General features: G+C 43.9%; 1 protein-coding gene across 2 annotated transcripts; it reads right to left on the bottom strand.

The window, feature by feature from the left end:
* Positions 1-9,466: 9,466 nt before the first annotated feature.
* Positions 9,467-76,036, bottom strand: LOC115466319 (zinc finger protein 182-like). 2 transcript variants are annotated; one of them, XM_030197490.1, is made up of 8 exons: positions 75,820-76,036; positions 65,103-65,229; positions 60,135-60,248; positions 58,549-58,662; positions 56,274-56,375; positions 47,110-47,217; positions 44,610-45,089; positions 9,467-9,577 (listed from the first exon to the last, which is right to left on the bottom strand). In XM_030197490.1, exons 1-8 carry the CDS (start codon positions 75,841-75,843, stop codon positions 9,555-9,557), a joined length of 1,092 nt encoding a protein of 363 aa, XP_030053350.1. In that variant the 5' UTR covers positions 75,844-76,036; the 3' UTR covers positions 9,467-9,554. The 2 variants fall into 2 exon arrangements, with proteins under 2 accessions (XP_030053350.1, XP_030053349.1); XM_030197489.1 differs by lacking the exon at positions 9,467-9,577 and having other exon boundaries at positions 43,486-45,089.
* Between the last annotated feature and the right edge of the window lie 49,421 nt (positions 76,037-125,457).

The raw sequence follows: 125,457 nt of genomic DNA, 5'->3' as shown, positions 1-125,457 counted from the left end.
TAAGGCAGGCAACCGTATTTTGTGCAGTTTGCAGTCTTCTTAGGAGACTCCGCTTAATACCTGCATAAATTGAATTGCAATAGTCAAATTTGGTTAAGACTAACGACTGAACTAAAATACGAAAGACTGATCTTGAAAAGAATGCTCTTAATCTTTTCAGTTTTCACAATGAATTGAAGACATCCGAGACTACTTTGGAAATGTGGCAGTCAAAAGAAAGTAACTAATCAGTTGAGATTCCCAAGATTTTCATTGTTGAATCCAAAGAATACGTAGCATTATCAATTTATTAGCACATGGGAGGCGTGCAACAGCACCCCAAACTACCATGGGATGCCTCATCGTGCCCCGCGGTATGCATTTTTAACCTGTGGTAATGTTAGTCTGGTTGTGATCCCTTGGGCCCCAGCCAAGGCCTAATATAGGGATTAGGCCAAGGCCGAGGGTGGGCAGAGCAGGCACTCCACACTACCCCAGCTACCAAGCCCTGTACACACACGCAGCAACCAACTTGCACCTCCAGAAAAGGGAAGATAGGGCAATCAGGCGGGCCTCATGGCCTATCAGGAACTGATTCACTCAGAATTCAAGCATGCGGGCCTCACGGCCTAACTGGAACCGACTCATACTTAGGGAGGGGAGAAAGAGACTAAACGAGGGGCCCCCACAGAGACTGGAGCACCAGCAACACCCTTGGTGCTGGTAATCAAGGAGAAAGGGAAGCCTACACAGAAACACGTCAAGCAGTAGCCCACCACACACAAAGAAGGAGAGGGACTGGAATATAACATACTATAGGCAGAGACCCTCAGCAGACAGGGAAGGGAAAAATCCATAAAACGGAGTGTGGAGCCTAACACACACACCCCGCACAGAAAGGGACAGTGCTCAGTAATAAAGGAGGTAGTACAGCAAAGAAAGGACAAACAGTCACAAAGGGAAGACTGCAATAAACAGACAAGTGCGAAAGAGTCCCTGATTCTGCTACCAGGGCAGGACCTGCCAAGCAGAAAACAAACAGGTCACAAAGGGAACTCCGAAGGAAGGGGAAGCAAAACAAACAAACAAACTGGAACAGAATGAGGTAGGAACTCACCACACAGCACTACAGCCCAAACAGAGAAACCCAGGTGCAGTGAGAGAGGTAATTAGACGCACGCAGGCAGCAGCCGGCAGACAGAGACAGAGCAACAGAAACTGCAATCAACGGAAAGGAGTAATAACTCCACGCAAGCACAGAGCTAATAGCTCAGACAGAGCAAAGGTAAGGCTTCAGCAGAAATGAAGTAACGCCAAAGCAGGGGTTGTAGGGAAAGGTCAGCTTAAGTAGATCAGACTGACATCAGCTCAGCCCCTGACGGATCAATCAGGAGCGGTTCCAAGCATTCCCCTGTCTGACTAGCAGAATTCTAACAAAATCATAACAGGTAAGCATTCAGTGCTTATCGCAGCTTAATAAACCCCAAAGTTTATGTTTTAAGTGCATGCCATTTTAAGTTATGATAAGCACATACCCCCCAGATTATATGTACTGCAGATTTTATAACAATGCGTGTAGCTTAATTGGCTTAACAAGTTAATAACAGCTCTTAACAAGCAATAATGAGCGCTAATTGGCACTGATTAGAACTTACGTGCATAACTCACTAAGCGTATTCTCTAAAGAAGTGTGCCGAACTGCACGCAGGCAAAAAGGGGCTTGGTTATGGGCAGGGAAATGGGTGTTTCATGGGCGTTGTGAAATCTACATGTATAATTATAGAATATGGCCCAGTGTGTTTAAATCTACGTAAATTTCATGATTTGGGTGTCACCGACAGTATTATCGAAACAAAAGATGGACGCCCATCTTGTTTCGATAATATGGGTTTCCCTGCCCCTTCGCTGGGACGTCCTGCGAGGATGTCCTCAGGAAAACTTGGGTGCCCCTTTCGATTATGCCCCTCCACGTCAAAATAAACTACATATCTTCTAAATATGGGTTATTAACCTCCACACAGAGAAATTATATCTGCTTAACAAATGCTTACAATGGTTTAGCTTTTACCAAAAAACCTCAAATGGTCAGGAACAAAAAGCACATATCTAATAGTTGCTAACACAATCACACATCTACATGGATAGTGAAGCCGAAAAGTGCCATCCATGGATTGGAAATGTTATCTAAATGCCAAAAATTTCTTCTTTGTCTCTTGAGTTGATGTAGTAAGATCCGGAAAAACCCCAGACCTTATGTCCCACAAAGTTACCACTTTTGAACTTGAAGAACAGTCTCAGAACATGATCACGATGTTGAGGAAATACAAAAGTGGCGATAAGGGTAGCACGGCTGACTGCTTCAGAATCAGAACTTTCTGAAAATCCTGTTAAATCCAAACTATCTTGAGTTAAATTAGCCACACCCACGGAAGTGTCCCTTTTCTTTTGAGGTAAAGTTTGAGAGGAAATGAAATAAACTTTAGTTAAAGAGGGCAATGTTGCCTTTGGAATATGTAATACCTCTCCCATGTAGAAACTTAGAAACATGACGGCAGATAAAGGCCATATGACCCATCCAGTCTGCCCATCCTCTGTAACCCCTAATTCTTCCTGTTCCTAAGCGATCCCACGTGCTTATCCCATGCCTTTTTAAATTCTGGAACATCTCCACCACCCTTTCTGTGAAATAAAACTTCCTTAGGTTACTCCTAAGCCTATTCCCTCTTAACTTTGTCATATGCCCCCTCATTCCAGAGCTCTCCTTCATATGAAAAAGGCTCTCTTCCTGTACATAAATGCCCTTGAGATATTTAAACGTTTCTATCATGTCTCCTCTCTCCCTCCTCTCTTTCAGTGTATACATTTTGAGGTTCATAAGCCTGTCCCTATAATTTTTGCATTCAAGACCGCTTACTAATTTCGTAGCCACCCTCTGGACCAACTCCATCCATGTAGTTTTTAATAACTTCTCCAGGTGATAATATAGGATGCTTTAGAAAGTTTAAAAAACACAAATTCAAATATCTAAAAGAAGTTTCCAAAATCTCCAAGAGAGAGGCCTCTGATCTTACCCTGGGTAAAATCTTTTGAAAACTAATGCCTTAGGGACTAAAGATACTGTCATGTACTGAAGACTCGCTGAGGCCGATGGTGTAATCTGTAAATACCGACCTCCTGCTATCATCCCATGTAGCCTCCTCATCATCCACAGTATCCCACCCTACTCACAGCAGTCTCCTCCTGGTTCCGATGCACAGAAGCAAATTTCAAAATGAATGGAGGTGCGGAACACAAATTCCTAGACAAAGTGAAGGATTTAATCAATACTGGGGGGGAGGGGGGCTCAAGAATCCACTGCCTCCAGAGTTGGCACTTATGAAGCCATGCAGCTCTACTACACCCCCACGGCACCTGCCTGAGAACCTCCCCCCCCCCCCCAATATCATTGTTAGAACTCTCTTGTTGGCAGTCACCACCCCCACCTCAGACTTACACCCCACATAGCCCCTGATTTCACAATTGCTAGGCACAATCTAGCAGAAGCACATTGGCTATTTTCTTTATGGGAAAAAATAAAAGGACCAGGTTGGGGCCAGTGTTGGGCTCCACCTTCCACTACAGCTGCAACGATGGAAAAAAGGAAACTGCCTTCACTCGGGGTTGACTGTACCCAACGCCCCGCACTAAGCACTCCACGGCAGGAGACAACCTGTGAAAGCAGGAGTTTCCAACTGAATGTTGGAGAATTGGCAGATGGTATTCTTCATCCCTGATGCTTCTCCTAATCCTGTCCCTGACCTACCTTTTCCTCCTTTTAACTCCCTGAGATCCCCTCTTCTCTCCCTCCTGTGTCCCTCCCCCAAAGTCCATGTTCTACATAGGAAACTTTGCTCCCAGACCCCTGAATCTCTGTCACTAGGAAAGAGAGGAAGACTTGGGAAGCATGGGGTAGGGTGGACAGCCCAGGAGTCTTCAGATCACACCCTCCAAAAACATCTGACAAAGATCCTGGCCCAGACACACCCTTACCTGGCTTCATCCTCACAGGTGGTTAGGACATGAAACAGAAACTAAATTCTTGCTTTTGTTTCCTGTAAGAATCATGACTGCAGCAAACAAGGAAACCTTGTTTGCTGAGAGTCTGAGAGAAGGAACTTCTTGTTCCATCTGTCTGGATTATTTTACAGACCCAGTGATAGACTGTGCACACAACTTTTGTCGCTCCTGTATCACTCAGAGATGGGAGGGGAGAGACACAAACTGCTGTCTCCAGTGTTGCAGCAGAAGAACCTCAGGTCAAACAGGCAGCTGACAAATGTCAGAACTTGCAAAGAAACTTTATCAGTACGTAAGGAGACCAAAAGAGGAGAATCTGTGTGAGAAGCATGAAGAGAAACGGAAGCTGTTCTATGAAGTGGATCAGAGACCAATCTGTGTGGTTTGTGAGAGATCCTGGGATCACAGATCTCACACTGTGATCCCCATAGAGGTGGCTGTGCAGGAATTCAAGGTGTGTGTCAGTATCCTTATTATCAAAGTGAGTCCTGGGGTCATAGATCTCACAGTGTGATCAGTAACATAGCCAAGTTGAGGGAGCGGAGGGAGCAGAGAGCGGCCTGCAGATGACGCCAGCACGTATTTTAAATGCTACAGATTGCGTGAAAAATAGGTGTTGTCAGCATCAGAAGTCTGTTTGAGGGAGTAGCCGCTCCCCTGGTGACCCACCTAGCTACGTCTCTAAGTGTGATCCCCATAGAGGTCTATAAAATAACGAGTGGAGTTGAATGGGTAGACTTGAAGCGTCTGTTTACACTTTCCAAAAATACTAGGACTAGGGGGCATGCGATGAAACTACAAAGTAGTAAATTTAAAACAAATCAGAGAAAATTTTTCTTCACTCGTGTAATTAAACTCTGGAATACGTTGCCAGAGAATGTGGTAAAGGCAGGAACAGTGAGTTGAAAACCTTCAGAAGTCTGATTCCCTTGTACGACAGAGAAGACTATTGACCCCATAAAGTCTGCTCACAAACTGTGAAATCTAACTAGAAATATTCTCTGTCTTATTTCTCCTCTAGGATTTGGTGGACACTATGAGCAGGTACTGTGATACTAGCTTCTTACTTATGGTCTTCACAAACTGATCTCTAGTAATTCAAGAACAAATTCAGCAGAACTACAGTATAATAACTCTAAATATTATATCATGAATTCACGAGAGGTGCAGCTCACCAGATTGTCTCCCTTCCCCCAATAACTTCCCCACTAGTTCATTAGGGTTTTGGCTTTTACCCTAGTTGAAATAATCCTACAGCACACCTTTATCTCATTAGAAGAGCAAATTATCATACAGAAAATTCACTCCTTAGTTCTAAGTACTTTAGGCATAATTGAAAGACCCAGTGGTGGATTAGATCATTCATCTTTTTCATGTGGACACCAGGGCAGGCGTCTGGTGTGTAGCTGACATCCTTGTGTTTATGTGTATGTATGATTGATATGCATGTGTGTGTGTGTGTGATTGATATGCATGTGTGTGTGGCTGATATGTATATGTGTGTGACTGATATGTGTGTGTGTATGTGTGTGATTCATATGCATATGTGTGTGTATCCCCTATATGCCTTCCCTTATAGCCCCTTCTCTCCTTTAGCATAAAACTGTTGCCGTAGGACTTTGGAATATCATCATCACTAATTGTGTAGGATTAACAGTTTCCCTTCATTTTCACTTATCCTTTGTTCTGTATATTTTAAGAGATGTTGGCATCTGTTGCAGGTTTTGCTGGTTGGTGTCCCTGTGTCCTTGGGTTAGCTGATTAGAGTCTGGTTTTATGCTGACTTGATGGGGTTTACAGTTCAGTTCAGGCTCTGCACCGGTCTTTATTCAAAGCAATATAAGCGGGCAGAAAGGCTTCAGTCCACTTAACTTAAAATGTGCTCGGTGGGCTGTTGGCTGATATTCAGTGGCATTCACTGGGCAGAACTGCTGAATATCAGCACTCGCTGAACATTTACAAAGCGGTTTGGAGAGGGGTGTTCAGAGGGCAGAATCAGGGAGGAGCTGGCAGGTATTAAATGGAGGCTGACCTCTAGTGGTAGTAATATGAGACTACGACTAGAGCTCATGGCAGCCATGTTAGCCCACGGAGCCCCCAGGGGCAGGAGTGAGTGGGGATCGCTTCTGCTTGGAATACTTTCACTAGACCACCAGAGATGTAGGTAGGCTTGGTGGGGGGGGGGGGGGGGGGGGGGCTGATCTCAGGGAAATGGTTCGGGATGGGAGGATCTGATCTTGGGAAGAGGATTTGGGCTGTCTGATCACAGGGACATTTGAGAGTGGGGTCTGAATCAGCAGGGGAGTGTTCGGGAAGGGGCATCTGAATCAGTGAAGTGGAGAGAGGGAGAGGGTTTCAGGAGTCTCAACCGATATTTATCTGGGACCTACATAAGTTTGGGCAGCCAAAACCAGTTCAGTCAGGCCTGGATATTCAGAGCTGGTGCCTGAACATGGCCTGGCGTTGAATATCCAGGCGTAACTTAGCCGGCGATGGTCAGTGTTTAAAAACATGCTGACTGCAGCCGGTTGAATATTGACCAGGCCTTGTTTACCGCACTGTTCCTACAGACAGGGCTGCAGAATTGGAGTCAGAAACAATTTTGAGTGGAGTCAGAGTCAGTAAAAATGTACCGACCCAGGTTCAAAATGAAAACTTACAACATTATAATATATGATAAATTTATCATTTATCACGGCAGCAATCTTCATTACAGAGAGTGGAGACTACATAGGCAGGAGCATAGGAGGATCACTCTTGCCCCAGCTGACCACTGGACCACCAGGGCTGTAAGGTAGGCACGGGGGAGCAGGGAGGGGGGTTTTCATAAACATGCTGTGCATGGATGAGATGGAGAGAAGGGGACAAGCTGTGTGGATGAGAGGAAGAGAAAGTGAGAAACTGTTTGTGGATGGGAGAGAAGAGGACAAGCTGCACGTGGATGAGAGGGAGAGAAGAGAAAGAAGGGAGAGGAGAGGGAGACATGCTGTACATGGAGGGGAGAGAAGGCAAAAGGGGGAAATGCAGCACATAAAGGGGATGGAGAGAAGAGGGGGGCATGCTGCTAATGGTTGGGAGGGAAAGGAAAGGAGGATATGCTGCTCATGAATATTTGTTTTTTTGGAAATATCTTTTCTAATTTTGTATTTAGTAGAGGACAGAAGAAAATGCATTTCTGTTACTTTTACCAGTATTTTCACTGCTTATAGAATCTGGCTTTCTTGGGGGGGGGGGGGGTCTCCAGTTTTTGTCTGCATGTTTTTTGTGGCCCCTTATTTTGTATCAGTTGAAGGTCTGTCCATGTTCTGCCTGTTCAACTGAGGTGAAGGATTCTGCTGGCATGTAGTGTCTGTGTAGGAATCTGTAACAGTCCAGCTTTCCCAGTAGTGGGTATATTGGTATATACATGAGAATTGTCTGACAGTAAATCATATGTGAGATTTAATATCAATAAATGTAGTGGGAAACGAATTAGCAGATTGGGATGAATAGCAAACATAGGTTGGCTCCAGATACAAGACTGCGGCAAAAATCAACCAAAGTATTCTGCAAAAATCAATTGGCCATTCGGAATTTATAGTAAAGAATATCATATGTTTTAATATTTTTTTGTAAACTGGTTGCTCCCTGCGCATATCATTTGTACCAATACGATGTATAATACAGTTACGTACATATTTACAGGGTGGTTTTTTTTTGTTTTGTCTTGGGTTTAGTCTGTGCCCCTAACTCCACTCTCTTCTATCAACTGGCATCTCTTCAGCCTGTGTGGTTTAATGACAGCTTCCAACTAGCCATGTCAGTTAATCAGATGAACAGTGGCATCACAGTACATGACAGGACATTTATAGAAATCACCTAAGAGATGTGCAGGAGGGAATCTTGTATTCGGGTCTCAACCGAGGGATGAAGAATAACACAGATACCACCGTATCCACCTTAGAAAAGAATGACAAAATACAGAATCGGCCCAGATACAGTGTCTGGGAGTGGAAAGGGATCACAGACAATTCTGAATTATCTGATAAAGAATGATATTACATAATAACCGAGTAGATGACGGCAGATAAAGGGTGAAATGGCCCATGCATTCTGATCAGTAAGGTGGTTATGTTTGAAACTGTTGGTAAAAGTAGGATATCCCCACACCTCACCCTGTACCTCATGCTGTCATTTAGGGTTGTAACCACTGCTCTGTACACTGCAACCCCCCCTTGTTTACTAACCCATGCGCTAATGCCGACACAGCCCATTCATTTTAAATGGACTGTATCGGCATTGCCGTGCGGCTTAGTAAACAGGGGGGTAAGTTTGCCTCTTTTATTTTTCAAAACTACGTATGGTAGATTTTAAAACAAGTGAAAGTTATCATTTAAAAAAAATATATTTATGATTACTAAATGTCATGAGATCAAGGACAGATGTTTTTATAAACTAGGAAGTCTAACATTCGTCCATTGCTTATGTTTTCTTATTTTTAAAAAAAATCACAATTCAATGAACTTGCAAGTCTTACTCAAAGTTAAATAAATATATTTATTCTGTCATTTTATTAATTTCTTATATCTGACTTGTTTTTGTTTTAATTCAGAATGGTACATGGAATATGGAAGTTTTGCAGGTAACTATAGTTTATTAGATGTTAACCATGTCAGCCATTTTGGGGATGGGCCACATGGTTGCAATGGATCTTGTTGCTGGAGGATGTGATCCAGGCAGCTAAAATAGTGGGATTGAAAGAAGATTTGGACAATTTTGTGGAGGAAAGGTCCATTAAAAACTAATTAGCAGGTAGCCCTGAGGAAGCCAGAGCTGGAAATGAAGTATAAGAAATGGATCTGGTTTTTTCAGATTTGTAGATGCTTCTGCCCCAGACTGGCCACTGTCAGAGTCAGTACTCTGGGTTTGATGGAGCATGGTCTGACTCCTCATAGTTTTTATGTTCCTATAGACACCAGCTCTAAGGAGAGTTGGGGTTGGGGTTGGGGTAGAGGGACGGGCAGCACAACTGGTTTTCAGTAATTCTATAGGTACTGGTTAATTCTGTGGTAATGACCAATTTTGTGACCTCACTACAGCTACTTCATCACTCTTGGTATATCTCACTGCATCCCCCTGCTCCATCTCAATCCTCTGGGGGAGGGGGGGCAACATCTCCCTGAATAATGCCAGTGACTCTCTTACCCTTAGGTATGTCCCATTCCCTCCATCTGCCCCATCTCAGACCTCTGCCACTGACTCTCTTACCTACGGGTGTCAGAAAGTGAAGTTTCAAGAACTAAAGGATGTTTCTACTGACATGAAAATGGGGGCCATAGTGAGCTACCCTCAGCAGCCAAAGAAATCAATCACACAATTCAGAGGAAAAGATGAATCATTCTCCTTGTCTTTTGGTTTCAATATTTTATTAAATGATTGGCAGGCAGAATATGATATTTATCAGGTACAGGTGTACAATCTGTCTGTACAGATGAGAGATTTCTGCTTTCTTCCCATATCTTCTTCACATCTTTTCTTCTCTATAGTTCACATTTGTTCCTCTCTGTGGTTTAAAGAAAGAGAAAATGGTTATAAGTATTGCCCAACTCAAATTTAAGATCCCTCCAAATAGAATAGCAGTTATGTAGCTATTGCTTCTTTTGGGTAGAGACCCCCCCCCCCCCCCCACCTATCCCCAGCGCTGAAATGGCTGGGGATTGGAGGTGTAGCGCCGATGTTTGGGCTTCCTCTGGCGTGGGCCTCACAAAGAGAAAAGGATAGGGAGAGCCAGGAGGAGATGGCAGTGGCATCGCCTAATAAAAAATGCCCCCTAGCGATGGTAATGCTTGGGGACAGGCCATAGAAGGAGACCCTGAGAACAAGCTCAAAGGTGTCTCCTTCAGACGCCAGCTTCCATCACCTCCGGGCTCTTCGTTTCCTGTTCTAGACGGGGAAGACAAGAGTGTGGCCACCGTGGAATGGCAGGCAACACTTGTTTTTGGGCTGGAAGCATCAGAAATGCTGCTTTCCGTTTCTGGAGGGAGGTCCACCTGTCTAGAATGCCCACGCCTGCTGCCAGCCTATCCTGGTCACTGCAGCTGGGATGGTGTTCCTGCCTCCTAGACGTGCTGCATCCCTCCACCACCCCTGCGGTGGAAGAATCAGGAACAGCTGCAATGATGTCTCTACCCTCCACCCCCACCCCTCAGATGGGGCAATCTTAGCATTGCGTAAGCAAGAGCAATTGCCCATGGCTCTTTCCAGAGAATCTGGTGAGCAATGAAGATCAGCCTGACTCTTGGTCTTGAAGCTGCTGATACTCTGCTGATGTCACAATGTTAGCCGCTCCTACTCAGCCCACACCCCATTGATGATGTCTTTCTGCTGGTCCTTGATGTCATGCCGCCTTATTTACCCTTTCCTGCTTGCACCTTTTCTGAAGGTATGTTTTTTTACTCAGCTTTACTGAAAGCTGTGTTGAAATAATTATACAGAGAGGGGAGGATAGGGGTTATTGGAAAAGACAGACAAAGAGAGAGAAAGCAAGAAATCTCTATATGATTAAGGATGTAAAAGACTTTGGGGCCATAATGATTCTGTCTAAAGACACATCCACAAAAATACCTCAATAACATGTGTTAAAAAAATATCCATATAAGTCAGTTCTACTCACTAGAGAATGACATGGGAACAAAGTTTGTCCCCATTCCCACTCCATTCCCGTGAACTCTGTCCTCGTTCCCGCCCCATCCCCATCCACAGAAGCCTCAAACAGCTGATTTTATATTTAAATGTTTTTATTGCAGTATAAAAAGGAACAAACAATATTCTGAACTGTCATTTATGAAGCAAAAATAGAAGATACATACATCCCCCCCATCTTCCCTTCCTCCTCCCCTTTCACAAACATCCCCTCCTCTACACTTCTTCCCTGTGCCACTTACAAAGCAGTCCAAAACAAGTAAAGTCAGAAACAACACAGTTTATACCTAATTGTTTAACCACCCTTAGAATTCACCTTTGGGTTTAAAAAGCAAAATGATGTGCATGTAAGGACTGAATAAACGAATTAAAACAAAGTTTAAAACAAATGCCCTTAATACTACTACTACTTATCATGTCTAAAGCGCTACTAGATGTACGCAGCACTGTACACTTGAACATGAAGAGACAGTCCCTGCTCGACAGAGCTTACAATCTAATTAGGACAGACAAACAGGACAAACAAGAGATAAGGGAATATTAAAGTGAGGATGATAAAATAAGGGTTCTGAACAAGTGAATAAGGGTTAGGACTTAAAAGCTGCATCAAAAAGGTGGGCTTTTAGCTTAGATTTGAAGACGGCCAGAGATGGAGCTTGACATACCGGCTGAGGAAGTCTATTCCAGGCATATGGTGCAGCAAGATGAAAGGAACGGAGTCTGGAGTTAGCAGTGGAGGAGAAGGGTGCAGATAAGAGAGATTTACCCAGTGAACGGAGTTCCCGGGGAGGAATGTAGGGAGAGATGAGAGTGGAGAGGTACTGAGGAGCTGCAGAGTGAATGCACTTATAGGTCAATAAGAGGAGTTTGAACTGTATGCGGAAATGGATAGGAAGCCAGTGAAGTGACTTGAGGAGAGGGCTAATATGAGCATAACGACACTGGCGGAATATTAGCCGTGCAGCAGAATTTTGAACAGATTGAAAAGGAGAGAGATGGCTAAGTGGGAGACCTGTGAGAAGCAAGTTGCAGTAGTCTAAGCGAGAGGTGATACGAGTGTGGATGAGGGTCCTGGTAGTGTGCTCAGAAAGGAAAGGGCGAATTTTGCTGATATTATAGAGAAAGAAATGACAGTAATACTGGCAGCAAGCAATAATGAAACAGTGATGGAATGTTCATTCACATAGCAAACAGCCTGAGCCAACAGATTTATTCTCCATTAAACATAATTAACTTTGTATGAACTATGCCTTCTTATTCCAGAGTTTTCCTTCATTTGGAAAAGGTTCACCTCCTGTGTATTAGCACCACTAAGGTATTTAAATGTCTCTATCATATCCTCTCTCTCAAACCTCTCTTCCAGCATATACATGTTGAGGTCCATGAGCCTGTCCCTATATGTTTTATAAATTACAAAAAATCAGGAAGATCAAATCCAACCAACCAAGTTAAACCTTAAACTATATGTTTTATGACAGAGACCGTTTACCAATTTGGTAGCCACCCTCTGGACCAACTCCATCCTGTTTATACCTTTCCGTAGGTGCGGTCTCCAGAATTGCACGCAGTACTCCAAATGCAGCCTCACTAGAGTCTTATACAAGAGGACTATCATCTCTTTTTTCCTGCTGGTCATCCCTCTCCTTATGCACCCAAGCATTCTTCTGGTTTTAGCGGTCGCCTTTTTTACCTGTTTGGCCATCTTAAAGTCTTCAGACACAGTCAGACCCAAGTCCCACTCTTCTTTTGTACACAGAAGCACCTCACCCCCTATACTGTACCATTCCCTTGGATTATTGTAACCCAAGTGCTTGACCCCTACGTTTCTTAGCATTAAATCTTAGTATCCAATTTTCAGATCAGTTTTCAAGCTTCGCTAGATCCTTCCTCATGCCATCTACACCCTCTGAGGTGTCTACCCTACTACAGAGTTTGGTATCATACGCAAAGAGTCAAACCTTACCAGATAGCCCTTCCACAATATCACTCACAAAGATGTTAAAAAGAGTCAGCCTGAGGACCGATCCCTGCGGCACACCACTGATAACATCCCTTTTCTCAGAGCAAGCTCCATTTACCACTACCCTCTGTCTCCTCCCATTTAACCAGTTTTTAACCCAGTCAGTCACTTTAGGTCCCATACCAAGAGCACTAAGTTTATTTATCGGTCGCCTACTGTATACAACTATTTCAGATGCGGTGACCAGAATTACCCACAACATTCAAGGCCCAGTCACACCATGGAACGATATAGACATAACGTAATAGTTCTGTGCGGGTTGCATACAAAGAGGCTGGACAACCCAGGACATACAGAAAACTTGACTATCAATTAAAAATTAAGGGGGACTTTTACAAAGCCGTGCTAGCGTTTTTTGCACACGGTAAAAATCAGCTGACAGTAAACACTGAAACGCCCATTATATTCCTATGGACACCTCAGGTTTGCCACCAACTGATTTTTAGCATGAGTTAAAAACACTGGTGTGACTTTGCAAAAGGCCCTATAATACATTCATTTCCTTCCATAATTCTGAAACAAATATATCTTAAGTAAACATCTAAAATGTACATAACTTGATGCCTGAACTATCAAGGAAGACACTTTACCTAGTTTAGCAGCCTGGTAAGAAACCAAAGAGTCTATACATTTCTTTCTTAATTTGTCCTTCATTATGATATCCTCTGTTCTATATTTCCTAACATTCTGTTTGCTTTTTTGGCCACTGCAGCACACTGAACAGTCTCAGCCTTCCCATTTCACCTCTCTCCTTCCCCAGCCTCTTATTCCTTGTTATTCCACCTGCTTCCCAGCTTCTACTGTTCTTCCCTTCACAAGCCAGAGCTCCTTCTGTCACCTATTCCCTCTCTACCTCCAGATATTTTCTCTGCTTTGAAACTAAAACTAGGACTGGCCAAAAAGTCTCCCTCCTGGAACTGGGTAACTTGGCAACTCTGCTCTCTCCCTTTCCATCTCCAGGCCCAGCAATGCCAGTCTGTGCCCCTAAGTCCACGCTCTTCTAACCACTGGCACCTCTTCAGCTTGTGTGGTTTAATGGCAGCTTCCAAGTAGCCATATAAATTAATCAGATAAACAGTGACATCACAGAACATGACAGGATATTTATAGAAAACACTGATGAGATGTGCAGGAGAGACTCTTGTACTGAGGTCCCAACTAAGGGATGAAGTATAACACAGATATCACCATCAGCCTTAGAAAGGAATGACAAAATGCAGAATACAATGAGAAAATCAGAACTACAAGTCCCAGCATGCAATGGGGTAAACTCAGGACTGGATCAACCCTATTGGGTGAATCTGGACCCAGTTGGCAGCCTTACAAATACTTGACCGTGGGGAAGGTAGAAATCCTACATCCATATTGTGGGGAGGCAAAAATCAGGTTCCAATATCACTTCACAGTGAAGGTGCCATAGAAAGCTCAGGATGTGTTTTTCTTTTTGTAATAGCTCTTACATTTTGAGCTTTGTGTTTTGGATGAAGGTGAAGTTGCTCTATGAATTATATGGTTAGTAAAGTTCTTCCTTTACTGGTGTTGCACAGTCAGAGTCTCTGAGAGTCATTACTACAGTCAGTTAGAGAAAACAGAAGAATAGAGAGGGAGATGTTAGTTTTGTTACTGCTGTTTTTATCTGAACTTGAAGCTGGATATTTTTATTTCTGTTGTGAATGGCGCATATGTTCTGAACAATGGGTGATAAATCAAATGAATAAAGTGAAGTGGAAAGGAAGTATGAGGAGAGGATAACGTAAAGATTCTGTCTGTGCAGTTGTGTCCTTCACACAGTCTACTGAGAAGTGAGAAGAAATTGTGCTGCTGCTGCACACGCACACGCACACGCACACGCACATGGTGGCTGCTTTATCTAACAACTTAATGTGATTGGACAAAGGGGGCTAGTAGGATTGTGAGTTCCAGAAACCCTGGCACTGAATTAACCAATGAGAGCTTCTCTTGCATTAACTCATTGAGGCATTGTTGAGTAGCCTCATTCTAATGGGGAACACTAAAAACCCGATGTCCAATAGGATTAGTAGGATCTATGTGGCTTTTGCCAGTGAATAAATAGCCAATAGCGGAGCTGCTGTCATAGACTTAGTGAGTGACTGAGGAACCAGCCAATGAGGGTTACAGACAGTTTGCGGGAGCCTATGAGAATTGTGTGCTAATGTTTATTAATGTCTCCTCTCTACTACAGTGGATGTAACTGTGGATCCTGAAACCGCTCATCCCAATCTCATCTTGTCTGAGGACCGGAAAAGTGTCAGACAGGGAGACACAAGACAGAATGTACTGGACAATTCTGAGAGATTTGATACTGATATTTGTATGCTGGGGTGTCAGGGCTTCACGTCAGGGACACATTACTGGGAGGTGGAGGGTGGGAGTTACTGGACATTGGGAGTGTGTAAAGATTCAGTGAGGAGGAAGGGGGAGGTCACACTGTCACCCGGGGAGGGATACTGGGCAGTGGTGCTCTGCTGTGATAAATACTCAGCCCTCACCTCGCCTAGGACCCCATTGCACCTAAATGTGAAACCCCAGCAGTGGTAATTCTCTTGGACTATGAGGCAGGAAAGGTCTCATTTTACAATGCAGATAATAAATCTCATCTCTTCACCTTCACTGACACTTTCACTGAGACACTCCGACCTTTCTTCTGTACTTATACAACTCTAACAATCAGGCCAGTGACAGCCTGGGAATGAGAGAGCCAGGCTCAGGATTTACATATATAGGATTGTGAGATGTGAAAGAAATTATTAATTCAAGGAAGTTTTTCTCTAATAACCATCACCAAGAATATAACAAATAAGAGAGACATCACTTTTATTTCAGAGACAAAAGAACAATATTGGTGTTACACTGTAAAGTACATGTGTCACGGTTTCCATTTAATGGGATTAGAGCCTGTGAATGTGAGGAGGTGGTCAGGGTGACAGTGAGAGGGACAGAGATGGGATTAGAGCCTGTGAATGTGAGGAGGGGTCTCAGTGACAGATTGATTACAGTCTATGAATGTGAGGAGGGGGCTCAGTGATACAGAGGGTTAGAGATGGGGTTACAGCCTGTGAATGTGAGGAAGGGGCTCAATGACACAGTGAGAGGGACAGAGATGGGATTAGAATATGAAGAGGGGGTCAGGGTGACAGTGAGAGGGACAGAGATGGGATTAGTTTGTGAACATGAGGAGGAGGCTCAGTGACATTGTGAGGGTGACAGATGGGATTACATACTCTAAAGAGTATATAATGAATAACATGAAAAGCTACAGCTCTGTCCTCTGAGGACTCATTGCACTTTTGTTTAATTTGTATTAAATCATTGGGATATGATCTGTCATAAATACTGAAACAGTAACAATAGGAATATTAAGAATAAAAGCTATTTTCCATTCACTTTTCTGCTTGTCAATCCTCATCCTCCTTCCAAAAAGTTTTCATGGAAGACCCTCAGAGTCTGAGGTCACACAGTGCACATATATCCACAAACAGTCCTTTATGGGCAAAGTAATATTAACATAGATTGTAAACTCTTTGGGTCAGGGTCTAGAATTTTCTCTGAGGCCTTTGCGCTTATTTTCAAAAGAAAATGTCTGATAGACTGTCCTTTGAAAATTTGTGGCCTGCACACCACAGGTACCTAAGAACAGCCATGTTTGTCAACAAGCCTGCCGGGACCCAGGAAATTTAAGGGAAGGGAGCAGGTTGTCTTTGGTGGGAGGTGGGAACTCATCTGATGATACAGCTGGCCCGCAAGACTTCTCTCCAATGATACAGACCCCCTCTAGTGGTGGTATGGAGTGCTGTGACCCACCTCTCATGAGAGTCATTGGCGTAGGGATTTTGGTTTTAGCTCAGGCTTTATCCAGTTCTGTCTCAAAGTGAGCTGCATCCAGGTACAGTAGGTATTTTCCTGTCCCTGGAGGGCTCACAGTCTGTACATGAGACAATGAACCCCAAATCACAAGGAGCTGCACATTGTTGTGTCAGGTAGTGACCCACCCAGAACGGCAACCCTGAGTACCAGGCAGTGGTGTGCTGGTAAATTTTTAACAACAGGCTCTCTCCCCGGTTCACCTCTGCGCCCCCCTCCCCATCCACCTCTGCGCCCCCCCCATCCACCTCTGCGCCCCCCCCCAAAAAAAATTGCAGAGCTGGCTATACCCAGGGGGGGGGGGGGGGGGCAACACATTACTCTCTCCAGGAAAAAAAAATTAAATGATCCCAGGTTCCAATCTAATTCATGTTTAATATGGGATAAAATGCCATAAATAAGTAAATAAACAAACTTTTAACGTTCAGCACCTGATTCTCAAAGTGGACATATTCCAAACACTATAATGAAAATAAAATTATTTTTTTTCTACCTTTGTTGTCTGGTGACTTTGTTTCTCTGATCATGCTGGTCCAGTATCTGATTCTGCTGCTCTCTATCTGTTCCTTTGACTCCGTTTCCAGGGCTTCCTTTCCATTTATTTCTTTTCTTTCCTCCTTCATTTCTGATCCTCCGCATACTTGACTGTACAGTGGATCCAGCTTCTGCCTATTTTCTCCATCCATGTGCAGTTTCTCTCCTAACTTCCTTTTCCCTCATCTAATCTCCTTCCTCTATCTTCCCTCCATGTCCAGCATTTCTTCTCTCTCCCTTCCTTCCCCTCCATCCATGTCCAGAATTTCTCTTGCTCTCCCCACCATCCATGTCCTGAAACTCTCCTCTCTCCCCTGCCCCTCTCTATCCATCCATACCCAGCAATTCTCTTCTCTCCTCTGCCCATCCATGCCCAGCAATTCTCTCCCCTGCCTCCCTCTGCCCATCCATGCCCAGCAGTTCTCTCCCCTGCCCCCCTCTGCCCATCCATGCCCAGCAATTCTCTCCCCTGCCCATCCATGCCCAGCAATTCTCTTCCCTGCCCCCTCTGCCCATCCATGCCCAGCAATTCTCTCCCCTGCCTCCCTCTGCCCATCCATGCCCAGCAGTTCTCTCCCCTGCCCATCCATGCCCAGCAATTCTCGCCCCTGCCCCCCTCTGCCCATCCATGCTCATCCATGCCCAGCAATTCTCTCCCCTGCCCCCCTCTGCCCATCCATGCCCAGCAGTTCTCCCTCCCCTGCCCTCCTGCTTCCATCCAGGTCTAGCGATGTCCTTCGCCCCAGAAATTCTCCCTCCCCTGCCCTCCCGCTCCCATCCAGGTCTAGTGATGCCCTTTGCCCCCCACCCTCCCCAGCAATTCTCCTCCCTCCCGCTCCCATCCATGTGTAGCGATGTCCTTCGCCCCCCCATCCTCCCCTGCCGCTCCCATCCATCAGTTTCAATTACCTGCCTCGAAGCGCCGCATTATTTAAGGCCTGCCTGCTGCCCGTCTCCAGCTGCCTTCCCTGCTTGCTTCTCAGGAGTTCGGTTCGCGCCTTAGTCCCGCTGCGGGAAAAGGAAATGACGTCAGAATGACGTCAGAAGGCGGGACTAAGGGCGCGAACCGAACTCCTGAGAAGCAAGCAGGGAAGGCAGCTGGAGACGGGCAGCAGGGCTTTAAATAAGGCGGCGCTTCGAGGCAGGTAATTGAAACTGACGGATGGGAGCGGCAGGGGAGGATGGGGGGGCGAAGGACATCACTAGACATGGATGGGAGCGGGAGGGGAGGTAAGCATGGCGCCCTCCTGCCATGCTTACCTCGTGCAATGGAGCCAGCTCGCCCCGTACAACAACCGGCTCACAAGAGCTGTCAAAATTTAACAAGCGGCTCTTGCGAGCCGGTGCGAGCCGGCTCCAGCACACCACTGGTACCAGGACACTTTGCAGGTAGACACCTTGCATCACAGAGCACATGTTCTAAGCTGTCTCATCCTTACCCTGCCCGTGGCATTGTGCCAGGTAAAACTACCTGCATTGTTGTTTTTAGAGTGTGGAAACCTTTACTCACTGAGAGGCTAATTTTCAGCCTCTGATCTTACCTGTGTAAAATCTTTTGAAAACTGATGCCTTGAGGACTACAGATACTGTCAGGTACTGAGGACAGTCACTGAGGCCAAAGGTGTAATCAGTAAATAATCGACCTGCTGCTGTAATCCCATGTGACCTCCTTTTAATCCATAGAACCTGTAACCCGCCCCACCCTATTCACAGCAGTCTTCTCTCACTTACCATGCATAGAAGTAACTTTTCAAAATGATTGGAGGCAATGAACCCAAATTCCCCTTTCCTAGACACAGTGAATGATTTACTTAATACGGGGGGGGGGGGGGCTCAAGAATCCACTGCACCCAGAGTTGGCACTTATGAACCTTGTAACTGTACTACACCTCTATGGCATCTGATAACCCCCCAATACCATTGTTAGAACTCCCTTGTTGGCAGTCACCATCCCCACACTCCACATAGCCCCTGATGTCACACTTGCTAGCCACAGTAGCTGAAGCACATTGGCTTATTTTCTTTATGAAGAAAAGGACCAGGTTGGGGCCAGTGATGGGCTCCACCTTCCACTACAGCTGCAATGATGGAGAAAAGGAAACCAGTCCAAAAAGATCCCAGGTTTGCGTACACTGTCAAAACCTGGCAGAAATCACCACTGCTGAAGTGTCTCAGTGGCAGTCCCTCTCCACTGCCACATTTCATGCCATTCTCTAGGGTCTTCTCTGCCCTCACTGCCAGTGAAGTAGAATTCACCTGCAACTACACCCAAACCTGTACTGCCACACAAGGAGGTTTAATGACAGGAGCCAGCATGACATCAAAGAACTAATTTTTTATTTATTACATTTATAACCCACCTATCCAAACATCTAGGCGAGGTACAATAAAACAGTCATTGTAAGAAATAAAGTTTCTGTATTATGCTTAGATCAAAAGCCAAACTGGCATGGATCCAACAATGGCCGTTGCTCTACAAAATGATTGAACTGAAATAACACAATCTTCTCAAGCACCTTCACAAAAAGACTCAAATTAGAAATAGGGTGAAAACTATCAAACCGATCCACATGTAATGATGGCTTCTTCATCAAAGGATGCACAACTGCTTTCTTCAAAGTCTCAGGAACAATAGCCTCAGCCAACATCTGATTAATAACCAGAACCATAGAGTCTGCAATATCTGATCTCAAAGCCTTAAGTACCATAGTAGAACATGAATCCAGTGCAAAAAAAAAAAAGAACTATTAAGTGCCTGAATTACCCTGATTGCTTGCAGTAAGTCCACAGATTGGAACCCAATCCAAAGTTCGACTCCCTCTATATTAGAACTAGAATCTGTCACATTAGATGGAACAATTACATACATTCTTGTCTAAAAAAAAAAGTCAGTTAAAACTTGACTCAAAGGAAAACAGTCCTCATTAACACGCGGAAATTTTAGAGAAATAAGCTACCATAGTTTATATAATTTGAGTTGATATCTCAGTCTACATTCTTGCTACTCTATTCTTAAATGGCCAAAGGGTGCTGCAGTAGTGCCTTCAGCCTTATGGAAAGAATTCTGCTTACTGCCCAACAGCAGTACCTACTGGCTCCAAAAACATGCTTGATCTGACACAGGTGTAATCTGCACGCCATGTGGACACAAAACAGATACACACTGTTTTGGGGTGTTATTGGGGTACCTGACACTATAACAAAAATGGGTCCCAACCAAACTAGCATTGGTTATGGAAGTGTCAGAAGTAAATGTATCACCCCTTATCCTTAGATCCAAGCCCATGGCGCTAAAATAATAAAAGAAACTAACTGCACACCCAAATATTATAAAAATAGGGTCTTATTTACTTAAAGTAGCAGCAAATGACATGGAGTAAACAGGAATAAAAACAAAGACAATCCTATTACCGAGATACCTTAGAGTAAAGGTATTTAAAATCCCTAGCTAAACTCTATCCCCAGGACACTATACAACAATGCTTGGCACACATACAACCTGATGTAGTCCTTCAGATGTCAGTGTGGGCGGACACAGAGTCTTGCCTCTCGGACGTGATGTTGGCATAAGGCAGCTAACCCTGGCAAGAGCTGCCTTTTATGGAGAAATTGGGAGCCTTATCTCTCTTACTGGCGTATGCTCTGTCCTTGAAGAACATAAACAAGTAGCTCCAAGTGTCCTGCATAGATGTCCATTCTGGTAACAGCTTGCTGCATTGACATCCATTCTGGTAACAACCTGCATCAGTGCTGATAACAGCTTGATTGTCCTGGAACATAATGATCTTAGCAGCAGCTTCTGTCCAGTAAACAAGAGTTGTTATTCTTCTGTTAGACTGTCTGTCTCTACAGTGTGAGTTTTTATAAAGGAAATGTCTGAATTTGCACATTATGATCAGGTTCTTAATGCTGGATAGTGCCATGTATGTAGACCATGTAGGTCCACATAGTCACATGGATGGCTGGGCATAGTGCTCATAGTGCTACAGTAGTGCTTCATTATCTTTGCTTCTACAGCCACAGCAAGAGTGCTAATTTATATCACAAATTTATATATAGTCTTTCAGAGTTGTAAGGGGTGTGCCCGTTATCAGAGTGGAGGCATAGCCTAATGCAGTGATGGCGAACCTTTCAGTGCCCAAACAGCAACTCAAAATCTAATTATTTATCGTGAAGTGCCAGTACTCATTATGGGCGGGGTCACCACATATGACTTCACCCCTATGATAGCCACACCCCCTTACACCAGCCATGGCGCATATAAACAGACATCATTGAAAATATTATACTAGTATAGGAGAAAAAAACAACATGATTTTCTTTCATTATAAATCATTTCTGTAAGTTGTTACAGCTCCAGTATACCCAGTGCAAAATAAGACAGCAGATGTAAATTCTCAAATTGGACATATTCCAAACATTAAAATGAAAATAAAATGATTTTTTTCTACCTTTGTTGTCTGGTGATTTTGTTTTTCTATCCATATTGGTCCTAGTCGCTGATTCTGCTGCTCTCTATCTGTTCTCTTAACTCCGTTTCCAGGGCTTCCTTTCCATTTATTTCTTTACTTTCCTCCTTTCTTCTTCATTTCTTGCCCTCCATCCATGTCCAGCAACCCTCCTCTCCCCTCCAGCCACAAATGTCAAGCCACCCTCCTCTCCCCTCCCGCCACCCTCCTCTCCAGCCACCCATGTCTAGCCACCCTCCTCTCCCCCCTGCCCTCCCACCCAGCACCAGGCCGCCAGCCCTCCCACCCAGCATCAGGCCTCCCACCCAGCACTAGGCCTGCCTCCCACCCAGCACCAGGCCTCCCTCCCTCCCACCCACTCAGCAGCACCCAGCATCAGGCCTCCCTCCCAACCACCCACCCAGCAGCCCCCAGCATCAAGCCTCCCTCCCTCTCACCCAGCGGCACCCAACACCAGGCCTCCCTCCCTCCCTCCCAGCACTAAGCATTAGGCCTCCCACCCACCCAGCAGCATCCAGCATCAGGCCTCCCTCCCTCCCACCACACAGCAGCACCCAGTGTCAGGCCTCCCTCCCACCCAGCAGCACCCAGCGTCAGGCCTACCTCCCTCCCACCTAGCATCAGGCCTCCCACCCAGCACTAGGCCTGCCTCCCACCTAGCACCCAGCACCAGGCCTCCCTCCCTCCCACCCTCTCAGCACCCAGCAGCACCCAGCATCAGGCCTCCCTCCCTCCCAACCACCCACCCCGCATCAGGCCTCCCTCCCAACCACCCACCCACCCAGCGGCACCCAACACCAAGCCTCCCTCCCTCCCAGCACTAAGCATTAGGCCTCCCACCATGCAGCAGCACCCAGCATCAGGCCTCCATCCCTCCCACCCAGCACCAGGCCGACCTCCCTCCCTCCCACCAAGCACCACGCCGCTTGCCCTCACTCCCTCCCTCCTCCAAACAAGCATCAGCTCACCCGTCCTCCCTCCCTCCCTCCCTCCCAGCACCAGGGCCTCCCCTCCTCCTCCTCCTCCTCTGAAATTGAAAAAACGTAGCGGGTTAAGGCAGCGTCGGCAGCGGCAATGAAAAGCGTAGTCTTCACTCGGCGTGCTTCCCTTCTGTCTCGCTTTCAAGAGAGCTTGAGAGCGAGACAGAAGGGAAGCACGCCGAGTGAAGACTATGCTTTTCATTGCCGCTGCCGACGCTGCCTTAACCCGGTACGTTTTTTCAATTTCAGAGGAGGAGGATGGGGGTGGTGCTGGGAGGGAGGGAGGACGGGCGGGCTGATGCTTGTTTGGAAGAGGGAGGGAGCGAGGGCAAGTGGCATGGTGCTTGGTGGGAGGGAGGGAGGCCGGCCTGGTACTCGGAGGGGAGAGTGGGCGGAGCGGACCAGCGACTGGCGTGCGTGCCAAGGGAGAGGGCTCTGCGTGCCCTCTCTGGCACGCGTGCCATAGGTTCGCCATCACCGGCCTAATGGTTAGTGCAGTGGGCTTTGAGCCTGGCAACCTGGGTTCAATTCCCACTGCAGCTCCTTGTGAACTTGGGCAAGTCACTTAACCCTCCATTGCCCCAGGTACAAAAACTTAGATTATGAGCTCTCGGGGGACAAAGTACCTGCATATGACATGTACAGCGCTGTGTGCGTCTAGTAGCACTATAGAAATGATTATTATTAGTAGTAGTAACTACTAATGACTGAACCAAGGAAAAAAGCTCTTCAGAAGGTGCCTGCTCAATTCGGCTGTCAAAAATAGAGTGCTTAGCCAAGACAACTGCCTGCTTATATTCATAGTAACATATAGTAAAATAGTAAATGATGACAGATAAAGACCTATATAGTCCATCCAGTCCGCCCAACAAGATAAACTCATTTTACATGGTATGCAATACTTTATATGTATACCTGAGTTCGGTTTGTCCTTGCCATTCTCAGGGCACAGACTGTGGAAGTCTGCCCAGCACTGTTCTTGTACTAAAAGTTCTGAAACCATTGTCAAAGCCCCTTATAATTTACACTCCAGCCCATCCATATCTATTCAGTCACTATCAGGGCACACCACAGAAGTCTGCCCAACACTGGTTTTGTTTCCCAATTACCAGTGTTGCCACCCAATCTCCACTAAGATTTCGTGGATCCATTCCTTCTAAACAGGATTCCTTTATGTTTATCCCACACGTTTGAATTCCATTACCGTTTTCATCTCCACCATCTCCTGCGGGAGGACATACCACATATCCACCACCCTCTCTGTGAGAAAATACTTCCTGACATTACTGCCCCCCTTCAACCTCAATTCCTGTCCTGTAGTTCTACCGCCTTCCCATCGCCGGAAAAGGTTAGTTTGCAGATTAATCCCATACCATTTTTGTAGTTTTTCTTTGCACCGCTTCCAGTCTTTTTTTACATCTTTAGCAAGATACGGCCTTTAAAACAGAACACAATACTCCAAGTGGGGCCTCATCAACGACTTGTAGAGGGGCATCAACACCTCCTTTCTTCTGCTGGTTATACCCCTCTCTATTCAGCCTAGCATCCTTCTGGCCACGGCCACCGCCTTTACGTTATTCCTCCAAACAACCAAGATACTCTGCCTGTGTGAAAGCATCAGGATAGCTTCTTCAAACATGTTCTTTCCTATGCAAAACACACTTTTATTCACGCAATTCCCATGTATACCAAGCGTGGCACACCCTCCGCCTGACTTCACAAGCCTGTACAGGTGCTACATGATTCAAAGCACTCTCCAAAGTACTGTGCCATGCAGCTACCATCTCGTCAATGGAAAGATCCGCTCAAGATTCAAACTCACACAAAGCAGGAAATAAAGCCGTGCGCAAATCCTGCAACTCGAGTGGTAATCGCTTACGTACTACAGCCACATTTGAAATAGGTGCTTCTACATCCTGCAGTAACAACGTAAATGCTAGCAACAGAGGATTGAAGCTACTGCTCCACTTCTGTGAAGGAACCACTGCTGAAGTCATCTTGGATGATCAGTTGTGCTATCCAGGCTAAGCCTTTCTTTGTCCCTGGTTAGCTATTTTATGTCACTACCCCTGATGCAGCCTTATTGGAGAAACATGGCCACGTTGGGTCTGTACGAATAAAGAACCTGTTTGGACTTTCAGTGTCTGCTTTCTGTTTTTCTCTTCTGTCGTTGCAAGACACAGCGCCTCTTTGTTATTCCAGACCAATCCAGAAATGCCATCAAACAAATAAAATCTTGGACAACAAAATCTGTTGATACCATATCAACATGCAAATTGAAATCCCCTAAAATAATGGTAGGCTCAGCCATAAATCCCGAAGCACTGAGGGCCTCAATAAAAAAAGAGAAATCTTGATATAACAAACCAGGGGGGCAATAAATCAAAAGAAAATTAACAGAAGCAGATTTGAAAAACAAAAATTCCACTGAGGAATTAAAAACAAAACTATCACATACTGTACACGTAACCTCACAGTCTTTTTAAAACTCATCAGCACCCCTCCCTCCTCAGGGACAAGAAATGGCCACATACGAAGGGGGAGTTAATTGCAATAAAACAGCAGAATCAGAATCTTCCACTCTGCAACACAGTCGATGTGGGACGATGTTCTCATCTAGAAAGTCTAAACCTGACACCAACTTCAACTCTGGTACAGGAGTTAAGACGCAAAAACCAGAACCTTTCTCTCCATGTAAGCAACAGGTTATCAAGGATGGCGCCAGTGTTCCGCCTGACATAACTGAACACCAAAATCAGATCACCGCCATACTAACCGAAAATAATGTTATGATTAAAGACATTAAAACTGAAATCTCTGAACTTAATGACCAACTTTCTCATATGAACACACAATCTAAGGCAGAAAGTAGAAGAAGTAACCTAGAAGATGGCTCTTCTCTCAGCCGCGACAACTTTAAAAACATTGTAGACATTCAGAACACTCTGGAAGATATCAGCAATCGAAATAGCAGAAACAACATTCGGATTATGGGTGTGCCAGAAAACTCTGAAGGTAATGACATCATTAAATTTCTTGAAACGTTCATTCCAAGTATATTAAATCTTAAGTTTGAGAAGGCCTTTGAAATCGAAAGAGATCACAGAATTCCAACTTGTGCTTCTATGAAACAAACCATGCCTAGGCCTATCATTGTAAAACTCTTATATTTCCTGCAAATTCTGCAATTATGCAAAAACTAAATCACATACTAAATGCAATTTCTGCAGACTTTGCAAAAGTTATGGTGGATAAAAGAAAACACTTTTTAAATCTACGTCATAGACTAAAAGCAATTAACACCAAATATAGCTTATTTGCACCCATGGTTATTAAAGTGAAGCACAATAAGGCCACTATCCTGCTTATAATCGAAAGAGAAAAACGCCTATATTGCGACCCAAATCGGGAGATGGGCGTCTTTCTCCCGTGGGCGCCCAAATCGGTATAATCGAAAGCCGATTTTGGGCGTTTCCAACTGCAATCCGTCACGGAAACGGGTAAAGTTGACGGGGGCATGTCGGAGGCGTGGTGAAGACGGAACTGGGGTGTGGTTATCGATGGGCGCCTTTAGCTGATAATCGAAAAAAAAGGCGTTTTTACTGCGATTTTGGGTCACTTTTTTTGGACCCTTTTTTTTCACGAATAGGTCCCAAAAAAGTGCCCCAACTGACTAGATGACCACTGGAGGGAATCGGGGATGACCTCCCCGGACTCCCCCAGTGGTCACTAACCCCCTCCCACCAAAAACCCCCCACTTTAAAAACTTTTTTCCAGCCTCTATGCCAGCCTCAAATGCCGTACCCACCTCCATGACAGCAGAATGTGTTCTATTCTGTGACAGCCTTTCCCTGGTTCTGATGTGGTTCTCGGGTGAGTGTGATACCTTTTCTGTTATGCGCACTGCAGAGTCACATCAGTAATGCATTGTGGTGGGTGTAGGGTACTGGGCTCCGTGATTCCACTAGCTTGTGGCAAATGCTCACGATGTTGGTAGTTGGTAGGCTCTACTCCCATGGTGCTTTTCCCCCTGCTTACTGGGTCAGAGTGTGCCCTGTTTTGTTTCCAGTAGTCCATGAGGTAGTGGCCATTTTTGTAAGCCAGTTTCAGATCCCTTTCACGTGTTAGCCACGTTACAGAACTTAGTTCTTACCTTGGATGTGGCTGAAAGAGGGCATTGTACACCATTCTGCCAGCTCTGACCTACTGCTAATCTCAGTACCAGGGAGACTCGTTGCCAGTGGGGCACAACCTCTGATCTGCAGTTAACTGTGAGTAAGCGTGCTTATTCCAATAAAGGACGTTTTCGGAGAGATTAGTCTTCAGGTGTCAACTGGTGTGCCAATGTTATATAGCAGCAACAAGTCCTAGAGGCCTGCGTGTATGCAGGTCCCTGGAGCACTTTTAGTGGGTACCGCAGTGCACTTCAGCCAGGTGGACCCAGGCCCATCCCCCCCTACCTGTAACACTTGTGCTGGTAAATGGGAGGTCTCCAAAACCCACTATACCCTCATGTAGGTGCCCCCTTCACCTCTAAGAGCTATGGTAGTGTTGTACATTTGTGGGTAGTGGGTTTTGGGGGAGGGGGGTTGGGTGCTCAGCACCTGTGGTAAGGGAGCTATGCATGTGGGAGCATTGTCTGAAGTCCACCGCACTGACCTCTAGGGTGCCCAGTTGGTGTCCTGGCATGTCAGGGGGGCGAGTGTACTATGAATCGTGGCCCCTCCCATGACCAAATGGCTCGGATTAGGACGTTTTTAGTTTCCATTATCACTAAAAAAAACAAACGCCCAGCTGAAAAACGTCCATTTTTTCGAAAATACGGTCTGTCCTGCCTCTTCACGTACCCGTTTTCGGACATAGACGCCTATGGAGATAGGCGTTCGCATTCTATTATGCCCCTCCACATCGTATAAGGATCCTAAACTTTTGGAACTCTACTTAGAAACTCAAGAAGCCTTTCTGATGAACTCACTTGATCTTTATAACAAAATAACTTGTTTGCTAAATATTCTTTCTACGACGAGTTTGGTGTCTTTTCTATCAAGAATCTCAACTGTGCCTGAGTGGAACTCTCTCTCTCTCTGACATACGTCCTCATCACCTCGACCCCACAGATTCTCCTCTGTGTGAGAGTTGTTTTATAGAACATGTTTTTGCCTGCTTCTTTGGTTTTCAAATCTGTCCTATATATATCAATGCTATTTACAGCTCTTCTATACAACATATTCTCCAAATGGTTCAGATGTTTTTTATTGGAAGTCTTTACTTTTAAAGTTAACACGCACATTTTATATGATTTTGGTTCAGATGGGTTTTATTGGAAGTCTTTAGTTTTAACGCATGTTTTATACAATTTTGGTTCAGATGCTTTTTATTGGAAGTCTTTAGTTTTAATGGTAACATGCACGTTTTTATATGATTTTGATTCAGTTGATTTTTATTTGAAGACTTTAGTTTTAAAGGTAACATGCACATTTTACCCAACACCTTCCATCTAAACCCTCTTTACCTTCAGCTTATTATCGACTGTATCTAAAATCATGTAACAACTATATCATTACAACACTCTGTAAGCCACATTGAGCCTGCAAAAAGGTGGGATAATGTGGGGTACAAATGCAATAAATAATAAAAATAATAATATATGATCTTGATATCTGTGCTATTTGTATGGATGAAAGGATTATGACTTTTATTATTTATATGATTTTAATTTGAATGTTTGTTTGAATATTAGTTCCTATCCCTGACGCAGCCTGAGGGTGAAATATGGCCACGTCGGGTGACTATTTATAATAAAGCTGCACATCTTTCCAGACTGCTGGTCTGCTTGTCCTCTGTGCTTTCCTGGTGGACAGTCATGCTGCATCCATGAATTGGCCTTTGATATTTTGTGTGCCATTTATAGAATAACACTTAGGGGCCCTTTTACTATGCCATGTAAGTGGTCTACGCATGTCCAATGTGCACCAAAATGGAGTTACCACCTGGCTACCATGTGGCACTTGCGGTAATTTCATTTTTGGAATGCGTCCAATACGTGTGTCAAGTGGCATTTGGCGTGTGTAGGTCATTACCGCCCAGTTACTGCGTGAGACTTTACCGCTAGGTCAATGGCTGGCGTAAGGTCTCAGACGCAAAATGGACGGGCGGCAATTTTCATTTTGCCGCACATCCAGTTTCAGCAAAAATTTTTATAAAGGCATTTTTTTACAGGTGCACTGAAAAATGATTCTGCGTGCTCCCAAAACATGCGTCTTCACTACTGCAGGCCATTTTTCACTGCACCTTTGTTAAAGGGCCCCTTAGAGCTGATTTCTGTAGCGAGCTTTGGGCGTGAGGTTTTACACCAACTGAAACCTGGTGTAAATCCTAGCGTGGAATTTAGGCGCATATCCCTGGTATTCAGTAATACTGCATGCATCTTTAGAAAACACCCTTCATCTGCCCATGCCCCTCCACGGCCACACCCTATTTTGAGTTGCGCGCTGTAAGATTTGCGTGCCAATCTTGATAGAATAGCACTTAGCAAGATTAATACCAAAAATGGATTTTTACTACCCAATTATTGGCGCTAATTGGCTCATTAGCCAATTTAATTGCATGTGCATCTCAGAATAGTGCGCAATTCTGCATGTGGAAATTTATGCGTCAATTACAGAATCTGGAGGGGGGGGCGGGTTATGTTAATATCAATCAAAATCAAGGGGTATACACAAATTATAAATCCAGAATTACAACACCAAGAGAAACAATATGAAAAATAATCAAGTAATCAGAAAAAGTTTTAATCATAAAAGCAAAACAGTTTAAATATCCTTTAATAAACAAATCATCAATCAACAAAACATAAAAACAGTGGGATGCTACAAGTCTAAATATGTTGCCAATGGCATATGCCTATTAGTCATCCATCATTGTTATTAGACTATATTAGACCTCTACATGTTTTGGCTTCAGATGCTTTCAGGATTATCGATGTAACACAATGTTAGGACAATGTACACAATACAAAGAACCTCTAAGGGCAATGGGGAGGGGGCAAAGAGATAAAAAGGAAAAATAGAAATATTGAATTAAAGCAAATAAAAAAAATTCCCAAAAGAAAAATATAAAATATAAAGAAATAATTAAAACTGAAAGTTACTCCTATATGAGAATACTTCGTAAATGAAAGGGTATTCTAAATTCCTGGGCAGAACAGACTAAAAGGGGAACAAATTTAGGTATCTTTCTCCCTGCCTCTTGGCAAGTACACAGTTTTTAACCCATCTCAGACTGATCCCCAATTTCTGACATCTTTTCTTCATGTATTTCAGTACTATTCTCAAGTCATCCTTCAATCTCGTCCAGAAATTCAGCTTTTTCACACTTATATTATTTGTAATGCCATATAATCACAATCAAGTACATATCTGAGACAGTCTTTCTATGTGCCTGCACTAATCCTCTGATATATTTCCCCAACTGCAGATCCAGGAGAATGGGTGAATTCTGGTGTAACAGTACTTGTATACAGAAAAAAAGCAAGTTGCAACATGCAAGCAGGTTTCAAGAATAGTAAAAACTAGACAAGAAGCAGGAGAAAGAAGTTCAGAGAGAAAAGGAGAAGCTGATGAAGAGGTAGAAGAGAATACAAAGGAACAACATGCAGAGAAGTAGAAAGAAAAGCTGAAAGAAAATGAAGAGACCAATGAAGAGATGGAAGAAGAAGCAGAGAAAGAAAAGGAGAATAATGAAAGAAGAAAGGATGAAGGAAGGACATAAAATAGGAGAAAAAAAGGTGGAAAGCAAGGAAGAAAGGGAAGACAGGAAGTGAAGAATTTAGGGGTCCTTTTACTAAGCTGCGCTGAAAAATGGCCTGTGCTGTTGTAGACGCGTGTATTGGACACGTGCAGGTCCATTTTTCAGTGCACCTGCAAAAAAGGCCCTTTTTTTTGGCCAAAAATGGATGTGCGGCAAAATGAAAATTGGTGTGCATCCATTTTGGGCCTGCGACCTCACCGCCACCCACTGACTTAGTGGTAAGGTCTCACGCGTTAACTGAGCGATAATCGTCAGTGCGCGTACAATGCCGATTACTGCCCAGTTAGTACTGCACGCTGGAAAATAAAATATATTTTCTGGTGCACGTACTGGACGCACATAAAAAATGAAATCATTGCCCTGGCCACACAGTAGCGTGGTGATAGTTCCAAATTGTCGAGCGTTGGGCACACATAGGCGCCTACGTGGCTTAGTAAAAGGGCCCCTCAATTTGCAAAGGAGTTAATGTACTTGGTGTAGCATAGCTTTAAGGACAGTAAAATGAGAGATGGTAGAAGAAAAATCTGAAGATTGAGTATAAACTACAGTATATCTACAAAATATTAACAGAACATTAACATTGACAAAAATTATAGCTAGAGGACTGAGAAGTAAATTTGCCCACTCAAGTCAGCTACTTTTTTTGTCTTTTAAATTCTTCAAAAAAGTATCTTTTAAAAACAAGTCTATACTTGTGTAGTTACACAAAAGAGAGCATTCTGTAACTCTATGATCTGAGACAGAGAAAGGGGCCCTTTAACAAAGGTGCGCTGAAAATGGCCTGCGGTAGTGTAGATGTGTGTTTTGGGCACACGCAGAATCATTTTTCAGCGTGCCTGTAAAAAAATGCCTTTTTAAAAAATTTTGCCGAAAATGGACGTGCGGCAAAATGAAAATTGCTGCGCGTCCATTTTGGGTCTGAGACCTTACTGCCAGCCATCGATCTAGCGGTAAGGTCTTATGCGGTAACTGGACAGTAATGGTCTACATGTGCAAAATGGCGATTTTTGCCAGTGCACCAGAAAATAAAAATATTTTCCGGCGCGCATAGCGAATGAGCATCAAATATGAAATTACCGCAAGAGCCATGCGGTAGCAGGGCAGGGCATATAGACACCTACGCAGCTTGGTAAAAAGGGCCCCAAAGTGTCTTACAGTTTCTCCTATCAAGGAGGAAAAGAGAGGGCTGGTTGATTAAAGAGGTAGGTTTAGATAGTGTTTGGTAAGCGTTTTGGAGGTGGAGACAGTATGGAAGACTGTACAGAGAAGAATATGAATGTGGAGTTTCTGTTGCTTTGAGTGCATAGGCAGGTGGGTGCTACAGTTGCTCAGGGTTGTGAGTGGATGTAATTATAGTGTTTCCATTATTTAGATTTATTATTTATATTATCTACTGTACACTCCACTTACGTATCCATGTTCTCTTCCCAGCATCCACTCCCACCTCCTCAGTTCGGGAAAACAAAATTGTTATTTTATAAAACTTGCTAAAACGATTCAGTCTGGTGCAGATGTCTACACGTGTGATAAAGCTATACAAAAAGACAACTTGTTTTTTTTTTGGGTTTTCCACCATTATTTTTGTCCATTACCCTGATGTCTACTGTATTGAATGTAGTACCCTAAGGGGCCCTTTTATTAAAGAGTTGCCACATGGCAACCCAGAACTACCGCCGGCCTAACGTGGCTGCCAGGGGTAGTTCCGTCTTGAGCACATCCTATTTCCAGTGCTACAAAGAATACCTCCGTAATTTCTAGTGCGGCGCTAACCCGGTGGTATTTCGGCAGTGGTTACCACTGGGTTACCGCGGGACCCTTACCGCAGCCTGGTAAAAGGACCCCTAAATTTTTTATTTATTTAGAATTAACATAGAAACTTGACAGCAAAGAAGGGCCAAATGGCCCAACCAGTCTGCCCATCCTCAGTAACTCCTAACTCCTTTTCCTAAGAGATCCCACGTGCCTGTCCCACGCTTTCTTAAATTCTGACACAGTCCTTGTCTCCATGACCTACATCGGGAGGCCATTCCACGCATTCTTTCCGTGAAAAAGTATTTTCTTAGATTCCCCATAAGCCTGTTTCCTCATAACTTCATCCTATGCCCTCTCATTCCAGAATTTTCCTTCATTTGAAAAAGGCTCACCTCCTGTACATTAATGCCACTGAGGTAGTTAAACGTCTCTATCATATCCCCCCTCCTGCCTCTTTTCCAGTGTATACATATTGAGGTTCATGAGCCTGTCCCCTACAACAGAGACCAATGACCAATTTTGTAGCCGCCCTCTGGACAGACTCCGTCCTGTTTATATCTTTCTATAGCCGCGGTCTCCAGAATTGCACGCAGTACTCTAAATTTAGCCGATACTTTTTTCAATAGTAGCTCAAGGTGAGTTATATTCAGGTACACTAGGTATTTCCCTGTCCCCGGAGTGTTTACATTCAAAGGGACATTTTTACTAAGCTGCGTTAGGTGTTAACACAGCTTAAAATGGCGCACCGTGGGATACGATCAGGCATCCTGCAGTAAGTGCTGAACGTGCACGCACAAACCATACGCTAAAAATTTTGCCAACCTTTTTAATGGGCGTGTCTGGGGGCTGTTGAGTGGGCATTCCTATTCTAATCAGTTAGCGGTCCTTTTACTAAGCTGCAGTAAAAGGGGGCCTGTGCTAGCATCAGAGCGTGTCTTTGATGCTCACTGAGGCTCCCTTTTACTGCAGCAGGTAAAAGGCTGGCCATTTTGGTGGGGAGCCTATTGAGATGGTAGTAAGTGCTCCCGTGCTAACCCGGCGGTAACCGGGCAGCATCGATTCACGCCAGTTAAGTTCTGGTGCTACACAAATCTAAAAAATTACTGTAGCACCGGAAATGGCATGCGCTGGGGGTAGGAATTACTGCTGGGCTCCTGCGGTAGCCCGGCAATAGTTCCGGACGTGTGCCAAACCTCTAGTAAAAGGGCCTCTCATTGCAGGTACATTAGTGTGCACTAACTGGCTAGGAGAGGAATAGCATAAGCCCTAGCTGCTTACAAAATGGGTAGCGGTAAGAGCACGTGCGCTAATTCTGTTTAATGGCAGCACGCTAATGGCAACATTAGTGTATGATGGACAAACCAAAGGGAGGCAGCAACACAAACCAAGCAACAAGAAGAATGTAGTGTAGTGGACCCAGCTGGAACAAGAAAGACAGCGGAGCCTCAAACTGGATGAAGCAAGATTTATTGAAGGACCTGATACAGCCCATATTTCAGCCAAATGCCTGTCTCAGGGGTCGTAAAATGACAGCTTCCATGATGAACTGATATGAAGTCATCCATTGATATAAATTCAATAGCATTTTTTTGTGAACTCTTTATATTAAAAAAACCCGTGGGATAGAAAGCAAAGTTCTACTGTGGATTAGGGACTAGTTGATGGATAGAAAACACTCAGTGGAAAAGGGTGAATAGAGGAGTGCCCCAGGGATCTGTACTGGGACTGGTGCTATTTAACATATTTATTAGTGATCTGGAAATAGGAACAACTAGTGAGGTAATTAGACTTGCAAACGACAAAAAACTGTTCAAAGTTGTTAAAATGTATGCAGATTGTGAAAATTGTAGGAAGACCTAAGGAAGCTGAAAGACTGGGCATCCAGATGGCAGATGAGATTTAATGTAGTCAAGTGCAAAGTGATGCACATTGGGAAGAATAAGCCAAATCATAGTTATTTGATGTTAGATTCCACCCTAGAAGTCAGCATCCAAGAAAAAGATCTAGGTGTCATCGTGGACAGTATGATGGAATCTTCTGCCCAGTGTGTGGTGGCGGCCAAAAAAATCAAATAGGATGCTAGGAATTATTAGGAAAGGGACAGAAAATAAGACAAAGAATATTATCATACCTCTGTGTTGCTCCACAGTTCAACCACACCTTGAGTACTGTGTGCAATTCTGGTTGCCATATCTTACAAAAGATATAGCAGAATTAGAAAAGGTTCAAAGAAGGGCAACCAAAATGATTATGGGCTGGAACTCATCTCATGTGAGGAAAGGCTTAAGAGGATGGCTATGGGGGGGGGGGGGGGGGGGTATGATAGAGGACTACAAAATACTGAGTGGTGTAGAACTGGTAAAAGTAAATTGATTTTTTACTCTTTCAAAAAAAGTACAAAGACTAGGGGACACTTAAGGAAGTTGCATGATACTACTTTTAAAATGAACAGGAGGAAATATTTTTTCACTTCACAAAGAGTTAAGCTCTGAAACTCGTTGCCAGAGGATATGGAATCAGCAGTCAGTGTATCTGGGTTTAAAAGGTTTGGACAAGTTCCTGGTGGAAAATTCCATAGTCTACTATTGAGATAGACAAGGGGAAAGCCACTGCTTGTCCCTGGGATCAGTAGCATGTATGTTGCTACTATTTGTGATTCGGTCAGGTACTTGTGACTTGAATTGGCCACTGTTGGAAGCAGGATACTGGGCTTGATGAACGAGTGGTTTGACCCAGTATGGCTATTCTTAAGTTCATACGAAACACAGGCCATGTCTGTTCCTTCAATAAATCTTGCTTCCTCTGATTTGCGGCTCTGCTAACTATCTTGTTCCATCTGAACCTACTACACTAAATTTTTCTTTGTCTTTGAACATTAGTGCATGGCCATTAATTACGAAAATAGAAAAAGGCCATTTTTACTGCTGTGGTAAAAATGGCCTTAGCGTACGGGAACAACCATGCACAAGGGAAAAAGTGCACAAAAGTCCACTTTTTACCACAACTTAGTAAAAGGACCCCAAACTTTGTACTTGAGGTAATGAAGGGTTTAGTGACTTGCTCAAGATCACAGGAAGCAGGAGCAGGAATTGAACTGGGATTCTTGGTTTTCAGCCTGGTGCTCTAACCACAAAAAAAAAAAAAAAAATATATATATATATATACAGAGATTTCACAGCTTAATCCCACATAATCTGAACCAGCAAGTTACGTAGGTTACACAAGTCCATGGGCACTGGGCACCATCAATGTTTTAAGGCCCATTGAAAATTGGCTGCCAGGGGCAAGGGTAGAAAGTATATGTTGGCTAGAAATGTAATTAAACCAAAGAATCAAGTAAGCCTTTATTGTTCAATTCATCAACCAGTGTTTATGGCACAGATAAAAGAACTCAAAGACTCTTGTTCAATTCATCCATCAGCGTTTGCGGCATAGATACAAGAACTCAAAGACTCTTGTTCAATTCATCCACCAGCGTTTGCGTATAGATAAAAGAACTCAAAGACTCTTGTTCAATACATCAACCAGCATTTGCAGCACAGATAAAAGAACTCAAAGACTCTTATTCAATTCATCAATCAGTGTTTGTGACACAGATATTAGAACTCAAAGACTCTTATTCAATTCATCAATCAGTGTTTGTGACACAGATATTAGAACTCAAAGACTCTTGTTCAATTCATCAACAAGTGTTTGATGCACAAATGAAATCAAAGACTCTTGTCCAATTCATCAACCAGCGTTTGCGGCACAGATAAAAGAACTCAAAGACTCTTGTTCAATTCATCAACCAGCATTTGATGCATAGATAAAATCACTTAAAGACTCAGTACAGCCATGTTTTGGCAAATGATGCCTTCATCAGAAGTTCTACAGCTCTATGATGTGGCACAAACAATATTTAGTGATGATCATTGGTGAACAGCCAACTTTGACTTCTGGTCACAAAAGAAGCTGCTGTAGAATACAGATGAGTGGCAAATTTTTGGACTTCAGAGAATCAGAAGAAGCTTTCACGGATCCCAACCCAGTTGGGTTCCCTTGTGGCATTTTACAGCCAAGGTTGGCTGTCCACTCCACAAATGATCATCACCAAGGGAGGCATATTTTCAAAGCACTTTGGGAGGCTAAGTTCCATAGGTTTCTATGGAACTTTGGGAGGCTAAGTGCTTTGAAAATGAGCCCCTACGGTTCAAATATTGTTTATGACACTTCATAGAACTGTACGACTCCTGATGCAGCCATCGTTTGCTGAAACATGGCCATGTCAAGACTGAATCCTTTTATCTATGCCATGAATGCTGGTTGATGAATTGAACAATAAACTACTGATTTCTTGGTTTTGTTCCATCTACCTTATTGCCTCACTGCTTCATTTTGTTGTTGCCACATGGTGCTTTATCTTTCTTCTACGTTCTGCTTGAAATTTAATTATTAATTAGGATTTTGTTCACACCTTTTTCACTAGTAGCTCAAGGTGAGTTACATTCAAGTGCACCCGAGACCACTGAAAATTACCCACTTACCCCCGGATTCTATATACTGTGACTTAAGTTACATGTCCAAATCCAGTCATATTCTGGATTTGCGCTTGTAACTCAATTAGCTAACAAGGCAGTCTTAGCTAATTAAGTTCCATGCACAACTGCCTAAGCGTATTCTGTAAAGTGATGCTTTTAAATTGTAATGCACATAGCTGAAAAGGGGGTGTGGTGGGCATTTCTAAAATCTATGCACATTGTTATAGAATACACCCGGTCCGCTAGGTGTGGATATTCAGCACCAAACTGGCTTAGTTCAGTGGTCAAAATATGCTGCTTAAATTGCAGGCCTATGTTTGAATGCTAAAAAGTTAACTAGTGAGGGCTTTATTCTATAAAGTTTACGCTCCTAAATGTATGTTTTAAATCTATGCTCCTAAATTTATGCTTCTAATTTTGGGCCTATTGCGCTCATAGATTTAGCATACATTTAGAAGCGTAAATTTAGGAGCATAACCTTTATAGAATAAGACCCTTAGGGCCCTTATTACCAAGCTGTGACAAAAGAGGGCCTGCGCTGGCATCGGCATGTGTTTTTGACGCACACCGAGACCCCCTTTTACAGTGGGAACTGGCCATACGGCAAGTGAAGCACTTGCCATGCGGCCATCTCAGGGGTAAGCCCTTACCGCCACCCATTGAGGTGGTGGTAAGGGCTCCCACGCTAACCTGGCGGTAACGGGCACTCCCCATTAAGCTCTCTTGAGCAGGGACTGTCCTTCCCCATGTTTTAACTTGTACAGCGCTGCGTAACCCTAGTAGCGCTATAGAAATGCTAAGTAGTAGTAGTACACACCGGCACTACAAACATATATATATTTGTAGCGCCAGATATAACAGCATGCTGCTGCAGTAGCCTGATGGTAGTAACTTTTTTTAGAAAGCGGTAAGCCCTCATTGGGCTTACCGCCGCTTTGTAAGAGGGGCCCTTAGTGTTGAATATCAGCACAGCCAGCTAACTTTTTAGCTGCCATAATAAACCTGGATAGTCAATGCTGGTCACCGGAAACGTTCCAGAATTGAATATCTGGGTTTAATGCCAGCGGCCAACAGCAATCATGCTGCCCCTGCCAGGTGAATATCAGGCCCCTTAAGTTTACAGCTATTGCTTTTTCACTTTGACATTTTAAAGGCAATGGTATAAGCTGGCATCTAGTTTAAAGAATATTAGCGTGATTGGTGCCAATTATGGGCAAGTTACATGTATAAATGCTAGATGCTGTTCTATGAACAGTGTGCCCAAAAATTGCTTATCATGCACCTATCAAGGAGGCATACACATGGGCGCAACATGAACATGACATGGGCACTTTCACTCTAAGCTGAGCGGGAGTCCTCCATCTGCATTGCTACCAGTAGGGGGTGCTGCTTCAATACTGTGCTTTCAATCCTAGGGACAGGCAAGTTCCCTGTAGACCTGCAGAGCTTGCCTGTCCCTCACTATTAAAATGTGATAGTGAAACAGCGCCACCCACTGGCAGGACTGTAGGTGGAGGACCCCCACTCAGCTTAAAAAGAACAGTGGCCATGGGTGTATCCCAAGTGATACAAACAACTTACAGAACACTGTAAGTTGCAAACATTGTATGGCGCACTTAGGCACGCCCAGCTACTGACCTGTCATAAGTAGGCGCGCCTAAGTTTTGGAATGTCAATACCACTTTCTGCTAGTGTTCTATAATGGCTTAGGTGCCCCCTTAAGAACTAGTGTTAAAAGTGCAACCATTTTTCCCATCTAAAATGAGATCTCAGTTTATAGAATTGCCATCTTTGCTTTTAAAGACATAGCAAGACAACTATTATCCTTGAGTAGTATCTTACTCCTATCTTCTTCCTAATCTGGAACTCTCTATATATAATTGCTTGGTCTTCAACGTATTGAGGAAAAGCCTCAACAGACTCCTTGACGTGGCTCTTAGGCTCTTAGTTATCCGGAGTTCTTGCTGTCATCACTGGCATAAAAACCTCCAATCTACACAGTCTCTTTTTTAATTTTTTTATATAGATTGTTTTTCATACGTTAAATGTTAAACCACCACTTATCTTGCTGTTGTTCAGTCTGCTGTCACTCAGTCTCTCCTTCCCAAGGCCGACAATGGCCAAGGTTTCGATCCTTCCTTCGGTTCCTGCCTCAGGGTCCATGGTACTGGCGACTGTCTACACAAGAGAACAGCAGTATAATTAGAGTCATAAACAGTCCTTACAAGTCGCAGATATGTAGAGCTCCATCTGCATTCCTCACTTCACTGCAGCCCGGTATTCTCTCTGGAAGTGTTCACTTACTTCCTGCTCTGGTTTATATAGTGACATCAGACGCCACCTCACTCTTTCCCCAATGGCCAGCTGAGACCACAGTGCCTCCTTTCAGAAAAAATGTATCCATTCGATTCTGGTGTTCAACCCACTAACGTGCACCGTCTGTAACCGATAGATCCACTTTCTGGTAATAACACCAGTTTCCTATCGCCTCCCCTGGTGTTAAACTGCACCTGTTGTAGGACAACACACCGGAGGGACTCAAACGTATGACCCTCTTTCTCACAGTGTGCTGCCAAACGTGCTGTCAGAGCACAAAAGTAATATACAAATCAAAAAGCTATCAGTCGCGTCACCAATTTTCTCGTGGTTTGCCCAACATATAGCTTGTTACACAGACATTGTACACAGTACACTACATACTCAGAGACACAAGATGTTTTGGTCCTTAAAGTATATTCCTGACCTGACTGTGGGTCTATGAATCTTGACATCTCTATCATCATCTCACACATGCAGCATGACCCGCATCTTTTAAAGTACACCAAATCCTACTTTAAAGACACTACGGACTTTCTGAATCATTTGAATAGTCTAGGGAATGTCCAAGAGGACTGGTGGATGGTCACTATGGATATAGTGAGCTTGTATACAGTCATCCCACAAGAAGAGGCATTAGGAGTGTTAACGAGAGTGCTGAATATGAGGGACAATCAAAGGGTTCCCACAACTTTCATAATCACCTTGGCCTCTCTAGCGATGAAAAATAATTTCTTTCAATTTGAATGGAGATTATTTAAACAACTGTCCAGAGTAGCCATGTAACGATGGCCCCCTCAATAGCCAACCTGTTTGTAGTGCAGTTTGAAGAAGTCGTATATTCTTCCACCCATTATTCGAAGGCAAAATTATGGGTGAGGTATATAGATGATGTTTTCTGTATGTGGGATGGGGAGAAGAGTGAGCTGGAGGCATTTGTACAAGATTTGAACCGGGGGCATCCGACATTAAGATTTACTATGGAAGCAAGTCAGACCAGCATCTCTTTTTTAGATGTACTGATTACGAAGAATAGGGATGGGCTCACGACAACGGTCTTCAGGAAAAGTACAAATAGGAACACTTTCCTGGAGTACACTAGCTGCCACCCAAAGAAGTTGAAGGATAGCCTACCCCATCCCAGTTTCTGAGATACAGAAGGATCTGTTCGGATGAAGAAGACTTCAGGGGACAGTCTAAGGATTTGAGAGAGAGATTACGTGAGAGGGGATACTCGAAGTACATCGTTCAGAATGCGTATAGAAGAGCTAAATTCAATAACAAAGAGCATTTGTTAATGCTGAGGAATAGAGATGACACAGCAGAGGTGAAAATTACAACGTGTGTCTGGAGATATACTACAATGGCAGCACAAGTTGCGGCAACAATTAAGAAACATTGGCACATTGTGCAGACATTACCAATTTTCAAGGATGTGAGAGTTAGGATGGCTTTCAGCAGGGGCAGAAATCTAAAAGAAATATTGCCCTCTGCCGGTCTGAGACCCCTGGATTCTCAGATAGAAAGAGTGACAGGACATACAAGATGCGGGTCATGCCGCATGTGTGAGATGATGATAGAGACGTCAAGATTCATAGACCCACAGTCAGGTCAGGAATATACTTTAAGGCCCAAAACGTCTTGTGTCTCTGAGTATGCAGTTTACTGTGTACAATGTCTGTGTCATAAGCTATATGTTGGGCAAACCAAGAGAAAATTGGTGACGTGACTGATAGAGTACAAAAGTAATATACACATCAAAAAGCTGACAGCACCTTTGGCAGCACACTGTGAGAAAGAGGGTCATACGTTTGAGTCCCTCCGGCGTGTTGTCCTACAACAGGTGCAGTTTAACACCAGGGAAGCGGTAGGAAACTGGTGTTATTACAACAGGAACAAAAGTGGATCTATCGGTTACAGACGGTGCACGCTAGTGGGTTGAACACCAGAATCGAATGGATACATTTTTTCTGAAAGGAGGCACTGTGGTCTCAGCTGGCCATTGGGGGAAAGAGTGAGGTGGCGTCTGATGTCACTATATAAACCAGAGCATACTGGGCTGCAGTGAAGTGAGGAATGCAGATGGAGCTCTACATATCTGCGACTTGTAAGGACTGTTTATGACTCTAATTATACTGCTGTTCTCTTGTGTAGACAGTTGCCAGTACCACGGACCCTGAGGCAGGAACCGAAGGAAGGACCGAAACCTTGGCCATTGTTGGCCATGGGAAGGAGAGACTGAGCGACAGCAGACTGAACAACAGCAAGATAAGTGGTGGTTTAACATATGGAAAACAATATATAAAAAAAATAAAAAAAAGAGACTGTGTAGATTGGAGGTTTTTATGTCAATGATGACAGCAAGAGCTCCAGATAACTAAGAGCCACATCAAGGAGTCTGTTGAGGCTTTTCCTCCAATACGTGGAAGACCAAGCAATTATATATAGAGAGTTCCAGATTAGGAAGAGGATAGAAGTAAGATAGTACTGAAGTAGGTTTATCCTCTTGGGCGCTCAAGTTAGTGAGTAGGTGTTTCTAATTATTCTCCTTGTCCTTCAAACCCATTTTCATTCTCTTGGGGGGAAGGGGACAGAATCTCCATCTCCAAATTGTTTGGTTTTCTTCATACTATGACTGTAATGCACCTCACCACTAAGCCAGGGGAAAATTTATAAGATACTAAAATATGTGAGATCTTAGTAGACTAATCAAGGAACAAATCCAACACAACTAATGGTCTACTCAATACATAACAGTAAAGTTCCCAAATAAAACAATTCTTAATGCAACTAGCCCTTAATTTGTACAAATTGCACATAGCCAGCTAGGAGGAAAAAGACGTCAAAACTTAGGGAAAGCACATCATTGATGATGCTTCATAGTTTACATTAATTCCCACTATCATCATAGGTCTAAAAAACCTTCAAGCAATTACCTATGCATGCAAAAAATGAACACCATTGAGCCAACACAATTGTGCAAATAATTATCTAATCTAATTTAATCTAATCTAATTCATGACTTATAGACAGCGCTGATCCCAACAAAAGGTTCTAGGTGGTTTACAATTCAAAACTTGTCAAGGTAAGAAATGATAAGATATTAAAAGAAAAACATAAAAACAATCTAAAATTTATCGAATAAAAAGATTTATAACTTCTTATGGAACTGCATATAATTTACTTCTTGACCAATCGGAGTTGGTAGATCATTCCAAATAGTACGGGTCTGAAATGAAAACATTGAACCAAGCGGCCTCTTAAACCATATTCTTAAAAACTGGATATTTCAGTTGCAAACTATTGCAAATTCAAACAGAAGCATAAAAACAGCAAATAAAAAATTGATTAAGCAATACAGATGCTGTCCATTTAACACCTGAAAAACTAAACATCCAGTTTTAAAAATAATTCTTGAGCGAACACAAAGCCAATGTAATTCTTTTTTATATCCAGAAACACTATCATATTTCCGCAGTCAAAAAAATTAACCATCACTATATTCTGTAATAACTGTAATTTGCCTAATAACTTACTACTCAGTTTAATATACAGTGAATTACAGTAATCAAGATTAGACAAAATCAACACCTGAACCAAAAGTACAAAATGAAATTTATGAACATGTGACCTCATCAGCCTCAACTGACATTCTAAAAAAAGATTTTTTTCCAAATTTGATTATTCTGGGCTTCAAAGCTCAGTGAGTAATCCAAGATGGCACTGTACTTTTCAAAATGCACGTATCTTGAAAATATTTCCCAACAGGGCCGGTTTTACCATAAACTTGGGCTTCATCAGAGGTTTAAGTCAAATCAGTTAAGCTTGTGTAGCTTAAATCAGTACACATCGGGCACATTTGAGAGTATATGGAAATGAAGTGCTAGTTAAGAATTGTTTTATTTTGCAACCTTACTGTTATTTATTGAGTAGACCATTAGTTGTGTTGAAAATGAGTAAGATCTCAATCTCTCAAACTGACTGCTAGTCTTCACCTCAATATTTGCATTGTGCCAAATAGGGCTTCCTTCTAGAGTTAAAAGGATATAACCAAGGTATGCTTGGACGTTCATTTTAATCAGGCTCATGGTTCCCAATACATTTTCGTGGCATCTGATTGTATTTTTTAGTATTTGAGAATCTTCTTTCTTTGCATACATTGCACAGAATAATCACTTGCCAACGATTCTTCCATTTGCCACATTGTTCATGTGTTGTTCTCATTTACTACGTTCTGCATCAAGCCTTTTATCAACTAATTGATGTTTTTTATATTATTCTGTGCTGTTAAAGTTCTTTTCAATATCTGTTTCAGTCTCCTATAACATACACTGATGATAATTTTTCTCAATAATTTATGCTAGATTTCTTCTCCTTCCTCTGTTCCTAGATATGTATTCATACTTTCTTGCTCAAGTTCCTTTATGTCACAATCTTCAGACAGAAGTTTTCAGCTTTACTCAGTTTTCCCTTAAAGGGGGGGGGGGGGGGGGATTACCTTAGCATATTTATCCAGACTAAAATTCATCCTGATGTCATCTTACCACTCTTGGAGTTTTTCTGCTATGTGATAGTCACTACAGCTGTGCAGTTGGTGCAATGTTGTCTATAGTCTAAGGAATTGATAAAAGTACTCAGTAGATTTAGTGCCAGACAACATAAGAGTGGTGACAGGTAATCTCCCAGAAATATTTTTCATGGATCTTGATACAAACTGTTCATTCTCATAATTCAGAAGGAGTATAGTTTCCACATTTTTACAGTGAACTGTATGTACTTGATCTCTTTTCAGAGCTGTTTATTATCCAACAGTGGGTATGCTATCAAAATCTTTTTCATTGTTAAACATATTATACTAAGATTATGTTATCTCTTACATCTGGCCAAGATAGCTATATTCAGTATTAACTGGTGTTTGGTTCTATATACTCCCCTCATATTGCCCTATTACTGTATTGCCATGATGTTATTACAGTTAGTATGATCATATCAACATCTATTGCTGTGAACAGCATGCAGATTGCAGGTGGAGAAATTATTGATCAGTAGATTTTGTGGACATTAGCTAGGTGCACCTTAGAAAGAAGTGTTCTTCTTGTTGTTAGTTTTAGTTCTGCTTATATGACCAACTGATTTTTTGTAGTTTGCCAGGTCTCTCCTGTATGGGTTCTTTCATGCAGTTGCAACTGGTCCTTCCGACTGAAACATTTATGACATCCAGAACATTTATATGGTTTCTCTCCTGTGTGGGTCCTTTCATGGGATCTTAGGTGGCATTTCTGACGGAACCATCTGTCACATTCATTACATTGAAATGGTTTCTCTCCAGTATGATTCATCTCATGCCTTCTCAAGCTACTTTTCTGACTAAAATATTTATCACATTCAAAACATTTATATGTTTTCTTCTCTCTGTGAAATTTCTGATGAACCGTGCATTGTGATCTGTTTATAAAACACTTATCACACTTAGCGTACTTACGACGTTTGTCTTGTCTATGAATTTTTATATGTGCGGTAAGATTCGATTCCCTAGCAAAACTTTGCTCACATTCTGGACACTGAAACGCTCCTCCACCTGAGTGAATTTTTACATGCCTTTTCAACTCACCTCTGTAGCCAAAGAATGTTTCACACTGTTCACACTTTAATAGTTTCTTTTGCATGTGAGCTTTTCTATGCGTTGTAAGTTTTGTTTTTTCAGGGGTTCTTTTCCCACCTTCAGTATTTGTAATGGTTTTCTCCCTTTTATGATAGTTCTGGTTGTAGGTGTAGCTTGACCTTTCAGTGAACTTATTCCCACATTCAATCTTTTCTTGATCCTCAACAAAATCTGAGTTTGTGGTGAGGTTTTCCCACCCGTCGGCATCTATTAAAAGATTTGGGAAATGGTTGGAATCGTTCTCTTGCTCGGTATATGTGTTTTTTATGTGTGCTTTTTTGCCTTTTTCTTTCAGCCTGGGTGATGTTACTCTACTGAAACCTCCTTCACAGTCAGCTGATAGGTCTGGACTGTCTCTCCATTTCCATTCCTCCCTCTGCTGCCCATCACGCCTTCTCATTCTCTTACTGTTATTCCTGGATCCATCATCTATTGGATAAAAATGACAGCATGCTCATTAATGTTATTGCTATGGAAAGAATATTTACATTTGTTTGGCTAAAGATGCATTTGACACATAACAGGAAGAGGTATGGCTTGTGAACAGGTACAAATGAGCACATGAACAGATGGAAACAGATCACGTCTGATTTCATCTTGTTGGTTCTGTGTATATCATCCTCACCTCCCTACATTATGAGTAAAGCCATTAACCAAGAACTCTGGGATTCATTCCTGACCTGGGTCCCTGAACCTCAGATCTACCAGCTTAAAAGAACTGAATTTTAATAACTTAGGGGGTCTTATACTAAAGATTAGCTCAAGTTATCTGCAGCAGGGCCCATAGGAATAAAATGAGCCCTGCTGCAGATAACTCAAGGCTAAGTTTTAGTATAAGATCCACTTAATAATAAACATTTAACAGAAAGCCAGTAATAAGATTTGCTTTCAATGTATAAACTTTCAAACACTCTGTAGCACACAGGAAATAGTCAGGGCTCGAGTAACATGACATTGGGCCCTAGACAAACAAATTGCGGGCCCTTATTCACCAACTATGCTTCCACCTCCTGAGGATCTCCATTCATTGTATTTCTCCCTTTGCTTCCCAGGATGAAGTAACATGGATAAAACTGATTCTGGGTATCATGGCAGCAATAGGCTATAAGCCAATGCAGAGACTGAGCATATAATGGTCACACATCCTTCTTCCTGTACAGAACCAAGACGGACCACCATGCAGTCTATGAGCGCACACTGATTAGATCCATACACTCATGCATAACCTGCTGCCATACTCAGGACCAGCCTCTGAAGCTTCTCTGGGCTGGAAGATGGTGCCTGTAGCGGGGGAAGGACTAGAAGTAGGTTGGAAATGATGGAAGGTAATGGATTGAGGGGGCCTGAGAGGGAACTGGAACCACACAGAGCAAAGATGGGATAAATATATGTCTACTGATAGGAATGCAGACCATCAGCAGACTACGCCAGCCATTGGCCTCTCTTAATTTAAAATGGCCTGCTTGTCACCCCTATCTTGGCCCAGAGTCAGAGCTCTCCCATCCATCCCATATCAAGCATCTCTCTTCCCACACCTGCCTTTGCTGCCCTAGTTTCTTAGGGATCCGGGATGAAGCTGAAAGTCGACTCAGTGCTGGTGTGGGCCTTTAATGCATAAGCAAACTAGGCATATGCTTTATGCCCAAGTCAATAGGGGGCCCTCAGATCTGCCAAGTTTCCCATCCAAGAATGGTATCTGAGAAATGTGGGTTACCTTGGGCAGGATTGGGGTTCTAATATCCTAAGAGAACATGCAGGCCTGTGCCCCCCCCCCCCCCCCTCAAGGGTAGCTCAAGGTCCTACCCCCTGTAGTCCAGCATCTCTTCTCTTCCCTACCCCCAGCTCATATCTGACATCTCCCTCCTCTTCCCTACCCCTGCCATCGCTACCCTACACTTTCCAGGACCTTGTCTGAAGTTGAAAGTAGGCCCGGCACCGGCTGTTAAAACACAGGCCCATTCCAAAGGGCTGGTGTATCCTGTCCCCTTCCACACAGAAACTACTGTACAAGGGAGGGTGGACATAGCGGCACTTTAGAGTGGGCCTGTGTTTAACTGCTTGTGTTGGTGCTGAACCCACTTTCAACTTCAGCCCATGGATAGGGCAGCAGTGAAAGGAGCAGAGAAGAGGAGGGAGATACTAGGAGTGGTCTGGGAGGTAAGGTGGTAGGGAAGAGGAGAGGAGATGCTGAACTACAGGGGTAGGACCTTGAGCCACCCCTGGGGAAGGGGAGAGGCACATGCCTGAATGCTCTCCTAAGGAGTTAGAAACCCTTGGGCTGGCCCTGCCCAAAGTATCCCACATTTCATAAGTTTAGCATTCTTAGGTGGGAATTTGGCAAATCTGTGGACCCCTTGTTGACTTGTGCACAAGGTATATGTCTAATTTGCCCTATGCATTAATCCTGCTCTGCAAGTATTTAGTAAATGGGGATTTTTTTTTGGCTTACTGTTTTTGATATGAGTATTCTCCTCTTCTTCTTCCAGCTCGATGCTAACTTGAACCTCTTCCACATTTAGGGTTTGTACTGTGGGCTCAGGACTGTAACTTCTGCTGACTGTTAGAAAATTAGGAAAAACTCATCAGCTTTCAAATAATCTTTGATAACGACATAACAAAAGCAACACTTGGCCAAAAGTGAGATGATGAGACTTCTGTGATCTCTGAATATTGAAGTATCCTGGTGGTACGAGTTAAGGATCCACTACGACAAGGAACAGACGTTTCCACAATACCACGGTAATGGAAACTGCAGCAGAATATGTCCTGTGCCATGGAATCCCACTTCCTTCCCTGCACCAGTGATTTTCAACTTTTTTTATCTCGCAGCACACTTACAAGACACAAAAATTGTCAAGGCACATCATCAGTTTTTAAAGGATGAATGAGCTATTTCCCTTATTTCTAGGAGCTCCTTACTCTAGACTAGCTATTTCCTGGTGGGTGTGGGGGGGGGGGGGGGGGGGGGGGGGGGGGAGGAAATTCTTGCCAAAATTCGTAGAGTTTTCCAGTCTGGGGTCTAGATTTTGGTTCTCTATCCTCTTCTTCGGTTGTTCTGCCTTTTACATCCACCTCTGGCTCCTCATTCATTCTGGTCTCATTCTCTCTTATTTGTTTCGTGCCCTGAGAGTAGATATTTATATTTTCTCTGCTTCCCTCTTTCTGTGTAGGAGCGCTATCACACTTCATTTCGAGACAGCTTCACCGTCTTCTGTAATATCTGGTCACAAACTGTTCTTTTATTCTTTTAAATTTTCAAAATACACATCGTATATCATACACCAGATACTCAGCAATTCTAACAAGGCTTCCGGAATTTTGAACATGTGCAAAAAAACACAAAGCGGAAAAAGCCTCAGTACACCTCTGCTATCTTATGGGGTTCCACTGTCTATCATCGGCATAAAAAAAACCTCTTTTCTGTTATTTATTTTGTGATATTTATTACATCAAAAATATATATATGATAAGCTCTACTGCAAGTTATTTCACATAAGTCTGACACTGGCCAGCATTTCGTTTCTGCTTCAGAGACTTGTGAAAGTCAATAGGTAGGAGCATTTTCTTTCAAAAACTCAAGGAGCTCTTCTCTACAATGCTCTCACTGATTTGACATAACTTCCTACTGCTGTCTCGCTGAGTATCCAGTGTATGATATATGATGTGTATTTTGAAAATTTAAAAGTACTTCACCGCCTTCTTTTATTCTTTTATATCTTGACAAGTACAAAATCTTCCAACATGTCTAAGTTCTCTCTAAACAGTGCCGAATTTCGATAACCGGCGTCCTCAGGAGCTAAGACTATGATAAAACCAACATATTCTCATTCAACATTTAAACTTGGTACTTGCAAAACAAACAAATATATATATCATTATTACAACAATTTAATAAACATTTCATACCTGTACTTGTTTACGAAACAAACTTGGACCAATTCGTGAGGCGTCTGAACTTGCCCTGGAAATGACGCCATTTATATACTTCACCCACATCCCAATGAAGCCCAATCTACTTCCTTGTTTAACCCTAACGGTTCCACTGTCTTCTACGTGTATATTAATTTTTGTTCTTTACACAATAAAAACTGCGATACATCCCTCACCCCCCCACTGCTGATATTAATTTGGAACAATACAACAAACGTTAAATCAGTAGACAAATGATTATGTTGGAGCCAATGCTGAACTAACGGCACTTCCATTTGATTTAAACGCAGGTTACTGAAACGTTGAGCTGTTCACAATTTAATAGGTCTCACAGTTTTTCCTATATATCATTTTCCACATGGACACAATATCCTAGATACCATATACTTAGAATTACAATCTGTTCTAGCTGGTCAATTGAAATTCCTTTCCTGAATGTGAGGCCTGTAATTTCTGTGTTTCTAAACAAAACTCACAATCTACGCACCACTCACATTTATAATGACCTACATTATTCTGATGTTTCATCTCTGCATACCTGCTCCCACTCAATAATTCACCCAAATTTTGATTCTTAGTGTAAGCAAACCTGGGTAATTCTCTAAATTGCGGATGCAAATTCTAAAATTCTCCAATATTTTTTCATAATAGTGCTCACTCTTCCTACTTGATTGAAAAAAGGAAGAACACATGCTCTAAGCGAATCTTTCGTGGGGGAGTGGGGGATGAAACAGCCATTCTCTCTGTGCCTTAACTGCACATTTGGAAGCTCTATTGACTACCATCCATTTTGGATATCCTCTCTGAAAAAACCTATGCTTTATGTTCAGTGCTTGAGATATAAATGTTGTTTGTTCTGTACATAAATGTTTTGAGTCGGAGGAACTGCCACACCGGTATACTCTCCTTAAGCTGTCTAGGGCAAAAACTTTGAAAATGTAACAGAGTATTTCTATCTGTTTCCTTACGATATGACTGAGTTATGAAACCTGTGGGACCACAAGAAATATTAATATCCCAAAAATTAATTGAATCTCTCCCAATAGCAGATGTAAATTTCATATTGGGATCACACTTATTCATACCTTCAATAAATTCCATCAACTTCCAGGTTTCACCACTTCATACTAAAAGCACATCCTATATAATAATTTGCACCTCCAACGTTCCATCACTGTCTGTCTGCCTGGGTTCGTAACATCTCATGACGTCAGCCAGCCTCCAGCGTTCCATTCCCCCTCACTGCCCCGCTCTCGTGTCAAAACATAATGACATCAGAGGGCGGAACAGTGAGAGGGAAGGGAACGCTGGAGGCGAGCTGACGTCAGGAGGAATGTTACAAACGGAACGGAAGCCAGCGCCAGCCAGCCAGCCAGAGAACGTTCAGGTACAAATCGAGGGGAGGACAGAATCACGGGACATCGAGGGGAGGGAGGAAGGGGAGGACAGGGCAGAGGAGAATTGATGGACATGGATGGGATGGGAGGACAGTAGAGGAGAGAATCGCAGGACATGGATGGGAGGGGAGGGGAGGGCAGGGGAGAGACAAAAAAAAATCGCTTACAAGAGAGCCTTTCTAGGGCCCGTTTCATTGTTGAGGAAACGGGCTGGGTTCCACTAGTCATAAATAAAATGTTTCCAAAGTTTTTATCTTTTCCTTAAAGGGGGAATCGACCACATATTGCTGCTCAAAATTGGCCATAAACAAACAAGCTACCGTGGGGGCAACTGTGGCCTCCATGGCCACTCTTTTAATTTGCAAATAAAATTTTTCCTCAAATTGAAAATAACTGGGTAGAAGAGCAAACCCATGAGTTGGTCTGAGTTTGTTTCGTAACAAGTACAGGCATGGAATGTTTATTAAATGGATGGTATCATGATTACATATGTGTTTGTTTTGCAAGTACTAAGGGGTCCTTTTACTAAGATGCGCTAAAAATTGGCCTGCGGTAGTATAGGCATGTGTTTTCGACATGCGCATATCCATTTTTCAGCACACCTTTTTTTAAAAATTTTGACCGAAAATGGATGTGTGGCAAAATAAAAATTGACGTGCGTCCATTTTGAGTCCGAGACCTTACTTACTGCCAGCCATTGACTTAGTGGTAAGGTCTCACGTATTAACCGGGCGGTAATGGTCTACACGCGTCAAATGCTTTTCACTGCTCGGTAGTGCCGTGCACCAGAAAATAGTGGACACGTGTCAGAAATGAAATTACCTCCCGGGCCACGTGGTAGCCGGGCTGTAACTCAGAATTAGCGCACGATGGGTATGCTTAGGCGCTTACGCAGCATAGTAAAAGAGCTCCTAAGTTTAAATGTTGCATGAGAATATGTTTGTTTTATCATAGTCTTACCTCCTGAAGACGCTAGTTATCGAAACACGGCACTGTGTAGAGAGCTTAGACATGTTACATAAGTACATAAGTATTGCTATACTGGGAAAGACCAAAGGTCCATCAAGCCCAGCATCCTGTTTCCAACAGTGGCCAATCCAGGTCACAAATACTGGCAAGATCCCCAAAAAGTACAAAGCATTCTATACTGCTTATCCCAAAAATAGTGGATTTTCCCCAAGTCCATTTAATAATGGTCTATGAACTTTTTCTTTAGGAAGCCGTCCAAACCTTTTTAAAACTCTGTTAAGCTAACCGCCTTTACCTCATTCTCTGGCAATGAATTCCAGAGTTTAATTACACAGAGTGAGAAAAGATTTTCTCTGATTCGTTTTAAATTTACTACATTGTAGCTTCATCGCATGCCCCCTAATCCTAGTATTTTTGGAAAGCGTAAACAGACGCTTCACATCTACCCGTTCCACTCTACTCATTATTTTATAGACCTCTATCATATCTCCCCTCAGCCGCCTTTTCTCCAAGCTGAAGAGCCCTAGCCTTTCCTGATAGGGAAGTCGTCCCATCCCCTTTATCATTTTTGTTGCCCTTCTCTGCACCTTTTCTAATTCCACTATATCTTTTTTTAGATACGGCAACCAGAATTGAACACAATATTCGAGGTGCGGTCGCACCAAGGTGCGATACAAAGGCATTATAATATCCTCATTTTTGTTTTCCACTCCTTTCCTAATAATGCCTAACATTCTATTTGCTTTCTTAGCTCGAGCAGCACACTGAGCAGAAGGTTTCAACATATCATCGACGACGACACCTAAATCCCTTTCTTGGTCTGAGACTCCTAACGTGGAACTTTGCATGACGTAGCTTTAATTCGGGTTCCTCTTTCCCACATGCATCACTTTGCACTTGCTCACATTAAACGTCATCTGCCATTTAGACGCCCAGTCTCTCAGTCTCATAAGGTCCTCTTGTAATTTTTCACAATCCTCCCGCGATTTAACGACTTTGAATAACTTTGTGTCATCAGCAAATTTTTTATTTAAACGGTTTTTATTGGCATTTCTGCATAATATGTCATTACATACTTTCATATAACACATTAAACAACAGCCCATTCTGCAACATGCCAGAGACCTGACTGGCCACCAGCCAACATTAACTTAATTACCTCACTAGCTGCTCCCATCTCTAGGTCACACCACAAAGAAAATGTTTCATTCAATGTGGAAACTTAAACGAGTAAAACCTTTCTTCCCGAGGGAAATATTCCATAACCTGGTACAATCAATGGTTCTAAGTCACCTAGACTACTGCAATGCAATCTATGTTGGATGCAAAGAACAAATCTTGAAGAAACTCCAAACTGCCCAAAACACCACAGCTAGACTCATATTTGGAAGAACGAAATACGAAAGTGCTAAGCCCTTATGAGAAAAACTACATTGGCTCCCAATCAAAGAGCGAATCGCGTTCAAAATCTGCACCCTGGTTCATAAAATTATTCATGGTGAGGCCCCAGCCTACATGGCAGACATTATAGACCTCCCAACCAGGAACACAAAAAGATCAGCACGCTCATACCTAAATCTCCACTACCCAAGCTGCAAAGGACTAAAATATAAAACAACCTATACATCCAGCTTCTCATATATAAGCACGCAACTATGGAATGCACTTCCAAATGTCACGAAAACAATGCACGACCTAACAAATGTCCGGAAATCGTTAAAAACCAACCTGTTCACAAAGGCATACCAGAAAGAACCAACCTAAACTCCTGAACTCTGCAACACAATCGAAACTCTTACCAGAACTGGACAAAATCTAACTCTCTCTCCTTGATCACTTAAAATACTCTGAAATCTATGAACATCAACACTAGACCACTCTGTATTTCTCTTACCGGAATTGGCGATCGCCATCACGGTACTATGTAAGCCACATTGAGCCTGCAAATAGGTGGGAAAATGTGGGATGCAAATGCTACAAATAAATAAATAAAATAAATGTATAAATATGTTAAAAAGCAGCGATCCCAGCACAGACCCCGGAGAACCCCACTAACTACCCTTCTCCATTGAGAATACTGACCATTTAACCCTTCTCTCTGTTTTCTATCTTTTAACCAGTTTTTAATCCACAATAGAACACTACCTCCTAGCCCACGTTGGAAGTTTTACTATTTGTCAAGATGTAAAAGAATAAAAGAACAGTTTGCAACCAGATATTACAGAAGACAATGAAGCTATCTTGAAATGAAGTGTAATAGAGCTCCAACACAAGTTTACATCAAGATTTGGAATGATTTGATTTATAAAGATTTGTGAGATGATTTCCACTTGACATACAACACCTTCTGAACTAAAATTTAATTTATATCTAGAACTTAACAGAGTGTGGACTTGTTTTGATGTAATCAGGATCTTTACCTGATTCAACTTGTATCTAGCAAGCTATGCAGAGACTGTTAATTGATAATTATAATAGCTATTAGGTAATAGGAGTCACACAAAGTTTATTTAGCATTTTGGGTTAAAGGATTTTATGTGTAGTATTTTTTTTCTATAATAAAGTTTTTGTATTTTAATATTGATTAAGAAGTAGTAGATTATTGTGATTCATTTTGTATATTGTGGTACCACTTTAATTAGATTGTGAACCCAATTGTTGGCAACGAATATGAAGGAGATAAAAATTTGCATCCACTACCTCCATTGTATGCATAATCTATCTCATATATGTTCACTGTAGGTATCCTGAAAACCTGACTGGCTGGGTGTGTCCTGAGGGTATATATACAGAATTCAGGTCTTCCAGACTCTTCTCATATGGATTTTGGTGCAAGACTCACACCAGTTTTGTGACCTTCCTCTGAAGGCCACGTTTCGGCTTGCGCCTGCTTCAGGGGCGTATGATGCTACATTAATGGGGAATGTCAAGTTTAATTGCTGCATAATCCATGTAGGAAAACCCGTTTGCTCAACAGATTTTCTGATCTACAGAAATTGACTAGCTTCTCATTGCTGGATGTTTGACATTTTGACAACCAAACTTGAGAATTCCCCATTAAGGTAACATCATATGTCCCTGAAGCAGACACAAGCCAAAATATGGAAGCGTTGGGCAGGTGATGTTTGTACCAGCAAATGAACTAAACATTACTAAAGACTTTTTACCATACTGTTTCGTTTTCTTGATTATTTCCAGTTCTATTTTGTGACTACAAAAATGACAGGGTGTGAAGGTACTTCACCAGCACAACTATGTATAAATGCAAATTTGTTTATTCATCTACTTATTATACCATATACATCTGTATATCAATTGACTTAAAACCACTCATCAGATCACACTGCACATCCTCACTTAACACACATTCTTACGCATCAAACTGTTTGTGAGTAGAAATTTTGGGTATAATTTGTGAGCAAAATGCTGATGCTGGCAAGAAATTAGCTAGCATGAAAGGGATGTATGTGTTTATGATAAAAGGAGGTTTTTATGACAATTGTATTTCAAATCACACAGATTCCTGATGACGCTCTTTAGTAGCGAATAGAGACCCCTGATGACACTTTTTGGGAGTGAAACACGGCACCGTGTAGGGTCATAAAAGATCAATACAAGTGATATGGGATATGATACAAGACCTATACAAGCCAGTTGGCGGGTTACAGCCACAAGTGCTATGATTGGTGAACATCGGAGAATACACGAAATTCTACAAAAAAATGAAGGAACTGCTTTATATGTGCCTAATTGAATCATTAGACCCACACCAGCTCCAGGAACATTTTTGCAGTGCATATGGATATGGGCGAATAACAAGAAGCGGTAACGCTAGATAAAGGGACATCACATGTACAGCATTGACTCTGTATGAACTCAATGTCTGGTGGGGTTTAGAACTACGAGAGTGTATTGATTCAATATTGCCTCAGTTTGTGGTGTAACCCGGTATGATACAAAACTGAAGATATAACAGTTGGCTGATAGTTTAAGAGAGTTGTGAACAGTTTGATGAGTAAGAACGTGTGTTAAGTGAGGATGAACAGTGTGATTTGATGAGTGGTTTTAAGCCAAATGATATACAGATGTATATGGTATGATAAGTAGACGAATAAACAAATTTGCATTTACACATACTTGTGTTGGTGAAGTACATTGTGACGCAATTTGCAACTATATTAGAATAGTTTCAACCTGAAGTTTTGATATTGTATGTTTGAGGGTCTGAAGGTACCATATTAGACTAACAAAACAGCAACAAACAAGAGAGCACACTCCGTAAGGAGCAAGAACAAGCAAAAAAAAAAAAACAGCAAAGTGGACGAAAAAGGCTGGAAATGTTTATTGCGATTCTTCAAAATGACTCGACACGGACCGTGTTTCGGCAACAGAGCCTACATTAGGAGTTTGTAGAGAGTGCATTAAACAATGTCTGGATGAATATTAGATCAAACACAATCAATCACATCCTTAAAAGAAATCCACGGTGTGTCAAAACAGTGGCATAACTTATTAATCAACACGCGCCAAAATGGAGATACCGCCCAACTACCGTGTGGCTTTTGCGGTAATTTCATTTTTGGCGCACATCCGATATTTTTTATTTTCGGGCACATGTAACAGATGCGCCCCAAATGGCATTTGGCTCACGTAGGTCATTACAACCCGGTTACCGAGTGAGTCTTTACCGTTAGGTTAATGGCTGGCGGTAAGGTCTCAGACCCAAAATGGACAAAACAGGCATTTTTTACAGGCGCGCTGAAAAATGTCTATAAGGTCTATAAGGTACCACTAGCTTTTGTCACTTTGCTACTCCAGACTGGATTTGCCACCAGGCTGCATGTCATAAGGAACAGGCCAATCCAGCCCTGGTTTTGCCCCACTGCATGCATGGATCTTTAGCTCTGCTTACGCAATGGATAAAATCCAAATTATAAATCTATGCATGGAATAGGGCAAAAAACAGAAGTGGGAAACCTACTGTTTATGACATGGAGCCGGATGGCAACTGTGTACTAGACTAACACTGCTACCCATATATGTAACCCACAGTATGACCTATCCATTTAAGATTATAGTAATCCTCCTTGAACCAAAATAACCTGTAACTTACCTACCTCTGGGTAACTGTAAGCCTTACTGAATCTACTAATAGGTGGGAAAATGTGGGGTACAAATGTAATATATTATTATTAATAATAATAATAATAGTAATACCCTTCTGGAAGCTTTCACCATTCCTATAAGAAATATCTGCATCATTATCCAAATTACCAGCTTTACTCCAAGCTACACTACCTGCTTCATGCAAATGTACCTGTAATTGGCAGGCTTCCTTCTTCCTTACATTCTTGGGGCTCACTCCTCAATCCATCTTGCTGAAACCGAATTAAAATGTCAGGTTTGATACTGGGGGAGCCTATGATGGGAAAAGATAGATTGCAATATGTTAGGAGAGTTAACCGGAGCCTGTACTGCAACACACGTTCAGAGGTTTGTTGTGTTATAGCCATTGCATCAGCGCTGAGCTAAGAAGAAGACTGCCACTGTGCTGATCATCATCAGAAATCTTTTCTAGTGATATAGTCATCATTTTAATTCAGGAGTCAAAAATAGGCCTGGCAAAGAGCCACAAGAAATTGCAAAGGAGACTTAAAGTGTGTATTCATTCATATGGAACTTTAGGAATGGCCCTGTTTTCTATTTTTATTATCTATATTTAATCTGTGATCCATTTAGTTATAGGCAGAATATAAATGGGCAAATACTTATGCATAAGTCATGGGCAATTTTAGGACTACAAATGACCAAAAATGCTATGACGCATGTATATTGAGGCTCCCCTCTAGCACTCCCTCTCTCACCTGGCCCAGCACCCTCTCTCCGTCCCCTCCAAATTCAACATTTCTCCCTCTCTCTCCCTCCCCTCCAGCATTTCCCCTGCCTTTTCCAACCCCCCACCCACTTCCCATAGCCCAGCCTCACAGATTTCAACAGGGGTTGAAACAGACTGCTCCATGTAATCCAAGCTAAATTATCAGATTCCAGCATGTGTGGATTATATATTTATCCCCCACTGATAAGTCTGTTATATTCACCACTCTCTCACGCTAAACACTGGCAAGTTCACTAAAGCAAAATAATCAAGAAAAATATTTTCACAAATCACTCACCCTTCCTTTCAATATTTCTCAGCACCCAACACACACCCCTGTTTTTCTTTTACCAACAACTCTTACCACACCAACCGTCTCAGCAAAAATTCCTCTTTGAACTTACTACTTGAGCCATCAGCCAATCAAATGGCTTTTAACTGTCTCCAGGCTTCCTAATAATTGTCATGAACACTTTCCTGCAGACATGCCCTTCTCTCAATGCACATGTTCAGCACAAACTTTTGACCAGCCAGAATATTTACAGATTTTAAACAATCACTACTATTTATTTTTCTGTCTCTCCAGTCTCACTTGCACACCTCCTCCAAACCTTTTCTCTTTAATTTGAACACTGTACAAGTTTACCCTGAGATAAAGGTTGTTCCTGCACCAGGACCATATACAGCACTGGGTCTATCCTGTAAAACAAATTTACTACAGCCAGAGTTTGTCGACTTTACTTCCGTGAAGCTAGCAAGAGTGCGCACTGATAAGAATGACCCATAGATAAGATGATCCTGGTTTATTGATAGGATTTTGAAGTCAACATTTCTTGACTTACACACAGGTATATATGGTAACCAGCCAATTACATAAACCCTAAATTCTAATATATTGCAAGAGAACTGACATAAACAAGGAGTGGATCTCATTACAACTAGGCCTAACTTTCACAGTGCATATTTTCTTAAAGTTCTGTTCTATTGGAAGCGTTGTTATAATTATCCTACTTTGAAGGAGGCAGCTTCAACACACATTGAGTTAAGTAGACGTTGTATATTGAAGTTTGTATAACAGACTGTGGGCCTCTTTTACAAAGCCACGCTACCGATTCCCGGTGCGGCAAATGAGAGGAAGCCCATTCAATTCCTATGGGCTTACTCTCATTTGCCGCGCAGGAATCGCTAGTGCGGCTTTGTAAAAGAAGCCCTGTGTGAGTTATTCTACAGGTTGGGGGATCTACATAAATTTTCTTTCTTCTGAATTCTTGTGTTTTGGCTTTTTTGTTTTCACACACTTGAATTATATATATCTTTTGAATCACATTTTTGTGGCCATATATACATATGTAGTAGTGGAGTTTTTTTTCTTTGATTGATAATTAGACAATTAAGCTCATTTTCAAAGCACTTAGCCTCCCAAAGTTCCATAGAAACCTATGGAACTTAGCCTCCCAAAGTGCTTTGAAAATATGCCTCAATGTCACCTTGGGATCGGGTAACCGACAAGGTTGTGGTACTAATGTTGTTCTGAGGTCTTTTTTTCTCCATTCTTTATATACTTGATGCATATGGTATTGGTTTTTAGTATGGGAGCAGGAGATCTTGAATTCTACATTTAATAGGCAACCAGTGTAAACTTTCCAAAACTGGAGAGATATTGAAGAGATTGGGACAGACCTGACAAAAATGTGTCTAGGAGAAGCGTTATACTTGCTTGTTACAGGAGGATGAATCTCTCCAGTCACTTCCGATTCAGGATGATAAATGAAGGGGAAATTTTCCTCTTGTGTAACGCTCAGCGAGAACACAGATGTTACAATTGGAAATTCTGTTGTAAGAAAACAAATATGTCTAAAAGGCTAAATCAAAGACTTGTTATTATGTTAGGAAATGGATTTTAAGGGGGTAATTTTGTAAACTTTTCCACACATAGACCCCTTAATTCTATAAAAGCTGCCAAAATTTGGGCATGCGTGTAATTTTACTGAATAATGAGCCAATTAGTGACAATAATTAGCTTTTTAACAAGCAACTGTTGGCACTAATTAAATTTAATTTGCATTTACGTGTGTAAATTTAGGCCTAAAGTTTACACATAACCTTAAAACGGGGGTGTGGAAATGGGAGGGGCGTGGGCATAAAATTAACATGCGCTGTTATAGAATAATGTTGTTACAGAATAATGGGGATACACGCCTAATGTAGGTGCACACATTTGTACCACGTCTCAGATGGTGCAAATGGCTACGCCTAAAGTTAGGTGCAACTCCCAGGCGTAAGCGCTATTCTATAAACTGCACCTAACTTTAGGTGTGGCTTATAGAGTAGCGCTTTTTTTTTTTTTTTGAGTCATATATAGAATCTAGCCCAAAATGGTTTTGATAAAACTACTCCACAGGTTATGTGAGTAAAAGTATGCATGGCATCAAGGCATGTACTTGTACGCAGCTTGCATGCAGGCGTGTTCTTGGACAGGGTGGAACTGTGATTTATGTATGTAGTTTATATCTTACATGTTTTCAATTACCTCTCTACCCAAGCAGGCGAAAATTTCCACAGATTCAATCTAGCTTTAATTTCTGTTGCTTTATCCCTGGTATTTTATAAAGCAGTGGCGTAGCTACCAGTGAACCTGGATGCTCTCTCCCATCTTTCCTCCACGGTGTTCCAGCATTTGCCCTCTTGTGTCTGAACCCCCATCCTTCCCCGGTGTACCGTACAAGTGCACCCTGCACCTGCGGCGGCCCCGCAGGCTTCCATCTGCCGCATTCTCCCAAACAGGAAATAGGCGATGACATCAGCGAGGGTGGTACGCATCAGATGGAAGCCTCTGGGGCTGGCGTAAGCTGCAAATATGAATTGCTGTAGGCACCAGGGTCACCTGTAAGGTACAACGGGGAGAGACGGGGTTCAGAGACAGGACGGCAGATACCGGGACACCGTGGAGCAGCAAGGAGAGAGATGTTGGATGTGAGGTAGGCAAAAAAAAAAAAACCCTGTAATTTTTAAAAATATCTCCAGGAAGATGGGGGAGTGGGGGTGTGGCAGTATAGAAAGGGTCCATCCAAGTTAACTCTGGGCCCATCCAAAATACTGGGTCTGGCTATGCCACTGTTATAAAGACACATAAACATTTCTCTCTCTTTATCAAATAGGCTAGAAATAGCTCCCTACATAACCTTCACACATAAGCAATCTGTTATGTAATAAGGTCCCCATGTTTTTAAACATTTGTTGTTAATGTTTCATCTTTTGTGATCAGAAAACATAAAACCATTCAGATCTCAAATATTTCCTTACTCATGGTGGAATCATTCATGTCTTCTTTCTCCTCCCAGTCATAGTGTTGAGTGAAATATTTCTCATCTTCTTTTTTAATCTTGAATATAACATCAGGATTAACAATGGAATAACCTATCAATAAAACCAGCAAAACTGCATTTTAAATTTGTACTTGTAAAATCCATGGAGGTCTCATCCATTTCCTTTTCTGATGAAGCAGTGCATATTCATGGGGCCCGATATTCAGGCCACAGGAGTTAGCCGGGCTGACTCCTGCAGTTGGCACTGAGCCTGGAAACAGTTCATGTGACCGAATCTACGCGCATCCACTTACGCCAACAAAAAGCTGGCCTAAATGTCTGCGCGAAGATTTATGCACACTGGCCAATATTTTATAACAACATATGTAGATTTTGGAATGCCCACAAAACACCCATTTCCAGACCCCTAAGCACTGTCCCTTTTTGCCTGTGCACATTAGAATTTAGGTGCACTACACTACAGAATATGCTTAGCAATGTACACGTGTAAATTCTAATTTTTGCCAATTAGTGCCAATTAGTGCCAATTAGTGCTGACTGGGAATATTCAGCGTGAGATAACTGGATATCCCTTGCTGAATATAAACTTCCTTTAGCCTCTAGATAATTATATATGTATATCTCAAGTCTTGCGTTATCTTTTCTCAGACCAGTGGCGTAACCACACGTGGGCCAGGGCCCACCCACTTTGGACTCAAGCCCACCCATTGTGACACTCTTGCAATGGTTGGTGGGGATCCCCAAACCTTGCCAGCTGAAGATTTTCTCTCCTTGGGCAGGCAGCACTCTTCCAAATGTCAGCTAGCAGCATTTGCCTTGAGCTGACGCAGAGACCGGCCCTTCTGCACATGCTCAGTTTTCACAAATGCAAAGCACTGAGCATGCACAGCCTGCCGGCAACAGTATCAGTTTGAGGCAAGTGCTGCCAGTTGCCTTTTGGAAGAGTGCTGGCTGCTCAAGGAGGAGGAGGAAATCTTCAGCTGGCAGGGTTTGAGGATCCCTGCCAGCTCAAGTATTTAATATTTGGGGTTTGTAGGCAGGGAGAGGTGGAGAGAGAAGCAAACCGGAGGGGGCCCGAGGGGGGCAAATTCCATGACCACCCAAAATTAGCCATGTGGCTACGCCCCTGTCTCAGATGTTCTTAATAAGAAACTGTGCCTCCTTCTTGTCAGGAGTTCTCATATGTTTACTGAAAATATTGGCATCTGCAATGGCTTCACGTAGGAGGATTATGAATAAGAAGGACTAAGTTTTATTCTTATTCATGTATCACACCACAAGCATCTCTTCTCACCGTGTTTTATGGGGTCTTTTACTAAGCAGGTGCTAAAAACAGGCACACATAAAACAGAAATACATATAAATATAATTAATGCTAGCTGCCTTAGTAAAAGACCCCCTTAATGAAAGCACACACCATCAACCCAATATTCAGTGCTATTTAACTGGCTAGGAACGGATCCTGGCCAGTTAAATAGCACTTAACCGGCTATCCGCAAATATTCAGCGGGAGATAGCTGGTTATTTCCCACAGAACGCCTTTGGCTGAAATCCCGTGCCCATGCTGACTTCATACATTTCAAATTCTTGCTGACCTCCTTCCAGTCTGCTCTTTTACTTGGCAAACAGGACTATTACATCCAGTTGACAAATTCTCTTGGCTCAAACCCTGGACGTCTCTTTGCCACACTGAACTCTCTCCTCAAAGTGCCTTCACCTCCAACATCCCCTTCACTTTCCTCCTAGACTCTGGCTGAGTACTTTCATGATAAGATTCACAAGATTAAACTTGAATTATCAACCAGGTCACCTCCAACTCTCCTTCCCTTAGTCCATTCTCTCAACCCTCCAACCCATGCCTCCTTTTCTTCCTTTTCTGAAATCACTGAAGAGGAAACTGCACATCTTCTTTCCTCCTCGAAACTAACTACCTGTTCCTCTGATCCTATTCCCACCCATCTACTTAGCACTATCTCTCCTACTGTCATCCCTTTTATCTGTCATATCCTCAATCTTTCACTGTCCACTGCGACTGTTCCCGATGCCTTCAAACATGCCGTAGTTACACCACTCCTTAAAAAACCTTCATTGGATCCTACATGTCCTTCCAACTATCGCCCCATCTCCCTCCTCCCTCCTCCCTTTCCTATCCAAGATACTTGAGCGTGCTGTTCACCACCGTTGCCTTGACTTTCTTTCATCTCAAGCTATTCTTGATCCACTTCAATCTGGCTTTCGCCCCCTTCATTCAACTGAAACAGCGCTTGCTAAAGTCTCCAATGATCTGTTCCTGGCCAGATCCAAAGGTCTCTATTCTATACTCATCCTTCTCGATCTATCTGCTGTTTTTGACACTGCTGATCACAGCCTACTCCTTGATACGCTGTCCTCACTTGGATTTCAGGGCTCTGTTCTTTCCTGGTTTTCTTCTTATCTCTCCCAGCGTACCTTTAGTGTATATTCTAGTGGATCCTCCTCTACTTCTATCCCACTATCAGTTGGTGTACCTCAGGGATCTGTCCTGGGACCTCTTCTTTTCTCCATCTATACTTCTTCCCTTGGTACTCTGATCTCATCCCATGGTTTTCAGTATCATCTTTACGCAGATGACTCCCAGATCTACCTTTCCACACCAGAAATCTCAGCCGAAATCAAGGCCAAAGTATCAGCCTGCCTGTCTGACATAGCTGCCTGGATGTCTCAACGCCATCTGAAACTAAACATGACCAAGACTGAGCTTCTCATCTTTCTCCCTAAACCAACCTCTCCTCCTCCCCCATTCTCTATTTCTGTGGATAACACTCTCATCCTTCCTGTCTCATCAGCTCGTAACCTTGGGGTCATATTCGACTCCTTCCTCTCCTTCTGTGCACATATTCAGCAGACTGCTAAAACCTGTCGTTTCTCTATATCAGCAAAATTCGCCCTTTCCTTTCTGAGCACACTACCAGAACCCTCATCCACACTCTTATCACCTCTCGCTTAGATTATTGCAACTTGCTTCTCATAGGTCACCCACTTAGCCATCTCTCTCCTCTTCAATCTGTTCAAACTCCTGCTGCACGACTAATATTCCGCCAGTGTCGTTATGCTCATATTAGCCCTCTCCTCAAGTCACTTCACTGGCTTCCTATCCGTTTCCACATACAGTTCAAACTCCTCTTATTGACCTATAAGTGCATTCACTCTGCAGCTCCTCAGTATCTCTCCACTCTCATCTCTCCCTACATTCCTCCCAGGGATCTCTGTTCACTGGGTAAATCTCTCTTATCTGCACCCTTCTCCTCCACTGCTAACTCCAGACTCCGTTCCTTTTATCTTGCTGCACCATATGCCTAGAATAGACTTCCTGAGCCGGTACGTCAAGCTCCATCTCTGGCAGTCTTCAAATGTAAGCTAAAAGCCCACCTTTTTGATGCAGCATTTAACTCCTAACCCTTATTCACCATCCTCACTTTAATATTCCCTTATCGCTTGTTTGTCCTGTTTGTCTGTCCTAATTAGATTGTAAGCTCTGTCGAGCAAGAACTGTCTCTTCATGTTCAAGTGTACAGTGCTGCGTACGTCTAGTAGCGCTTTAGAAATGATAAATAGTAGTAGTAGTAGTAAAAATATTCATGGTCAACGCTCAGTGGATTGCGGCTATATCGCCAGGTTGGCGTTGAAAGTGGAAATTCAACAGTAGCTGGTATCCGGGTACTGATGCTGCATATCCAGTTTCACTCCCCCCCCCCCCCCCCCCCCCCCCCCGCCAAAAAAAAAAAGTATTTTCAATACAAAATGTAACACTGCAAATCTGACAGTCGGATTTGAAACATAAGTATTATGTATACGGTTAATTATACAACAGCAACAATGAGTAACTGAAAAACCGCTTCGTAAACTAAGCTTATATTTATATTATAAATTAAATTAATGAGGATGTATACCCAGGATGTTGCAGTAATCAATGGCAAATTAATATACAGGACATTGTCACAGATTGTCACAACTGGTTATCTAGAGATAGCCATACATTCCTGGAGTGTAGAAAGTTATGAAAGCGAATGGAGTTAACAGATTCATATTTCTGGAACGCAGAAAGCTGGGACCACCATTCAAAGAAACTGAGTTTTGAATTGTCTTTTCAGTGAAGGATAACCATATAAGATGCTGTAGCCAGCATAATATTAAATAGCGTAGGGCCTCTTTTATCAAGCCGCATTCAAAGTGAATGGGCTCTGTCAGCATTGCTGCACCGGGGACCGCTAGCACGGTTTGATAGAAGAGGCCTTTAGGGACCCTTTTCCAAAGGCGCGCCAAAAACTGACCTGCGGCAGTGTGGCCATGTGTTTTTGATCTGTGCCAAACCCTTATTGTACTGCATCTGGAAAAAAGGGATTTTTTTTTTTTATGGGCTGGAAAATGGATGTGCGGCAAAATAAAAACCACTGCGCGTCCCTTTTCAGCCTGAGACCTTACCGCCACCCGTTGACTTAGCAGTAAGGTCTCACGTGCTACCTGGCAGTACACATGCAGCGGGCCAACTGCCGTTTACCATGGGTAGGCGCCCCGTGGTAGAAAATAGAAAATATTTTCTACCGTATGTATTCGTCACGCACCAAATTCAGAATTACCACCCGGGGCACATGGTAGCCGGGTGGTAATGATGACTTGGTGCACGCTGGATGTGCGTAGGCCTTTATGCGCCTTTGTAAAAGGGTCCCTTAGTGAATTGCTCTGGGATGATGAGGTCAAGGCTTGAGGAGCTTACGATAATGATGCTATAATATACAAGTAGGTTTCACCACTGAACTAACATCCTTAATTCTGTCCCATACTCCATTCCACTGCAGTTAAATATTGGGCCATACATCTCCATGGAATCTGGAACCAGTGCTGATAAAATGGCACTACACGTTCGGTAATATGCCTGAATAACAGATGATAGAGAACGCACATTTACCTTGTGACATCAGAAAGTTGTGAATCTCCTTGATGATCTTCTTGTACAGATTCTTCTGCCATTCTCCCAGAATGTCCCACTCCACTTCCCAGAAATAAGCAGCAACATCGCTGAATGTGACCGATGCCTGAAACAACAAGGACACCCTCAGACCCTCTTTTCCCAGCTTCATTATAATGTGTATGGGATAAACTTTATAATATTGGCCTCTGTCACTGAGATCAGCTCTCCAGGAGATTATAATATGAAGAGATTTATGGTGTGTTAAATATCCAGTAGTTTGTACAGATTGCCTGGCTCTGGATTCCAGAAAAAAAAAATGGAAATGTTAGGTGCTGGCTGTTTCAGTAGTTGGAAGGAGGAAGAGGAGCAAGTATTGGCACATGTGGGTATAAGGTATCAGCCTGTACAAACAGAATGAAGGAAGAGGCAGCAACAGCTGAACAGATGAGAGGAATACAGGCTGATGGGTCAGCATACATGTTATTTCTGAATTTGTCTAAAAAGAGAATAAGCTAGGTTATTTTAGTGAATTTACCCCTCCCCTCAACTCTCACCACCCAAAGCATTTTACTTGATTTCTAGACTGCTATTCTAATTAAGAGGACAAGAGAAAAATTATTCACATTTACTCACTGTTTCTGTATGTTGGATGTATGACCAGACTTGCAGAAGTTCAGCCTGTTCCATTAGCTGGCCTTCAAATTTTATTAGGAGAAGGGTTTTTACCAGGACTTTACCAAGCTATAGTTTCATCCATTGCAACTTGCCCACTGGTACGCCTCACCCCAGCTGTTTTGCTATGGCTACAGAGGAGCCAGTGGACTGGGAGTAATTTTTGCCTCTCTCCATATCTGTGTCCTGTACCAAAGGCTATGCACCACCGCCTGCATAGCTTTTGGTAGTGTTATATATTAGCATCATAGGGCCTGTTGTAGGTACTCAGTCCTGTTATAGTGTGATAGACTTTCCATGTTGTCTCGCTCCTTTTCGCTCTGATCCCACTGAGGTATGTAGATGAGTTCTGGCCTTGTAAGTGTCTTCAGCCTGTTTCTGTGCTGATGTTTCAGGCCTGTAGTGCTCCAGTCCCTTGGACTCTTCAAAGCACTCTGTACTAAATTGGTCCTTTTGTACTAAATTGTTGCCTTGTAGCTTCATGCATGTGCAATTCATAATAAAAATAATTTTTAAAAAAAGTTGCCAGAAAATGTAATGACAGCAGCTGGCCTTACGGAGTTTAAAGGGGGTTTGGACAGATTCCTGAGGGAAAAGTCCATTGAACATTATTAAAAATTATTATTATTATTATTTTTTTTTTGGGGGGGGGGGGGTTGCCGGGTTCTTGAAGCCTGGACTGGCCGCTGTCGGAGACAGGATGCTGGGCTTGATGGACCATTAGTCTTTTCCCAGTATGGCGGTTCTTATGTTCTTTTTTTTTTTTTTTTTTATTTTATTTATCACTTTTTACAGTTTAATTCAAGTACAATTCTTGAAATCAGCAAAGATGACTATTAGTCATTTATAATATAAAGGAAATACTTAGAACAATCTAGATTAAGCAAAATCATGATCTATTTCTCATCTTTAGTCCACAATATAGAGGCAATACTAAACTATACATCAGGAAAATTATATTAATATCAACTAAGGAAAAGGTGGCAAAGCAGACGATCCAAGTGTTAAACTTTACGGTGTAGAAGTTACAGTGGTGGAAATAAGTATTTGATCCCTTGCTGATTTTGTAAGTTTGCCCACTGACAAAGACATGAGCAGCCCATAATTGAAGGGTAGGTTATTGGTAACAGTGAGAGATAGCACATCACAAATTAAATCCGGAAAATCACATTGTGGAAAGTATATGAATTTATTTGCATTCTGCAGAGGGAAATAAGTATTTGATCCCCCACCAACCAGTAAGAGATCTGGCCCCTACAGACCAGGTAGATGCTCCAAATCAACTCGTTACCTGCATGACAGACAGCTGTCGGCAATGGTCACCTGTATGAAAGACACCTGTCCACAGACTCAGTGAATCAGTCAGACTCTAACCTCTACAAAATGGCCAAGAGCAAGGAGCTGTCTAAGGATGTCAGGGACAAGATCATACACCTGCACAAGGCTGGAATGGGCTACAAAACCATCAGTAAGACGCTGGGCGAGAAGGAGACAACTGTTGGTGCCATAGTAAGAAAATGGAAGAAGTACAAAATGACTGTCAATCGACAAAGATCTGGGGCTCCACGCAAAATCTCACCTCGTGGGGTATCCTTGATCATGAGGAAGGTTAGAAATCAGCCTACAACTACAAGGGGGGAACTTCTCAATGATCTCAAGGCAGCTGGGACCACTGTCACCACGAAAACCATTGGTAACACATTACGACATAACGGATTGCAATCCTGCAGTGCCCGCAAGGTCCCCCTGCTCCGGAAGGCACATGTGACGGCCCGTCTGAAGTTTGCCAGTGAACACCTGGATGATGCCGAGAGTGATTGGGAGAAGGTGCTGTGGTCAGATGAGACAAAAATTGAGCTCTTTGGCATGAACTCAACTCGCCGTGTTTGGAGGAAGAGAAATGCTGCCTATGACCCAAAGAACACCGTCCCCACTGTCAAGCATGGAGGTGGAAATGTTATGTTTTGGGGGTGTTTCTCTGCTAAGGGCACAGGACTACTTCACCGCATCAATGGGAGAATGGATGGGGCCATGTACCGTACAATTCTGAGTGACAACCTCCTTCCCTCCGCCAGGGCCTTAAAAATGGGTCGTGGCTGGGTCTTCCAGCACGACAATGACCCAAAACATACAGCCAAGGCAACAAAGGAGTGGCTCAGGAAGAAGCACATTAGGGTCATGGAGTGGCCTAGCCAGTCACCAGACCTTAATCCCATTGAAAACTTATGGAGGGAGCTGAAGCTGCGAGTTGCCAAGCGACAGCCCAGAACTCTTAATGATTTAGAGATGATCTGCAAAGAGGAGTGGACCAAAATTCCTCCTGACATGTGTGCAAACCTCATCATCAACTACAGAAGACGTCTGACCGCTGTGCTTGCCAACAAGGGTTTTGCCACCAAGTATTAGGTCTTGTTTGCCAGAGGGATTAAATACTTATTTCCCTCTGCAGAATGCAAATAAATTCATATACTTTCCACAATGTGATTTTCCGGATTTAATTTGTGATGTGCTATCTCTCACTGTTACCAATAACCTACCCTTCAATTATGGGCTGCTCATGTCTTTGTCAGTGGGCAAACTTACAAAATCAGCAAGGGATCAAATACTTATTTCCACCACTGTATTACAGGTCCTGGTAGCGAGACGGGTGAGCCAGCTAACTTGGATTCCAAAAAAGAGTTCAATTGTTTAGAATCATAAAATATATATTTAACAGAATTTAACTTTATAACACATTTGCATGGAAAGTTTAACCAAAACAACGCGCCCAATTGCAATGCTTTTGGGCGAAGTTTAAGAAATTCCTGTCTTTTCTTCTGCGTTACCTTTGAGACATCTGGATACATTCTTATTTCATAACCTAGGAAATTCTGTTCTCTATGTAGAAAATATTGCTTTAGTATCCAGTCTCTGTCAGGTTGTAGAATAAATGTAACTTTGAGTGTTGCTGCTGTAAGACCCGCCATATCATCTTCTATCATTTGTGTCAAGTTTACATCCCCAGTTTCTGCTGGGGGTATTACTCTTTCTACTTGCTCAGAATCTCTCTTCAAAAAAGGTGTTACATAAAATATCTTTGAAATAGGTGGATATGACTGTTCGGGTACTTTCAATACTTCTGTGAGATATTTTTTAAAGGTAATAAGAGGTGATATTGACAGCTGCTTTGGAAAATTTAACAGTCTAAGAGTGTTTGAACGTTGATAGTTTTCAAGCATTTCAACCTTATTTTGTAAATACAAATTTTCCTTAATCAGGTTAACTTGCAGCTGTTGGCAGCATTGTATAGCTTTAGAATTATTTTCATTGTCTTTGCTCAGTTTCCATCTTTTGATCCAAAGAAGGCAGTTTTCCAGACAAGGACTCAATCTGTTGATTAACAAATGTGAGTTTCAAGCCAAAAGAAGCTTCTAGACAAACTAGAGCTTCCCAAATTGATTCTAAGGTTATCTCCTTTGGTTTTTGGGGTAATAAGGACTTACTTGGTAAGCCTGAAACAATTGGATTCTTCGGTAGCTGGCTCCCTCCTGTCGCCAGGTTTTCTCCAGAGACACTCTCCCCTTGTTCACCCGCTAATACAGTTGCGGAGACCATCGGCGTCTGTGATCCCATAGCAGCACCTGTGCCAGGACACCCCGTCGACGTCCGAGCGTCCTGAGTTGCTTCCAGGGTTTCCGCCGGCATCGGGGGAGGATTACGCTCTTCGGGGCTCCATGATGTTTCAGCTTCAAGCCGCGAAGATGGGAGACCTCTCTCCACGTTCATCGGCAGCGAGGGCGATGCTCCCAAAATCACACTCGGTACCATGAAGCGGTCCAAAATTCCAAGAGAGGGCATAGATCGCACCGCCGGGCAGGTGCGTTGTCTGCCTCTTCTTTTGGGCATCAGGAAATCGAAATTCAAGGTAAATTGGAATATAAGACAAGAGCTACTTCACTTGCGACTTACTCAGCCGCCATTTTGCCTCCGCGGTTCTTATGTTCTTAATTATGTATTCAAATAACAGAAGAGAGTAAGCCTCCTTATCAATAGATAGACTGGTGTTCCTTTGTAGGTCACTGACAAACATAATACCAAATCGATTTGAAAGTCTATGCCTTAGATTAAGCAACCCTACTCCCTCAGCATAATGAACAACTCAATAATATTTAGATGCAGACAGCAGTTCAGTAACAAGAAAGGGCCTATTCAGTGTTTTATACCGAGTGCCATATGTACGATTATGTACCAGCTGATGAGAGGCCATATGTGTGCACTCAATGCAAAGAGCTTCTGGATCTCAGAGAACAAGCCCAACCTCTGAAAGCTAGAGTAGCAAACTTGGAGGATCTCAGGCACAGAAAGATATAGAGAAGATCTTGCTGCCTTGAAAGAGAAGAGTCACCCGTAAAATCATTATCTTGGCATAGCAAATTATATTCCTGTAGCTAGAAACTGCATTCTAGTTTATGCAGTACCCTTTCTCACCGAGCATATATCTCTAGAGGCACATGCTCAGGAGGTGAGGATTAAGATGGCTGTTGTAATTAGTGATTTGATCATTAAGAATCTAGATAACTAGATGTCTGGCGGATATGATGATCACTTTCCTGCTTATTTTCGAAGGAGAAGGGCGCTCATCTTCTGACACAAATCGGGAGATGGGTCCTTCTCCTAAGGTCGCCCAAATCGGCATAATCGAAATGCTGACTTTGGGCATCCTCAATTGCTTTCTGTTGCGTGTTGGCAGGACAGGATGAGGGCATGGTTAACAGATGGGCGTCCTTGGCCGATAATAGAAAAAAAGAAGGGTGTCCCTGACAAGCATTTGGCCGACTTTACTTGGTCCATTTTTTTTCACGACCAAGCATCAAAAAGGTGCCCAAACTAACCAGGTGACTACTGGAGAGAATCGGGGATGACCTCCCCTGGCTTCCCCAGTGGTCACTAACCACCTCCCACCCCAAAAAAAACCAAGTTCAAAAACTTTTGTCTTTTTTTTTAGAGTATGTCCTTTGCTGTGCCTCCCTGCGACTGCAGTTGAGGATGTCCAAAATGTGGATGTTTCTGTGAGGACATCCATGCCTTTGCTATGCCTCCAACACTCTCTTTACTTATTTATTTGGGTTTTGGATCACCAGTAGCAGCAGTGGGATTTGAACTGGCCACCTATAGATTGCAAAGCCAGTGCTCTAACCACTAAGCCACTGCACCACTCCTCCATGCCATGCCACTCCCTTGAAATTTGGCCATCCCTGTGGGGGGGGGGGGGGGGAAGTATGCAGGTCCCTGAGGGGGGAGGTATGTGTGTCAGCAGAGGCATAACAAAGGTGTGGATGCCCTTCTTTCAAACATTTTGGACATCCTCAACTGCCCCCCACAGGGATGGCCAAATTTCAAGGGAGTGGAGTAGTGTTGGCGTGGCCTAGTGATTAGAGCACTTGTCTTGCAATCTAGAGGTGGCTGGTTCAAATCCCACTACTGCTACTTGTAATCCAAATAAATAAATAAAGAGGGTATCAGAGGCATAGCAAAGGCATGGATGTCCTTCTCACAGAAACATCCACACTTTGGGTCCTCAACTGCCGTCGTTCCCCTCCTTAGGAAGGAAATCGTGTGCAAATGAGCTAACTGTGAGGAGCTCATTTGCAAGCAATTTCCTTCATGCATGCCAGTTCCTTTCCGGATAGGTAAGGGAAGGCCTTTTTACATTCAGTTAGTGGGACCAGTGCACTACAAATGCTGGCTCCTCCCATGACCAAATGGCTTGGATTTGGTCGTTTCTGAGATGGGCGTCCTCGGTTTCCATTATCGCCGAAAACCGGGGACGACCATCTCTAAGGTCGACCTAAATTTCATGATTTGGGCGTCCCCGACTGTATTTCTAAACAAAAGATGGACATCCATCTTGTTTCAATAATACGGGTTGCCCCGCCCCTTAACGGGGGTCATCCTTAGAGATGGGCACTCTTAGAGATGGGCGCCCCCGTTCGATTATCCCCCTCTATGTAACCTGCTTCTTGGTGTGAAGGTGGTAGATAGGATTTTAGATAATGCTGGGGAGGCGCTGACTGCCTTGGCATATGTGGGTACCAACAGCATAGAAAGGAGTGGTACAGAAGTTTTTGGAAGCCAAGCTATTTTTTACTTTAGGTAGAAAGCTGAAATCCAGAATCTTCAGAATAGCAGTCACATAAATACACCCTGTTCCACATACAGGCTCCCAAAAGTAGGCAGTGCTCTGGAATCTCAATTTGTAATCAGATGATGCTGTGCAGACGAGGGCTTTAGCTTTCTTAGGAAATGGGCAACATATTGGGGAAGGGAGAGCCTATTCTGCAATGATAGGCTCTATCTTAACCAGGTAGATAGTGTAGAGGAAATGATGTTACAGTTGAGAAAGGCCCTCTAAACTAAGAACTCCCAAGAATATGAGCCAGCAAACTCGCTCACTTCAACAAACTTTGACTCGTAGTACTATCACTAATGTCCGTGCATCTGCTCCTCCCTGGCTTCCAAGGGGGGCAGGTGGCCGGGATCTGGTGGCAGCCCTAGAGTGAGTGCGAGGCTGCATTCCAGGTTGGGCCCAGCGGCTGTGTCCTGAGTGTGGGTGGAGGGGCCTGCCAGCTGCGCTCCGAGTGGGGGGGGCCTGGCGGCTGCATCCCGAGTGAGGAGGGGGGCCTGCCAGCGGTGGCCCTGCCCTGGGCCCAGCTCCGTCTCTTGGCGGCCCTGGGCTGCGTCTCTCGAGGACCAAGGTTGCCCACCCCTGCTGTAGAGGAAAGGATAAGTACAAAGGCAAAGGGAACAATTGTGATGCAGACATTATTGTGAGCTGACTGGGAGAGGAATATAAATGGCAGCTGCACCCTCCAGTTGGGTGAGGGTTTGTAGTAGGTGTTCAGTGAGCAATTCGATAAGAGTCATGGAGTTGGAAGATATGAAAGAAAAACGGTGGAATTGGAGGCAGTGAAACTGAAAGGAAACATCATGATAAAGCGGAGCCAGAAGACATAACAGAGAAGGAATTGGAAGGCATACCAAAAACAGCTGAGAAGCAAAAGGAAGGCACTTTGTCATTTAAAGTAGGTATTTTTCTTCTTCTTTATTTTAAGTGCGCTTGCTCTCAGTCGGCGCCACCAGCAGTGACACACTGGTGCCCACCTGTGACCTGAGTCCAGAGCTTTTTCTTTGACCCAACTTCCTGATTCCGCATGGGCAGAGCCATCTGAGAAAAGGTTTCCAGTCAGGTTGCAGGGTATGTTATCACTGCTGCCGCTGGCGACTAAGATTGATTTTAAAGTAAAGGGAGGAGAGGGAAGGGGAGGGGAGGAGATGCGGACTGCGAGCAACAGTAGAGATGGGAAATAACGAACTTGAGGGGGGGTCTGAGAGGGTGAGATGCCAAACTTAAGACAGGGATGCTGGACCTAGTGAGACTGGGAGGGCTGGACCTCTGGAAGGTCCAGGGAAAAGACTGATCTTCAAAATTTCTCAGAGCATTGTTCTGTTTTGACAGCAGCTGATGCTGTCGGTATGTCGTGAGCCCCTGCACTGCTATGTTCTGTTGTCACTGTCACAAGCACCTGCACTGCCGTGTTCTGTCCTTTGAGAAAGTCAAGCCCCGGTGGTGACGTCTATTGTCTGGTTCCTCCCCAAGGAGGTTTGTCTAACCTTTTTGTTCCTTCTTCACAGAGTCGAATGTGGTGTGCTCCTGTGGTGATGTCACAAGGGCGTGACTTGCAGCAGTCTTTTTCCACTGGTTCAAAGGAGTAACAAGCTGGCAAGCTGCATTTATTATTTCTATTTAAATTATGTTTGGAGTAGCTGGTAACTAATGCCCAGCGGCAACAGGGAAGGGAAATTAGGGGTGAAGGTTTTGCACTCTAGGGAGGGGGAAGGTAAGAAGAGAGAGAATTACCTGGATCAAGGAGGTTAGATGGAGACAGGAGATGAGCTTATTTGGCCCATTATGGGTGCTGAAGCCAGAAGACGGAGCTTGCCGCCCTATTGGTACAACCCAAACAATAGCAAACTCAACTGGAAACAATTGGTCCATCTTTAAAAAGTCTAAAGCTGTTCCGGTTGGTTAGGCAGTGTCTTAAGAGATGGAGGATAAAGGAATTTAATTTTTTTTTTGACAGCTTTTTATTGATTTGAAACAGGGCAATTGAGAAGGGGGAGGGGGAAAGTCCCTAGACCTGGCCTCCAAGATGTGATCAGCACCAGGCCTTCGGAGGGCCATCACGCCAACAATCACCATGCTACATCTTCCTGAGGAGCCATCTGTGGCCTGTTTTTGAGGTTTTTACACCCTAGCTCCTTCTTTATTTTGCTGCATGGTGTGTCCCAATAGCTTAGGAGCTTGCTGGAACTTCAAAGTTCAGATAACGGCTAAAGGCCTATACTTTTCTTGTCATTTTTAGATCCTGAGCCTTAAGTCAGGCCTGGGCTGCCAAATACTAATATACAGATCAGCACCAGGCCTTCGGAGGGCCGTCATGCCAACAATCACCATGGGCAAAAGAACAAAACCTTTTACCGCCCTGCAAAAACTATAAAAAGTTTTGTTCCCGCAGTAAAAAAATGCTTTCCTCCCTTCCCGTTTTCTTCCTCCCCGCAGGACTCACCTACAGGATCCTACAGCCAGCAGTAATTCAGAATAAGAGGCGTCTCCTTGTCCTTCCTTCCTTCTGCTGCATCCCGCCCTCTCTACTGCAACTTTAGTGTCAAAACAGGAAGTTGCAGTAGAGAGGTTGGGATGCTGCATTCGGCACCTAACTCTTACCCGTTCAGACTGCCCCATTTTGACCGCCCCTATCGGACTGACCGTTCATTTGTCTCTTAGATTGTAAGCTCTTTGAGCAGGGACCGTCCCTCTATGTTAAATTGTACAGTGCTGCGTAACTCTAGTAGCGCTTTAGAAATGTTAAGTAGTAGTAGGATGCGGCAAAAGGAAGGCCTCAGAGTCAGCCTCTGACCGTGAATCGCTGCCGGCTGCTGGAATCTGTAGGTGAGACCTGCGGGGAGGACGAAGGGGGGGGGGGGGGAAGCAGCGGCAGGGCTGGTGGTAGGCGTAACAGTGGTGGTGGGGGGGGGGCAGATGCAATGGTGGTGGGGGCAGAGGCAATAGTGGTGGTGGGGGCAGCAGCGGTGGGGGAGGCCATGAAGAGTTTTTGCCTGGGGCCCAGCTTTGTCTTTTGGCAGCCCTGCTCAGCACTGCTGCAAACATCCCAGACTTGCGCCGGCTTTCACTTTACGATCCCGTTCTGCACATGTCATAGGCGTTCGGGGGGGGGGGGGGGGGGGGGGGGGGTAAGAATACATAAAGTTTGTCACTAAATTTCTGTGCAGCTCATTTGCATGCCATCTCCTTTGTGCATCGGTCGCTGTTTGCAACTTGGTAAGCTCACCCGCGGCTGCCACATTTAATGGCGACCTTTGTGCATTGGGCCCTGGGTTAGATCCTGGAACAGGAGAAGAAGAGGCTGGGCCATGTGCAGATTCTGGAGACTGGGAGAGAGGACCAATGTGTAAGATGCAATGAGTAGATGCCGAGGCAGGGGGCAGATCAGGGTGGAGCGGCAAGAAGAAGAGGAATGGGGCTGATGCTGGGAAAGAGAAGCAGAGGGTGGGAATGGGGGCAAATGACAGGGAACAGAGACACAGACATGGAGAACTGGTGGTGGTAAGGGGCAAAACTGGAAAGGAGGGTTACCTCTCCTCTGATCACCTGTAAAATTTATGTGAACAGTGGCACCTGGGATAAGTGTACAAGATGGATCAGAAGATATATAAACAAATTCACATAAAACAAATGTAATTTACAACCTAAGCTCAAACATACAATAAAGAATAAGGAGAGACAGAGAGAGATGATGGGCAGGGGCAAAGATAGTGGGGAATGCTGGGTGGGAAGTGTGGGGGGTGGGAGGATGAATGCCGTGCTGGAGGCATAATGTTACAGAGATGCCACTGCCAGTAGGAAGGTATTGCAGCTGGTGCTGCTGGCAGGTAAATCAGGGTGAGGGGCTTGGAGGTGCACCCAGCAGCCCTGCATTCTTACCTGATCAGAATCCTGGGCAGACATTTCCCTCTAAAGTCTGCAACTGCCGGGCTGGATTCAGGCTGGAGATTTCCCTGTTTCTGGAAAGATGAATAAAATAAAAGCAGGCTGGTCCTTCCTCTCGCCTTCTGGGGTGGGGCTTATGCGGATTTCCAGCCCTGGGGAGGCAAAAACTTTCTGCTTTTAATTGGTTAAGTGTTTTCTGCTCTTTGCAGCTCTGCATACACTAGAAAAAGGGCAATCGACAGAGCATGCGCACAGATTGTGCTGAGGGGATCCAGCCTCCTTAAGGTGGCTCTTTGATAGTAGCCCATAGCTTGCATAGTGCCAGATCAAGAGGAACAAATCATGGACCTGCTTCAGTCCTGGTGCATCGATGGACTTGTAGTTCTTCTGTTTTGAAAACAGCAATAAGGATAACAGACCTGTGGCTGCAGTGGATCGCGACTAGATCAAGTATCCCAGTTGACCTGAAGCTTACACTAATGTAATACTAAATTTACATGTTGGTTTTTCTCCGTGTTTTTCTTCTGGCAGTTCATTGGAATGTTTTGGGGATATAAAATATCTATTGCAAGGCAATCAAATTTCTGTAGTGTGTGATAATCTTGCATTTTCGATATGACGTTTTGCACAAAACGTCCAAAATCCAAATAGAAAAGAAAAACGGCCAAATGCAAAAACATAGAAAATCAAGCTATTGGGATGTAGGAGGGGCCAGCATCTTTACTAGACTGGCCCCCCAGACATCCTGGGGAACAATGAGGTTCCTTGGGGGCATTGCCATGGATATTATATAAATGCCCGGCAGGTACACATCTCATGGTTGCTCTCTTGTCTGCTGAGCCCTCCAAAACTCACTACACCACTACAATAGCCCTTATGGGTGAAGGGGGCACCTCTATGTGGGTACAGTGGGTTTATGGTGAGTTTTGGAGGGCTCACAGTTTCCACCACAATTGTAACAGGTACGGGCAGGTATAGATGCACTGCACTCACCACTGGACTACTCCAGGGACCTGCTTGCTGCTCTAAAGGACCTGAGTATGAGGCTGGCATAGAGGCTGGTAAGTAATGTTTTTAATCACATTTTTGGGAGGGGAAGGGGTCAGTGGCTACTGGGGGAGTACGGGGAGATCATCCCTAATTCCCTCCAGTGATCATCTGGTCATTTAAGGCACCTTTTTGTGCCTTATTTGTTATAAAAACTGGTCTAGCTCAAAATGTCTTTGTTTTAGTCCTAAATGTTTTTGTTTTTTTCCATTATGGCTGAAAAATGTCCAAGTCGTAGGAACACCCAAATCCCATCCTTAACACTCCCCTGATACGTCCCCTTGAGATTTGAACGCACTTCAGACGAACAGCATAGACAGACATCTGAAAAACAGGTTTTGAAAATACCGATTTGGACGTTTTTGTGAGAAAAACATCCAAATGATGCTTTTTGCCACTTTTTAGACTTTTCTCTTTCAAAAATGAACCCTATAGAGGCATATTTTCAAAGCACTTTGGGAGGCTAAGTTCCATATGTTTCTATGGAACTTTGGGAGGCTAAGTGCTTTGAAAATGAGCCCCTAGTAACCCTTTTACTAAGCTGCGGCAGGCTCTACCATGTGCAGTGTGCACCAAAATGAGACTACCGCCAGGCCAGCATTCCCTCCTGGCAGTAATTTTAGATTTGGAATGCACCCATAATGCCTGGACGAATTATGTATTTCCTCCTACGCGTGCCGGTAATTGGCACTTTGCGAGCACCAACCGGTCACCGCACGTGTAGCGTGTGACCCTTTACCGCTAGATCAATGGGTGGCATTAAGGGCTCAGGCCGTTTGGGGTGCGCACTGGTTTCATTTTTATCGCAGGCCCTTTTCCCGTCCCATTAAAAAGATTTTGTTTTGTAGATGCGGTAAAAACTGGCCCAGCGTGCACCCAATACACGTGCCTACACTACCGTAGGCCACTTTTTACCGTGGCTTAGTAAAAGGACCCCTAAGTGCTTTGAAAATGAGCCCCTAGTAACCTATGGAACTTTGTAAATCTATGTGCTTTGAAAATGAGCCTCATAATGTATGGGAGTTTTAGAGAAAGGATCCCACTCTCCTGCCTTTGTTCCTGCATGTTTACAAATGGTCTGGCCTCCTGGCTGTAAGGCAGGCCTTTGTTTGCTGTGGAGAGCTGGACTGTGAATTTGGCTTCAGGTTACATATAGGAGGCTTCATGGGGAAGGGGTAATTGCTGCCTTCCCTGCTGCTCTCACAGGCCAATGCTCAGAACTCCCAGGATAAAGCCACCAGCGCAGAACCCATACCCATACCGCTAGAACAGCGCAGAAAACTAGTTCATCAATGCTCAAAGGAAATGGTATTGAAATGATATGTGTGCTGTAAAATCAAAAGCAAGAAAGGGGGAATGTGCTTGGTGCACCCACAGAAGAGTTCCGAAGTAAGCTCACAAACAATAAAGTGAATAAAACATAATAATGTACAGAACATAACACAAATTACAGTAAGTTCAAGAAGCAAATTAATACATGTGCAGTAAGTAAATAGGGATTTAGACTATCTCAAGGGCAAACAAATAATTAAGGGTGGATAGGTGAGGGCATAGTTAGGCAGGACTAGATGGGAAACGAGATTAAGATTACGTTACTATGTTACTGTAAATATGTAAACATTCAACTGCATATCAAAGCCATTATAGGCGTGTTGCATGGATTTAGATATACAGTTTCAATTTGCAAGTTATTCACCAAGGATGGACTGTTTGCACTATTTCTCGACCATGGAACCACCACACATGCATGAACCATTGTGCAGGTGGAAAACTAGTTCCCACGTGCAAACTTGGGAAAAGAGTGAGACCATGGGAAGTATACAGAGAAGATGTCATTAACCAGAGTTTCGGTGATTTCAAATACTGCAATTTCACAAATATTTTAAAAATAACCATTCTAACAGATCTTTTTTTTTTTTTACTTATTTATTTACCATTGAATATCCATGGAGCTGAGTGCATTTCTGGTTACAACATTATGTAAGGTTGTGGCCCGCTGGGGACAGTACTAATATTCATGCATCCCTCTGTGTATAAAGGTTGTCCACCCCTGGCCTGGAATTATTAAAAAAGGAATGGAAATCAAAAATGAGACTGTTATAATGCCTTTGTATCACTCCATGGTGCATCCGCACCTCGAATATTGTGTTCAATTCTGGTCACCACATCTCAAAAAAGATATCGTGGAATTAGAAAAGTTACTGAGAAGGGTGATGAAAATGATAAAGGGGATGGAACAACTTCCCTATGAGGAAAGACTAAAGCGGCTAGTGCTCTTCTGGTTGGAGAAGAGACGGCTGAGGGGAAATATGATACAGGTCTATAAAATATTGAGTGGAGTGGAATGGGTAGTGGTGAATTGCTTTACTCTTTCCAAAAATACTAGGACTAGGGGACAAACAATGAAACTACTAAGTAGTAAATATAAAATAAATCTGAAAAAAATATTTCTTCACTCGTGTAATTAAACTCTGGAATTCGTTGCCAGAGAATGTGGTAAAAGCAGTTAGCTTAGCAGGGTTTAAAAAGATTTGGGCAATTTCCTAAAAGGAGAAACCTCTACGACAATCCAATCAATGCAACAGGAGTAGAGGCTGACCACAGACAAAACCAACTCAGGAGATGGTGCTTCTACAAGCAATCAATAAAGTGGTTTTCAAGCATCATCTCCCGAGTTGGTTTTGTCTGTGATAAGCCTCTTCTCCTGTTGCATCAATTTCCTAAAAGTCCATAAGCCATTATTAAGATAGACTTGGGAAAATCCACTGTTTGTTTCTAGGATAAGCAGTATAAAATGTGTTTTACTGTTCTGGGATCTTACCAGGTACTTGTGACCTGGCTTGGCCACTATTGGAAACATGATACTGGGCTTGATGGACCTTTTGTCTATCCCAGTATGGCAAAGCTTATGTTCTTATGGCCTGCATGTATGTCTCCCTTGCAGTTACATGATATAGCCCTTATAAAAAATTTACACACGTGACATTTCTCTGTGTACTAAAATGCCAGGTTAGGCATAAAGAATGGAAATGGTGGAAGAGTGGATCAATGGAGGATTGTTACATTTTATTGCCATGCAATAAAGTTGAGAAAGCAACAATATTACATATTGGTACTGGAGGCCTCTTTAGACAGACCAACAGAACCAACATTGACTGAGGCTAAAGCAATGAGTCTTATTAGTGAAGGTTTACCAACAACAGATGAGTTAGATTATTATTTCATCAATGAAGGGAAATTGATATACTGCCTTTCTGAGGCTTTTGCAACTACATTCAAAGTGGTTTACATATATTCAGGTACTTATTTTGTACCAGGGGCAATGGAGGGTTAAGTGACTTGCCCAGAGTCACAAGGAACTGCAGTGGGAAGTGAACTCTGTTCCCCAGGACCAAAGTCCACTACACTAACCACTAGGCTACTCCTCCACTAATAACAATCACCAGGAATTAGTCAATATGAAGATTCCGTTTCCACTTATTGTAGAGAAGGAAAAGAGCTTGCAGATGAGTTAGTATGAAGAATTCCAGCCACAGGCTGGTTCTGAACTTGAGAATATTTTATTTATTTATTTGTTACATTTGTATCCCACATTTTCCCACCTATTTGCAGGCTCAATGTGGCTTACATAGTACCGTAGCGGCATTCGCCAGTTCCGGTATGAACAAATATAAGGTGTAATAGTGGTAGAATAAGGTTCATGTATGGTAGATACATTGGGGGAACATTAGAGAGGAAGAGGGAGAGTTGGGGTGTGTCCATTATGATCTTTGGTTTTGTTGTGTTGCAGGTACTTAGGTTCTTATGTATATATACTGGTGGACTTAACTGTACAACATATAATGATAAAATTCCATCAAATGGGGTTAAAGCTGCAAAGGGAGACTTATTGCCAGTAGCAGGAGGTGACATTTTATTAAGACATTTCTTGCCTGAGGAGGTGGCAACTTGTTGGTTGAAGTCAGAATTAAGAGTTGCATGGGGACAGAAATCTAATTGGTCCCTGATGGAATCTAACCTATCCTCACATGCCTCTGCAAGAATTTCACCTATCCCAAGAATCTAATGGTACCTAAAAAAGAAGATACCGGTCGACTGTCTCAGACTTTGAGCTGCAGCACTGCAGGCAAGGAAGGAATGGAACTTGGAACACTCTGGTACGCACATGTAAGACTCCCTCCGATTCGCTGGCACTGTGTGTGCTGCAGGGGCGTAGCTACGGGTGGCACCCAATTTCACCTCAGGCCCGCCCACCCAAGCGTCCACACACTGCACCAGCTTAGCGACCACGGCTCCAGGGCAGAAACAGCACCCACTCTGGCTCAGCTGATGATGATCTCTCCAGACTCGCAGCGGCGAACTGGTGGGCGGCGGCAATAAAAGTATAAAGCAGCCAGGCTCCTCGACTCCGTCCCGTCCTTCGCTTTCACTTCCCTGCTCTCTCAGCGTCCTGCCTTCCTCTGATGTCATTTCCTTTCGGGCGGGACGCTGGGAGGGCAGGGAAGTGAAAGCGAAGGACGGGACGGAGTCGAGGAGCCTGGCTGCTTTATACTTTTATTGCCGCCGCCCACCAGTTCGCCGCTGCGAGTAGAGAAGAAAGCCATTTAGAAAATCTTTTTTTCTACTCCCCCGCGCAGCCGTCGCCGTTTACTCAAAACACAGCAAGCAACCCGAGCTGCTGCCTGCATCCAAGTTGTCGTTCTTTATTGTTGGTAAGCAGAGGGAAGGATGGGTCTGGGAGGGGTGGTGAGTACAGAGTATGGGGGACTAATGAAGTGGGTGAAAGATGGGGGAGGAATTTAGGAGACTGGGTAAGGGAGAAACAGAGGGGGTAATGGGAATGCTGGAGAGGGAATGAGAGGGAGATGGTCAAAGCTCAAAGGGGAGAGAGGAGAAATTGCTGGACATGGAGGGGAAATTGCTGGACATGGAGGGGAGGGCAGGGGAGAGAGAATTGCTGGATATGGATGGATGGATAGAGGGAGGGCAGGGGAGTTGCTGGACATGGGTGGATAGAGGGGATGGCAGGGGAGAGGAGAGTTGCTGGACATACTGTAGGTGGATGGAGGGGAGGGCAGTGGAGAGAGGAGGGTTCCTGGGATGGAGGAGAGGGCAGGGAGATTTGTTGGACATGGATGGAGGTGAAAGAAGGGAAGACAGGAAGGAGATGCACATGGATGGAGGGAAGAGAGAGGAAGGAGATGATATGAGGGAAAAGGAAGAGAAGAGAAAAACTGCACATGGATTGAGAAAATAGGCAGAAGCTGGATCCACTGGACAGTCAAGTCTGCGGAGGACCCAGCTTTTACTTACGGATGTAGAGCAAGAAATGAAGGAGGAAAGTAAAGAAATAAATGGAAAGGAAGCCCTGGAAACGGAGTTAAGAGGACAGCTAGCAGCAGAATCAGATACTGGGCCAGCATGATAAGAAAAACAAAGACACCAAAGGTAGAAAAAATCATTTTATTTTCATTATAGTGTTTGGAATATGTCCACTTTGAGAATCAGGTGCTCAACATTAAAAGTTTATATTTATTTATTTACTTATTTATGGCATTGTATCCCACATTAAACATGAATTAGATTGGAACCTGGGATCATTTAATGTTATTTTTCCTGGAGAGAGTAATGCATTGCCTCCCCCCACCCCAGGCTCTCTCCCCGGCCATAGCCAGCTCTGCAATTTTGAGGGGAGGTGGGGGGGGGGGGGGGCGCCTGTTGTTAAACATTTACCAGCAAACCACTGTCTAGTGCCCACCCATCCAACCTGTTGGCCCACCCAAAAATTGACTTCTGGCTACGCCACTGGTGTGCTGAGAGGTCGCCACATGCATGCACTAGTAGGTCAGATGGCCTCTGATGCTCGTGACTGTATCAAAGCTGAGGCCACGTATCAACCCAGGAAAAGAGAAGGTTAATGGAAGATTTTCTGCATGTGTGCTGTTAAAGCAAGGAGGAGGAGGAGAAGGTGGTACTGGAAGAACTTGGTACTACTTGGTAGGTGAGAGGCAGGCAGGCGCAGCTTGCACTTCCACAGGGACACTGCAGGAACTGCTTCTGTCCTCATGGGAATCCCCCCATAACTGCTTCCATCCCTGCAGGAACCCCGCAGCCATGGAGGGGAATCCCGTGGCGTGAACCCCATTCCTGTGCAGGTCTCTAGTTGGAATGGAGCCAGGAGGAGGAGTAGGCGGGTCTGGGGTGTGAATGGGTGGAACTGGGAGAGAGGTGACTGAGCAGAACAGGGGATGTAGTGGGGCGTGGTTTAAATCTTCATGTCAAAGATTAGTCCCCCTCCCTTCCCCTTGGCAGCTCTGCACTCTTTGGCGTTCAAGCATCTGGGATAGTCCACCTTTGATATGGTGTACTTGCATATAACTCATCTTGTGCTATAAATAAAACATAGGATGAACATAAATAAATAAAACTAAAAGGATTTAATAGAGCGTCACCTAAACCTACACAAATGAATAAATACCATAAAGCAACTATTGCTTGGCACATGGCTGCCATGGAAACTACAGCCATGAAGGAATGTCATGTGATTGCATCAGGTGGTCTGATGACGTTGACAATTTGTTTTCAGCCCGAGGATAAAAAACTGAAGTCAACCACAACGTCCCACTCCCTCCTCCACACCAATTAGGCATCTGGGTCTTGTTGTGAACTTTTTGTCATCACGTTACATTGTATATTTACAGTATTTGTATTTTCATACAAAGGTATCCCCATGAATTTCCCTAATAAAACATTGACAAATTGCAAGAACTCCAAAGTTACTAGAGTCCTCAGGTCATAACAGACACCATGACACGGTTTCTGCTTCCCCCCACCTCCGCTCAGGATCCCGATTCGTTATTCATAATGCTTACCCTAAAAATAGCTGCCCTATATAATTCATAGATGCGAATAGGACTAAACCAGATCCTTGAACTGTGCTTAGAAACTCTTTTCTATCTGTTAGAGAGCCACCTTAAGTACACATGATCATCACAGCAGCCTTGACTCAGATAGGGATCTTTTTGCACATGCTCCATACAAGGTACTACTGTCCTTTCTCTTCTGTGTGCAATGCAAGAGCAGGGGGGGAAAAACCCAACTGTGTCTGAAAGATTCTGCTTCGGGGCTGAAAATACCTGCAAGCCAGAGCTCCCTCCCAACTCTAAAGGAAAAGGACTCGGAGGGACTTTATCTGAGACGTTCAGAAATCTGCTTATTTTCCCGTTTTATTTACGTTTCTCAGTATTTGACCAGGAAACAGACATTTGCAACCTGAATCTAGAGCTACAGAATACAGGGGAAAAAAACATAACAGAGATGTCTGCCCTGCTTTCTGATCAGGTAGGAAATCCTCTGTGTCTTATGGTACACATTCTCTGTCTCATGTACATATTGTTACGCTCTCTTTCTCTGCTTCTTAGATTCGGCCCCAACTTTCCCACTTTAAGGCACCAACACAGATCCCAAGTTACCCAGTTCCAGGCTGGAGTGGAGACTTTTTGGCCAAGCCTGCTTTTGAACTTAAATCCCAAAATAATGTGGGAATTGTAGTGCCTGATCGATCCTGCCCATTGAAATCAGTGCTGCAAGTCCCAGAATGCACATGTTGGGTGGTCAGAAATCCAGGACTGTCTCAAAATGTCCAGCCTTGAACTGGGTAACTTGACATTTTGTGCCAGCATCTATCAGTCCTGTCTGTTTATCTGCTGCTGGGTCTGCTGTTACCTGCTCGATCTCTTAGCCCACACATTTCCCATCCTCTGCTTGCATGGCTGATTCAACAGAAGAAAGCAAGCAGCACAACACTCAGAGCAGCAACCTAAATTATCTACGAGGTGGGGGGGGGGGGGGGGGGAGGGGGTATTCAATAGCATTTTTGCAGGAGGCAGCAGTAGTAACTGCATAAATACTTTAGAAAATATGGCTGGCAATTTAGCCAATGTATTTGGCCAATTTATCCACAAAATTGCTAAATTTATCCATATGGAGAGGGTCATGATGTGGGGGAGGGCAGCAAAACAGTGGCAAAATTCAACCACCTAGGGGTAATTCTTTAAGGGGGGCACTCACTTTGGGGTATTTTTAATCATTTACACACGGATATGCATCTCCTGCCCCCTTAAACCACACTGAATATTGACCCTTCAATGAGGGTCCCTTTCACTAAGCTGCAGTAAGAAACGGCCCTTTACTAAGCCGCGCCAGTAAAATAGGCCTTTTTATTTTTACCTGTCCCATGCAACCGTTAGCCCATGGGACCAGCAAAAATATTAACATGGGAATACTTAACCGTCTCCTTTTTAGGAGTTGGTAAATGCTCCTGCATTAACCAGTTAGTGCATACTAATGTGCGTGCGCTAATTGGTTACTGCTTACATGTGAATTCTCTGCCCTTTCCCTGCCTATACGTGCCCCCTTCACAAAAAATAAATACTCCCCACCCTACCCCCACCCCCGATATTAAGCACTGTTTAACTGGCCAGGAATGGCCCCGGCTGGTTAAATAGCCTTAAGCCCGCTGAGTGCTAATATTATGCCTAAGATAGCAGGTTAGCGCTAATATCCATCAGCTGACTGCTAAGTTCATGGACCGCATAGGACCGCATAAATAGCAGGTCTGTCTTTGATCGCTATAACTTAGCTGGTCAGCCGATGAATATTAACTTAACCAGCAATGTTCATACAGCCAAAAAATATCACAGAAATTCAAGGCATTGAATTTCCGGGTTCGCTGCCGACTGTGGGAGTTAGCTGGCCTGCTTACTGTGGTCTTGCTATCGGTTTAGCACGCACAGATAGCAAAACTAATATAGAACCCTTTAATGTGTTTCACGTTAGGCTGATTTCTTTGACAAAGGCCAGATAATGTTTATTACAAATAAGTTATAATGAAGCTTAAGAGAAAGAGGGGCTGAGTGTGCCTTGCTTTTATTTTCAGGTATCGGTCTCGTTCATTGATGTCGCTGCTTATTTCTTGGAAGGGGAGTGGAATATTTTGGGAGAATGGCAAAAGGAGCTGTACAAGAAGATCATCAAGAAGATTCATGGCATCTTCATATCATGGGGTAAATGTGCTTTTCCGTCATCAATCATCCATAGACAGATTGCAGGATGGATGCTATCAAGACTGGAAACTTTTTTTCAGATGTAAATAATTTGTACAAGAAGACCCTGAAGGTTTTGCCTGACATTCATAGAAACAATTGTTAAGGGCCTGCTGAACAATAAATGTCAAGTCACAAAAGATGCCTTATACTCTGTTTAACCAGTATTTATTGTGGCCGGGAGCCCATAATGTATTTGCTCCTTAAAACGAAAAAAAAAAGAAAATAAATTATGTAACAAATATTTTGTGCTTAAGTACATATTAAATTTGTATGAAATATTTGCAAGCACTGTAAAAGATGACTATTGAACAGAATTATAAAAGTGAAATGTTTAAATGTAATTATTTAGGGCCTAACTTTATAACTAAATGTCTGTTTTCACGTTTATGAAGTAGATTCCCAGAGCCAGCCCCAGTAGTGCACAAAAGCCCATGGATACATTAACACGGTTTCATAGCAAGTGTAAATGTGTGTTTGTGTGTGCATGCATATGTATGTAAAATATGTAGATAGATCACAACTATGCCCCAGGAAAACTTACATGTGGTATGCATATAAGTGTATGCCATCTTTTTGGCATACATGTATGCATCTGTCTCTGGGAAAAAGTGATTAAGTAACGGATCGAAAATGTTGAGAATAGCCAATTTGTCATATGAGTCTATAAGCAGTCTGAAAAACTTACATGTTTGAACCTCTGTACTTTATTTTTTCACATTAAAGGATGGGGTATGCACTATTGTATTAAAAAAAAAAAAAAAAAAAGACTGGAAACATTTTAGGTGTTGTATCTTATGGGCAGCTAAAATTTAGGGGCAAAGGACCTAAAGTTATCATACAGACGTTGGTACTGCAGGTCCAGTAAAAGATGCTGCTCTGTGCTGTAAGGTCAGAACCTCCTTATGTTTAATTTGATGCTTTACACAAGAGTTGAGTCTGTCTTTATGTTCTCTATGGAAAACATAAAACATAGTAACATAGTAAATATTGGCTCATAAAGACCTTTACAGTCCAACCCGTCTGCCCATCAAAGTGGCCAGCGTTGAATCTGGTACTCTGCACAGATTCCACTTCTTCATGATTAAACGCTGGTATACGTAGGGGCTCATTTTCAAAAGAGAAAAATGTTTCGAATACTGCATGAAGTGGCATTTGGACGTTTTTCTCCGAAAAATGTCCAAACCGTGATTTTCAAAACTCGGATTTGAAACGTTTTCTTTTCAGTGCATGCAAATCAAAAGGGAGTGTGTTGGGGGCAGATTTGGGTGTATGTCAAACTTGGAAACTTTTCTGCCATAATGGAACAAAGCAAAAACATCCAGGACTAAGTTAGACGGTTTGGTCTAGACTTGTTTCAATCACAACTAAGTAACAAAAAGGTGCCCTAAATGACAGGTGACCCCCATTGGTCACTGACCCCCCCCCCCCCCCCCCAAGATATGAAAGAAACAGTACTTACCAGCCTCTAGGACAGCTTCAGATGTTATGGCCAGTCCTATTAGAGCAGCAAGCAGATACTGGAGTAGCCATCTTGTTCAAAAGAATCCGCTGTTTAGCGGAGAACTCGAACGTCCCACGGGAGAACACAGGTAGCCATCTTGTTACCAGCTGGACTGCTTGTAATGGTTCGTGCGGTGGACTGAGAACCTTGAGAACTGGGTTCAATTCCCACTGTGACCCTCAGGAAGTCACTTAACCCTCTATTGCTCCAGGTACAAAATTTAGATTGTGAGCCCTCCAGAAATAGCGAAAGTACCTATATACAATATATGTGAACTGATTTGGTTGTACTACAGAAAGACAGTATATATCAAATCCCTACACTTTTACCTATACAGTATAGTTAGAGGTAACATATTTCTTGATTTATTTATTTATTAACAGGTTATTCAATTGTGCACCCCGATGTTATATTCAAGATTTAAAAAAAAAAGGAAGATGAGAAATATTTCACGCAACAATATGAGGGGGAAGGAAAAGAAAACATGAATGATCCCACCCTGAGTAAGTAAATATTTTGGATTTAAAGGGCTTTGCATGTTCAGATTACAGTAGATGCTCATTGACATCAAACATTTCTAGTTCTTGGTTTAGTCCTTTGGTATATTGCCAATAAAATGTGTCCGCCCAATATTTAAAACCATTTAACCGGCCAGGAGCCAAATGGCACTTAATTGGGTATCAAGCAATATTCAGCAGGAGATCACCGGTTATCTCCAGCTGAATGTTGCTGCTTAGCAGATAGCCGGTTATGTCTTGCACTATAACTGGCTATCCACCGATATTCATTAAATCACCGGATAAATTTGTTAGCCAAATTAGGCTGCCAAAGTAGCTGGAATATCTTTGACTGACCTTAAAATAGTCAAAAAAACACACGGATGATAAAGAGGATGGATCTCCTCCCATATGAGGAAAGGCTAAAGAGGTTAGGGCTCTTCAGCTTGGAAAAGAGACGGCTGGGGGGGGGGGGGGATATGATTGAGATCTATAAAATCCTAAATGATGTAGAACTGGTAAATTGAATTGATTTTTCACTCTTTCAAAAAATACAAAGACCAGGGGACACACAATGAAATTACATGGAAATATTTTTTCACACAAAGAATAGTTAAGCTCTTGAACTCGCTGCTGGAAGATGTAACAGCGGTTAGCGTATCTGGGTTTCAAAAGGTTTGGACAAGTTCCTGGAGGAAAAGTCTATAGTCTGTTATTGAGATGGACATGGGGAAGCCGGGATTGGTAGCATGGAATGTTACTACTATTTGGGTTTCTGCCAGATACTTGTGACTTGGATTGGCGACAGGTACCTGGCAGTACGTGGACCATTAGTCTGACTCATTGATTATCCAGGATTGGCGCCAACAGCGAGGCAGCCCGGTAACTCATGAGATCTGAATATCGGGCCCTGTATATCTAAGTGATTTACATATAATAAAATCACAGTATAGTTAGAAAAAAAGAGAGAGGAAATTAAAGGCTAAACAAATTTTGGTTTTGAATTCAGCACCGAAACTAACCCGAAACATCAGTGGGCCCTCCCTAGTCCTACCTTAACAAGCCCTGGTGGTCTAGTGGCTCCCAAAGATAAGACTTGAAGGCTTAAAATCTATTTTCCCATATAGTATTTAAATATCCTCAGTGGATCTTTGTAGACATGTTTGTTTATTCCTTACTAGCCGTTGAGCCCGTAAAAACGGGCTGGTATTGAGATTTTCCTCCCCCCGCGGTCACAACCGCTCCCCTCCCCCCCGCGAAGTCGCCACCGCTGCCCCCCCCTCGAAGTCGCCGCCGCCGCCACCCCTCCACCTGGCCCGGGCCCTCTCTTCTCTTCTGAACTTACACATTCATTCGCCGAACGCAGCAACGCACATCAGCTGAGCTGCCCCTTCCTTCTCTGCCTGTGTGTGTCCCGCCCTCGCTGACGTTACGTCACAGGAGGGCGGGGCCACAGGCAAAGAAGGAAGGGCTCACTGCAGCTCAGCTGATGTGCGTTGCTGCGTTCGGCGAATGGATGTGTAAGTTCAGAAGGGAAGAGAGGGCCCGGGCCGGGTGGAGGGGTGGCGGCGGCGACTCCGAGTGGGGGGGGGAGCGGTAGCAACCTCGGCGGCGCAGTTTCCCTCTCTGTCCCGCCCCCCCCCCCCCCGTCATCATGTATTGACGCGGGGGCGGGACAGAGAGGGAAGTCTCTACTGCGCATTTGCGAGTGAGTCGGTCACTCGCCATTTATATGTTTGATAGGCCTTCCGATTGTAACATCTGTGTTCTCACTGAATGTTAAACAAGAGTATGATCACTCCTTCATTGATCATTCTGAATCGGAGACATCTGAACAGACTCGCCTTTCTCTAACAAGTAAGTAAACAGCAAACACACACACTGACACACTCAGTACTCTCACCCACAATTGCAGTTTCCCTCACACTTCAGACTGCCTAACCAGAACCACTCCAAATCCTGATAGTGCTTGCTCGCCCATTTCCCTCTCCCCCACCCCCAACACCCTATTTTGTCATGTGTATATTTTAGGGCCCAGTACTATTCCTTTTTCTCTCCTTCCACAATTTACTAAATTATTGATCTTGGTGGATTCTCAGGTGAAAGTTGTTAAGATGGGGTAACATAGTAGATGACGGCAGAAAAAGACCTGCACGGTCCATCCAGTCTGCCCAAGAAGATAAATTCATATGTGCTACTTTTTTTATTTGTACTGTCCTCTTCAGTGCACAGACCGTATAAGTCTGGCCAGCCCTGTCCCCGCTTCCCAACCACCAACCCCGCCTCCCAACCACCAGCTCTGGCACAGACCGTATAAGTCTGCCCAGCACTATCCCTGCCACCCACCACCGGCTCTGGCACAGACCGTATAAGTCTGCCCAGCACTATCCCCGCCGCCCAACCACCAGCCCCGGCACAGACCGTATAAGTCTGCCCAGCACTAGTCCCGCCTCCCAACCACCAGCCCCAGCACAGACCGTATATGTCTGCCCACACTAGCCCCGCCTCCCAACCACCAGCTCTGCCACCCATTCTAGGCTAAGCTCCTGAGGATCCCTTTCTTCTGCACAGGATTCCTTTATGTTTATCCCACGCATGTTTGAATTCCGTTACCGTTTTCATCTCCACCACCTCCCGCGGGAGGGCATTCCAAGCATCCACCACCCTCTCCGTGAAAAAATACTTCCTGACATTCTTCTTGAGTCTGCCCCCCTTCAATCTCATTTCATGCCCTCTCGTTCTACCGCCTTCCCATCTCCGGAAAAGGTTCGTTTGCGGATTAATACCTTTCAAATATTTGAACGTCTGTATCATATCACCCCTGTTCCTCCTTTCCTCCAGGGTATACATGTTCAGGTCCGCAAGTCTCTCCTCATACGTCTTGTAACGCAAATCCCATACCATCCTCGTAGCTTTTCTTTGCACCGCTTCAATTCTTTTTACATCTTTAGCAAGATACGGCCTTCAAAACTGAACACAATACTCCAGGTGGGGCCTCACCAACGACTTGTACAGGGGCATCAACACCTCTTTTCTTCTGCTGGTCACACCTCTCTCCATACAGCCTAGTAACCTTCTAGCTACGGCCACCGCCTTGTCACAATGTTTCATCGCCTTCAGATCCTCAGATACTATCACCCCAAGATCCCTCTCCCCATCCGTACCTAGCAGACTCTCACCGCCTAACAAATACGCCTCTCTTGGATTTCTACTCCCTAAGTGCATCACTTTGCATTTCTTCGCATTGAATTTTAATTGCCAAACCTTAGACCATTCTTCTAGCTTTTTCAGATCCTTTTTCATGTTTTCCACTCCCTCCGGGGTGTCCACTGTGTTACAAATCTTAGTATCATCCGCAAATAGGCAAACTTTACCTTCTAACCCTTCGGCAATGTCACTCACAAATATATTGAACAGAATCGGCCCCAGCACCGATCCCTGAGGCACTCCACTACTCACCTTTCCCTCCTCCGAGCGAACTCCATTCACCACCACCCTCTGGCGCCTGTCCGTCAACCAGTTCCTAATCCAGTTCACCACTTTGGGTCCTATCTTCAGCCCATCCAGTTTATTTAAGAGCCTCCTGTGGGGAACCGTGTCAAAAGCCTTGCTGAAATCTAAGTAGATTACGTCTATAGCACGTCCACGGTTCAATTCTCCGGTCACCCAATCAAAGAATTCAATGAGATTCGTTTGGCACGATTTCCCTTTGGTAAAACCATGTTGTCTCGGATCTTGCAACTCATTTTCTTCCAGGAAATTCACTATCCTTTCCTTCAGCATCGCTTCCATTACTTTTCCAATAATCGAAGTGAGGCTTACCGGCCTGTAGTTTCCAGCTTCTTCCCTATCACCACTTTTGTGAAGAGGGACCACCTCCGCCGTTCTCCAATCCCTCGGAACCTCTCCCATTTCTAAGGATTTATTAAACAAATCTTTAAGAGGACCCGCCAGAACCTCTCTGAGCTCCCTCAATATCCTGGGGTGGATCCCATCCGGTCCCATGGCTTTGTCAACCTTTAGTTTTTCTAGTTGTTGATACACACTCTCTTCCGTGAACGGTGCTATATCCACTCCATTCTCAAATGAACTTTTGCCAGTCCATCGTGGTCCTTCTCCCGGATTTTCTTCAGTAAAAACAGAACAAAAGTATCTATTTAGCAAATTTGCCTTTTCTTCATCATTATCTACATAGCGGTTTGCAGTATCTTTTAGTCTCACAATTCCCTTTTTAGTCATTCTCCTTTCACTAATATACCTGAAGAAATTTTTGTCACCCCTCCTTACCTTTCTAGCCATTTGTTCTTCCGCTTGCGCTTTCGCCAGACGTACCTCTCTCTTGGCTTCTTTCAGTTTCCTCCGGTATTCCTTCCTGTGTTCCTCGTCTTGAGTTTTTTTGTATTTCTTGAATGCGAACTGTTTAGCCTTTATTTTCTCAGCCACTTGCTTGGAGAACCATAGCGGTTTCCTTTTTCTCTTGCTTTTATTTACTTTCCTTACTTAAAGGTTTGTGGCCCTATTTATAGCTTCTTTCAGCCTGGACCACTGTCCTTCCACTTCTCGTACATCCTCCCAGCCCATCAGCTCCCTCCTTAGGTATTCCCCCATTTTACTAAAGTCAGCACGCTTGAAATCCAGGACTTTGAGTTTTGAGTGGCAACCCTCCTCTTCAGCCGTCATATCAAACCAAACCGTTTGATGGTCACTGCCGCCCAGGTGGGCACCCACTCGGACATTTGACACGCTATCCGCATTTGTGAGCACCAGATCCAGCGTCGCTCCCTCCCTCGTAGGTTCCATGACCATTTGTCTGAGCAGAGCACTTTGGAAAGCATCCACAATCTCTCTACTTCTTTCCGATTCCGCAGACGGAACCTTCCAATCTACATCCGGCAGATTGAAATCTCCCAGCAACAGCACCTCTCTCTTCTTTCCCAACTTTTGAATATCTGCGATCAGGTCTTTATCTAATCCTTCCAATTGTGTTGGAGGTCTGTAGACAACACCCACGTGGACAGAGGTTCTATCATCTCTTTTTAAGGTGATCCATATCGCTTCTTCCTTACCCCAGGTCCCTGTCATTTCGGTTGCTGTGATATCATTTCTCACATATAGAGCTACTCCTCCACCTTTACGACCCTCTCTATCCTTCCTAAATAGATTATAGCCTGGTATGTTTGCATCCCATTCATGGGAACCATTGAGCCATGTCTCTGTGATTGCAACAACGTCCAAGTCTGCCTCCAACATCAGGGCTTGAAGGTCATGAACTTTGTTGCCAAGACTGTGAGCATTTGTGGTCATCACTTTCCATTTACATTTCCTGGTATGTGTTTCAACATTTGATATTTTGGTGTGTTTTCTGTCTTTGGGTCCCTCCATATCTTTTTGTTCCACCTTAATTTCTTTTGCTGTTTCTTCTGGCTCAGTTCTATTTTTAGGAACCTCACAGAGCTCTAATGGAGCAAAAGAATTCTGTAGGGGTAACACTTGTGAGGGTGTATGCCTCTGTGTCACATGACGAAGTCTGCCTGAGCCTACTGTGAACCATCTATTCTTAGGAGGTTTTATCCTTTGAGGCAGTGGTGTGGGTACTTCTCTTAACTGACGAATGTAGACCACGATTGTGGGTGATGGGGGTTACTGGGTCCATTTTTCAATCCTGTCCATGTACCAAAAACAGTCCCTTACAGATCCTAGGTACTTGTCCCAAGCTCTCTTGAATTCAGATACTGTTTTCATCTCCACCACTACCACCGGGAAGCTGCTCCATGAATTCACAGTTCTTTCTGTGAAGAAGTATTTCCTCAGATTACTTCTGCATTTGTCCCCTTTCACCTTCATCTTATGCCCCTTCGTTCCAGAGCTTCCTTTCAATTGAGAGACTCGCCTCCTGTGCATTTGTGCCTTGTAAGTATTTAAATATCTCTATCGTATCTCCTCTCTCCCGCCTTTCTTCCAAAGTGTACATATTGAGATCTTTAAGTCTGTCCCCCACTGACCATTTTAGGAGTCACCCTCTGGATCGTTTCCATACTGTTTATATATTTTGAAGTTTCCAGAATTGTACACAATATTCTAAATGAGGTCTCTCAGAGTCCTTTTTTCCTACTGGCCATTCCTCTCCCTATGCACCCAAGCATCCTTCTAGCTTTTGCTGTTACCTTTTCTACCTGTTTGGCCACCTTAAGATCATCACATACGATCATACCCAAGTCTCAACTTCTCTTTCGCGTGCAAAAGTTTTTCACCCCTTAAACTGTACCGTTCCCTCTGGTTTTTGTAGACCAAATGCATGACCCTGAATTTTTTAGCATTAAATCTAAGCTGCCAAATTCCAGACCATTCCTCCAGCTTTGCTAAGTTCTTCCTCATGCTATCCACACCATCAGAGGTATCTACCCTATTGCAAATTTTGGTATCAGCCACAAAGAACCAAACCTTACCAGACAGCCCTTCAACAATATCACTTACAAATATGTTAAAAAGAACCGGCCCAAGAACCAAATCTTGTAGCACACCACTAGTAACACTCTTTTCCTCAGAATGAGCTCCATTTACTACTACTCTCTGTCGCCTTCCACTCAACCAGTTCCTAACCCAGTCAGTCACTTTAGGGCCCATACCGGGGACATTCAGTTTATTTATTAGTCATCTATGCGGAACTGTGTCAAAGGTTTTGCTAAAACCTAAATACACCACATCTAGAACTCTCCCTTGATCCAACTCTGGGTACCCAGTCAAACAAATTAATCTGATTGGGCTGACAGGACCTGCGTCTAGTGAAACCATGTTGTCTCGGGTCCTGTAAACCAACTGCATTCCAAAAACTTTACTATTCTCTGTTTTAAAAGCGTTTCCATTAATTTACTTACCACAGAAGTCAGATTTGCCAGCCTGTAGTTCCCGACCTCCTCGCTTCTTCTGCTTTTGTGGAGAGGGACAACATCTACTCTTCTTTAGTGCTCTGGGACCACTTTTGACTCTAGAGAAGCATTGAAAAAGATCAGCTAGCGGAACCGTTAGAACTTCCCTAAGTTCCTTCAGTACCCACGGAAGTATGCCATCCAGCCCCATCGCTTTGTCAACCTTTAGTATAGCCAGCTCCTCACGAATAAAGCTCTCTGAAAATCGTTCAGAGACTACGACCCCTCCATTCCTATTTATGTTTATCTTCTGCTGTTCTGCACAGTAGAGAGTTTCATGGGGACAGAAATTTCACCCATATCCGCCCATCTCCAATAGAATCTAACCCATACCCACCCTTACCTGCTAAGACCCATTCCATCCCCACAATCTCCTCCATCCCCACCGATACTCGCAGGAGTGAACACTATTATTTACTTGCTTGCAGCCCTCAGTTTCCTCTCAACTCCACCAGCCTCCTGTGGCTTTTTGGATGGAATTCACTATTCAACCAGTGAGTGTTCTAAGCCTCATTCTGGCGCTCCAGCTGCCTGTCTCCATATATGCCGAGACTAATTCTGGAGTCACCATAGATTTTGACTACACTCCCGTGGGAATCCCACAGCAGCTTCTTCCATCCCCATGGGAATCCCATGGAACTTCTTCCATACCTGCCGGATTCCCGCAATCCCCATTCCCGTGCAGCTCTCTAGTGCATAGGTCTGTAGGGAATGATCAGTATTGATAAGTAGGAGAGAACACCAATGTGAAGAACTTGGTGGGTTATTGTCAGAATTTTGTTTTATTTAGAAAGAAACTGGGAGCCAGTGGTGCTGTTTTTAATAGGGGTGACATACAGTTGAAATGAAAGAACATGGATGGCAGTATTTGCAGTGTTTGAAGTTTTTTTGAGAAGGAAGACTAGCATAGGAAATGTTACAGTAGTCAAGTTTAGATATGACCAGAGTGTGGAGAAGTGTTGCACAGGCATCCGCATCTAGTAAAGAACAGGTAGAGGCAAGAACAAGAGTGTACAACAGCTGCAATCTGTGGTGAAAATGAGAGTTGAGAATCAAAAGGTACCCCAAGGTACTATTAAATGAAGAGGAGTTTTACGAATTGAGTATAAAGCATGGGGGTAAGTTGCATGAGCTCTGATAATTTTAGAACAGTGATTCAATCAGTTGTTGCACTTTGACTGTTCCAGTACTCTGCATTTGGATGTCCCCTTTCATGGACCGAGGGCACTGTAGATAGCTCATAATGCAGTGATATGGGTTTTGTCAGGTCCGTCCCACTCTAGTCATATCTCTCCAGTTTTGAAAAGCTTACACTGGTTGCCTGTTAAATGTATAAGATCTTCAAAGTGTTGCATGATGAGGTTCCAAATTACGTCAAATAAGCAACCAACAGGTCAGGGTAAGAAAATCCCCACGTGTAGTTCAAAGACCAGTATAGAAGGGTACTAGGGGTAGACCAAAGAATCTCATCAGCCGACGGTAAGTTGAAGTAGCTTTATTCAGCACCAGATCTATATGTGACCCGACACGGGACAGTGTTTCGACGGATCTACCGTCTGCTTCAGGGTTCCAACATCGTTAGCCTCTTCTCTACATGTTTATCACCTACACACATTTTGAGGTCCACAGCCAAATTGTTACCTGTACTGCTACTCCACCAGGTTAGGTGGAACAATTACAGATCTTCAATCTTTTCTGTTGCAAGAGGACTGTAAAAATTTGCAAGAGGACATTACGAGACTGGGCATCCAACTGGCAGATGACGTTTAATGTGAGCAAGTGCAAAATGATGCATGTGGAAAAGAGAAACTCAAACTATAGCAATGTGATGCAAGGTTCCACATTAGGAATCACCACCCAGGAAAACGATCTAAGTGTCATTGTTGATGATACGTTGAAACCGTCTGCTCAGTGTGCAGCAGCAGCTAAGAAAGCAAATTAGAATGTTAGGAAAGGAATAGAAAACAAAAATGAGAATGTTACAATGCCTTTGTGTCGCTCCATGGTGCAACCCCATTTGCTGCTGCACATAATGGCTCTGGGTTCAAAATGTCTCCCGTGACCTCTAGCGATATTCTTGCGGTACTACCACTAGGTGTTGCAGCAGTCATTTTGAACCTGGAGCTGCCATGGGCAGGATCACTAGGGCCTCTTAAAGTAGAGCTGGTTGAGGCATGGAGTGGTCCTTTGGGAACGGGGTAGTGGTCTTGTGGGGGAGGGGAGCTGCTATTGGAGTAGTTGGGAGGGTGTTAGGCTCTTTTTTTTTAGGAGGGTGTGTTTGAGATTTGGATATGCTGTTTTTGGAGGGGGGAAGGTGATATCTTGTCGGGGTAGCTGGAGGGGACCAGTGCTGTGTGTGGGGGGGGGGGGGGGGGGGGGGGGGGGGGAGAGATGGCATGACGGATCAGAATGGGGTGGGAGGGAGAGAACCTGACAGATCATCTTATGATATTCAGCAGGGATCTACGTAAGTGTCTTCTGTGGATTGTGGCTTAATATTGGCTGGGACCTGTATAAGCGCTAGCGGCCAGTAACATGATGATATTCAATATCGGTGTCCAGAAATGGCCATCATTTAATATATGGGTCTAATTTAGCCAGCCACAGTCAACACTAAAAAAATATGTCAGCCAAATATTTACTGGATTGTAACCATCCTTTCACAATTCAGGCTTTTCCAATATCAAACCAGATATTTTAATCCAGTTTAAACAAAAAGAATTCAAGACTGAGCCCCAGACATCTGAGAATAGAAGAAACCTGTCCATCACAGGCACATGTGAGGATTTGGTTGTACAAGGTAATGTAGACTGGATCTGATCTGATGTGATGTAATACATTTTATTATTTGCCTCCTGCGCCCATCATCAGAACAATTACATTTTAACCAATATCATGTAAATACTTATTTACAGTGGTGGAAATAAGTATTTGATCCCTTGCTGATTTTGTAAGTTTGCCCACTGACAAAGACATGAGCAGCCCATAATTGAAGGGTAGGTTATTGGTAACAGTGAGAGATAGCACATCACAAATTAAATCCGGAAAATCACATTGTGGAAAGTATATGAATTTATTTGCATTCTGCAGAGGGAAATAAGTATTTGATCCCCCACCAACCAGTAAGAGATCTGGCCCCTACAGACCAGGTAGATGCTCCAAATCAACTCGTTACCTGCATGACAGACAGCTGTCGGCAATGGTCACCTGTATGAAAGACACCTGTCCACAGACTCAGTGAATCAGTCAGACTCTAACCTCTACAAAATGGCCAAGAGCAAGGAGCTGTCTAAGGATGTCAGGGACAAGATCATACACCTGCACAAGGCTGGAATGGGCTACAAAACCATCAGTAAGACGCTGGGCGAGAAGGAGACAACTGTTGGTGCCATAGTAAGAAAATGGAAGAAGTACAAAATGACTGTCAATCGACAAAGATCTGGGGCTCCACGCAAAATCTCACCTCGTGGGGTATCCTTGATCATGAGGAAGGTTAGAAATCAGCCTACAACTACAAGGGGGGAACTTCTCAATGATCTCAAGGCAGCTGGGACCACTGTCACCACGAAAACCATTGGTAACACATTACGACATAACGGATTGCAATCCTGCAGTGCCCGCAAGGTCCCCCTGCTCCGGAAGGCACATGTGACGGCCCGTCTGAAGTTTGCCAGTGAACACCTGGATGATGCCGAGAGTGATTGGGAGAAGGTGCTGTGGTCAGATGAGACAAAAATTGAGCTCTTTGGCATGAACTCAACTCGCCGTGTTTGGAGGAAGAGAAATGCTGCCTATGACCCAAAGAACACCGTCCCCACTGTCAAGCATGGAGGTGGAAATGTTATGTTTTGGGGGTGTTTCTCTGCTAAGGGCACAGGACTACTTCACCGCATCAATGGGAGAATGGATGGGGCCATGTACCGTACAATTCTGAGTGACAACCTCCTTCCCTCCGCCAGGGCCTTAAAAATGGGTCGTGGCTGGGTCTTCCAGCACGACAATGACCCAAAACATACAGCCAAGGCAACAAAGGAGTGGCTCAGGAAGAAGCACATTAGGGTCATGGAGTGGCCTAGCCAGTCACCAGACCTTAATCCCATTGAAAACTTATGGAGGGAGCTGAAGCTGCGAGTTGCCAAGCGACAGCCCAGAACTCTTAATGATTTAGAGATGATCTGCAAAGAGGAGTGGACCAAAATTCCTCCTGACATGTGTGCAAACCTCATCATCAACTACAGAAGACGTCTGACCGCTGTGCTTGCCAACAAGGGTTTTGCCACCAAGTATTAGGTCTTGTTTGCCAGAGGGATTAAATACTTATTTCCCTCTGCAGAATGCAAATAAATTCATATACTTTCCACAATGTGATTTTCCGGATTTAATTTGTGATGTGCTATCTCTCACTGTTACCAATAACCTACCCTTCAATTATGGGCTGCTCATGTCTTTGTCAGTGGGCAAACTTACAAAATCAGCAAGGGATCAAATACTTATTTCCACCACTGTACGTATTGATGCAAGGATTTCTTTCAGAAAAGATAACTCATGAACTACGGACCAAAACATTGAGACTCAAATCAAGGCCACAGCTTCTAATCTTTATGTGAAGATAATATGCTGTCAGTAAGTTATTTCCAGAAGGAATTTGACAATGATTCTCATTGACTGACCTCCTGAGGAAATTAGGAAGTCATGGGATAGGAGATAATGTCCTATTGTGGATTAAGAACTGGCTAAAAGATAGAAAACAGAGAGTAGGGTTAAAAGGTCAGTATTCTCAATGGAGAAGGGTAGTTAGTGGGGTTCCCCAGGGATCTGTGCCAAGACCGTTGTTTTTTAACATATTTATAAATGATTTAGAAACGGGAATAAAGAGTGAGGTGATTACATTTGCTGACATCACAAAGTTATTCATAATTGTTAAATCACAAGAGGATTGTGAAAAATTGCAAGAGGACCTTATAAGACTGGGAGACTGGGCATCTAAATGGCAGGTGACGTTTAATGTGAGCAAGTGCAAAGTGATGCATGTCCAGAACTATAGGTATGTAATGCAAGGTTTCACATTAGGAGTCACCGACCAGGAAAGGGATCTAGGCGTCATCGTTGAAACTCTCTGCTCAGTGTGTGGCGGCGGTGGCTAAGAAAGCAAATAGAATGCTAGGTATTATTAGAAAAGGAATGGAAAACAAAAATGAGGATGTTATAATGCCTTTGTATCAGTCCATGGTGCGACCGCACCTCGAATATTGTGTTCAATTCTGGTCTCAAAAAAGATATAGTGGAATTGGAAAATAGAATAGAATTTTTATTTGTAAACCGCCTTTATCCAAGATGGTAATAAAAAAAAACATAATAAAATATAATCAAACAAATAACAGTGTCACTGTGACCTCACCCTGGGCACGATACTTCACCCTACAATACCCTTAGAATACCTCGGGCAAAATATCGTGTATCGGACAGGGTTAAGGTACAGACATTAAAACTAACCCCGTCTCCCCATTTCTAAAATGGGAAGAGGAAATAAAACTAAATTTGTTATTATAATTTTGTTATAACTCAGGAAAACAAATGACATTTACATTGATAATTCAATAACTTATTATTTTTATTTATATGATGGGTATGTGTAAAGTTCAGATCCGTTTAACAAATTCAATATTTTTTTTTTTTAGTACATCAACAATCTAACAGATCAACTTCTATGTCTTATCAGATAAGTATAATTTAATCTTAGCAAAACTTATTAACTAAATATGTATCTCATCTTAAAAGTTTGACTAAACATTCCCCTCTTCTATAAGAATTGATTCTTTGTTATTATTTTTTTTTCAGGTTCCTCCTTTATCAAGCAGGTAAGTATGGTTTGTGTTTTCTCTCTCTCTCTTTTGTTAGCCTTTTATAAATCAGTTTTTGTGCTGTTCTGTATGTTAACGTCAATGCACTTAGCTTTTGTTTTCCTGCTTTCTTGTATATCTTCTGTTCTTCTTCTTTCTTTAACGTTGGGTACCGTACTTTTGCTGGAGACTGAAGCTGGAAGCTAGCTGATTGCTGGAGACTGAAGCTGGAAGCTGGCGAAGGAATACCTACTACTCTAATCTTTACAAACTCAAAGGAAAAAAACCTATTCCCTATGCAAATGCTCCAATAGTTTAAAATTGTTATTATTTCTCTAGCTACCCAATTAAATAAAAATATAATCATGAATCCCTATGCTAGATCCCACCCTCAATTAATTCTCCCCAAAATAAATTATGGAAACCTCAACGTTGGTATTATAATAATTAAATATGTACCAGAAACCAACTCTTTAATCCAGTATTGGTTATCTTTATGTGTATATATATTTATCGTATGCCAGTACCAAACTTAAAAGTAACCTGGCGTTAAACATACACATTATCCATACATGCGCTGCAGTGGAATTACTTTTAAATTAAGTAACCAGAGAGCAGTTCAGCAGACTGTCACGTTAATAAACAGAGCCAGCTGCCCATTCAGAACATCTCTGTGCTCTAGTCATTCTCAGAATGGGTGCTATAACCTTTAAAGTTACACCAACTTCGAATAAATATTTTCCTTATCTGAGCTTCTCAATACTGTGTTATAATAATACAGGGTCAGCACTCAGCAGTTTACCCGAAGCTCAGACTTTCACTCACACATCTCAGAGCCAAACTCAGCCGCGAGGCTCTTTTAAATTAACTAAACCAGTCTTTACACAGATATACCAAGTCAATTCACCGTTTACAATCTTTTGCAACTTTTAACTAATTTATACACAGTTCTGGACGGACCCTCTCACACACATCCGTTCAGTCATTTATTACCCACCCAACTGACAACTGAAGGCAGTTTAGAATCCTTCTTATCTTCCCCACGGAGCTCGAGCCTCACGCACGAGCCCAACATTCTAAAAGTCCCCACAGCAACAAAACAGCATTTTTAAACACTATTAAACACTTTCTAGACATATACATTTAATTTATATTAAAACTGACATGTCTAATTGTTACCTGAAAGCTCTTGCAACCTGCAAATTCCTCATTTTGTCCTGGCACGAGCGTCCTTCCTCACTCCGTCACGAGCCAGCATCGTCCGCGTGCCTCCCTCTGCACCCGACTCTTTTCCACCTCCTCCTAGCGCGTGCAGCGCTAACATCTCGGCTGACCGATGATTTTTTTAGAAAAACAAATAAAACTACTGAGGGAGTGCACCGGAGCACTTCTCCTCACTTCCTCCGGTCCCACGCTGGCTCATTATTCTTTTCGGAACCGGCTCTGCACTTTTAAAAGAGCCGGTTCCCTTTAATCCTATGGAATCCCTGGCCCTGCTTCAAAAACGTGCGTCTGACGTCATTACGTCGACGTCAGACGCCGACACAGGGCCAATCAGAGCCCAGAACACTCCCCAAGCTTTCCCCGGGCTCCCTTCTTCGCCTCCGCTCCGCCCCTCGATGCGGCCTCATTACTGCCGCTATAGCGCCAATGCGCCAACGTGCCAAAAACCATCCGGGCCCCTGCCGTGGACACTGCAGCGAACGCAGCAAAAAAAAAAATCTTCCCCGCAGCTGACGCGATGTCCCCAGAGCCAGGTACATTTTCTTTTTAAACCCTCTATGGGTTACATTCGTGCGGGCTAAAAAATAAAAATTGTTAACTGTAACAATTTTTCTGTAAAATTTACTACTTAAATTTTCCATTTACTATTTTAACATCACATTTCCCCCCCCCCCCCCTTTTCAACACGTTAACATTTTACTTTCATCTGTACTGAAATCATGTCATCAAATACAGTAATGTTCCGTAAGGAACGGAGGTCTCTTTCCCTTAGTTATTCTAGTGGAAGTTCTGACTCCCTCTGAGCAACTAAGGGGAACAGTTACATCATCACCTGAATCATTTACCATATCATTTAATAAATCAATATCTGATTGTACATTCATAACAGTTTGGATAATGTACCACTCATTGTTTTTGACTGGTACATCACTTAGTGGACTTTCCGAATGATCATTTGTTTCCTGAATTATCTCTGGTTCTTGAAACTCATCAATATTTTTAACTTGCGACTCTGAAATTTTCCGAAGTTGATCTCTATGTAGGACTCTCTCGATACCCCCCCTATTTTGTATTTTATACACATTAGGCCCCAAAACAGTGACTACTTGAAATGGTGTGGAATTCCAAATATTCTCCAATTTATGCCTTCTTTTGAATCCCTGATTTCTTACCACCACCCAGTCTCCTGTTTCCAGTGTTTCTCCTCTACATTTATGATCTTATTGTTCCTTATTTTTAAGGCCAGATTTCTCTGAGACAAAATTTGCTATTCTTTGAGCCTCTTCCAGTTTTTCTTGCCTTTCAAGTATCCATTCATCCACACTCAATTGGTTTTCTTCATTTACTTCTGTCGAAGAGCTATGTAAAGGCATTAAAGAATCTCTCCCTAGAAATAAATATGCTGGACTGTAGCCGGTAGAACTGTGTATTCTACTATTATAGATCTGATTTACCTCACACAAATAATCAGACCAAGTCCTCCTCTTCTCTTCTGCCAAAGTTTTGATTAGATGACACAACGTTCTATTGAAACGTTCGCACCTAGCCTTTCCTCTAGGGTGATACGGCGTAGTCCTAGATTTCTTTATGTTGTACCAGGAACAAAGTTCTTTTATGACCAATGACTCGAAATTTCTTCCCTGGTCTGAATGAATTCGTTTGGGTATTCCGTAAACTGTGATCTAGTATTTGATCAGCATCTTCCCTGTGGTTTTAGCGGATTGATTCCTGGTTGGGACTGCTATAGTGAAACGTGAAAACATATCACACATAACCAGGACGTTTTCAAACCCTTTTGAATCACGATCTAGGAGCGTGTAATCCACAGCTACCACTTCCAAAGGTTGTGTGATGGTGAAACAAGTCATGGGCGCATTTTCTCTTGGACATACTTCTCTGGCAAGGATACACTTGGTACAATTCTTGACCCAGTTTTCCACATCTGATGCCATTTTTAACCAAAAATACTTTTTCCTTAAAGCTCTCAGCATACTGTCCGTACTGAAATGTCCGGATCGATCATGATGGAATTTCAATAAGTCTTGTTGGTGTTCGATCGGAACCACTAATTGAAAAATCTGCTCCCTAGTCCTAGGGTCTTCTATCTGTCTATACAAAATTTTCTCTCTCAAAATTAAGCGTTTCCTTTGAGCCCACAACTTCTTAAACTCTGACGATCTTTTAGACAAATTAGGTGTAGTTCTCCGTTCTAGCACATCAATTACATCTTTCAGGATTTTTTCTCTCCGTTGTGCTTCAATAATCTTCAATTCAGTGTACATAATGCGCACTGCAGCTGATTTCGTGACCCGTTTATTTTTTTGTTGTTTTGCTATAGTCAGCAAACTCTTTACTGGGAAAACCCAAAAATCCTTTCCATGGTCTTCTTCTAAATTTTCCTTTTCCTCACCTTGAGGTAAACGTGACAAGGCATCCACGTTTTGGTTAATTCTACCAGGTTTATACTCCACCTCGAAATCTAGCTCAGCCAGTTGAGCTAGCCACCTTTGTTCCACTGCTTGCACTTTTGCTGTACTTAGGTATTTTAACGGGTTATGATCTGACCTGACAATGAACTTCTTATACAGCAAGTATTCTCTAAACTTTTCTGTGGCAGCCCACTTCAATGCCAGCAACTCAAGTTTGAAAGCGGAGTAGTTTTTGTCATTTCTCTCCGACTTTCTAAGTCCCCTACTGGCGTATGCGATTACTCTCTCCACTCCATTCTGTACTTGGCTCAGGACAGCACCTAGTCCCTTAAAACTGGCATCGGTGGTCAAAATAAAAGGAAGGTCGAACACTGGGAATGTCAATATTGGAGCGGAGACAAGCTTCTCTTTCAGGTTTTCGAACGCTACCTGACACACCTCATCCCAGACAAACTGTACTTCTTTCTGGTGTTTCTTTGTTTTTCCCGTTAATCGATGTAATGGAGCCGCCACTTGTGCAAAATTCTCAACAAATCTTCTATAGAAGCTGGCGAACCCCAAGAAGCTTCTTAATTCGGTTTTAGTTCTAGGTGGAACCCAGTTCTTCAATGCACTGGTCTTCTCGGAGTCCGTAGCTACTCCTCTCTCTGAAACAATATATCCTAAGAACTTTACTTCACGGCACAACAGCTTGCATTTTGCTGGCTTTAGTTTTAGACCACATTGATGTAATCGGGTGAACACCAAATCTAGCCTTTGCAGGTGCTCCTGGAAACTGGATGCATACACCAGGATGTCATCTAAATACAGTAACAGTATTTGAAAAACATAATCTTGCAACACTAGCTCCATTAGTCGTTGAAAGCTCGCCGGAGCATTGCACAACCCAAAAGGCATTCTAGACCATTCAAAAAGGCCAAAAGGGGTAGTTACTGCTGTTTTCTGTATAGATTTAGGTTCCATTCCCATTTGAAAATACCCCGATGTAAGATCCAAGGACGAAAACCAAACCGCATTACCCAGTGCATCCAGTGACTCGTCTATTCTGGGTAATGGATATGCGTCCTTAATGGTCACTGCGTTTAATCTCCGGTAGTCGCAGCAAAATCTTAACGAGCCATCTTTTTTTCTGATAACTACAGCCGGAGATGACCAAGGGCTATTGCTCCTTTTCAAAATCCCTTGGTTAACAAGCTCGAACACATGCTGCTTGAAATCATTGTATAAGTGGGGGGACACTCGTCTATAAGGCTGCTTTATAGGACTTGTATCTCCGGTTTCCACTGCATGAGTTACCAGGGAAGTAAAACCGATATCCTGGTTATCCACTGAAAATACTTTCTTGTGTTTAAGCAGAAGCTGTTTCAATTTCAGGGCCTGCTCTTCCGTAAGTGATTCCCAATCAACTTTTATTTTCGGAATCTCCTCCATACTATTATTCAGATCTCCCTCAACAGTTTGATTAAAATTTGCAACCTCTTCCGGACACAAGATGGCATCTGGTTTCACCACCTCCGCAACTCGGGCTCTTGGAGGAATCATCAGTTCTTTATCGCCCACGTTCATAACTCTCACAAAAATATTACCTTGCTCAGGTGTTACTAAGGTATTTGCTACTAGAAGATTACCCGGAGAGTGTCCATTCTTGGTGGCAGTCACCATCATTGAACATGCCCTCATCCCTTGAACTTTTTGACACTTTCCCTGCAGAATCTTCTCCGATCTAGGTGGAATCACTAACGGGTCTCTCCCTACCGTTTTCACAAAACCCAGGTGTTCCACATCCATCCTGTCAAATGTTTTCTTCCTTTCTATGGCTGCCGAAATCATTCTCAATTCATTGTTATTCAGATCTTTAGTCAAAATAGTCAGATCCTTAAATAAGCCATCCAGATATTTTAGGACGTTCATTCCCACTATACCTGGAATTTTCTCTTCATCCTCTGCCATCGCTTTGGTGTCCCGAACCACAAAAATGCACCGTTCCGGGATCTTTTGACCCAAGCATTGCACCTCCGCCGCAATACAGCCAATAACTGGGAGAGCCGTCCCATTAGCCACGGACACATTTATCCAGCTTGCATCCTGGAGATCCTCACAATGATTAAAATGTTTGTAGAAATAACTAGCGAGGATCGTGGATACATTGGATCCTGTGTCCACTGTGCACTTGGTCTCCACATCTCCAATCCGCAAAACAAGGACTGGGCTCGTTCCCATAGCCTTTTCTTGAAGAACACCCCAATCTTGCTGAAGTATTTCAGACTCTAGACTTTGTAATTTTGCTCTGGGTACAGTAACATCACCTTGACCTTTTTCTGCTACTTTTCCTTGCATGCTAGTACTCGGTTGTTCTTCCTCACATCTCTGCGGTCTCTTGACTATTTTCTCACTGTGACAATACCTAGCCAGATGTCCGGGTTCTCCACAGTTGTAGCAAGTAATGTTGGAGAAATCTCTTGGGCGGGGTGCCGACTCCCCTCGCGCAGCTAGAGATAATTCTTTCCTTCTTTGTTGGTACATGAACTCTTCTTGCCTCTTCTCCATTCTCTCAAGCCTCCTGATGACATCCGACATAGGATCTCTTTCCAGGCCAGACCCTAACACTGCTGCTCCTGATCCACACCTAGGCAGTTCCACTGGTTCTCGCTGCAGTATTTTAACCGGCATGTCAGAATACCGAATGGGTCTACGTTCTTCTTCTGCCCAATTTATGGCTGCCTGCATCAAATCCTCGAAAGTCAGCTCTGGATTCAATTCCAGTCTTCGGCTCATCTCTCTCCTGAGCACATCATCACGCAATCCCAGAATCAGCTGTTCCTTAAGGACGACTTCCGGGTTACCCACTCGATAGGCATCTCTTATTCGGATTGCCTCCAACTTCTCCTGCAGTTTATAAGAGAACTCCCTTATGGTCTCTCCCACCTTCTGTCTTTGGTCGTAGAATTCTTTTACACGGATACCTAACGGAACTTTATCTCCGTAGACATGCAGAAGTAGTTCAAAAATCATATCTACTGTGCAATGTCTTTTTGGAGCGGAATATTTAACCGTCTCCCTTGCTTGCCCCTTGATGTGATCCTTAATGGTCTCCAATTGATCCTCAGGAGGAATTTTCAAAATCTTCACCGCCGACTTGGTACTTTCTACCCATTCCTCCACAGACAGGTCCCCAGCATTCCTAGGAAATCCAAAGAAATCCGGGATCTCTTTGTCCTTCCTCAGAACAATGGTATTCATCACTACAGGCGCCTGGCGTGCATCTCTCAGGGCTTTTACCGTCTGTTTCAGTTCCTCCAACTCACTTCTCATATCCTCCATATTCACCGGAGACTGGGTCGTGGCTAAAAAACAAGGCTTCAAATTTTTGCAGATAAAATTTCAAAACAGTAGTCACCTCAAAAATTGTATTCAAATTCTTATCTCTCACTTAAACAATTCTATTCCCCACACCAAAGTTCTTTAATAAACAATAAATCCTGTCACCGTGACGCCATAAATGTCACTGTGACCTCACCCTGGGCACGATACTTCACCCTACAATACCCTTAGAATACCTCGGGCAAAATATCGTGTATCGGACAGGGTTAAGGTACAGACATTAAAACTAACCCCGTCTCCCCATTTCTAAAATGGGAAGAGGAAATAAAACTAAATTTGTTATTATAATTTTGTTATAACTCAGGAAAACAAATGACATTTACATTGATAATTCAATAACTTATTCTTTGTTATTATTTTTTTTTCAGGTTCCTCCTTTATCAAGCAGGTAAGTATGGTTTGTGTTTTCTCTCTCTCTCTTTTGTTAGCCTTTTATAAATCAGTTTTTGTGCTGTTCTGTATGTTAACGTCAATGCACTTAGCTTTTGTTTTCCTGCTTTCTTGTATATCTTCTGTTCTTCTTCTTTCTTTAACGTTGGGTACCGTACTTTTGCTGGAGACTGAAGCTGGAAGCTAGCTGATTGCTGGAGACTGAAGCTGGAAGCTGGCGAAGGAATACCTACTACTCTAATCTTTACAAACTCAAAGGAAAAAAACCTATTCCCTATGCAAATGCTCCAATAGTTTAAAATTGTTATTATTTCTCTAGCTACCCAATTAAATAAAAATATAATCATGAATCCCTATGCTAGATCCCACCCTCAATTAATTCTCCCCAAAATAAATTATGGAAACCTCAACGTTGGTATTATAATAATTAAATATGTACCAGAAACCAACTCTTTAATCCAGTATTGGTTATCTTTATGTGTATATATATTTATCGTATGCCAGTACCAAACTTAAAAGTAACCTGGCGTTAAACATACACATTATCCATACATGCGCTGCAGTGGACTTACTTTTAAATTAAGTAACCAGAGAGCAGTTCAGCAGACTGTCACGTTAATAAACAGAGCCAGCTGCCCATTCAGAACATCTCTGTGCTCTAGTCATTCTCAGAATGGGTGCTATAACCTTTAAAGTTACACCAACTTCGAATAAATATTTTCCTTATCTGAGCTTCTCAATACTGTGTTATAATAATACAGGGTCAGCAGTTTACCCGAAGCTCAGACTTTCACTCACACATCTCAGAGCCAAACTCAGCCGCGAGGCTCTTTTAAATTAACTAAACCAGTCTTTACACAGATATACCAAGTCAATTCACCGTTTACAATCTTTTGCAACTTTTAACTAATTTATACACAGTTCTGGACGGACCCTCTCACACACATCCGTTCAGTCATTTAATACCCACCCAACTGACAACTGAAGGCAGTTTAGAATCCTTCTTATCTTCCCCACGGAGCTCGAGCCTCACGCACGAGCCCAACATTCTAAAAGTCCCCACAGCAACAAAACAGCATTTTTAAACACTATTAAACACTTTCTAGACATATACATTTAATTTATATTAAAACTGACATGTCTAATTGTTACCTGAAAGCTCTTGCAACCTGCAAATTCCTCATTTTGTCCTGGCACGAGCGTCCTTCCTCACTCCGTCACGAGCCAGCATCGTCCGCGTGCCTCCCTCTGCACCCGACTCTTTTCCACCTCCTCCTAGCGCGTGCAGCGCTAACATCTCGGCTGACCGATGATTTTTTTAGAAAAACAAATAAAACTACTGAGGGAGTGCACCGGAGCACTTCTCCTCACTTCCTCCGGTCCCACGCTGGCTCATTATTCTTTTCGGAACCGGCTCTGCACTTTTAAAAGAGCCGGTTCCCTTTAATCCTATGGAATCCCTGGCCCTGCGTCAAAAATGTGCGTCTGACGTCATTACGTCGACGTCAGACGCCGACGCAGGGCCAATCAGAGCCCAGAACACTCCCCAAGCTTTCCCCGGGCTCCCTTCTTCGCCTCCGCTCCGCCCCTCGATGCGGCCTCATTACCGCCGCTATAGCGCCAATGCGCCAACGCGCCAAAAACCATCCGGGCCCCTGCCGTGGACACTGCAGCGAACGCAGCAAAAATAAAATCTTCCCCGCAGCTGACACGATGTCCCCGGAGCCAGGTACATTTTCTTTTTAAACCCTCTATGGGTTACAACAGTTTAGATCTCCATGAAGAGTTCAAAACAAACAGTAATCAAGAAGGTACAAAAAATGCCAGACAAAGCAAATAGGGCCTGTAAAAGGCGTCTAAAAAATCCGTGAGGTAAACATTTCCGCCTAGATTTAGGAGTGGTATATAGAATATGCATAGTTGATATCCCAGCACCTAAAACTACGTGCCTCCATTTACATCAACGAAAACATGGCGTAAATCCCTGGTTGTAGGTTTACGCGTACTGGGCCATATTATATAGCTACTCGTGTAAAGGAATGCCTTCAAAACACCCATAGCCATGCTCCTTTTGAACTGCATGCATTAGAATTTAGGCGCAGTTCATTACAGAATATGCTTAGCAAGTTGTGCTCCTTATTGCTGGTTAAGTGCTGTTATTAACGCTGATTAGCTTGTTAAGCCAATTAAGTTACGCTCGTTGTTATACAATACTCCTGGATTTCGGCGCAGATCTCTAGGCACGATATATGGAATCCGGGGGATAGTCTCTTAAGTTCTTCTTGAAAGAGGTAAGCTGTGGATCATTTTTTTTAAGCACAGGGGCAGTTTGTTACATTCCACTGGTGGTGCTACAGAGAATGCACCGGTCCTGGTCAAATCCAAGCAGAACCGGTAAAGGGCCGGTACAATAAGATTACATTGATCCGGCTCATACAATAAGATTACATGTACTGGCTCATACCGAGGAACAGCCTTCTATAAATAAGAAGCTAATTTCTAATACAAAGTAAAATGTGTGAGTAAGAACAGTTTGTACAGTAAGAGATACTTTACAGGTAACCATTTCAGTTGCTTCAGATCAGAGAAGGGCGACGAAAACGATAGGGGATTGGACGACTTCCCTTTGAGGAAAGGCTAAAGCAGCTAGGGCTCTTCAGCTTGGAGAAAAGACGGCTGAGGGGAGATATGATAGAGGTCTATAAAATGAGTGGAGTGGAACAGGTAAAGGTGAATCGTTTGTTTACTCTTTCCAAAAATACTAGGACTAGGAGTCACACAGGGAAGCTAGTAAGTAATATTTCTTCACTCAACATGTTATTAAACTCTGGAATTCATTGCCAGAGAATTTGGTAAAAGCAGTTAGCTTAGCAGGGTTTAAAAAAAAGGTTTGGATAATTTCCTAAAAGAAAAGTCCATATGCCATTATTAAGATGGATTTGGGAAAAACCCTGCTTATTTCTAGGATAAGCAGCATAAAATCTGTTGTAGTCTTTTGGGATCTTCCCAGGCCCTGTTGTGACCTGGATTGGCCACTTGATGGACCTTTGCTCTGTCCCAGTACAGCAATGCTTGTGTGCTTATATTCTTGCTTTTTTCTTTTCATTTTCAGCCTCCCCCACCATTTCTCTTCAGCTCTTCTTTCTTCCCATAGGCTCCTCCTCTCTCTGTTCGCCAGTCTTTTACTGTTCTGTTTTGCCCCTCCCTTTCCTTGTCTCTTTGCCCCTTTCCTCAGCCATATATACCATCCCCTGCAAATTCTCTTTCTTCTTTCTATTGCTCACTATTTCTGACTTTTCTCCCTGCTGTCTCTTCTGTCCACACTCCCAGCAGCAGGTGCATTTTGTTTTCTTGGAGTCACTATAATGTTGAGGAAAGGAAGGCAGGATGTCTCCACTGAAATCTATATGGAGGAAAAGTGGCAGGATAGCCCATATTGGCAGCAGCAGCAGGAAAAAAGGAGGTTGGATTCTCATGCAAAGGGTATATTTAGCAGCCATTTTTGTGCTTATGAGACTGTGGTAAACTAGATGTCATAGGGGCCTTTTTATTAAGGCGCGGTAGGCTTAACGCTCGCTAAAAGAGCACTAGAGCAGGTCATGCTGAGGCTTCACATGGTAGTTTCCCGCTCAGCGCGCGCTAATCCTGTGCTAAAAAATATTTTTTAACATTTTTCAGGTGGGAGGTGAGGTGGCCATTTTACTGCTGTGCTAAAAGTGGCCGCAGCGCATGGAAAACCCACGCGCTGACACCGGCCCTGGCCACTTTTTAGCACGGCTTGGTAAAAGGACCCCATATAACAGTGTTACTTAAAAATGTCAGAATTTCCATTTTCTTCTTTGTATCCAAGTCTATATTTTATTTATTTATTTATTTATTTATTTTTATTTTCAGGCAGTCAAGGCTACAGTAAAGATCCTGAAAATGGAAGAGGTTAATGTCTATGGTCGGCTGGAGGAAGGAGAGGAGGAAACCGATACCAAAGGCAGTGAGAAATTCCTTTATGGTAATAAGCTTGCTGGATGTTGTGGAGTATTTCAAATCTTACACGTGCAGGCCAGATCTTAACTGCTGTCTTTCATTTATATCATATTTCTAAATTGGTAGAATTATGTTGCTTTAAGATGACAGGTCTGAGGTTCAGGAACTAAGGGCCTCTTTTTTACAAAGCTGCGCTAGCGATTCCTGCATGGCAAATGAGAGGAAGCCTATTCAATTCCTACTACTACTACTGATCATTTTTATAGCAATATCAGACATACACAACCGTGTACACATTATATGTGGGTACTTTTTCTGTCCCTAGAGGGCGCACAATCTAAGTTTTTGTACCTTGGGCAATGGAGGATTGAAGGGCGCTTTTACAGAGCAGTGGTAAGCCCAACATGGGCTTACCGCTCGCTCTTCTGGGACTACCGCCAGCCCAACGCAGCTGCCGCCGGTAGTCCCACCCCGAGTTTGCGCCATTTCCAGAGGAAAAAGAAAACTTGCTGCCCTGTAACCGCTGGGTTAGTTTGGAAGCCCTTACCTCAATGGGTGGCGGTAAGGGCTCCCTTCTGCATGGCCCTGCGGTAAGGGTTCTCTTACTACATGGCCATGTGTGTCTGGGGGCATTTTTACCCGCTGCGCTAAAAAGGGCAATGCCCTTTTTCCTGCAGCTTGGTAAAAGGACCCCTAAGTGTCTAACCATTAGGCTACTCCTCCACTCCTATGAACTTCCTCTCATTTGCTGAGTGAAATCGCTAGTGTAGCTGTGTAAAAGAGGCCGTACGTGCAACAGCTCTGATTTCTTTTATGAGTCTCATAAAATCTTAGCCAAACAAATGTCTTTTTAAATAAACCTATGGGAGAAGCTTACTAGTGAATACGGTGTAGAATGATTGGAGTGGTAGATGTCCAGTAAGTTCAGCAGTTGTGGGAGGTTTGGGATGAGGGGGCAGGGGGACATAGGGGGTATTAGGGAGAGGGGGGGGCAGAATTTTTAGGTCAATTGTTCAGGTTTTTGGGGAGAAGGGCTGAAACTTAATATAAAGGTATGTTAGGGCACGGAGAGGAAGGCTATCAGAGCAAAGGCCTCCCTTCTTTATATAAGGTGCTTGTGATACTGAGGCCTTAAGGGCGGTAGGATTTTCAACTTTTCCTTAGGAATTAGTGTGTTTGGTAACACATGGGGGGGAGAGAAGAGGGAGGGTGGGAAGGATATGTATCGACAAAGAGGAATATCTTACAAGAGCTATCTGGGTGGTTGCATAGTGGTGTTCCAACTGTAGGAATCAATAATAGGTTGGGGGAGGAGGGAGGGGGACTAGGGGGGAAGGGAGAAAATTGTTTAAAAGGTTGATGATGGACTTTATCATTTGATTTTGATTTTGAATGTTTGGATGTTGGCATCTCAGTTTATGCCGGAGACTGGATGTAACTCATTTTGTTTGTCATCAATAAAAATGTTGAAACATAAATAAACCTATAGGGATAGTTACTTATACATGTCCTTCTTAGCTGTAAAATTAATGATGATGCTCTCATTTTTATCCAACAGATGCTGAATTTTGGAATAATAGCGAAAAAATGGGAATGTGCACTGGGTAGCCAAGGGAAGAAAGTAAACAGAGAGACCCCTTCAGAGACGGTCCAGATCCCACCCTCTGTGAAGAAGAGATCAATGGAGTAACACCAACCAGGACGAAAGACAGATCTCAAAAAGGAGAAACACCAAACGCACAGACTGAAAAAAACTATAATGCCCCCCACTGGCCAAATCTTGTACAAATTCAAAGATTCAGTGAAAGCGAGAGAGTTATTCCTGTTTCTGATTCTAGTGAAAGTTTCACCAAACGCTCACATTCTGTTGAGCACGAAGAAAAGAGTGAATGTAGGACCCAGTTGTCCGAGAGATCAAGTCACACATGCATCCAAGAACATCCTAAAATAGAGAAAAAAAATTACAGGTAGTGAAATTGAGAATGGAACCACAGAGGAAACAAAACTTACACCTCAAATAGAATTTGACAGGCAAAAGAAACCGTTACAATGCACTCGGTGCAAAAACTGCTTTGCATGCGGAAAATAGCTGGAAAGAAAAATTCCCTCAGGAGGAGGAGCATGCCGTTGTGATGCACATGAAGAAGGGTTTACTAGGACATCAGACTTGATGGAACCTAAAAAACTTCAAATTGAACAGCAGTCTTTTAACGATATTGAATGTGAAAAATGTTTTACATATAAATCACAGCATCAAATTCCTCAGCAATCTCAGCAAGGACAGAAACCATTTCATTGTTCTGATTACGATACATGTTTCAGTGAGAATGAAATGACCCACATCGTAATGAAACTTTTTGAGTCCCCTAAATATGGTTAACATTTTAGTCGGAAAGCCACCTTGCGACGGCATGAAATAACCCACAGGTTCATATCAAGAGAAGAATCAATGAAATGGTTTGAATGTGATAAAAGTCTCACAAAGTCATATGAAATTAGCCACCCTCTATGGAAACCATATAAATGTTCTGAATGTGGCAAATGTTACAGTCAGAATAGTACACTGCGATGCCATCAAAAGATACACACTGGAGAGAAACCATATCAGTGTTCTGAGTGTGATAATATTTTAGTGAGAAAGGGAAGCTGCAACGACATAAAATGACTCACACTGGGGAAAACCATTTAAATGTTCTGAATGCGGCAAATGTTTTATTGAGAGAGCGTCACTGCAACGGCATGAAATGACACACACTGGAGAGAAGCCGTTTAAATGTTCTGAATGTGATAAATGTTTCAGTGACAAACGGAACCTGCAACAGCATTAAATGACCCACCTATGATACAACAAAAACACGATAAAAGTTAAGCTTATGAAATCACAAACCACATAGGTAATAATGGGGTGCCTATGTGAAAAGTCTATAAATGTGTTTATTTTATAAAGGAACTTCAAAGATCACTCTACCTCATAAAATTATTTTTAGTAGATGGAATGTCAAAATGGGTGAACACTTTCATATGAAAATTCTATGTCTGTGTATCTTTACCGAAATATTTCATCATTGGCCATTTTTTGGTTTTTATATATCATACTTAAAAAGTTCCTACAGTATGTATGTAATGTACTTTAAATATTTTCATGTTCAGACTCTCATCCAGATTGAAAGCTTTAAATTAAATAATTTCAACCTAACGTAACACGATTCACATTATGTCTGCAGCCAAGTTAACTTATCCGAATCAAATGTGACATAATATCATGTTTCAAACAGGTTTGCTTCAAGAATATATCTTGCTTTATTTGGCAAACGTTTAAAAGTCCCGGCCCAGCACTCTTCTGGATATTCTGAATATTAAAAGTATGACACATAAAAACTAGAAAAGGACTGATCTTCCTGTGAATGTTTTCATCCATTTTGATGGTGCAAAATATTTTTTATGAGTAGAGAGATCTATGATGTTTGAATAATTATTTAGATCTTTCTGGATGACGTGGAGGGGCATAACCGAATGGGGGGCGCCTATCTCTGGGGACGGCTCCAGGAAGGGGCAGAGCCAACAGTATTATCGAACAAGATGGGCGTCCATCTTTCATTTCGATAATACGGTCAAGGCTGGCCAAATCTCAACATTTAGGTCAACCTTAGAGATGGTTGACCTAAATGTTGAGATGGCTAGCCTCGGTTTTTCGCCAGTAATGGAAACCGAAGCCGGCCATCTCAAAAACGACCAAATCCAAGCCATTTGGTCGTGGGAGGAGCCAGCATTCTTAGTGCACTGATCCCCCCTCACATGCCAGGACACCAACCGGGCACCCTAGGGGCCACTGCAGTGGACTTCAGAAATTGCTCCCAGGTGTATAGCTCCCTTACCTTGGGTGCTGAGCCCCCCCAAAACCCACAACTGTACAACAGTACCATAGCCCTTAAAGAGTAAAGGGGGGCACCTACATGTGGGTACAGTGGGTTTGTGGTGGGTTTTGGAGGGCTCCCATTTACCACCACAAGTGTAACAGGTAGGGGGGGATGGGCCTGGGTCCGCCTGCCTGAAGTGCACTGCAGTACCCACTAAAAACTGCTCCAGGGATCTGCATAGTGCTGTGATGGAGCTGAGTATGAGATTTGAGGCTGGCATAGAGGCTGGCAAAAAATGTTTTTAGTTTTTGTTTTTTTTTGGGTGGGAGGGGTTGGTGACCACTGGGGGAGTAAGGGGAGGTCATCCCCGATTCCCTTCGGTGGTCATGTTGTCAGTTGGGCACCTTTTCGAGGCTTGGTCGTGAAAAAAAAGGGACCAAGTCAAGTCGGCCAAATGCTCGTCAGGGCCGCCCTTCTTTTTTCCATTATTGGCCGACGACTGCCATCTCTTAACCATGCCCCCGTCCCGCCTTCGGTACACTGCAGACACGCTCCCTTGAACTTTAGCCATCCCTGCGATGGAAAGCAGTTGAGGATGGCCAAAATCAGCTTTCAATTATACCGATTTGGCTGCCCTTAGGAGAAGGGCCCCCATCTCCCGATTTGTGTCGGAAGATGGGCGCCCTTCTCCTTCAAAAATAAGCGGAATAGATGCCTAGTGCCTATATAGTTTCAAGTTTCACATATGTGAATATAAGCTCCTGTGATAACCCCAAGAATGCAAAACTACTCTTGTGCAAATTTGCATGTTCTGCAAAGGAGTAAATGTGTTCACATACTGTATAAGAGTAATTTTCTAACACATTGTCTAGGTTGAGAAATGAAGCAGGTACCTATTTTTAGCCTGTTTTACAATGGCACTCAGTATGGGGGGAATTCTATATATGGCGATTAAACTTGCGCGTGCAGATTTGGCAGTGCGACCATATTGCGTGCGCTGCTTAATTGATTAATGAGCCGATTGGCCAATAACAAGTGATTATTAGCATTAATTAGCACTAATTAGAATTTATGCGCACAACTTTCTAAGCGTATTCTGTATAATGGTGTGCATAAATTCTAATGCATGGATCTCAAAAGGGGGTGTGGCGATAGGAGGGACATGGGCGGGCTGTGGGTGTTCCTAAAAAATTATGCAAGTTATAAAATTTGCCCGCATAACTTTATGTGCACTATATAGAATCCGGGGGTAAACGTCTTTTTTTAATGACATATATAGAATTCCCCCCTATGTGAGTATTGTAAAAAAACTAAAACATGCACACATTCTTTGCATATGAGCTTCTTAATCTATGCCCTTGAACATGACTATACCCGAGTACCACAAACCAACAGGGGTAGAGGTGGAGAAAATTCCAAATGACTATATAATGCAGCAAATTGTGTGATTTGGTGCATTATATATATTTTCATATACCTGTACCTCACCGTGATGGTGTCTACATCATTCACAATTTCTTTACCTTCATTCACGATGCTTTTGTATCTGCAATAATATTTTATTTGTATCATTATTTAATCTCTATTTTATTATTTGGTTAATTGTTTATGATTTTATACTGTATGTGTTTTTTTTATTTTTTTGTGTATTTTTATATTTTAAATTTTGTTTTTCATTTTTTTAGACCCCTAAAGAAGGCTTTGTGCCGAAACACGGCCCATGTAGGGTCTTTTGGGTCAGTTCATTTGGCGAATAAACGTTTTGGAAGCTCTTACTTCCTTGTTTGCCTTGGTCGTTTGGAATTTTCTCCACCTCCACCCCTGTTGGTTTGTGCTTGCTCTGTCTGTGGAAGTTGTGGACTCTCTTTCCTTTTTTATACCCGAGTACCATACAAATGTGCACATTTGTGTCACTGTGCATACTTGTACACGGGGTCATTTCAGAAGTGGCATTTCACTTGTGTACCCTTGCACTTCACTTGTGTACCCTTGCACATCATAACTCTATTCCAGCTCAGCTCACAAGGGATGTGGCCTGCCTTTTGAGAATGAGAAAGTATATGAATAAAACCTTCAGTTCCCTCATTGTGGTGTCCAGACAGCTTGACTTGGTAAAGAGGGAGGATTTCCTCTTTCAACAAACTGTGATGGTTCCTCATTAAGATATATTTGACAGCCATATGTACATGTGTGATGATCATGTATATGTTAGCACCTTTGTTATAGAATTAGGCCCTCTGTGCTTCATGACTGTCAAATGTTAGACCATTTGACTTCTGCAGTTCATGTTGTAATCTATGCCACAATGGGATCTCAAATTTCAACGACATCAACATACCCAGCCTCCTTCTATCAAATTAACCCATCAGTTTCACTCTGGACTATTCTATGTTGGTGGATGTCCAAAATCAACCTGACCAGGGGTGTACCTTTTGCAAAGATGAACAAAAGAACAGAACGGCTAAAGTTTCTTCTTATGAAAATGTTTATTAAAAAGAAGAAACTTTGGAGTTTCTGTTTTTTTTGTTGATTCGTATTTTTTATGTAGGACCTAGCCTCTTGTCCCTTTCACAACAGTACAATACCAGTATTTCCTCACAACTAATGCGTACATTGACTCATCCTACTCGGGGAACCTGGTCAAAAGCTAAATGAATGCTGCTTCTCAATCTCAAGTTTTTAGTAAGGTGCGCTGAAAAATGCCCTGCGATAATGTAGGCACATGTTTTGGGCACGCACAGAATCATTTTTCAGTGCACCTGCAAAAAATACCTTTTTAAAATTTTTGCCAAAAATGGACATGTGGCAAAATGAAAATTGCCACACGTCCATTTTGGGTCTGAGACCTTACTGCCAGCCATTAACCTAGTGGTAAAGTCTCACGCGGTAACCGGGCAGTAATGACCTATGCACGTCAAATGCCACTTGGCGCGTGTACGAAAATAAAAAATATTTTTTGGTCGTGCACCAAAAATGAAATTATCACAAGAGCCACACGGTAGCCAGGCGTTAACTCCATTTTGGCCCACGGGTGCGCATAGCCACTTATGCGGCTTCATAAAAGGGCCCCAGAATTTGACCCATAATTTGCCTTCAGTTTAGCCACCCATCTATTTACCCCAGTTGACTCTGCATTGTCAGGCTGGTCGTGAGCCCTTGAGCCTAGGCCGAGGCGTAGTATAGCTTTTGGGCCAAGGCCTAGGATGGACCGAACAGGTACTATACACTACCCCAACTACCAAGCCCTGCACACACACATGCCACCAACTTGCACTTCCAGAAAGGGGAAGATAGGGCACTCAGGCAGGCCTCACAGCCTATCGGGAACCCACTTGCTCAGAATACAGTCATATGAGCCTCATGGCCTAACCGGAACTGACTCAAACCCAGGGAAGGGAGAAAGAAAAAACGAGGGAGTCACCATGGGGACTAGAGCACTAACACATTAAGTGCTCGCTAAGGACACAAGGGAGAATGAACTAAGAGATGTAACTATAGGAAACACATCAGGCTGAACCCCACAGCACGCAAAGGAAATGAGGGACTGTGGAAATATGGATACAGAGAGCAGAGACCCTCAGCAGATGGGAGGGAAAAGTCAGCAAAAAGAGAGCAGGGCCTGCCACGCATCCTGCTCAGAAAAAGCAGTACACAGCAATAGAGAGGGTAGTGACAGCGAAAAGAACTAAAACAGTCACAAGAGAAAGACTGCTCCAAACACACACTGCCAGAGGCAGGGAAATACTGCAGACAAAGGGTTAACCAGGCTCTGAGAACAGAGCTGCTGGAGGCAGGAACACTGCAGTCAAGAGTTAAGGTAAGCACAGGGAAAGAACAAACAACCCCCACAGAGAAACAAAACTCCTGAGTCTGCCACACAGACAAGAAGCACAAGATACAAACACAGCACAAAGGGTAACTCCAAGGGAACCAAAACATTCTCCGAGGACAAGCAGGCTGCTTGTTCTCATCACTGGGTGACGTCCGCGGCAGCCCCCACCAACCGGAAGAAGCTTCGCGGGCGGTCCGCACGCAGGGCACGCCCACCGCGCATGCGCGGCCGTCTTCCCGCCCGTGCGTGACTGTTCCCGCCAGTCCTTTCTTTTCCGCGCCTGGAGAGAGTCGTGCTACTGCCGCTCTCTCTTCGTCAGCCCCGGAAAACCGTCGCGTTTACGCAAATTTGTTATTTTTCTTTTAGTTTCTGTTGCCGCGCGCTCCAGTTTCTTTTTCCTTTAAAAAAAAAAAAAAAAAGAGAGCACGCGCTTTTTTTCCCTCGTTTTCTAGCGGGTTATTTACCGCCACCATCGACGACTTTAATTTCGCCGACGCGATTTTTCCGTCGATGTCCTCGAAGGTCCCGAGTGGATTTAAGAAGTGTGGTCGGTGCGGCCGGCCGATCTCGCAGACCGACACCCACGCTTGGTGCCTCCAGTGCCTCGGGCCGGAGCACAATATCAAGTCGTGTTCTCTGTGTCTTGGTCTCCGGAAACGGACTCAGGTTGCGAGGCAAGTTCTGCAGGACCGTCTTTTTGGAACTTGCGCCGGCCCCTCGACGTCGACCTCGACGGCATCGGTATCGACGCCCGGTTCTTCGGTACCGGTGTCGATGCCCGAGAAATCGGCACCAATGGCATCGACCCCAGGAGCACAGGTCCCGTCGGCCCGCCGGACCTCCGGTGAGGGTAGGGGTGAGAGGCCGCGTGGGCAATCGGCCCCGGTCACTCCCTCGGCCCATGGCCCTCGGGACTGAACCCTGTCTGACCCGGTTCCTCGAAACCGAGGGGGATCGACCTCCTCCATGCCACCTGGCACCGATGACGGGCACCGCAAGAAATCTAGGAAGCACCGTCATCGGTCGCCCTCGATGCATCCGGCTGTCGGTACCGGAGAGGAGTCGACGCCGAAACGTCCGCATCGAGAGGAAAGGTCCCCCTCGGTAGTGGAGGTATCGGCACGTCAGGGTCCCAGCACTTCGGCGCAGTCTCCTGGACCCGAGCAGCTTCCGGCACCGACGCCTCTACCGGCCCCCCCGTCTTTCCCGGCAGCGGGCCTGGACGAGTGCCTCCGAGCCATCCTTCCGGGGATCCTGGAAGGGCTGATGCGCCAGGCTGTGCCGGTGCCGGGGGTGCTTGCGCCCCCGGCGCCGTTGACTGTGGCGCCGGCGAGCTCTAGCCCGGTGCCGAGGCCGTCGACACCGCCGCCGCTTGCGTCGCCGGTCTCGACCGCCACGCAGGTGGAGTCCCCGTCGACGTCGATGGAGGGAGCTTCGTCCCCGCCGGCGCGGGAGTCCACCGCTCGATGACACCGAGGCCTCGGTGCCTCGACGTCGAGCCGGGCCCGGTTAAGGACTCAGCTACATGAGCTCATGTCCGATACCGAGGAAGAGGCCTCGTGGGGGGAAGAGGAGGACCCCAGATATTTCTCCTCAGAGGAGTCTGCGGGTCTCCCCTCGGACCCCACGCCTTCACCAGAGAGGAAGCTCTCGCCCCCTGAGAGCCTCTCATTTGCCTCCTTTGTAAGGGACATGTCTATCTGCATTCCCTTCCCCGTGGTCTCTGTGGAAGAGCCGGGGGCTGAGATGCTCGAGGTCCTCGACTATCCATCACCACCTATAGAGTACTCCACGGTACCGTTGCACAATGTCCTCAAGGAGACACTGCTTCGGAACTGGATGAGACCACTATCTAATCCCATCATTCCCAAGAAAGCAGAGTCCCAGTACAGAATCCACTCGGACCCAGAGTTAATGCGGCCCCAATTGCCCCATGACTCGGCGGTCGTGGATTCTGCTCTCAAGAGGGCACGGAGTTCGAGGGATACTGCCTCGGCGCCCCCGGGGCGGGAGTCTCGCACTCTGGACTCGTTTGGGAGGAAGGCCTACCAATCCTCCATGCTTGTGACCCGCATCCAGTCGTACCAGCTCTATACGAGCATCCACATGCGGAACAATGTGAAGCAACTGGCGGACCTGGTCGATAAGCTCCCGCCGGAGCAGTCCAGGCCTTATCAGGAGGTGGTCAGGCAGCTGAAGGCGTGCAGAAAGTTCCTGTCCAGGGGTATCTATGACACCAGTGACGTGGCATCTCGTGCTGCGGCCCAAGGTATAGTGATGCGCAGGCTGTCATGGCTGCTTGCCTCTGACCTGGACAACCGCACCCAGCAGAGACTGGCCGACGTCCCTTGCCGGGGGGATAACATTTTTGGTGAGAAGGTCGAACAGCTGGTGGACCAACTGCATCAGCGGGAAACCGCCCTCGACAAGCTCTCCCACCGGGTGCCTTCAGCGTCCACCTCAGCAGGTGGACGTTTTTCCCGGGCCCGGCAGGCTGTGCCCTATTCTTTTGCAAAGCGTAGGTACACCCAGCCGGCCCGAAGGCCTCGTCAGGCACAGGGACAGCCCCAGCACGCTCGTTCTCGTCAACAGTGTGCGCCTAAGCAGCCCCCTGCGCCTCCACAGCAAAAGCCGGGGACGGGCTTTTGACTGGATCCACGGGAACATAGCCACCCTCAAAGTGTCCGTACCGGACGATCTGCCGGTCGGGGGGAGGTTAAAATTTTTTCACCAAAGGTGGCCTCTCATAACCTCCAACCAGTGGGTTCTCCAAATAGTGCGGTGCGGATACGCCCTCAATTTGGCCTCCCTGCCACCAAATTGTCCTCCGGGAGCTCAGTCCTTCAGCTCCCATCACAAGCAGGTACTTGCAGAGGAACTCTCCGCCCTTCTCAGCGCCAATGCGGTCGAGCCCGTACCACCCGGGCAGGAAGGGCAGGGATTCTATTCCAGGTACTTCCTTGTGGAAAAGAAAACAGGGGGGATGCGTCCCATCCTAGACCTGAGAGGCCTGAACAAATTCCTGGTCAAAGAAAAGTTCAGGATGCTTTCCTTGGGCACCCTTCTGCCAATGATTCAGAAAAACGATTGGCTATGTTCCCTGGATTTAAAGGACGCATACACTCACATCCCGATACTGCCAGCTCACAGACAGTATCTCAGATTCCGCCTGGGCGCACGGCACTTTCAGTATTGTGTGCTGCCCTTTGGGCTCGCCTCTGCCCCACGAGTGTTTACAAAGTGCCTCGTGGTGGTGGCGGCGTATCTACGCAAGCTGGGAGTGCACGTGTTCCCATATCTCGACGATTGGCTGGTCAAGAACACCTCGGAGGCAGGAGCCCTCCGGTCCATGCAGTGCACTATTCAACTCCTGGAGCTGCTGGGGTTTGTGATAAATTACCCAAAGTCCCATCTCCAGCCAACCCAGTCTCTGGAATTCATAGGAGCTCTGCTGAATACCCAGACGGCTCAGGCCTTCCTTCCAGAAGCGAGGGCCAACAACCTCCTGTCCCTGGCTTCGCAGACCAGAGCGTCTCAGCAGGTCACAGCTCGGCAGATGTTGAGACTTCTGGGTCATATGGCCTCCACAGTTCATGTGACTCCCATGGCTCGTCTTCACATGAGATCTGCTCAATGGACCCTAGCCTCCCAGTGGTTCCAAGCCACCGGGAATCTAGAAGATGTCATCCGCCTCTCCACCAGTTGCCGCACTTCACTGCTCTGGTGGACCATTCGGACCAATTTGACCCTGGGACATCCATTCCAAATTCCGCAGCCCACGAAAGTGCTGACGACGGATGCATCTCGCCTGGGGTGGGAAGCACATGTCGATGGGCTCCACACCCAGGGTCTGTGGTCCCTCCAGGAAAAGGATCTGCAGATCAACCTCCTGGAGCTCTGAGCGATCTGGAACGCACTGAAGGCTTTCAGAGATCAGCTGTCCTGCCAAATTATCCAAATTCGGACAGACAATCAGGTTGCAATGTATTACACCAACAAGCAGGGGGGCACCGGATCTCGCCCTCTGGGCCTGCCGGTTCGGCATGCTTCTCCAAGCCACATACCTGGCAGGCGTAAACAACAGTCTGGCCGACAGACTGAGCAGAGTCATGCAACCGCACGAGTGGTCGCTTCATTCCAGAGTGGTACGCAAGATCTTCCGAGAGTGGGGCACCCCCTCGATGGACCTTTTCGCCTCTCAGACCAACCACAAGCTGCCTCTGTTCTGTTCCAGACTACAGGCACACGGCAGGCTAGCGTCGGATGCCTTTCTCCTCCATTGGGGAACCGGCCTCCTGTATGCTTATTCTCCCATACCTTTGGTGGGGAAGACCTTACTGAAGCTCAAGCAAGACCACGGCACCATGATTCTGATAGCGCCCTTTTGGCCCCGTCAGATCTGGTTCCCTCTTCTTCTGGAGTTGTCCTCAGAAGAACCGTGGAGATTGGAGTGTTTTCCGACTCTCATTTCGCAGAACGACGGAGCGTTGCTGCACCCCAACCTTCAGTCCCTGGCTCTCACGGCCTGGATGTTGAGGGCGTAGACTTCACTGCGTTGGGTCTGTCTGAGGGTGTCTCCCATGTCTTGCTTGCCTCTAGGAAGGATTCCACTAAAAAGAGTTACTTTTTCAAGTGGAGGAGGTTTGTCGTTTGGTGTGAGAGCAGGGCTCTAGAACCTCGTTCTTGCCCTGCACAGAACCTGCTTGAATACCTTCTGCACTTATCAGAGTCTGGCCTCAAGACCAACTCAGTAAGGAATCACCTTAGTGCGATTAGTGCTTACCATTATCGTGTGGAAGGTAAAGCCATCTCTGGAGAGCCTTTGGTCGTTCGATTCATGAGAGGCTTGCTTTTGTCAAAGCCCCCTATCAAGCCTCCCACAGTGTCATGGGATCTCAACGTCGTCCTCACCCAGCTGATGAAACCTCCTTTTGAGCCACTGAATACCTGCCATCTGAAGTACTTGACCTGGAAGGTCATTTTCTTGGTGGCAGTTACTTCAGCTCGTAGGGTCAGTGAGCTTCAAGCCCTGGTAGCTCATGCTCCATATACCAAATTTCATCACAACAGAGTAGTGCTCCGCACCCACCCAAAGTTCCTGCCGAAGGTGGTGTCGGAGTTCCATCTTAACCAGTCAATTGTCTTGCCAACATTCTTCCCCAGGCTGCATACCCGCCCTGCTGAACGTCAGTTGCACACATTGGACTGCAAGAGAGCATTGGCCTTCTACTTGGAGCGGTCACAGCCCCACAGACAGTCCGCCCAATTGTTTGTTTCTTTCGACCCTAACAGGCTAGGGGTCGCTGTCGGGAAACGCACCATCTCCAATTGGCTAGCAGATTGCATTTCCTTCACTTACGCCCAGGCTGGGCTGGCTCTTGAGGGTCATGTCACGGCTCATAGTGTTAGAGCCATGGCAGCGTCAGTGGCCCACTTGAAGTCAGCCACTATTGAAGAGATTTGCAAGGCTGCGACGTGGTCATCTGTCCACACATTCACATCACATTACTGCCTCCAGCAGGATACCCGACGCGACAGTCGGTTCGGGCAGTCGGTGCTGCAGAATCTGTTTGGGGTGTAAATCCAACTCCACCCTCCAGGACCCGAATTTATTCTGGTC

The sequence above is a fragment of the Microcaecilia unicolor genome, chromosome 3, assembly GCF_901765095.1.
Source record: "Microcaecilia unicolor chromosome 3, aMicUni1.1, whole genome shotgun sequence".
Taxonomy (NCBI): domain Eukaryota; kingdom Metazoa; phylum Chordata; class Amphibia; order Gymnophiona; family Siphonopidae; genus Microcaecilia; species Microcaecilia unicolor.
The sequence above is the reverse complement of the archived record's forward strand: the minus strand, read 5'-3'. Positions and strand labels throughout refer to the sequence as shown.

Excerpts from the sequence above, each read along its gene's own strand:
- LOC115466319 (XM_030197489.1), bottom strand. The coding sequence starts at position 75,843 with ATGTCTGCCCAGGATTCTGATCAG. Across the intron at positions 65,230-75,819 it reads CTGCCCAGGATTCTGATCAG|GCATCGGTCACATTCAGCGA; the intron begins GTAAGAATGCAG and ends TTGTTGTTTCAG. Across the intron at positions 60,249-65,102 it reads CAACTTTCTGATGTCACAAG|GTTATTCCATTGTTAATCCT; the intron begins GTAAATGTGCGT and ends TTTTATTGATAG.